The sequence below is a fragment of the Chrysemys picta genome, chromosome 8 (assembly GCF_011386835.1).
Source record: "Chrysemys picta bellii isolate R12L10 chromosome 8, ASM1138683v2, whole genome shotgun sequence".
In the NCBI taxonomy this organism is placed as follows: Eukaryota; Metazoa; Chordata; order Testudines; family Emydidae; genus Chrysemys; species Chrysemys picta.
In genome coordinates, this window is record NC_088798.1 from 63,627,431 (window position 1) to 63,731,765 (window position 104,335).

General features: G+C 47.2%; 1 protein-coding gene across 2 annotated transcripts; it reads left to right on the top strand.

Annotated features, from left to right (window-relative positions):
- Positions 1-25,214: 25,214 nt before the first annotated feature.
- On the top strand, positions 25,215-82,825 carry LOC101948084 (flavin-containing monooxygenase 5-like). Of its 2 annotated transcripts, XM_065554643.1 has the most exons (12): positions 25,215-26,410; positions 36,637-36,767; positions 49,953-50,127; positions 51,738-51,856; positions 58,456-58,593; positions 62,852-63,040; positions 65,181-65,343; positions 66,576-66,718; positions 68,216-68,415; positions 70,998-71,353; positions 73,694-73,766; positions 79,916-82,825. In XM_065554643.1, exons 5-12 carry the CDS (start codon positions 58,462-58,464, stop codon positions 80,268-80,270), a joined length of 1,611 nt encoding a protein of 536 aa, XP_065410715.1. In that variant the 5' UTR covers positions 25,215-26,410; positions 36,637-36,767; positions 49,953-50,127; positions 51,738-51,856; positions 58,456-58,461; the 3' UTR covers positions 80,271-82,825. The 2 variants fall into 2 exon arrangements, with proteins under 2 accessions (XP_065410715.1, XP_065410716.1); XM_065554644.1 differs by lacking the exon at positions 49,953-50,127.
- The last annotated feature ends 21,510 nt before the right edge of the window (positions 82,826-104,335 follow it).

The following is a 104,335-nucleotide window of genomic DNA, read 5'->3' on the forward strand; positions in this document are numbered from 1 at the left end:
CTCCAGGTTATAGTCAGGAGCAGAGGATGGAAGAGGATAAAGTAAGGACCAGATCAGATGATAAACATTCACATAAAAAAGAATTTGATACATCAGAAAAGGGCAGACAAATAAACAGTGACAAGTTTTTAAAGTGCTTGTACACAAATGCTAGAAGTCTAAATAATAAGATGGGTGAACTAGAGTGCCTTGTGATAAAGGAGGATATTGATATAATAGGCATCACAGAAACCTGGTGGACTGAGTGCAATCAATGGGACACAATCATTCTGGTGTACAAAATATATCAGAAGGACAGAACAGGTCGTGCGGGGGGCGGGGGGGAGTGGCACTCTATGTGAAAGAAAATGTACAATCAAATGAAGTAAAAATCTTAAGCAAATCCGCATGTTCCATAGAATCTCTATGGATAGAAATTTCATGCTCTAATAAGAATATAACATTAGGGATCTATTATCGACCACCTGACCAGGACGGTGATAGTGATGATGAAATGCTAAGGGAAATTAGAGAGGCTATCAAAATTAAGAACTCAATAATAGTGGGGGATTTCAATTATCCCCATATTGACTGGGAACATTTCACTTCAGGACGAAATGCAGAGATAAAATTTCCCGATACTTTAAATGACTGCTTCATGGAGCAGCTGGTACGGGAACCCACAAGGGGAGAGGCAACTCTAGATTTAGTCCTGAGTGGAGTGCAGGAGCTGGTCCAAGAGGTAACTATAGCAGGACCGCTTGGAAATAGTGACCATAATACAATAGCGTTCAACATCCCTTTGGTGGGAAGACCATGTCAACAGGCCAACACTGTGGCATTTAATTTCAAAAGGGGGAACTATGCAAAAATGAGGGGGTTAGTTAAACAGAAGTTAAAAGGTACAGTGACTAAAGTGAAATCCCTGCAAGCTGCATGGGCGCTTTTTAAAGACACCATAATAGAGGCCCAACTTCAATGTATACCCCAAATTAAGAAACACAGTAAAAGAACTAAAAAAGAGCCACCATGGCTTAACAACCATGTAAAAGAAGCAGTGAGAGATAAAAAGACTTCCTTTAAAAAGTGGAAGTCAAATCCTAGTGAGGCAAATAGAAAGGAGCATAAACGCTGCCAAATTAAGTGCAAGAATGTAATAAGAAAAGCCAAAGAGGAGTTTGAAGAACGGCTAGCCAAAAACTCCAAAGGTAATAACAAAATGTTTTTAAGTACATCAGAAGCAGGAAGCCTGCTAAACAACCAGTGGGGCCCCTTGATGATCGAGATACAAAAGGAGCGCTTAAAGACGATAAAGTCATTGTGGAGAAACTAAATGGATTCTTTGCTTCAGTCTTCCCGGCTGAGGATGTTAGGGAGATTCCCAAACCTGAGCTGGTTTTTGTAGGTGACAAATCTGAGGAACTGTCATGGATTGAAGTGTCACGAGAGGAGGTTTTGGAATTAATTGATAAACTTAACATTAACAAGTCACCGGGACCAGATGGCATTCACCCAAGAGTTCTGAAAGAACTCAAATGTGAAGTTGCGGAACTGTTAAGTAAGGTTTGTAACCTGTCCTTTAAATCGGCTTCTGAACCCAATGACTGGAAATTAGCTAATGTAACGCCAATATTTAAAAAGGGATCTAGAGGTGATCCCGGCAATTACAGACCAGTAAGTCTAACGTCTGTACTGGGCAAATTAGTCGAAACAATAGTTAAGAATAAAATTGTCCGACACACAGAAAAACATAAACTGTTGAGCAATAGTCAACATGGTTTCTGTAAAGGGAAATCGTGTCTTACTAATCTATTAGAATTCTTTGAAGGGGTCAACAAACATGTGGACAAGGGGGATCCAGTGGACATAGTGTACTTAGATTTCCAGAAAGCCTTTGGCAAGATCCCTCACCAAAGGCTCTGATGTAAATTAAGCTGCCATGGGATAAAAGGGAAGGTCCTTTCATGGATTGAAAACTGGTTAAAAGAGAGGGATCAAAGGGTAGGAATTAATGGTAAATTCTCAGAATGGAGAGGGGTAACTAGTGGTGTTCCCCAAAGGTCAGTCCTCGGACCGATTCTATTCAACTTATTCATAAATGATCTGGAGAAAGGGATAAACAGTGAGGTGGCAAAGTTTGCAGATGATACTAAACTGCTAAAGATAGTTAAGTCCAAAGCAGACTGTCAAGAACTTTAAAAAGATCTTACAAAACTAAGTGATTGGGCAACAAAATGGCAAATGAAATTTAATGTGGATAAATGTAAAGTAATGCACGTTGGAAAAAATAACCCCAACTATACATACAATATGATGGGGGCTAATTTAGCTACAACAAGTCAGGAAAAAGATCTTGGAGTCATCGTGGATAGTTCTCTGAAAATGTGCATGCAGTGTGCAGAGGCGGTCAAAAAAGCAAACAGGATGTTAGGAATCATTAAAAAGGGGATAGAGAATAAGACTGAGAATATATTATTGCCCTTATATAAATCGATGGTACGCCCTCATCTCGAATACTGCGTACAGATGTGGTCTCCTCATCTCAAAAAAGATATACTGGCACTAGAAAAGGTTCAGAAAAGGGCAATTAAAATGATTAAGGGTTTGGAACGGGTCCCATATGAGGAGAGATTAAAGAGGCTAGGACTCTTCAGCTTGGAAAAGAGGAGACTAAGGGGGGATATGATAGAGGTATATAAAATCATGAGTGATGTGGAGAAAGTGGATAAGGAAAAGTTATTTACTATTCCCATAATACAAGAACTAGGGGTCATCAAATGAAATTAATAGGCAGCAGGTTTAAAACAAATAAAAGGAAGTTCTTCTTCACGCAGCGCACAGTCACAGACCTCTCTGGCTTTAAGATCAAGCTTGATAAGTTTATGGAGGGGATGGTTTGATGGGATACAGTGATTTTAGTCAATAAGTCGATAACAATGGTCAATGATGGGATATTAAAAGTTACTACAGTGTACTATTCCAGAAGGTCTGGCTAGAGAATCTTGCCTGCAATGCTCGGGGATCAGTTGATCGCCATATTTGGGGTTGGGAAGGAATTTTCCTCCGGGGTAGATTGGCAGAGGCCCTGGAGGTTTTTCGCCTTCCTCCGCAGCATGGGGCAGGGGTCGCTTGCTGGAGGATTCTCAGTGACTAGAAGTCTTTAAATAATGATTTGGGAGTTCTACAGCTAAGTCAAGGGAGAGAATTCTTCCAGGAGTGGGTGGGTCAGGTTTTGTGGCCCGCATCATGCGGGAGGTCAGACTAGATGATCATAATGGTCCCTTCTGACCTTAGAGTCTATGAGTCAACTTGTGAAACTCCTTACCTGAGAAGGTTGTGAAGGCTAGGACTATAACAGAGTTTAAAAGAGAACTGGATAAATTCATGGTGGTTAAGTCTATTAATGGCTATTAGCCAGGACGGGTAAGGAATGGTGTCCCTAGCCTCTGTCTGTCAGAGGATGGAGATGGATGGCAGGAGAGAGATCACTTGATCATTGCCTGTTAGGTTCACTCCCTCTGGGGCACTTGGCATTGGCCACTGTTGGTAGACAGGATACTGGGCTAGATGGACCTTTGGTCTGACCTGGTACGGCCTTTCTTACGTTCTTATGTACCAACCACCCATTCTGTAGAGATGCATAAATCCTCTTCATCCTCCCCTTGGAGATCAGGAGAGGGTAGAGACATTGTGAGCCCTGGGTCAGGGGCATGCCAGGGTCTGAAGGTGGGCTGAAACCCCTTTCTGTTGTGGGGACCTTAGACTATATCTATTTTGTTGGACTCTATTACCACAGAAGAACCCAGCTGGTAATCCATCACTGGAGTGACTGTTGGCAAGACTAGAGCCAGGAGAAAGCTGGGACCCAGTGACCTAACCACCAGTAAGCCCAGTCCCTGTCACAAGGAGGAAGAGCAGAGATGGGTGAGGACGGTGTAAAAGGTTTGGGTGAGGGATGGACGGGAAGAAAAGAGAAGTTGCTAAGGGGAAGGGAAATGGGTAAGAGAGAGAGAGGGAAAGGAAAGGGACAAGTGAATGCTTCCTTGCCACCACCCCATTGTCATCTCCGACTCCAATGGCCCTTGCCTTGACCTATGGATGCGTTTCTCCAGAACTGGTGCAGCAGGCCCAGACCCTGAATCCAACGACACCTCCCATATTCCCATGTTGCTTCCCTCCTCCCCCCCGAGACTGTCAGTTCCATTCTCCCAGGCAGACCTGCATCTAACAACTCTCGCATGTGGGCTCTGTGAAGAATGGAAGCTGACCCAGGAAAGTCCTTGCCAAATCCCAACCAGCCCTGGCTTGCTGGTGTGGCAAGAAAGGCTGGAATGTGCTGCTTGCACAGAACTGAGGACATGGAGGAATATTTCCCAGCCCAAGTGCTGCCTCATTCACTCCAGTGTTTTGACAATCAGCAGCAGGTCTCCTGCTAGCTGTCAATGGGGTTTGGCAAGCAGCTCTCAGCAGAAAGCTTATTGAACAGCAGTGGGCAAAACTCTTGGGGCCTAATTCTGCAGTCTGGTATAAACTCCTTGCTGACTTCCAAAGGGAATTTTGGCAGTGGAAGGACCTCAGGATTGGACCCACAGTGATGAGGCACCAACCCTGTTCCTGGGGAAGCTGTGGAGACATGTTATCTCTGTTTCTCAGCAGATCTCCAAAGCTGGCTTCATAGAGGGAAGATGCTGCTGCTGTTTCCTAGGCCCATGAATGAAGTGCACCCCAACGCTCGCCTCTTTGTTACTCCGTGTCGCAGCCTAGCTGTTAAGGTCTGACTATTGGAGGGTCACTGAGGAATGGGCAGGCCCCAGACGTGAAGCCAGGAATGGAAACATGTCACCTATCCCCAGGCTCCCAGAAGCACCCATGCCAAACCTGAAGCTCAGAGCCACTGCACATCCCACTGCACCAGGGGTGTGCTCAGAATGCAAGAGTCTGCCCTGCTGGATGTGGATTCGCCTTTCTGCCCTTTGTCTACCTCGGGGACTGTGGAAGAGGTGCTGGCAACTCAACGAATGACAGTTTTCCTTCTCCATCAGTGGTGAACCACTGCCCCAGCATACAGGCCCATGGTGCTGAAGGGTGAGAAGTAACATGGAGATCTGGATCAGTTGCCATCACTGAAGACCCCATGGCATCTTTCACAAGACACAGGGGGTCCTCTCCGAATTCTAGCTTGTGCAATTATATTCCTTGTTAGTTTGCCAACGGCTAGTGTATTCTTCACTTCCTCTCCTAAGAACTGTTGTTTTGGGGGGGAGCCTATGCTGTAGGTGATAGCTTCTTCCTGCTCTATCAGCTGCAATTCTTCACCCATTCCACATAACCGAGTGAGCACTTGCTGATGATGACGTTTAGCATGGTGCATATAAGGGAAGGTGCTCCACTTACGGCTCTTCCACGCATTCACAGACAGGTGGTTTTCTGGAAAGCTATCTGGGTCTTCATATCATATTGGCTACACAAATGTGCCTTTCAGAGGCCTACAATCCACAGAAACTACTACAAATGTAGCTCTTTGACTTTATCTCACAAACACAAGTCTGAGCTGGTGCTGTGGCTCCCTCACTCTGAGATGTGGAGCTGCCAAAAAAAACATCTGGTCATACTTGGTCCCTGGTGTCTTGCATCTTCACCCCCCAGTGCTCCACTACTCCCAAAGGCAGACACATCCTTCTCAATGTCCATGAGAAATATCCTTTATGTGGTATTTCCAAAAGGAAAATATGTCCTTGGCTTTTGTAAACAGCACAAGGAAATCTTTTCTCATGGTCTTTTGGCTAGAACTGGTAACATCCACCACTGAAGCCTAGAGGGCTTGGAATGTGTCCCTGAGAAAAGGTAAGAGAGAGCTTTTGGGCTAAGTGCTGACTGGGAAGGGGTTTGGAACTGTGTGAAAAGATACTCTGTCTTTTTGTTTTATTCCTCCTGTGTTCAGGAAAACAGGACTTTGTGCATTGTTTGCAAATAAACAGAACTGTATCAATAGAAACACTGGCCTACAACACCAATTTCTCCTCCAACCTGGAACATGCCCAAGATCTCTTTTGCATCATAGCAGGATAACAATACAGTAAGATACAGTCTTCCTCAAAGAGTTCACAGTCCAAACAGCCAAAGGAATGATTATCATCTCAGCTTTACAGCTGGGGAATTGGGGCACAGAGAGACTAGCAATGGAATCCTTAGAAGCTTTAGGAGCACAAGTCCCCTAGAAAGTCAATTTGCTTCTAACTCACTTAGGTGCTCTGAAAAATCCCACCCCACCTGTCATGCCCAAGGTTATGTGTAAAGTCTATAGCAGCAACAGGAGGCCCTGGGTAGGTCCTTAACCTCTACCCTATCCTTCCTCCCACGATGATTGTCACTTGCTCAGGAACTCATGCCACTACAAGGGAGATGAGCGTGCACCGCTGGCACCAGGAGACTTATTTTTACACAGATATACATACTGCCCTAAGCTACGGATGGCTGTGCAGCTCCCCTGACTACAGGGGAAGGTGCACAGGGTTAAATGAAGGCAGAATGCACCCCAAACATTCTTATGCTTAATTTCTCCTGAATATGATAGCACGGGGCTGCCTTGTTCTTGTCCCCTTGCGATACTGGAAAGAAGACCCTGACTGTGATCCTGAGTGAATTTAGCCCTGGTGAAAAATGTTGCATTGACAGACGTTAGGGATCAGTCTCTTTTGTGTATCAACAGCCTGGTGCAACATTGGTACTGCAAGCTCTCTCATCACCCGCCTACCAATGTGCTCCAGCCATGGCCTGGAGAGGCCATTTGTGCTCTGTGTACCAGATCCCAAAGGTGCTCTATGCTCTTGGACTCCATTTAATTCACACTGTCCCACTTTCCTGAGGCAAGAGCACTCTGCTCCTACAGATGGCCTCGTCCCTTATTCCCCTCTCCTCCTGCACAAAACATTCTGCAAGCCGTCACCCCCTGGCTTTATCACTAAATTGTCTGGCTGAAACCTAGGGCGTGGGTGTTTTTTCCATCTCAACTGCTCAGCAGGACAAGGGCTTCGGGACAAATGGCTCATGTAATCGAGAAATGGGTGAAGGCTACAAGAGGAATAATGGGATGAGACTTTAAAAAGACAGAAACTAGAAGAGACAGAGAAGGAAAAGGATCTGAGTTGAACAGATATGCCCACATGTGAACATATCCACAGACACACAAGTATACATACTCATCAGGGTTGTTAAGCACGGGAATAAATTGCCTAGGGAGGTTGTGGAATCTCCATCATTGTAAGTTTTTAAGAGCAGGTTACACAAATACATTTCAGGGATGGTCTAGATAATACTTAGTCCTGCCTTGAGTGCAGGGGACTGGACTAGATGACCTCTCAAGGTCCCTTCCAGTCCTACGATTCTATGATTCTGTGTGCATCCATTTACATCAGAGGTCCCCAAACTGTGGGGCACACCCTTTAGGGGGTGTTAAGGCTGATTCCCCACTCTAGCACTTCAAGTGCAGAAGGTGGGGGCCCGCAAGGATTCTAAAAATTAATATTGGCCACTCCAGGCTTGTATTAAACTCCCAAGGTTATAGTTTCTCTCTGACCATGGATGGGTAGATGCTGCCACCACCCAATTGCAAAAAAAAAAAAAAAAACCCTTTAAACCCAGGCAGGTGCACTTGGGAATTCCTCCCTGTGGGATACCCTCAATCCCTTTCACCCCCCCCCCCAGGGAAGAGCTGAGAAAGAAAAACAAAGGAAAACAGCTGTTGCCACCAGCTAATTATATAACCTCTGCACAAGCCTCTTAGAACACAAAAATCCTAATCCTGTTCTTAAAAAAGGTAAATTTTGTTAAAAACAAAAAGAAAGAAAATACATCTGGAATTTAGGCTATTACTAGATTTAAAAAGAGCAAATATAATAATTAAGTGTCAAGAATGATTTTCTTGAGGTCCATCTTAATGGTTACAAGCAAAACAAAAGCATTTGGGGGTTAGCACAGAGAAGTCCCCAAGCCATAAAGAAATAAAAGGGATAAACCTAATCACGTCTTCCTAGACATTTCCTGATCTACTTACATATCTGGAGTTTCAAATGAGTAGTTTCTAGGTATGATTTAATGATTTTCCATACATGGCATAAGCTCTTACAGCATAGTCCAGCCCTGTGCCTGCTCTCCGGGAGAACAACCACACACAGACAAAAGAGGAGTCTTGTTTCAATTTTTAAAAGTTCTAGCCTTCCCATTGGCTCTTTTGGCCAGGTGCCCACACACTTCCTTTTCCCTATGCATAGCAGTGAGACTTTTAACCTTTTACAGGTAAAGCAAGAAGAGAACAGCTACCAAGAGGGATTTATAGCTAACGGTTTGGCTGGGTGTCCATAAAAGGGAGCTACCTCCCCTCCCCCCCCTTCATTTATCACAGGGGGTATGGCGGAACGTTTGGAGGGGTGTGGCTGGGGCTCGGGCCAGCCCCCATGGGAGGTGGGGAGGAAGTGCCACCCAACACCGCTCCTGGCCCTGGCCCTGGCTGCCAGCCCCGTGCCCTGCATTCGGTGCCCTAGCTGCCGGCCCCACGCCCAGGGCCCTGCTCTCGCGCCCAGAGTCGCTAGCTGCCAGCCTCGGCCCCGACCCCCAGCCTCGGCCCCCTTACCTCTGTCCATGTCCTCCCCCTCCCAGAGCCGCAGTCCTGGCCCCGGCTCGGGGGCGGGGGAGGGCGCATGGACAAGGGTATGGTGGGGCACAAGGTAAAAAGCTTGGCAACCACTGATGTACATAGGTGCATGTCCACATGTACACTGATATGACAGCACTTCTGTAGCAGATGGCAACTGAGGACAGAGATGCCCAGATTTCTATTAAAAAACAAGCTGCTTGGGGTGGGTTTCTCATGTCTGACACAAACCCATGATTCAATTCCAAGCTGACGCACAGAGAAATCTGGCCAGGGAAAAAGTAGGGTATTTCCCGCACGAAAATAAGTCCTTATATAGGAAGATCTGCTCTTAAGTACATTGCCACATTGACTCACTTCCTTCCCCACCAATCAGGACAGTGCTGTGAAAGCCAGACCTGGCGGATGGAAATTTCAGCCCTTAAGTCAAACATTGTTTCAAAGTTAATGACAAACAAAATCTATTTTTGCAGTGGTCTTGTATAAAATATTTCCCCTTAATACTCTGCAAATGGCCATAATTGAAAACAGGGCTTTGAAATGCCAGCGCATACTTTTTTCATTCTATCCTGTGCCGTCTGTTTGCAGTTACTGACCTTATGAAAAATAGGCTTGTGCCCAAGGAGATTGGGACTGAAATAAGAAAACATTTCCCTTCTGAGGCATCGTTCAAGCCAATTAGCTTTAATCATTACATAAATCTTCTTTTAAGATTTATTTCCCGTCATAGGGTCCGTTCAAGTCCAGACTGGCCCAGATGGAGAAGCTACAGTGGGTAGAGGACAACAAAGACTCAAAGTCTCCTCTTCAGGTGCCATGTGAACTATGTGAGATTAGAGCCCAGAGTAGCGCTAGCTTCCCCAAAGGGGTTGAGCTTGGAGATATGGCCATATCCCCTCCACACTTCCCAAAGGAGCTGGGTCCCCTGGGAGAGGGGCTGTAGAAGCCTTGCCCTTCTCCAGCCTTCCCACAAGTGAATGCAGCTCCAGAGGGCAGAAGCCAGCTGTATTCACTCTGTGTGAGCTGTGTGCCAAGCTCAGCAACAGACCAAACAATGGCCTGCAGAGCTGAACTGTGACACTAAGTGCCCCTGTGTTCACACCCCAGACCCTGGTGTAAGAATCTTTGTACAAAATATGCCTTTTGAGGTATCATTTGAAAACTAATGACACACTGGTCATTAATAATCTTGCATCATGTATATACATGGTGGGTATTAAGACTTATGGACATATGCTGAAATGATAACTAAAGTGTGTTCAAACCAGGTGTGTCGGGGCAGGTGTTAAACAGGTCTGTCCTAAACAAAGGAATGTGTGTGTACCTCAATTTACCTATAAGCTGTAAACCGGCCAATCAAGCTAACAAGGGGTGGAGGCAAACCTCAGACTAACGAGTGGGGGAGAAGATAGCCTGGCATCTCCACCCAGCAAGAGAAAAGAACTTGGTCTGGGTTTTACTTTTGAGAAGAATCAATTCCAGATGTTTACTGGGCTATAAAGACAGTGGGGGGTTGAACCTCCAGAAATAAGCAATTGAATCAACTGGTTGTATAGAATATTATTGTATTACAAGAGTGTGTAGAGTAAGAGGTCTTTTCTGACACACTGGTAATTAATATTCTTGTAAAGTGTATGTATTAACACTATGTAAGGAATTATGGGTACTCATTGATAGGAGGGAATGTCATGGTTATCTACCTGTCTCCTATGCAAAGCAAACATGATAGAATCAAAACAATGGAAGCCCCATTTCCATACAGGTAACGGGAAGCCCATGGGAAGAGAAGAACAGCACGAGGTCATCCTGCCTCTTGAAACAAGTTGTTTGAACTTTGGAAGATATAAGTAAAGACGGAAAGCCATCTCTGGCATCCATCACTAGACAGACACAAGAGATACAAAATGAGAAAGATGGGTCCTTCAACCAGTGCGAGAGTTGAGATCTCTGGAACTGAGTATAGGGAAGAAACCTGCTTAGGCAAAGATCTTTCACCTAAGAAGACAAGGGAAGCGGGCACCTTGTACTTTTGTGGAAGGTCCTGGTTGAAGGAAAATCAGCCATAGCTGGGAAGAAGGTAGACTGATGAGAGAAACCACCCTGAACAAAAGCCTGTGTCTTGCTAGATTAAGTTTTAGACTTTTAGAAGCAAATTTTGTTTGATTTGACTTGCAACTTTTATATTTTGATAATATACATAGGATATGAAGGGAAGGGTGTATTTACACCCAGTTAAGTTAATATGCTGTGGTTTTGTGTCTTTAGAGGAACAAACAAATGTTATTCCTCTGAGCTGCCCAGGAGAGGGCTGGACAACGTGGTTTGGGGAAAATTTGGTACTGGGAATATGTTGGGGTCACCCTGCAACTAGAGACCAAGGCTGGTGGGAGCCAGAGTGGAGCTGTGGGGCTGTAGACAGGCTGCTGGGGTCAGAGTGGCTGAACCAGGGTTGGCTAGCCCTCAGACACTCAGTGAGTGATCTGCATGCTTGTAGGCTGCTTGTGAATGGCCCAGGCTGGGAGCTACAACAGCAAAGCATTGTGAGGCACCCAAGATTACAGGGCAAGTGGTGACACCCCACACCTTTGTGAGGCAGAGCACTGTATTACCCTCATTGTACAGCTGGGGAACTGAGGCATGGAGAAGTTAAGTGTTGTCCAAGGTCACACAGGAAGTCCATGGCAGAGTCAGTCACTGAACCCAGGTCTCCCAGCCTCCCTGTCCAATGCCCCAGACCATCCTTCCTCCGCACTTTTTTACCCTAACAGTCTACATGTCAAGGCTCAGATGCTAGCTCTTTTATTATTACTGTAGTAAGAGGAGGCCCTGAGATATAAACCTTGGTATCAGAGGCCCGGTATGAGGCCTAAGGCCTGAACTAAAGTAATGGTCAAGACTTTGCTAACATAAAGCAAAGTTAAGCTGTGAGCCAGAGGCAGGCCCTGCTCACAGAAGCTGGCAAGGAAAGGGCTGATGCTGCAAAAAGAGACATACCTAAAAGGTACTGGACACCAGATATCAGAACATTTGCATACTTGTACATTCCACACACAACAAGGAACAGGCCGACCCATCCCAATGACAGGGGCAAAAGGGTAAAATGATGGCTAGAGTTGTTTTGATCGAACCAATCTGTACAAGGTGAGAGGCGGCACTTTGCTACGTAGAGGGGTTGCACCTCAATACGTCAGGAGTGATGTATAACTTGTTTGTACCTGTGTATAAAAGTGTATCCCTGGGGTGGTGTCTTTGTCCGGCTGAGGGGGCAGTGGAAAGTCCCGCCACTGACTGAGCTGGGTCCATTGCCAAGAGGCACTTTCTCGTAGTATGCCTGGTAGACTAAGTAATCTACGGGGAACTGCAATTGTGTCCAAGGTCGCAATAAACCTAGTCGACGTGACTTTGCATCTTACTAGACTCTGTGGTTATTAGGGGTTCTCTTCGGGTCTGCTGTGTCAGCTATCTGCGCAGAGCTGGGGCAGCACACAGAGGGCACACATGCACGGAGCCGAGTGATATCAACATAGGAGAAAGCAGAGCACCACACCGGTAGCATCTGACAACTATTTCCACTAACTAAAGTCATGGGACTTGCTTCTCTGTGGAAAGCATCTCTGAACCATTCAGATGATATCAGCCTCCAATCTCCCAACCTCGGGCTGCTCCCCTCAGTTAATCTGGGCAATTTTATTGGGATGGGGGTAGCAGGGCCAGGGGAGTCAGCTAACCCCTGTTCCATAGCATGGACATGATAAAGTTTGGGGAGTTTTGAGGTCTCTATGGGCCTAGGAAAATAGCAGATGCAGATAGGAGGCGAGATGGAGTAGTCCTGGGGAATAGTTTGTATTTAAGAGCCCAGGACCAGGAGTCTTGTAGCTGGTGTGGGTCAATGCTCCCCTCTTTCCTAGCCAACCAGAAGATGCTCTAGGAAAGAAGGCTGTATATATTCCACCCCTTCCCTCAGAACAGGAAGATGCTAGTAGAGGAAGGTTGTTGCTTGCTAGGCTCTCCCTATGCAGGGAGAAAAGGGCTAAGGTAAAAGGGGGCTAGCTGGGGATGAGCTAGCTTCAGGGCATAGTGGGCCTGCATTAGCTAGCTGTGATGTATTGAGGACTGGAGTGGAATTGTAAGTTATGACTTTAGGAGTGAGTGTGTGTGTGTTCCTGGTCCTGCTTGCAGACTAAGGGGCTCTGTAGGGAAATGTGTGGTCTGGGCCTAGAAGTGATTGGTCTGGAAAGAACCAGCTCAGAACAAAGTGATGTGAGTTGTGCCTCTTGGCCTTAAAGAGCAGTGGGCTTTGCTTCTTTATTTTTGGTTATTGTGTTATTCTTCTGGATCATTGTTGTATCCACCAAGCAAAGTATTAACAACTTCAACAAAACTTTATTTACAGTGGAAGTCTCTTTTCCAAGCTGTAGCTGCACACTCTGTAACTCTCCCAGCCTCCTCAACTCCTCCCCCTCCTTCCTGTTTCCTGTCCTTTCAGACTCCCAACAGCCAGTGCTCCCAGTTCCAATAATCACATGCAGCATCTAAACACCACAATCATAACAAACAAAGTAGTGTTAGATTTCTACCTTCTAGTAAGAATATTTTACTGTCTTTAACTTCTGTGTATGCTGTGAACATAACATGAATGAGCAAAGCCCTGTTTCATTTGCCAAGAGAGATGCTGAATGCAGGTTAAGTTGACCAAGTGGGACTCTGTTAAACCCTGCACACCGCTCTGGCCCTGTGGCTGAGTTGCTTCTAGCCTAACTCTCCATATTCCCTATCTTTTTTTTTTCCTGGTGTCCTATCAAAAACAACCCCTCCATGGCCCACTGAGATCATGGTACATCATTCCTATTTTACAAACACTTTAATATAAAGATCAAAAGTAAGTAATCGATGCCCAGATCCTGTGTCCTTTTGGCCAGAGTTTGCCAGCACATAACCAAGTTGAACTCTTGTCTTTACCACAGACTCAGCTGGTTGCATACGTTGTGAGATAGTTTAGTCTCTTCAACAGCAACCATACCAGGAATTATCTATTTGTCTCCTAAGCCAAAAGTCTGAATGAGCTCTCTCCTGCCATCTATTGATGAATTGGGGAAAGAGACCTCAAGAGCAGACTGCAAATACAGACACATCTATTTTGCCTAAGTGATCAGCAGACAGTCCTGCTTTGCTAAAGTGATCGGTTTGGAGTCAAAATTCACTCTAGTCTTGGGTGCAGGGATAATTCAATGTTATCTTTATTGTATGACTAAAGAGTAGCCAAACTACTTAATATAGCCTGGAGAGTGGGTGTCACCCTAAATTTAACCTCACTTGCTAAGCAGGGCATAGTGATGCCACATACAAGTGAAAATCAGAGGGGTGGTGTGATAGTTATTTTTGTACAAGGTATGCCTTTTAAGGTATCATTTGAAAATTCATAACTTGTTAGTTAGTATTGTCCTTATTAAATGTGTGGTAACATAGTATGTGCAGTTATAAGATACCCTGTATGATGATGTTAATGCATGTTCCAAATCCCACAACCTGCCCAGGCAGAAAGCAGGTGTTTGCTGGCCTTAATTTGCATTTAAGCAGCAGTCAACAAGCAGTGAGGGAAAACACAGGAAATTCAAACAGGTGGGGAAAAAAACCCATTAGGGAATATCCTTCCACATAGTTTGTCTCCTGGATCTTAGCCGGAAATGTTTTTCAAGAGGGGGGACTGAAACACCCCAAGACACTCTCTTCTCACCACCACCACCCTCCATCATATTCTCTGCACCTGAAAAAACAAAGGAAACAGCTTTTGGACTTTGGGGGAAGAATCCTGACCAGAATAATTTGGTCAGTAATCTGCTGGAGCATGGGGTGAGAGAGAGTTTCTTAAATAGGTATTAAGCATTTGTTTTTCTGATAACCATTTCTGACTCTTAGGCCTCATTACTTATACCCCCATTGTATCTCTTTGTAGTTAATAAACGTGTTATATCTAATCCAGTGGTTTTTTAAATTGGAGTGCCTGGGTACTCAAGTTAAAATAAACTGGCATATTATTCCCTTAAAGGAATAAGTGACTTAATACATATATTTGTACTGTCCAGGAGAGGACTGGGCAGTGTAGGACCTACATTTCTGGGGGAAGATCTGGAACTAGGGGTATATTGGGAGTCACCCTGCAGTACAACCAAGGCTGGTGAGAGCCAGGGTGTTGCTGGCAGTGTGCAGTTACACACAAATACTAAGTGTGGCTTGTGTGCTGTAAGAGGGGGGGAGTTACTACAGCAAGGCATTGTGAGACACCCAAGGTTGCAGGGCAGGGGTGACACAGCCCCCCACTAGTCTGGATTGTGCCCTAGGATGTCACAGGGTGGGTGGGGGTAGGTGTTCCTATTTGGTGGTGATGACTCTGTTTAAAGGGGGTGATAGGGTATGTTCCCCAGGCTCACCCTGAAGGAGTTAATGGAGGCCAGAGGGGCCAATAAAACCATTAGGCTGCAAGCTGGGGGAATTAAGGCTGAGAGCAAAGCCCCAACTAGGGGAAGTTCACCAATGCAGGGGACAAGTGGGATTTCTATAAAGCTAGGAGCTGATAGCAGAAAGGGGTTGCAGGGAAGCAGTTTTCAGTGACTCCCTGGGGGAAGGGAAGTGTGTTTGGGGCTTGAGAAATTAGTCCTCAGTTACTCCCTGGGAGGAGGGAGTTTGGACAGGCAAACTAGGGGGTAGGGAGCTAAAAGAGCAGGAAAGGATCAGAGAAAAGGCAGTAAGGTTCTGGGGGTGCAGACCTTGGCTGCTGATTAGAAGGTCCTGGAGCTGTGTAGAGAGTGGGGCTTGGTTCCCCTACCAGCCACTGGGGAAGTGAGGCAGTGAATGAAAAGACTGTCTAAGACAGCTGTTAAAGAAAGAATGGAAGGGGAAAACACACATAATGATCTGACTGGATGGCCAAGTCACAAAGAAGGAGCACCCTGAGTCTCAGACTGAGAGCGCGGGAGCAGGGCATGCAGTGAGCAGTGGAACGGGCCCCCTGACCTGGAAAGAGCTGATTTCCATGGAGCATCCAGGAGGAGGTGCCACCTACGGTGAGTGGACACTGTTAAGAAGGGTCTCAGATGCCACTTCTAACCATCAATTCCCACTTCTTTAGTACCTAACATTTATCACACTTCCAAGGACATACTTGTCTTTAAGGCACTTTTAAGATTAGAAAATCCATCCCCCTGTTTTATCCCCAAATAGGATCTACCTAAGAATAAAGACAATAGGAAAATGGTTCCCATCATGTGAATCATTTTAAGGATGCACAGATCAACCAGGGTCAGGAATTCCTCCCCCTGAGAATAGAAACTAAAATGGCTCAATGAGTATTGTTAACTAGCTAGCCAAGAATCTATGCTGCATTTTAAAAGCTGTGGCAGCACATCTCAGAGCCCAGGTCTACAGACTCGGGCTCATGCTATGGTGCTAAAAACAGCAGTGTAAACATTGCTGCTCACCGTCAGAAACCCATCTCCCTTCCTGGATTTCACAGCCTGGGATCCAGCCCAAGCCCAATGTCTGAGCAGCAGTTTTCAGTGCTGTAGCCACAATGTGGATCTAGAGACTCCAAGATTTGCTGTTGTGGGTTTTACACAGAGCTGAAAGTAAGCTAGTCCGGTCCAGTACGGCATACCTGTACGCCGTGCCAGACCGCACCAGCTTCCACAGCAGGGATTTAAAGGGCTCTGGGCTCCCCACCGGGCGTCCAGAGCCCTTTAAATCCTGCCAGCAGCTCCGGCGGCAGGGCTGGGGCCAGATTTAAAGGGCTCAGAGCTCCCTGCTGCTGCGGTGGGGTTTTAAAGGCCCCGGAGCTCCGCAGCAGCCGGAGCCCTTTAATTTGCCCTTGAGGCTCCCAGCCACCTCTGTAGCTGGCAGCCCCGGGTTGATTTAAAGGCCCTGGGGCTCCCAGCCACAGCCAGTGCCCCAGGGCCTTTAAATCTTGAGAGGCCCCGCCTCTTCCAGTTGAGGACACGCCTCTTCCGGATGAGGCTACGCCCCCTCAGGACTCTGGCAGTACCGGTAAGTTTTGTAAGTTACTTTCACCCCTGGTTTTAAACCAGTGTAGGCATATCCCAAGTTAGCAAGCAAGGGTGACAGCCTGCTTTCCTATGCAAAATAACCCACTATGTAACCTGCACAGAGGGGATGTACATTGATTTTATTTACCAGTTTGTGTGTTACAGAAGATGTTTATCTGACTAGCACAGACCATGAATTCAAATCTGCCTGAGAGGCTATAGCTGGATTTTCTCCAGGAACCCTTTAAAGATTAAAAAGTGGAAGTTATAATATGATTGTTTCTTTTCTTAGGAATCCACCACCAGCCTTTACCATACTTACACACACACACAATTTACAGTTTGAAATTTCTTTTCACTGAATAACACTCCAAAGGTGAACCATTACAACATGCCCTAGCTAGACTAACATCACTAACTAAAGAGTTGTTGTTTTCCCTTGAAACAAAGACAATAGCACAGGGCCTAAACCCTAACTAATATACATATTTAAATCTCACAAAATAAGTACAGGGATTGGGATTTCTGACTATCGGAGATCTTCAGCTTTCACCTAAGTTTACCCTTGGTATTGGCAATAAAACATTGAGTTGAACAGCATAACCAATTATTTCAGTGTCCACAACATAGAGGACATACTCAACTTCAAATACGAGAAACTGACAATGACTGTAGCTGTTAAGCTTACACAGTGCCTTTGGCCTCCAGTCTATGATTCCTCCTCTTTTCGACTCTCCCTTCCCACTGCCACCTTCTATATCAACCCTAGAGCAATGGTTTTAAACCTGTGGCCCAAGGACCGCTGGGGTTCCCCAGACTATCTAAGATTTCCACAGGGTTCTGCACCTCCATTTGAAACTTTTTAGGAGTCCGCAAATGAAAAGTTGCCCAAGAGGAAGTAGAAACAGCAGCTATAATTACAGCAATAAGGCTTTTGGCTGAGTACCGGAGAAAAAGAAAAGGGGGGTTGCAATTGCACACTGTGAGTGGATCAAGAGATGGGTGGGGAAGCTGAAATTTAGTCAAACTAGAAATGATTGGCTGTAAGATGGACAGTCAAATGGGGCAAACTATCTTTTACCCCTACAAATCCAAACCACGTTTTCACTCCAAATTATAAACTGTAATCTTTCACCCCAAATTAGAATCTGCACATTTGTTTGCCTGAGTCACATATACTGCTTTCTATACATGGATAATGTCTCTTGTCCTATTGTAAGTCCTGAATAACATGAAATGCTTATGTACAATCAAAGAATGTACACAGATTATAAGGGATTTTATTGGTTTACCTTGTAAATAATGCTTGCCCTCTAGAAGTAGTAGGAATTGTCTGACACAAGGAAGGAAAAATGTAGAAAGAGATCCCAAAGTTATACCCTGGTTTATATTAGGAGAAATCCCTTTATGGGGGGATACCAACTGATAGCAGAGATTGGTGAAATACAATCCTTGAAATGAATAAAACATAAAAGCCTCCAATAAGAAATGGATTGAATACATTTGTTATGCAGCAATGCTATCTACTCAGATTTCAGCTTCCATCAGCATCTAGTACTCATTTGGCATGTGTCCAGTTCTTCAGTGAGCACTGAAGTTAGAGTATATAAAACTGAGGTCACCAGGTGCAACTGGAGAGTTGACTGTACCCAACAAGCAGTGGCAGGTCAAGGGTGACTGACACCGGGACCAGCAACGTGGAAAGGACTCTTCCCCCATCCCAGGGATAAGAGGAAAAGAAGTGGTGAGATTTGGCTTCAATGATTGTATTTCCCTTTCTGTTCCTTAATAGAAACAACTAGATTATCTTAATAAGTCTGCAGTGTCTAGTGAGACATCAGGGACCCATATTTTAGATTTTAAATCTAAATAAATCAGCGTAAGAAATCCATTCAGATAGTAGTAACCACACTCTTAAAAGTCCCTTAAAACACGTGCATTCTTAGTGTGCTTAAATGCTGGCTACTAAAGAATTAAAAATTGATAATCATAAGTAAATGTAACTTGGCAATATTCATTATTCTTTGGCATAACTGCTGAACCTCAACTCTAGTCTGTAATAATTTCTTGCAAGACTGTAGTGTGTGTGTGTGTGTGGTATGCACTAGAACATTGGTTGTGTCTACACTCAAATGGTGAACTGTTAATTGTGCACTAATTAATCACCAGTATGGTTCTGGGTGAATTAATAAATTGTTGATAAAGAATAAGCAAATGAACAGTGTTTCTCAAATCACAACAAGTTAAGTTGACCTGAAAAACACCCAGAATGAAAATTACTAAGCTAATGGTCCTGAACTCGGGGTATCATTTTAGATTCCATTCAGTACTAGCTCTAACCATTACCCAATTGACAAACCAACTTTGCTAGATTTCAGCATTTAAATCTAACTGGCACCTCAGCAAAATCATAAAAGCTGACCACCAAACTCCCCCTTCATACTTAATCAACCATCAACAGAGCCTGTCAGAATGTCTTGAATATTGAAAACAATATTTTCATTTTGAAATAAAAAAAACCCCATCTGCTTAATGTGCTTTTACTGGGTTTTTTTTTTTTTGTCCAACTCTACTCTTAGCCCATTTCCTTGCACTTGCCCTGTATATACTGGCCTTATCTGCTTTGGAGCAATATCCCCAGGGCAGAAAAGTGGCTGGAGCAGTTGTTTTTTTAACTATCAGTTCAGTTACTTAGAGGGTCCAAGTGGCTTTCTCTTGCCTACAACAGTGTTCCAGATAGTTTCCATGATTTCAGTGGAGCCAGTCTTAAAATGGGTTAGCTTCTGGGAAGCTTTCCTAGTCTAGACAAGCTCAATGTCTCTTTTGCTTGGCTTTTCCTTCTGTTCTTTCCCTACAAAAATTATAGGGTGATGTAAGAGCACAGACACAATTTGTGTAGAGCTAGCAATTGTCAGGGGTTTATGTGCTGCACAGCTCACTGGACCTAGATTCTGCAGCAAACAAACTCTGCACTAGCAGAATCCTTAGCATAAAAAGAGAGGGTTGTAATGAACTAAATCTGAAAATGACTATTAGTACAGTAGCCTGGCTTAGAGACCTTTGTATTAAATTCAATTTGTGTTATAGTGTCCCCATATTTTTCACTGAGCCACAAACTGTTGCACTCATTGTGTTAGGGAAGATGTCAGGGGAAAAGTAGCGTCATGAGGTTGGGCTCTCCCAGCTTGCTACATACTCTTAGCCATACGCACGGTCTCTTTTAGGCAGGCAAGTTGTCCAACTTAAAAAGTTTCTCTGCTCAGATGTCATTTAGTGGCTCACTGCCTCCCCTCTCAGGGGACTCTGGCAGTCCTGCTTTCTAGCTCTCTCCCAGCCAGTTCCCTCTCAGGGGGGGTGTCTCAGGTACAGCCTCACCCCCTTAATTGGCCCAACTGGGGGCATCTGTTCTGACACATCGGAGCTGGATCTATGTCAGTTGCAGGGCCCAGTCCCTCTGTGACATACCTCCCCCACCTCTTTCACAGGCAGGCTCTTTCTGCCTCATGGGGGGCTGCTCTAACCTCACCCCTAAACCAAAACAAAACATAAGCGTCTACATATAAACTCATGCACAGCGGTGTCCCCTCCGTCCTTAAAGCCAGCTTCAAAACTCACACCCTCCCCGGGCACAGTCCACCTAATTTAGGGTTACCATATCTATTAAATAAAAAAAGAGGACCCTCCATGGGTCCTGGCCCTGCCCATTTCCCCAGCCCCGCCCCAACTCCGCCCCTTCCCCGCCCTAACTCCGCTCCCTCCTCCCTCCCAGCCACGGGGAAAGGGCTGCCTGAGCGCTACCAGCTTCACGGTTTGCCAGGCAGCCCCCAGACCCTGCACCCCCGGCCGGCGCTTCCCCAGCGCAGCTGGAGCCCGGGAGGGGAAGCGCCCAGCCGGGGGCGCAGGGTCTGGAGGCTGCCTGGCAAACCGTGAAGCCGGTAGTGCTTGGGCTTCGGGCAGCCCCCTTGCCTCTGGACCCTGCGCCCCCAGCCGGGCACTTCCCCTCCCGGGCTCCGGTGGTGCAGGGTCTGGAGGCATGGGGGGCTGCCCGAGCGCTACCGGCTTCGGGCAGCCCCCATGCCCGGCTCTTAAACAGAGCCGAAGAGTCAGGGGAGGAGCAGAGCCACCGCAGCTGGAGGCTCTGCTACTCCCCTGACTCTTTGGCTCTGTTTAAGAGCCGAGCTGCCCCAGCGCTACCGGCTTCGGGCAGCCCCCATGCCTCCGGACCCTGCGCCGCCGGAGCCCGGGAGGGGAAGTGCCCGCCCGGCAGCTGGGGTCCGGAGGCAAGGGGGCTGCCTGAAGCCCATAGCGCTCGGGCAGCTCGGCTCTTAAACAGAGCCAAAGAGTCGGGGAGGAGCAGAGCAGCCGCGGCTGGAGGCTCTGTTCCTCCCCTGACTCTTCGGCTCTGTTTAAGAGCCGGGCTGCCCGAGCGCTACCGGCTTCGGGCAGCCCCCATGCCTCCGGACCCTGCGCCCCCGGCCGGGCACTTCCTCTCCCGGGCTCCAGTGGTGCAGGGTCCGGAGGTATGGGGGCTACCCAAAGCCCGTAGCGCTCGGCTCTTAAACAGAGCCGAAGAGTCAGGGGAGGAGCAGAGCCGCCATTTTCCCGGACATGTTCGGCTTTTTGGCAATTCCCCCCAGACGGGGGTTTGAGTGCCGAAAAGCCGGACATGTCTGGGAAAAAGAGGACGTATGGTAACCCTAACCTAACTTCCTCCTCTCCAGGCCTTTGAGGTCTCTGCAAGCAGAGTCTCTAGTTCTCCCTCACATTCGCTGACCAGAGGATCAGTCACCCTCTCTTCCTGCGTGGCTTGATGTTCTGCAGCCAGATACTTTTTTCTCACTGAATCAGCTGTATCTTGCATTCTGTGGCCACTGGTCGTTCTGGCAGTTCTCCAGTCTTCATAACGGAACCCATGAAACAGGTATCCTTCATCTCCCCTCCTGCAGAGGACCACTGCTTTTGCCTCTGGCTTCTTATCTGGGCCCAGGCCTACTGGTGAAGTAGTGTCTGGGTCTCCACTGCACTTTGATCTCAGGTTCCAGCGCTTAGTGATTACACTGGGGAGTGGGGAACCTCCCTGCTGCCGCCTCTTCTGCATTGTCTATTGCTACAGCACTGTCCCCAGAACTGCTGTAAGGCTCAGCCCCCCAGACCAGCTTATCAGTGACTTCAGCTCTGCTGATGGTTGAGCAGAAACAAGGGTTCTCAGTTGCATCCAATCATCTGCCTTTAAACACTGGATGAGGAGGGTGCAACACAGACATGCCTTGGCAGGGACATCCGTGTCCAACCACTTTCTCAATATTCCACCAAAGGAGGTTGTGCAAAAGCTAGGGTCTAGCTGATTGTGACAGCTATTGTGAGATGTTTGTAGCATGCTGGAGGGCATTGGGTTCCAGAATTGTTATGAGTGAAACCCACCACATGAGAACGGGGAACTGGAGCACTGACCCAATCAACGTAAGAACAACAAACAGCTATAGAAACAGCCGTGGTATACTGGCTGGAGTAGATGCAGGCTGGAGACTTACAAGGACAAAAGGACCCCACGAGTGTTCTTGGAAGAAGGGGCCTCTGGGCCAGGAAACAATAGTGGAGTATTGTATACAAAAGGTTGGCCTCAGTGACTTATCTGTTACAGGAGGGGACTATGTCAGCAGGGGTGTCTCATGAAAAATGGATCCCAGCACAAGAAACCTCTGGAAAATACCTGATTAGATAACGCATAGGTTGTAGGTTGTCTGATGCTTTTCTTTTGTGTAACCTGATGTTTCCACATGCTTCTACTTGCTTTGATTTAAATCTTTACCTCACTATCTGTTCAATAAACTTCAATTCCATTTTACTATAAACCTGAATCAGTGCATGGTGCTAAAGAGAGTGATGCCTAGAGGTGCAGCCAGTGAACTGGGGTGCACTGTCTCCGCAGAGGCAGCAACTCAGTGCGCGTTGTGGATTCCGAGAAGACAGGGGACTGGTTGAGTTTAACAAAATGGGGTGTGCTAATTACTAGGTGGCCTTGGAGCCCCGAGCAGAGGCTGTGTTGCTAAACAGCTGGTGGCTGGGGAGAGTTTCACTAAGTGGGCACACAGGGCTCCCGCCCATGGCCAGCAGGAGGTAGCAATTCACCCCGGACCACCTGAGGTGACCCCCCCCACCCCAAAAAAAATATCACAGAGGGTCAGATCGCATCTCAGATCCTTTAAACACAGTCCACATCACAACATAGGAACAACTGTCCTCACCCATCTGACTGTCACTTGGATTTAGCCTTGCTATCCCCATTTTGGCAAGTGAGATTAAACTTGGGATGTTGGCCTGTGACACTCCCCAGGGCTGTGGGGCACCTCGCCACCATGTGCGCTGAGCATGAGGGAGTCTTGTCTATGCCTGCTGCAGGTCTGCTCCCTGAAACCACCAGCCTCTGGCAACACAAGTCTGACTGGCCTCCCCAGGCCTCGTGCTCTCCATACAGGCTAGCTATAGGCACATGTAACCCCCAAGGAGATTACATAGATTCCCGGAGCTCTGTCTGCTGGCAGCTCAGGGAGGAGGAGCCAAGGCAAACTCAGAGTCTGCCCAGCAACCAATAGGGAGTGAGATGCCCCTCCCAGGGAGTTCAGGAGAGGGGAGAAGCCATTTTGGAGAGGCTGGAGCCAGCCAGGGCAAGGGCAGGACTGGTTGTGTGGGGAGCTGGGGAGTCCCAGGCCTGCAAGCAGGGTTCCCCCTGAGAACTGGCCTCTAGGGACCTGACAGCCGATCCCTCACCTGGGTTTTCTTTCCCCTGGATGAGTCCCAGTTGGTAGCATTTTCTGAGAAATTTCCCCAGCCAGGCTGGGTTCACCTCCAGCTCTCTAGGTGAGACTAGTCTCCTAGACTCATAGACTCTAAGGTCAGAAGGGACCATTATGATCATCTAGTCTGACCTCCCGCATGATGCGGGCCACAAAAGCTGACCCACCCACTCCTGGAATAATTCTCTACCTTGACTCAGCTGCTGAAGTCCCCAAATCATGATTTAAATACTTCAAATCGCTGAGAATCCTCCAGCAAGCAACCCCTGCCCCATGCTGCGGAGGAAGGCGAAAAACCTCCAGGGCCTCTGCCAATCTACCCTGGAGGAAAATTCCTTCCCGACCCCAAATATGGCGATCAGCTGAACCCTGAGTATGCAGGCAAGATTCTCTAGCCAGACCCTCTGGAAAAAGTTCTCTGTCGTAACTTTTAATATCCCATCATTGACCATTGTTACTAATTACCAGCGATGGCACTTTATTGACCTATTGACTAAAGTCACTTTATCCCATCAAACCATCCCCTCCATAAACTTATCAAGCTTAATCTTAAAGCCAGAAAGGTCTTTCGCCTCCACTGTTTCCCTCGGAAGGCTGTTCCAAAACTTCACCCCTCTGATGGTTAGAAACCTTCGTCAGCACTGCTAGTCCAGGGAAGCTGCCTGCTGAGTGTGTGGCTGGAGGCTGGGCTAGGAGGCTACAGTTTGGATGTTAGGGTAGTTGTATAACCTACACCTTGAGCCCTGCACCCCTTTGTGATGAGGGGAAATCCTGGGACCAACGCTGCCTGATTCCTGCTTGAGGAGGATCCCTGACAGCAGACAGCAGCCCCTCTGCAGTGACTGAAGAGTCCAGCGTCATCTTCAAACCTGAATATCATTCATGGAGTTCGTGAGTGCACCGTCTTTTAGTTAGTTAGTCAGGGAATTTGTTTTGGGGACCCCCTACTCCCTGAACTGTGTCCTCAAGCCAGGGAATACGGGTTTGAGGATTTTATAACCTGCTGCTTATTATACCTGTGGAGGGATTCACCACCTCCTCCCATTTGTGGGTCCTTTGAGCTGTACTGAACCCAGTCAGCCACACTGTTAAACCACTGCAGAGAATTGTATAGGTCATCAAGGGCCCCAGCAAAGTATGCGTACTAACAGGACACTAATTTTACACTTGTTACATCAAGTCACGGGTATTTTCAGTGTGGGCACCGGTGACCCTAAAAATAGTGTTTCACCCTGTTATGTTGTATTTGTTGCCTGTTTAATATAATTATTGTGTGGAATATATTTTTATATGTTGTGTTATTTCTTGGAAGTCTCCAACTATCTGGCAAGTAAGTGGAGATTACTCTGTAGTTAGAATTTTCCACCCAAGCTGCCCTGGTGACCCTGCCAGGAAGAAGCGAGGGGGGTGGAGGCACCGCCAAATAATTTCATAGAAAAAAAGAAAAAAGATTCACCCTGCTGAGTGGGTGGCGGGATCCAAAAGAACCCAGACCCATCCATCAAAACCTGTAAGCAGATTGCCATTAAAGGAGGTAACCAGGTGGAGAGGGGCGCTACATGCATGCCAACCCAAGTCCTCCAAGCATCAGCAGAAGTGTCCAGCCCCTGACCCACTGAACACTGCCAGAGCGTTCAGATCCACTGTTCCCAAAGGAATAGCACACACACCAGCTTACATGAGTCAGGTCTGGATCACTGCTTCGCTTAGCCTGCAGTACTTCTAGGTACAGTGAAAACAATGTTTGTTCTTGTTGCCGGCACAGGGGCCCGAGGACAGCAACAGTGAGGTTCGTTGCCCGGAGTGCTTCACGCCAATAAACATACCGGGGTGGAGAAACAATCAAAGTTTATTTGAGATCTCAAAGTGGTGCAAGGAGACAGGCAAGTCTCAAATCGAGCACACCAGCAAAAACAGTTTCTCTCTTCTTTATACATTTTACAACTAAGCTCCCCCTCTCTCCCCCTTCCTACCATCTCCCCCTACTCCCCCTCCCCTCTCTACCAAAGGCATGTTTATACATTTAAGCAACTAAATCATTCTAGGGCTATAAATCTAGTTTGTTAGTAACTTCTCTCTAAACAGTTATTTGGTCCTGTTTACCCTTAGTTTATTACCCCTTCCTCAGCTAGAAACATGCAAACCTCATCATTATTGTTTGGTACCTGAAATGAGCAAGGTCGTAATTGCTAACTAGCTATTTACACATTCCAATACCTGTCCTTGGTTGTTAAGGTCGATTAGAGTTAAACATGGAAGGACAGAGTTTAAACATGGAAGAACTCTGGCTCAGGCAGGCATAGTAACCCCAACATGCTCAAAGAACAGAGATTCAAATAAGTAAGAATATTGGAAACAAACGGTTACATATGTAAGGGGATTGTTGCCCCCTTACTAACATTCAGTGGGGGTGTTTTGGTTGGCTGCTCCCAGCACTAAAAGGGGAAGGGTCGATGGCAAATCAGGAGCCTGAGACTGACAGTGCCCAGGAACAATGGGGAGAGGCCAATGCTCCAGATCAGCCTGATTGACAGGGTGGGCAGGCTAATCAGGGAGTCAGGAGGCCAGGGGGGTCCCATCCGCCGTGTGAACGGGAATGGCCTGAGTCAGACAGAGTGGGGCCGAGCTAAGTTGCTGGGAGCAGAGCTGCAGCCCCAAAGCCAGAGCACAGCCCAGAGAGAGCAGAGCTGCCCTGGGAGCAGAGCTGTAGCAACCAGAGCCAGAGGGGCCAGACAAGCAGCCAGGAAGCAGGTCAGAGCTGGGAGCAGAGTCACAGAAGCAGCCTGCAGAGCAGACCTGTACTGGGGGCAGAGCTGCAGCAACCAGAGCCAGAGAGGCCAGAGAAGCAGCCCAGGGGGCTGAAGGCAGAGCAGCAGCAGCAGCTGTGCTGAGGCCGAGTGGAGCTGGAGCCGGGGCTGGGGCAGTCCGGAGCCGTGTGCAGTCCGAGTGCGGTGAGCAGCTGGGGAGAGTGAGGGGGACCCTGGGCAGTGGGCCCAGCACAGGGAGACGCCTCAGCCAAGAGGCCTTGCAGGCCAGACTTGCAGGGGGATCATAACCCCGACCGGGCGGGGGCGACACTGGGAAGAAGGGTCCTGCCACCTAGAGCCTGAGAGCGTGTGGCCACCACCAGAGCAAGTGTCCGACCCGCAGCGTCTCTGCAGCACAGCCAGGGCCTGAGAAGGAGCCTGGGACCTACAAGGAACAGACTGAACTGCCCTGACGTTCCAGAGACACTGTTTGTGATGTTCCCTGCCGCAGAGCGGGGTGATGTGTTTTCCTTTAACCTTTCCCATTTTTCCTTATTCTTTTTTAAAATTTATTGTTAATTAAACAACTTGTATTTGCTTTAAATTGTATGAAATGATCAGTGGGTCAGGGAGGTGCCCAGTGCAGAGAGAGTACCCCGGAGTGGGGACACCCTAGCCCCTGCCGTGGGTGACCACAGCAGGGTTGGGGGTCGAGCCCCCCAGGAATCCTGGGCCCAGCCTTGTTGGGGTTTACGAGGACACTGCCAGACAGGAGAGTGGAAGGGGAGTCCTCAAGGGCAGGGAGGCCTCTGGGTAAAGGAAGTGGGAGCGAGAACTCGGATCCTTTCGCTAGCCCACTTCACCGGGGTAGTGCAGAAGCCAGGAAAGTTCCCCACAATAGCGGGACCATTCCCCCGCTTACATAATTGGCGTCACGAACAGGATCCTATCCACAGGGTCCATCCCATTGGTTTTCTGGTTAAGTTCTAGTAGCATGGTCCGGGCCTAGTTGAGCACCCTACCATGGCTGGAATTGAAGAACTACGAACCCAGTTTGCTGAACTTCAGTGCAGATTATCAGACCAAGCAGAGGCATTACAGCAAGCTAGAACTGAACAGAGAGAAGCCTTATCTCTGGCCAAGGCAGTAATAGACCAACAGACAGCAGAAGCTAAGAAACCCCCTACTATTTATGTCCCACGGGAGCGGAAGGTCACGGAGTTTGGTGGCTTCCCGACTAGACCAGGAGACATTACAGTAGAGGAGTGGGTCAAGTCTGTGAAGGCGGCTCTGCGTGTGCTAAGAATACCTGAAGAAGATCATGTGGACTTCATAGAGGAGCACCTCAAGGGCCAGGCCAAGGCCACAGTAAAGTTCATGGCAGTGGCAGACAAGAAAGATGTGGAAAAGATATTTGAACTCCTCCTAAAAGTGTTGGAGACAAGGTACCTATTGGAACCCGACTAAAGGAGTTTTTTGAGAGAAAGCAGGAGCCTGGTGAAACTGTCCGGGCATACGCATATGACCTCCAGGAGAGAATGAGCAAAGTGGAGCGGCAAGACCCTCAGCGAGTTCCAGACCCAGATACGGTTCTGAAAGAGCAGTTGGTGCTGGGGCTCCGTGATGACTCCCTCCGACGTGAAATGAAAAGGAAGTTTAAAGAAGAGCCCAGTAAGAAGTTCCATGAACTCATGCAGGCTGCCATTATGTGGTCAGAAGAAGAGGAAGTTCCTGTGGCAGAGGCGGCCAAGCCTAATCCCCATACACGAAGTGGGGGCCTAGTGAATGCAGCTGCTGGGGAAAAGGTCCTGCCCCAAACAGAGCTAACATTGGAAAGCTTAAGTGAAGCTGTCCAAAAACTGGCAGTCCAACAGGGGGAGATGCTGAAAGTGATGACCGAGTTGATGAAAGAAAAGAATCCCATTAGTATGCCAAAGTATCCAAGGGCACCGGGATCCCGAAGAGCCCCACTGAAGGACGAGCTGGGAAGATACATTTGTTACACTTGTGAAAGGCCAGGACATACTAGCCGAGAATGTCCACTGAGAAGGAGAACAGAGTCCCAGGCACTCGAAACCAATGGGGCACCAGGAGCAAGTGGTCCCTCTACAGTAGAAGGCCAAGCAGTGGCAGAAGGATTCCTAGGCCTGTCCTTCGTGGAAAATCCCTCTGCATACAGTGTTGAGAGGAACATGGGCAGTGCCAGCATATCTAGCGACTTCTGTAAGCGAGCATTTGGAGACTGTCTAACTGCTGAAGTATGTATAGCAGGGGTGAAGACCAGATGTTTGTTAGATACTGGCTCAGAAGTCACCACCATTATGAGTCGCATTTTCAAAAATATCTGAAGGACAAGGATCTGACCATGCACAGCACACGGTTTGTACGTCTAACAGCTGTTAATGGACTGGCAATCCCAGTGGTGGGGTGCCTTGAAGCAGACATAGAGTATATGGGCCAGACACTGCCAGGAAAATGCATCTTCATCCTGAAAGACAAAGCCTCAAAAGGGAGCCATATAGGAGAAGGAGTCCCAGGGATTCTACGAATGAACATCATTAGTGAGCTGAAGGAGCTACTCTTACCAGGAAAAGGGACCAGGAGGATGAACTGTCACAAGCACTCTATGAAGAATGCTGTGCTGTGTAGAGTACTGGCTCGAGAGGAGAGGCAGAGTCTTTCCCTGGGCCCCACAAGGCATATGGGAAATGTTAAAGTGGGCAGAGAACGGAAGACCATTATTCCTCCTTGGAGAGGGAAGATCCTTGACGAACACAGCTGTGTACCAGGAAATGAGCTGCAGGTGACGAGGGAGAAGGGAGGACGAGTTACCCTTCTTCAAGAAAGATGTGATGGGAGACTGCCAGTTCCAGTTCAAGCGGCATGTCAAGGGCTGGTTCCTGCACATGTGGCTAACATAAGGGCGTTGCCAGAGAAGCATCAAGAAGTCTTTTCTAAGAATGAGGTGACCAATTATGATGACCAGGTCAAAGGTCACCATGACAGGCTGAAGACAGCCTGGAAAGTTGCTCTCAGTACAACTAAAGACACAGCCCAAAGTAGGAAAAGGACTTATGATAGCAAGTCCAGTGGGGCTCTCATCAGATCTGGTGACTGTGTACCAGTTCGTAGCCATAGACGCCGGAGATGTAATAAAATACAGGACAAATGGAAGCCAAATCCCCCCACTGTGGTCACGCACAACAATCCCGAACTGCCAGTGTACGCTGACCAGCCTGAACGAGGAGGTCCTGGGATAGCCCCTGCCCTGGGTGACCACAGCAGGGTTGGGGGTCGAGCCCCCCAGGAATCCTGGGCCCAGCCTTGTCGGGGTTTACGAGGACACTGCCAGACAGGAGAGTGGAAGGGGAGTCCTCAAGGGCAGGGAGGCCTCTGGGTAAAGGAAGTGGGAGCGAGGACTCGGATCCTTTCGCTAGCCCACTTCACCGGGGTAGTGCAGAAGCCAGGAAAGTTCCCCACAATAGCGGGACCATTCCCCCGCTTACACATATAAAACATCATAATATGCTTGCTAGAGCCTTAACTCAACTGAGAAGTCATTTCCCTATCTCCTACAGACATGCTTATCCAAGTCCTTTTCCCAGTGTTTTCAACCAGACTGGCTAAGGTTACACACACACGCACCCCTGCCTCCCCCTCCCCCACCCCGTCATAAACTCTAACCCCCTTGTAGTTTGTCCTCGTAGACTGAATGATACCTGAGGGGTTCTGCTGCACCCTAGATGTACCAGACTAGCCCTTTGATCCTCAACTGAAAAACGAGTTCCCTGCTCACTGTTTATCTATTCCTGTTCATTTCCTTCTGAAGTCGCTGCAAGCTCTTTCTTAGCATTTGACTTGGTATGCTAATAGACTTCTATTGTAAGACACACAATGGTCCACCAGGACACTAAGTGTCTCCCACTTCCTGTTTGGAGAACTTAGTCCCAAGATACGCTGCCTTTGAGTGTCCTGTCTTTAACCACATGGCCTAGAAAACATAGCTCTTAGTGTGTGTGTGTGTATATACCCAACTCCTCACAAACTTTCTGTATATGCATCTCACAAGGACTATGTTGAGCAGTCTGATGTAGGCTTTCCGCAGAGATGTTACATGACATTATTTTAGTAAAACCAGGAGATCCCAGAGCCCCTGTGCCAGTTGGCATCAAGAGGTCTGTGGGTCACACCCTATGATAAATGAAAGGGGGGAGTTAGCTCCCTTTTATGGACACCCAGCCAGCCAGTTAGCTGTAAAATCCCTCTTGGTAGCTCTTCTCTGCTTGCTTTACCTGTAAAGGGTTAAAAGTCCCCCAGGTAAAGAAAAGGAAGTGGGCACTTGACCAAAAGAGCCAATGGGAAGGTAGAACTTTTTAAAATTGGAAAAGAAACTTTCCCTTTGTCTGTTGTTCTCTCTGGGCTGTAGGGACACGGAGCAGCAATGCCATAAGCAGGAATGCTGTGTAAGGTTTGAACCAGGCATGAGAAATTATCTTTCATACCTAGAAGGAATCATTGGGAGAGGGAATGTTTAGCTAGACACGGTCAGGTTTATTTCTTTATTTTGGTTTGTGGACTCCTCTGTGCTAACCCCAGATGCTTTAGTTTGCTTGTAACCTTTAAGCTGAACCGCCAAGAAAGCTATTTTGGGTGCTTAATTTTTGGAATTGCTCTTTTAAAATCTAGCAAAAGCCTAAGTTCCAGATGTATTTTCTTCCTTTTCATTTTTGATAAAATTTACCTTTTTTAAGAACAGGATTGGATTTTTGGTGTCCTAAGAGGTTTGTGCACAGGTTGTTTAATTAACTGGAGGCAACAGCTGATTTCCTTTGTTTTCTTTCTCAGCTCTTCCCCGGAGGGGGGTGAAAGGGCTTGAGGGTACACCACAGGGAGGAATTCCCAAGTGCTCCTTCCTGGGTCCAAGGGTTTTTTTGCATTTGGGTGGTGGCAGAGTTTACTAAGCCAAAGTCAGAGAAAAGCTGTAACCTTGGGAGTGTAAAACAAGCCTGGAGTCGCAAGTGCTAATCTTTAAAAATCCTTGCGAGCCCCCACCTTCTGCACTCGAAGTTCCAGAGTGGGGATTCAGCCTTGACACACCAGTTGGCATCAAGAGGTCTGTGGGTCACATCCTGTCAGCCAGGGCATATTAAACACAGGTCAGCTGCTCTGTAGTTATACAATTTCGTGATAACATTCATTACCCCTGCAACCCAAAACAGTCAAAATCTATCACTTTGGCAAAGCAGGCCTGTCTGATCACCTAGGAAAAGTAGGTGTGTCTTCAAATAGCCTGTCCCTGAGGTCTTTTCTCCCAGTTTATCAATAGACAGCAGGTGAGAACTCTTTCAGGCTGTTGGCTCACACCAGCATTAAGCACTGCTGTTTTCTACTCTCCACCTGCACCTTAATCCATGTTAATTCTTGGTCCAGTCCTATTGATTGATTGATTCTCTGCCGGGAGGTGCTTATGTCTCCAGCTCTTTAGATTTTTAGCTGATCCCATAAGCTCTGAAGATGGTCGAGGGCTTTCAGCTCCTTCCATTCCTTTTCCAATCGGCCATTGGTCCTCACTTGCCTTACAGTGTTGTTCTGCTCTTCCCTGCATCAGGGCTTGGAAACCCAGCCAGTCTCTCCCCGAGATCATTGGCCAGGGCAGATTCTTGACTACCCCAGCGTATAGCTGAGTTCTCTGGCCTTGGACTCCCAGCTCAGCCTCTGCTATGGGGCAGACGTGTGTCTCCCCCTCGGGAACAGCGCTATACGGGCCACCCCAGTACATTCCTCCCACCCTGCTGCTCTTATGATTATCTTGAAGGTATGGAGGAAGGCCACACCACGCCAAGGACAACCCAGCTCGAGCTCCCCTCTCCATCACCAAGATAATTTGTGAGCAGCCTGGGGGAGGGGGGGGGAGAGTTACTACAGCAAGGCATTGTGAGGCACCCCAGGTTGCAGGGCAGGGGTGACACAGCCCCCCACTAGTCTGGATTGTGCCCTAGGATCTCACAGAGTGGGTGGGGGTAGGTTTCCTATTTGGTGGTGTTGACTCTGTTTAAAAGGGGTGATAGGGTATGTTCCCCAGACTCACCCTGAAGGGGTTAATGAAGGTCAGAAGGACCAATTAAACTATTAGGCTGCAAGATGGGGGAATTAAGGCTGAGAGGAAAGCCCCAATTAGGGCAAGCTCACCTATGCAGGAACAAGTGGGGTTCTATAAAGCTAGGGAGCTGATAACAGAAAGGGGCTACAGGGAAGCAGTTTGCAATGACTTCCTGGGGGAAGGGAAGTGTATTTGGGGCTCGAGAAATTAGTCCTCAGTTATTCCCTGGGAGGAGGGCGTTTGGGCTGAAACCCAGTATCGAGAGTGGGGCTTGGTTCCCCTACCAACTACTGGGGAAGTGAGGCAGTGAATGAAAAGACTAAGACTGCTGTTAAAGGAAGACTTTGATTCCCTGGAAGGGGGAAACACACATAGTGACCTGACAGGAGGGGCAAGTCACAAAGAAGGAGTACTCTGACGGACTGAGAGTGCGGGAGGAGGGCATGCAGTGAGCAGCAGAAGGAGCCTTCAGACCTGAAAAGAGCTGATTTCCATGGAGCAACCTATGGTGAGTGGACCCTGGGACAAAGGGTCTCAGATGCCACTTCTGACCATCAATTTCCACTTCTTTAATACCTAACATTTATCACACTTTCACCCCCGTGGAAGTAACATTCAGCCTGTACACATGTCTTTAAGGCACTTTTAAGATTAGAAAAGCCATCCCCCTGTTTTATCCCAAAATAGGATCTACCTAGGAAGTAAAGACAATAGGAAAATAGTTCCCATCATGTGAATCACTTTAAGGACCCACAGTCATGGTCAGGAATTCCTATCCCTGAGAATAGAAACTAAAATGGCTAAATGAGTATTGTTAACTAGCTAGTCAAGAATCTATGCTGCATTTTAAAAGCTGTGGCAGCACGTCTCAGAGCCCAGGTCTACAGACTTGGGCTCATACTATGGCGCTAAAAACAGCAGTGTAAATGTTGCTGCTTAGCGTCTGAAACCCATCTCCCTTCCTGGATTTCAAAGCCTGGGATCCAGCCCAAGCCCAATGTCTGAGCAGCAGTTTTCAGTGCTGTAGCCAGAGTGTGGATCTGCAGACTCTGAGATTTGCTGTTGTGGGTTTTAAACCAGTGTAGGCATATCCCAAGTTAGCACACAAGGGTGACAGCCTGCTTTCCTATGCAAAGTAACCCATTATGTAAAGGGAAAGTAAATTGATTTTATTTACCATATGTGTGCTACAGAAGACATTTATCTGACTAGCACAGACCATGAATTCACATCCGCCTGAGAAACTACAACTAGATTTTCTACAGGACCTCTCTCAAGTTAAAAAGTGGAAGTTATAATATGATTCCCTTTCTTTTCTTAGGAATCCAGCACCAGCCTTTACCATACGACAGTTACTTACACATGCACACAACTTGCCGTTTGAAATTTCTTTTAATTGAATAACACTCCAAAGGTGACTCATTAAAACATGTCCTAGCTAGATTAACATCACTAACTATAAAGAGTTGTTGTTTTCCCTTGAAACAAACAATATAACACAGAGCCTAAACCCTAACTAATATACATATTTAAATTTCACAAAATAAGTACAGGGATTGGAACTTCTGACCGTTGGAGATTTTTGGCTTTAACCTAAGTTCACCCTCAGTATTGGCAATAAAACATTGAGTTGTACAGCATAACCAATTATTTCAATGTCCAGAACATAGAGTACATACTCATCTTCAAATATGATAAACTGACAATGACTGTGGCTGTTAAGCTTGCATAGTGCCTTTGGCTCACTGAATACAACTCACAAAAAGATGTTTGGCCTCCAGTCTACGATTCCTCTTCTATGGTGTCTTCCCACTCTCCATCCCACTGACTTCTCTAAAATGCAGATATTGAGATCCAACCCACAGATCCAGTCTGGGTTACCCCTGGCAGCTCTATCTTCTCCCTGCAGAGCTGGATCTGAGTCAGAATGGTACTCAAAACAGCCACCACACCAGTTTTGGACCCCGATAGAACCCCCTGTTGATTAGTCAGGAGCGTCCAGCTTCTAAGTAAGGGGGAATGTGCCTATGGAGGAGTGTCTGCCCTTAATGAAGCCTTTCACACCAGCTTCAAAACAGATATTGCTCATGGTTAACAATTTCCTGCACTGCCTCCAGTGTGCTAAAATAGCAGCTACTTGTTTGCAGTCACCATATGCCACCTTCCATACCAACCCTAGAGCAGTGGTTTTAAACCTGTGGTCCACGGACCCCTGGGGTTCCCCAGACTCTCTAAGATTTCCAAAGGGGTCTGCACCTCCATTTGAAACTTTTTAGGAGTCTGCAAATGAAAAGATGCTCTAGAGGAAGTTGAAACAGCAGCTGTAATTACAGCAATAAGGCTTTTGGCTGAGTACCGGAGAAAAAGAAAAGGGGGTTGCAACTGTACATGGTGAGTGGATCAAGAGATGGATGGGGAAGCTGCAAGTTAGTCCAACTAGAAATCACTGGCTGTAAGATGGAAAATCAAATGGGGCAAACTGCCTTTTACCCCTAGAAATCCAAACCACGTTTTCACTCGAAATCATAAACTACACACTGTTTTCCTTGTAAATCAAATATACCATGGTTAATCTTTCACCCCAAATTAGAATCTACACATTTGTTTACCTTGAGTCACATATACTGCTTTCTATACATGGATAATGTCTCTTGTCCTATTGTAAGTCCTGAATAACATGAAATGCTTATGTACAATCAAAGACTGTACGCAGTATGTCCTCCAGATTTAGAAGATTATAAAGGATTTTGTTGGTTTTCATTGTAAATAATTCTTGCCCTCTAGAAGTAGTAGGAATTGTCTGGCACAAGGAAGGAAAAATGTAGAAAGAGATCCCAAAGTTATACCCTGGTTTATATTAGGAGAAATCCCTTTATGGGGGGATACCAACTGATAGCAGAGATTGGTGAAATACAATCCTTGAAATGAATCAAACATAAAAAGCCTCCAATAAGAAATGGATTGAATACATTTGTTATGCAGCAATGCCATCTATTAAATGATGATGGAAGCTGAAATCTGAATACTCATTTGGCATGTGCCCAGTAGAAATGTGTCCAGTTCTCCAGTGAGCGCTGAAGTTAGAGTGTATAAAACTGGAGAGTTGACTGTACCCAACAAGCAATGGCAGTTTGTGACATTAAAATTAAAATATGCCCATGTAGATCATTGTTGCTACCACTGTTATATCATTACAACAAATCTTGGACAAAATATGTCAAGTAAGGGTCTAAGGAAAAGTTATGATTTGCTGAATATGATTATGCTATTTGTATGCATGTTTCATTTTTGTATCTGAAGTTATGACTATTAACTATGTACCTGTATTTCAAATGTGTTTGCTTCTGGGTAGCACCCACAAGGTATTTACCCAGCACATTGTGAAGGAACAATTCAAGTTGAATGGCCCATAAAAGAACACTTGACTCATAATGGACCAGGGGAGATGCCTATCTACACTTAATGGACTTTCCTGTGAATGTTCTAACTGGAGTATGAGTGATGGCTTCTACTGTGACTAAGGGAAACTTGCATGGACATGTTTCAGAGTAGCAGCCGTGTTAGTCTGTATCCGCAAAAAGAACAGGAGTACTTGTGGCACCTTAGAGTTAAATAAATGTGTTAGTCTCTAAGGTGCCATAAGTACTCCTATTCTTTTTGCGAATACAGTGATTCCCACGTGATTCCAAACACCATCATGTTGTTAGTTACCTGTATTTTTCACCAGTGAGAACAATGGGTTTCCCGTCACTTGGCAGAAGGTATACAAGGTGCTGGAAACATCTCCATTTTGCCTCTTTCCTGCTCAAACCTCTTGTCTATGGATGTATACAAATGGGAGCATTCTAACCAAGGGACTGAGGACCTTCCAATGATTTGGAAGCAACCATAGACATAAGCCAGCAGTTTATTCCATCACGGCTACAAGACTGATCCAAGAACTTTGTATTTATTATATATATTTGATTTCTTTAACCAATTTTAACTCTGATCTTTCTTTCTTTTTATAAATAAACCTTTAGATACTAAAGGATTGGCAACTGCATGATTATTGGTTAAGACCTGAGTTATATATTGACCTGGGTATGCGGCTGGTCCTTTGGGATCAGAAGAACACCTTTGTTCGATGAAATTGGTTTTAAATAACCATTCATCATTGAGTCTAGTGTCTGGGTGTTGCATCCAGGACTGAAATTCTTAAGGAGGCTGTATTTCTGACTTCTTGTTAGCCAGTGCGGCGAGACAGATGTTTACTTTTGTTGCTGATTTGATATATCTCATGGAAGAATAACCACCGGTTTTGGGGTGTGTCTGCCCTTTTTCTCAGCAGCTTGTCCTGAATTAGGTATTCTCAGTTGTGACCCACTGAGGCGGGGTGACACAGGTCAACGATGACTGACACCTGGACCAGGCACATGGAAAGGACTCCCCTTATCCTCTGAACCCTGGGATATGGAAATGGTGAGATTTGCCTTCAATGATTGTATTTCCCTTTCTGTTCCTTAATAGAAATAACTAGATTATCTTCATAAGTCTGCACTGTCTAGTGAGACATCAGGGCACCATATTTTAGATTTTAACTTTAAGTCCAAATAAATTGGCGTAAGAAATCTATTTATACAGTAGTAACCACACCCTTAAAAGTCTCTTAAAGACACGTGCATTCTTAGTGTGCTTAAATGCTAATTACTAAAGAATTAAAAATTGATTATCATAAGTAAATGTAACTTAGCAATTTGCATTTTTCTTTGGCATAACTGCTGAACCTCAACCCTAGTCTGTGATAATTTCTTGCAAGACTGTAGTGTGTGTATGGTATACATCTAGAACAATCTGCTTCATGTGTATTTACTGGGGGTGTGTTTTTTTGTTTGGGGTTTTTTTGGCCAATTCTACTCTTAGCCCATTTCCTTGCACTTGCCCTTTATATACTGGCCTTATCTGCTTTGGAGCAATATCCCCAGGACAGAAGAGTGTCTGGAGCATTTTTTTTTTTTTTTTTTAACAATCAGCTCAGTTACTTAGAGGGTCCAAGTGGCTTTCTCTTGCCTACAACAGTGTTCCAGATAGTTCAGTGACTTCAGTGGAGCCAGTCTTAAAATGGGTTAGCTTCTGGGAAGCTTTTCTAGTCTAGACAAGCTCAATGTCTCTTTTGCTTAGCTTTTCCTTCTCTTCTTTCCCTACAAAAAGTATAGGGTGATGTAAGAGCACAGACACAATTTGTGTAGAGCTAGCAATTGTCAGGGGTTCATGTGCTGCACAGCTCATTGGACCTAGATTCTGCAGCAAACAAACTCTGCACTAGCAGAATCCTTAGGTTAAAAAGAGGGTTGTAATGAACTAAATCTGAAAATGACTATTAGTACAGTAGCCTGGCTTAGAGACCTTTAGTATTAAATTCAATTTGTTTTATAGTGTCCCCATATTTTTCACTGATGCACTCATTGCATTAGGGAAGATGTCAGGGGAAAGGTAGCGTCATGAAGTTGGGCTCTCCCAGCTTGCTACATGCTCTCAGCCATACGCATGGTCTCTTTTAGGCAGGCTTTTTGTCCAAACTTAGAAAGTTTCTCTGCTCAGATGTCATTTAGTGGCTCACTGCCTCCCCTCTCAGGGGACTCTGGCAGTCCTGCTTTCTAGATCTCTCCCAGCCAGTTCCCTCTCAGTGGGGGTGTCTCTGACCCTTATAGCCCCAGGTACAGCCTCACCCCCTTAATTGGCCGAACTGGGAGCATTTGTTCTGACACATGGGAGCTGGACCTCCTTCAGTTTCAGGGCCCAGTCCCTCTGTGACATACCTCCCCCTGCCTCTTTCACAGGCAGGCTCTTTCTGCCCCATGGGAGGCTGCTCTCACCTCACCCCCAAACCAAAACACCATATAAGCGTCTACATATAAATTCATGCACAGCAGTGTTCCCTCCATCCTTAAAGCCAACTTCAAAACTCACATCATCCCCAGGGCACAGTCCACCTAACTTCCTCCTCCCCAGGGCTTCGAGGTCTCTGCAACCAGAGTCTCGAGTTCTCCCTCACGTTCACTGACCAGAGAATCAGTCACCCTCTCTTCCTGCGTGGCCTGATGTTCCGCAGCCAGATCCTTTTTTCTCACGGAATCAGCTGTATCTTGCATTCTGCAGCCACTAGTCGCTCTGATAGTTCTCTAGTGCTCATAACGGAACCCATGAAACAGGCGTCCTTCATTTCTCCTCCCACAGAGGACCACTGCTTTTGCCCCTGGCCTCCTACCTGGGCCCAGGCTTACTGGTGAAGAAGTGTCTGGGTCCACATTGCACTTTGATCTGTCTGCCATCATTCTCTGGTCCCAGGGCTCTTTCTCTACCTGGAGCCAGGATCCCTTTTCGAGCGGGTGTTCCATACCAAAACTGGACACTGGTCCTCGTAGCCAGGTGGTGTCAGCAGCAAAGGTGAGGTTCAGTGTCGAGGGGTTCCTTTTAACAATACAATATAAAAGTGGCTCGTGCACCCACCCAGAAAACTGGGGAAACTAAACCCCACCACTGTGCACGTCTAAGAGGCAATACTTCCCCATTCACAAGTGGTGAGCCTGTGTGTAACAAGAAAGCTTTTATTAAGAGGAAAGTGGACACAGTGACTTTGGTTCTGCTGATGGCTGAGCAGAAACAAGGATTCTCAGTTGCGTCCAATCATCTGCCTTTAAACACTGGATGAGGAGGGTACAACACAGACATGCCTTGGCAGAGACATCCGTGTCCAACCACTTTCTCAATATTCCACCAAAGGTGGTTGTGCAAAAGCTACGGTCTAGCTGATAGTGACCGCTATTGTGAGATGTTTGTAGCATGTAGGAGGACATTGGGTTCCAGAATTGTTATGAGTGAAACCTACCATATGAGAAGGGGGAGCCGGAGCACTGACCCAATCAACGTAAGAACAACAAACAGCTGTAGAGACAGCCTTGGTTTACTGGCTGGAATAGATGCAGGGTGGAGACTTACAAGGACAAAAGGACCCCACGAGTGTTCTTGGAAGAAGGGGCTTCTGGGCCAGGAAACAATAGTGGAGTATTGTATACAAAAGGTTGGTCCCAAGTGACTTATCTGTTACAGGAGGGGACTATGTCAGCAGGGGTGTCTCATGGAAAGTGGATCCCACCACAAGAAACTTCTGGAAAATACCTGACTAGACAAAGCATAGGTTGTAGGTTGCCTGGATGCTTTTCTTTTACGTGTAACCTGATATTTCTACATCCTTCTACTTGCTTAGATTTAAAACTTTACCTCATTCTCTGTTCAATAAACTTCAATTCCATTTTACTATAAACCTTACTCAGTGCCTGGTGCTAAGGAGAATGATGCCTTGAGGTGCAGCCAGTGAACTGGGGTACACTGTCTCTGCAGAAGCAGCAGCGTTGTGGATGCCCAGAAGAGAGGGGACTGGTTGAGTGTAACAAAATGGGGTGTGCTAATTACTAGCCAGCTTTGGAGCCCAGAGCAGAGGTTGTGTTGCCAAGCAGCTGGTGGCTGGGGAGAGTTTCACCAGGTGGGCACAGAGGGCTCCCTCCCATGGCCAGCACGGGGTGGCAATTCATCGGCAGACACCTCAGGTATCACAGAGGATCAGATTGCATCTAAGACCCTTTAAACACAGTCCACACCACCATGTAGGAACAACTGCCCTCACCCATCTGATTGTCACTTGGATTTAACTTCACTAGCCCCGTTTGGCAAGTGAGGTTAAACTTGGGGTGACGGCCTGTGATACTTCCCAGAGCTGTGACGCTTCCCAGGGCTGTACGGCACCTTGACACTATCTGCGCTGAGTGTGAGGGAGTCTTGTCTGTGCCTGCTGTGAGTCAGCTCCCTGAAACCAGCAGTCTCTGGCAACACAAGTCTGCCAGGCCTCACGCTCTCCATACAGAAAAGCTGTAGGCACACGCCAACCCGAGTCCTCCAAGCGTTATCAGGAGTGCCCAGCCCCTGATCCACTGAACACTCCCAGAGCTCTCAGATCCACTGTTCCTAAAGGAATAGCGCACACACCAGCTTACATGAGTCAGGTCTGGATCACTGCTTCGCTTAGCCTGCAGTACTTCTAGGTACAGTGAAAACAATGTTTGTTCTCAAAGAACAGAGATTCAAATAAGTAAGAATATTGGAAACAAACAGTTACATATAAAACATCATAATGTTTGCTAGAGCCTTAACTCAACTGAGAAGTCATTTCCCTATCTCCTACAGGCTTGCTTATCCAAGTCCTTTTCTCAGTGTTTTCAACCAGACTGGCTAAGATTCCTTTATAAACTCCAACCCCCTGGTAGCTTGTCCTCACAGACTGAATGATACCTAAGGGGTTCTACACCCCTGATATACCAGACTAGCCCTTTGATGCTCATCTGAAAATCATGTTCCCTGCTCACTGTTTATCTCTTCCTGTTCATTTCCTTCTGAAGTGGCTGCAAGCTCTTTTTTAGCATTTGACTCGGTATGCTAATAGTCTTCTATTCCAAGACACACAATGGTCCACCAGGACATTAAGTGTCTCCCACCTCCTGTTTGGAGAAGTTAGTCCCAAGATACGCTGCCTTTGAGTGACCTGTCTTTAACTACACGGCCTAGACAACATAGCTTTTAATGTGTATATATACACAACTCCTCACAAAGTTTCCTAGACACTATTATGCTAATAAGCGATGGTCATATAAACATCACCTATACCAGAAACCTAGTGACTGCTATACTTAACTACATGCCTCCAGCTTCCATCCAGGACACACCACACGATCCATTGTCTACAGCCAAGCTCTAAGATACAACCGCATTTGTTCCAATCCCTCAGACAGAGACAAACACCTACAAGATCTCTATCAAGCATTCTTAAAACTACAGTACCCACCTGCTGAAGTGAAAAAACAGATTGACAGAGCCAGAAGAGTACCCAGAAGTCACCTACTACAGGACAGGCCCAATAAAGAAAATAACAGAATGCCACTAGCCGTCACCTTCAGCCCCCAACTAAAACCTCTCCAGCGCATCATCAAAGATCTACAACCTATCCTGAAAGATGATCCCTCATTCTCACAGATCTTGGGAGACAGACCTGTCTTCGCTTACAGACAGCCCCCCAACCTGAAGCAAATACACACCAGCAACCACACACCATACAACAAAAACACGAACCCAGGAACCTATCCTTGCAACAAACCCCGCTGCCAACTCTTTTCACATATCTATTCAAGTGACACCATCATAGGACCTAATCACATCAGCCATGCCATCAGGGGCCCGTTCACCTGCACATCTACCAATGTGATATATGCCATCATGTGCCAGCAATGCCCCTCTACCATGTACATTGGCCAAACCGGACAGTCTCGATGCAAAAGAATAAACGGACACAAATCTGACACCAGAAATCATAACATTCAAAAACCAGTAGGAGAACACTTAGAACCTCTCTAATCACTCAGTGACAGACGTTAAGGTGGCAATTTTGTAACAGAAAAGCTTCAAAAACAGACTCCAATGAGAAGCTGGTGAACTTGAATTAATATGCAAACTAGATACCATTAACTTAGGTTTGAACAGAGACTGGGAATGGCTCGGTCATTACACTAATTGAATCTATTTCCCCGTGTTAAAGTATCCTCACACCTTTCTGTCAACTGTCCAAAATGGGCCATCTTGATTATCACTTCAAAAGTTTTTCTCCCTTGCTGATAATAGCTTCTCTTAATTAACTAGCCTCTTACAGTTGGTATGGGTACTTCCACCTTTTCATGTTCTCTGTATGTATAAATATCTTCTTACTGTATGTTCCATTCTATGCATCCGATAAAGTGGGCTGTAGCCCACGAAAGCTTATGCTCAAATAAATTTGTTAGTCTCTAAGGTTCCACAAGTACTCCTATTCTTTTTGTTGATACAGACTAACACAGCTAATACTCTGAAACCTGTCACAAAGTTTCTGTACATAGATCTTACAAAGTCTATGTTGATCAGTCTGACACATGCTTTCAGCAGAGAGGTTACGTGACATTCTTTTGGTGAAAGCAGGGGATCACCGTGCCAGTTGGGTCACACACTTTCGGTCTGGGCATATTAAAAACAGGCCAAGTGCTCTGCAGTCATACAATGAGGTATTAACATTTCATTGCCCCTGCTTCCGGGAGTTAAGTGAATTTTAACCCAAAACAGCCATAATCTATCACTTTGGCAAAGCAGGTCTGTCTGCTGATCATCTGGGTGAAGTAGGGGTGTCTCTGGAAATAGCCTGTTCCTGAGGTCTTTCCCCCCAGTTTATCAATAGATGGTCAGTGAGAGCTCTTTCATACTGTTGGCTCACACCAGCATTAAGCACTGCTGTTTTCCGCTCTCCACCTGCACCTTAATCAGTGTTAATTCTTGTTCCCGTCCTATCAATCAGTTGATTCTCTCCTTCTAGGAGGAGCTTATGTCCTCTAACTCTTGTTGATACCTTTTAGCTGATCCCATAAGCTCTGAAGATGGTTGAGGGCTTTCAGCAACCTCCATTCCTTTTCCAATTGGCCATTGGTCCTCTCCTACCTTAGGCAGCTGTTCTACTCTTCCTTGCATCAGGGCATGGAAACCCAGCCAGTCTCTCCCCAAAATCACTGTCCATGGCAGATTCTTGACTACCCCAGCATGTAGCTGAGATCTCTGGCCTCAGACTCCCAGCTCAACCTCTGCCATGGGGTAGACATGCATCTCCCCATCAAGAACAGCACTATGCGGGGCACCCAAGTAGATTCCTCCCATGCTACTGCTCATACCACTATCTTGAAGGTATGGAGGAAGGCCAGGGACTAGCCAGTTTGGGTTTCCCTCTCCATCACCAGCTATTTTCCCCGAGGCCATTGACCACCGCTTCTGCAGCCTCACCTGCTGCTGGAAGGGGGCCTCTTGCCACCACTGTTGAGTAGAGAATTGTGCCTATTGTGGCTCTCCATCAACTGCAGAAGCATAGCCTGGCTCTGTAGCTGTGTTACAGCAGTGGCAGGAATAGAAGCAGACTGCTGCTGTGTGGCCATCTGCTGCTGCTCTTGCTGCACCATCGCCAATGTGCAGATGGCCTCCTCCATCTTTCTTAATCCCCTGACCTTGGTGAGGTCAGTCATTATTTGGGCTTTAACGTTCTTTTTCCTTGGCACCAATGATCCTCCTCGGTCTCCTTTTGCATCAGCGGCCAGCCATCATGCCCATATTTGTCACCAAATGGCACAAGGCAGGGCTTCTCCCCAGCTTGCTAAGGACTCATGGCCGAGCCTACAGTCTCTTATAGGCAGGTTTATTGCCCAAACTTAAATGAGCACAAACAGTTCCTCTGCTCACCCTTTACATTCTAGATTCTCACTGTCTCCCCTCCCAGGAGATTCTTGCAATCCAGCTTCCCACAGCTTCCTAGATCTCTGCCAGTTCCCTCTCCCTGGGCTCTCTGACCCTTTAAAGCTCTGGGTGCAGCCCCACCCCCATAGGTCTCCCAACTAGGCCAATTGTTCTGGGCCTGACCCAGGGGAACTGGGCCTACATCAGTTACAAGTGCCGGCCACCCTGTGACAGGGAGGTCTTGGCAGCTAGGGTCTGTTGGGGTTTTGATGGCTGGACAAGTGTGAGAGGTGGCCTATGATTGTGGGATGATCAAGACATTAAGTCAGAGCAGCTCTCAGCCTGAGAATCAGGGAGCCACAGCTGCAATGGAGAATCAAAAATACATTTCCTGCTAACAGCCCTCACAAGAAGCTGTCTGACAGCTGGGAATATCAGGAGCATGGTAATACCCCACACCTCCTCCCACTGTCACCACGTCCCCTGGTAAGAGCTGAGGTACGCAGATGCAGAGGAAGCCATTAGCCATTCATCAGACCAAGTTTTATTGGTCCTACAAAACCAGGACAATACTATGTATTCTTGCACACCATCCTACTCATACTTCATCCATTATTTACATCTATATACAGACATCGGTTACAATCACAATCCAGAGAATTTTAATAATGGAAATATGAGGCCAAATTCTGCTGTTGGTTACAATGGGGCAACTTCAGTTATTTACTCCATTTGGCCATATCCTCAGCTAGTATAAATGATTTGGCTCCTGTGAAATCATTGGAGCTATGCAGATTAACACCAGCTAAGGATCTGACCCATTATAGTTCTATGTAGTATGTGCAGTCCCAGAAAGCAATTGCATCTAGGTCTTTGATTTAGATTGTATAACACACAGTAAGAATGTCTTAAAATGTATGTACTTTAGTGGAAATACATTGCCAAAATGGCTTAAAATAAGGGCCAAGTGGCAGAAATATTTTAAATTGAGAGGTTTGATCCACTAAAAGGATTTGCCTTTGTTGTGCGATGTAAAACTTGCTAAAGCAACACAGATGCTGTATGTGATCAAGGCTGAAAGCAAGTAGTAAAAGCCAGACAACAATTCTTTCTTATACACCTGTCTGAATCTGGCCCAGGTTGATACCAAAAGTTGAGTGCTGTATGGAGGCCGAGGTGAAATGAATTCTCTCTCCAGTTCCTAATGGTGAATTATCCCTGTCATAAGAAAGAGGATTGTATAATTAGCTATAATGGAGACCTGTAGGACATACGGGCCAATAGTAATGTATACATCACATACAAACTTTAATTTGCCATATTTTAATAAGTTTGTTAATGGATTTAACAAGTAGTTTGGAAGCAGCTTGGGGCTGAATTTTGATAGAGTGAAAGAACCTTTCATGCACTTCCCCAATTTTTCAAACAGGATGACAGTTCTGTAATTTCTAACTGTGATCATGAGGTCTCGTAGACCCTGAGAAAGCGTGAACATGAAAAGCGTGAATCGGTAGGGAACAATCTTTCTAAGTCACAGGACAATGGATCATAAGTTATGACCTGGAAAAGTACCAGGCCCTAGTAGTCAAGAAGCCATTTAGGAGCCTTGACTGTTCACCCAAATAAGGAGAGTTGAGATTGTTTTGGTGGAGTCATGACCTCCTATTATTCCCCTAATATTGCTTGCTTGGGAAAAAATCGTGGACTCGTGAACGTGACTAAGAACCAGTACCCTAGGAAGGAGGGCCCTATGAGTGGACCAAAAGTCAGACTGACCTCACTTGATCAGGATTGGATGATTCAGTTGGGGTGCAGAACCTGTAATCTCCTGATTCGGTGAGAAGATCACCAGGGAGGTCTTGTGGAATGATACCGGCCTGAGTTTCATCCATAAAAGACCAGGTAAACGAGGAAGAAAGTGTGCTCCTCCCGAGGTCGCCCGGATGACAGCCAGATGGCTGATACTCCTACTTTCCATCCCACAGAAAGTAGAGACAAAGACATTGTAGACTGGCCAGTTGACTGGAGGATGATGCCCTCTAGTGTGATGGTACCTCATCCAGAAGACATCGCCTGATTCCCGAGAATGCAGTTCCTGACCAACTCTGAGGTTCCAAAGGCCAAGCAAGCTGAAGAGCAGAACCTTTTTCTCTTTCTAATTAACTTATTTTTGTTTCCTTGACGGGATATTTGCATAGCCGTGTAGGGATGCTAATCAGGAAAGACTTGTCCTAGCCTTTTGTGGGGAGGGAATGCACATGTGTTTGTGTGTAGTACCAATAATAGCATCTGCACATAAGCCCATATATAGGTTGCCAGTTGGCATTAACCTAGGTTCTGTGACAGACCCAGACCAGTGGGGTACAGGAGTCTGGTAGAGGGCAAATATACTGGTCACTGGATGAGTAGCTTTCTGTTCCCTGAGTGACCAGAGCAGGGGCTGCACTAGAGTAATCAGGAACCTGCTAGAACCAGTTAAGGCAGGCAGGCTAATTAGGACACCTGGAGCCAATTAAGAAGAAGCTGCTAGAATCAAGTAAGGCAGGCTAATCAGGGCACTGGGTTTTAAAAGGAGCTCACTTCAGTTTGTGGTGGGAGTGTGAGGAGCTGGGAGCAAGAGGTGCAAGGAGCTGAGAGTGAGAGGGTGTGCTGCTGGAGGACTGAGGAGCACAAGCGTCATCAGACACCAGGAGGATGGTCCGGTGGTGAGAATAAGGAAGATGTTTGGAGGAGGCCATGGGGAAGTAGCCCAGGGAGTTGTAGCTGTCATGCAGCTGTTACAGGAGGCACTATAGACAGCTGCAGTCCACAGGGCCCTGGGCTGGAACCCGGAGTAGAGGGCGGGCCCGGGTTTCCCCCAAACCTCCCAATTGACCTGGACTGTGGGTTGTTCCAGAGGGGAAGGTCTCTGGGCTGTTCTCCAACCCTCATGGTGAATCTCTGAGGCAAGAAAATCCACCAATAAGTGCAGGATCCACCAAGATAGAGGAGGAACTTTGTCACAGTTCTAAGCAAACCTTGCCACAGCTCACTAAAGGTCCAATTCTTAACCCCTTGTTTCCACAAGGGAAGGTATAAGCTGCTAAGTAAGATGCATAGAGATAGAAAGACTAAGTAAGCCATTCAATCATTTGTGATTTGATTACTGATACTGCTCATACAATGGTTTGACAAATTGTTGGTCTCAAATGGTTCTCTTTGTAGCTGACCAATTCTAATTTGTATTATTGTTAACTCCTTGAATTGAGAAGCTTGATTTACATTGTAATTTCAATCGAATTTTCATCTTGTTTAGCACTTCAGGGAAATGTAAGAAATTAGTTAACCTTCTAGTTGTTTATGCTCTTGAATAAAAGTTATAAAAATAATCCAAATTGGTTTTCTCTGCTCAAATGACAACAAGGTAAAAACAACCTTAATTAAAGGGACTTTTTAATTAAATAATAATAAAATATTTGACTCAAGTCCTGAAACCCTTATTACTATTACAGACCCTTGTTGGCAATCTTGCGTAAGGCGGTATGAAGGATGGGCACGGATGATGATTGCAGAGGATGAACTACAGGAAATAAAATCCCCAACAACTTTAAAAGTGCTGAGAAGTTCTCTGGGAGTCTCTTAGTGAGTTCTCAGAAATTGTTCAGCTACATCCTAGCCCGTTGCAGAAAAATACACTGTGGAGTTGGGGGCAAGAACAGGAAGAAGCAGTGAAGGAGTTTAAAAGAAAAGCATATCCCAGGTTTGCTTGACATGTCCCAAGAGAGGAAAACCCTTTCCTACTGAAGTGGATCACACCAACTGCTGTGTCAGTGCTATACTGTACTTAAAGCATGAAACTGAAGAGAAAGTGATTGCTTATGCCAGCAAGAACATCCGTGTAGTCAAGAGGAAGTATCTGGATTATGAGATGTTTGCTGCTGCCTGGCTGTCCAACTTTTTCAGGGATATTTTCAAGGGCATCATTTCAGAAAAATTCAGGGGAGAGGGGGCAAAGATGCATTGGCATCTCCACTTCTTTCTCTCCAGTGAGGCTGTAGCTGCTCGTGGCAGGATAGCAGGCCAGGCCAAACCCAGAGGAGAGCTGGGGAAGTGGCAGGTCAGTCCTTTTCAGGGAGGTGGAGATGGAGGGCCACGGATGTGCGTCTCTCATTGATGGCTGGTTGAGGACAGAGATTGGGGCCTGGCTTACTCCACACTCAGCTCTGGCCCAGGCTGCCACCACTGATCCCTGTCTGGGTGGCAGGGATATGGGCACAGCACTGACAATGCAACAATTAGGAGCCCTGGCTTCGCAGCCCTGGGGAGACCCTTCAGAACCAGCTGGCAAGGAGCTATGAAAGTCTGGGGGAGGCAAATCAAGATCTGTGGGGAGGGCAACTAACCCCCCCCCCACATCCAATAGCAAATGATGCCTCTGGGTATGATGGAGGAGAAAGAGTTGTAGTAGAAACCTGCCACTAGCCTACTACTATTCTGGTTAGTGATAAAATAGAGTTGAAAGGTTTCCAGAAGTTGTATTGGAACCTGGATGTTAGCCCTTAGAGATCCACTTCACCAGAAGCAAGAAACTGCAAGTGGCATAGGGTGAGCTGAAGTTTGATTGTTGACGGCACAGGGGTTAACTGAAGTTCATGGCTGCAGAGCAGACCCTCAGAGGAGAGGAAGTAGCCCTCATGTCTGAACTGCCTGCAACGCTGACCAGACACTTCTATTATGATACGGAATCTGTGAGAAATTTTCTATAGCTTATATAGACAGTTGTTAATACCAGCCTGGTGGTAAACCAGTTGCAGGAGTAGGCCTGGTATGGGCGAATCAGGGCACAATCCCTGACTCTCAGTACATGCTGGGTCAGCATGCAGAGATGTCTGGAGTTCTGATTCTATTACAGTTTGTTGCAAGTCACTTCCTTAACAGCCTAGTTGTCTGTTCCAATTCCACCTACATGACACATTTTTAGCATAATTAGCTGAATGGGAAAAGTGTGACGTGAAAAGGGCTCATGGCAAGGAAATTATGCACATTGAGTTAATAGAGATTTAATGCAAGAAGCAAACCTATCAATGACCTGGGAAAGGTCATTCAAAGGAGCAGGATCCTGTTGCACTAGGAAATAATCCAGCTGACCAATTGTACAGGCAACTGGCCCTGCAGACTCCAACTGATGCTGCCATCCTGATTCTTTACTGGATGAGCTGGTGTCACTGCAAAGTTGACTACAGGGTGCACAGACCGTGCTTGGTGGCAGCTTGTTGTAAAGTGGGCATCAGAGTTGACCTCCAGGATTCCTTATCTTTCGTACGCAATGTCTTGATGATGTTGCAAAGTCAAACCCATTCAGTCTTTGCTTTTTCTCTTGACAAACCTGTCTTTTTACCATCAGATGAGAGAAAATTAACACCAAATGTCATATAATTACATTGCTGTAGTGTTGTCAGTTGTGTAGTTGTTACTAATAACTTTATAATTAAGTGTTAGACTAACTATTGGTTTAAGAATGAGAAATTAATCATGCAATTTGAAATACTAATGTGTTGTGTTTGAAGTTTATCTTGTGTAAGGATCCTATGATGTAATGAGAAATTCTCAAAGTAGCCTCCTTATTCCATCAGTGAAGACCTATGGTAATACAGACATTAAGTATAAATTTTGCCACATTTTAATAAGTTTATGTTAATAGATTTTACAAGTGGTTTTGAAGCAGCTTGGCTTTGAGCTGTGATAGAGTGAAACAACTTTTCATGTAGTTCCCACAGTTTTCCGGACAGGGTGACAGTTCCGTAATTTGTTACTGTGGTTATGAATTCTCATAGGCCTTGAGGAAATGTGAATGTGAGATGTGTGAATGGGTAGGGAACAACCTTTCTAAGTAAAAGAACAATGGGTCATAAGTTTATGACCAGGAAAGGAACAGACCCTAACAGTCAAGAAGCCATGTGGAAGCCTTGAGTGTTCGCCAACATAAGAGGGGGATGAGGTTACTTTGGTGGAGTCATGACCTCCTCTTATTCCCCTAATATTGCTTGCTTGACAAAAACACATGGATTGTGGATGTGACAAAGAACCAGTACACTAGGAAGGAGGGTCCCAAGAGTGGACCAAAAGTCAGACTAAGATCACTTGATCAGGATTGGACGATTCAGTTTGCGTGTGAAACCTGTGAGCCCCTGATTTGATGAGCAGATCACCAGAGGGGTCTCGTGGGATGATACCACCCTGAGTTTCATCAATAAAAGACCAGTCAAATGAGGAAGAAAGTGTGCTTCTCCCAAGGTCACCACGACAACGGCCAGGTGATTGATACACCTACTTCTCTCTCAGGGAAAGTAGAGGCAAAGACATCGCAGACCAGCCGGTTGACCAGAGGACAGCATCCACTTGTGTGACGGTACCTCAGGCAGAAGACATCAGTCAGTTCCTACACTGCAGTTCCTGAACAACTCTGCGGCTCCACAGACCAAGCAAGCTGAAAAGCCGATCTGTTTTCTCTTTCTAAGTAAATTTCTTCTTTTGGTTTCCTTAGCAGGTTATTTGAATTCCTGTGTAGAGATACCTGAGAGGAAAGACTTGTCTGAGCCTTTTTAAGGTGGGTGGGCAGGTGGGCAGAAATCGCACATGCACATAAGCCCATAGTATAAGTTGCCATTGGGAATTAATTAACCTAGGTTCAAAGTAAACCTTGCCACAGATCACTAAAGTTCACTCAGGGATTGTAAAGATCCAAACCGTAACCTATTGTTTCCACAAGGGAAAGTCAAATTAGATAAGTAAATTGCATAGACATAGAAAGACTGAGTGTAGGTCCATACTTACAGTGGCATGTAGAATACAGACACCGCACACCCACCCTCCCTTGCATGGGTATACATAGCAGTGTAGACAATGAGGCACTGCTTTGGTGAGTAGAGTAGAGATATGCCAAAATCCTAAGGTGCCACTCACATCTACATGGCTACATTTAGCAGTGTAGTGTCCTGCTGCCTCCCTGCTGCTGGAGCCTTTCCCCACTGCTGGAGCCTTTCACTGCAGCATGTAGCTGCATGTATCCTACATGCCACTGCAAGTTTGCACAAGGCCTAATTAGCCATTCTATCATTGGTGCATGTTAACTTTGTGATTTAATTGAGTGCGCTCATGGGCTGACTCTAGGGACCCATTATTGGGAGGGCAAGTGGGTATTCTGGGGGCCCTGGATGTCAGCATTTAAAAAATAAACAACCTTCCAGGTGTCCATGAGCTAGTTAGACCCCTGAGAAATCTTGGATTGTAAGAGTTTTTAAAAAGTCAGTATTTTGCTGTGATTTATAATTTCTGACAATAATTTGGGGCCTTATGAGATCGTTTGCGGGGGGCATATTTCCCCTCTTCCACTCCTCAGTGGAACTCCAGGTCTCTACCCATGCAATGATTTGACCAATTGCTGTTGCCAAATTGTTCTCTTTTTAGTTAACCAGTTCTAATTTGTATAATTAATGCCTTGATTGGACTAACTTGATTTATATTGTAACTTCTATCTATGGTCATTTTCATATTGTTTAGTACTTCAGGGAAGTATAAGAAATTAGCTAACCTTCTAGTTGTTTATGTTCTCAAATAAGTTATCAAACCACCCCAAATTGGATTTCTCTGTTCAAATGGTGATGACGCAAAAACCACTTTAGTTAAAGGAATTTTAATTAAATATTAATAAAACATTTGACTCAAGTTGTGAAAACCCTATTATTACAAATTGGCATTGTTGACAGGATACTGTATCACTTATTAGGAGAGACATCCTTTCAAGGTGCGTAAAGGTGTCTTTGATCAGTGTACCTGTGACCCCTCTCTCTAAGATAAACAGTTTGGTAAAGAGTTAATAAGCTCCAGGCTGAAAGTTGGTCAGTGAGTGAGAAAAGAAGAAGTTGCCTTCTGATCACTGTGTTCCTAAAGCTCACCCTGTGAGGAAGTGAAACTCCCTGGTGAGAGTGCCGAAAGCAGGATGTGGGGTAGGGGCACACACTTCAGTCAAACCAGACACAGAAGTCTGGAATAAAAGATTCCCTAAGAGTTTTGATAAAGGTGTGGAGATGAAAAACTTCCCTTTGTATTTTTTGCATTCACCTGCAGGAAAGCTATTGTTTCAGGCTGCAGAGAAGCTGAACTTTCTCCCTCCTCCCTCCCCCCGAGGAAGACTTGTCGCCTGAAGCCACACTAGAAGAAGGCCTGTGGTCACCACACCTGGAAGAGTGAGTGAAGTTTTTCAGTTGTCCTTCCACCTAGTGTCCTACATTCAGCACCACACTGTGATAAAGTGAATTAATTCCAGTCCCTAAAGGTGAGTCCACCAATTCATATGGAACATGAAGCCAAGGTAACTTCCTACCTTCTAGGCCATCTAGCTAGGGAGATGGTTGGGGAGAGAGGTTGGCAAGTCACAAGGGGAAAGACAAGATTTCAATCAGTTTGCAAGAGACCCTCAGCTGAATCCTGAAAGATGCATTGTCAGGCATTGTATCCTAGGAAGATAGGTCCTAGTATATTGCTTGTGGTTCCACCCTACTGAACAGAGAGTTGGAGAATTTGTCAACGGAAAGAGAGATGCTAAACTCTGAGAAGTAAAAAGCTCAAGGCCTAGCGAAAGATGTAGGCAGCCTATAGGTAGAAATAGATAAAGTGGCCAAGACTCTCAGAGGGACAAATGAATGTTGGATATCAAACTGTGGACTGCAGAAGGGTGGGTGATGAAAATCATGAGTTGTTTTCAGAAAGGATTACTGAGGTGGAAGTTAGGAAGATTCTTGGCATCACCTAGACTCCCCAGTGCCCCAGAGGTTCCTGAGGTAGAGAGAACTCTTCCTGGGGATGGTCCCCCTAGACCTTAAGGTCTGGATAAATAGGAATCAAAGAAGCTAAACAGACTTTGAGAATCTTGCACCCATACGAAGGGAGCTCGACTTCATGAGCATATTACTATAGTTAAAACTTCCTTAGCAAATGTTGAAGGAGTTTCAGAAAATGATACAATGAGGTTTCCAAAGAGGACTACAAACCCCAGAATCTGGTTGGAAACTTTATCCCCAGACATCAACCAGAATTTTGAAAAATTATGCCTTGAGCTCATCAATTATTATGCACAGGTGATGAACCCCACCACTTTGGTTTACAAGTCTAGGTTGCATAAGAATGACACCCCCAAGTCCTTTTATCCAGCGATGAGATAGGTTTGCTTCAAATCTAGTGGTGCTGTGGGTCTGGACCAGCAATCCCATCTGAGACAATTTTATATCTGGTATAGTTACCAGCCTGTATCAGAGAAAGAATAGAGTAGATTATAGAGCCAGATAAAACCACCATGAGGCAAATTGTCATGCTAGCCCAGAAGGTGTGGGTGACAAGAGGCATGTCCCAGCGAGGCAGAGAAAAGATCTCTGATTTGCCAAAAAGGACAGAGGCCAGGGAGTGAACAGGCTTGCTTTAATCCCTCTTGGCAATTGTTTTCACTGAGTTGAGACCCGGAGGATATCCCTTCCTGAAAATTCAGTCCAGGGCTGTTACCTCCTGGTGACCAATTTCACCCTACAGAGATACGTCTCTCTGCTCCCAGTGAAACTGGCCATCTAATTGTTGGTTTTGAGCTCAACATTCCTATAATTGGGGTGTTGCTAGAAGTGATGTTACAGGGTAGAAACCTGGGAGAGACAGTGCAGAAGTACCCCTCCATGATCCAATTCCTCTGAAACCCCTTTGGGAAGATACTACCATAAAGTAACTAGTAGTGATGTGGGGAGGGATGGCATGATGCTTTCAGGAAAATATTTCTTAGTCAACCACACACACACACACACTCTTCTGAAAATCAATGCAATGCAAAAAGACCTCAGTCACCCACCCTTGGCCTTTGAACAATAAGTAGAGGGAAAGCTACAATTGGCATATGCTCTAGAGCAGGGGTGGCCAACCTGTGGCTCCGGAGCCACATGCGGCTCTTCAGAAGTTAATATGCGGCTCCTTGTATAGGCACCGACTCCGGGGCTGGAGCTACAGGCGCCAACTTTCCAATGTGCCGGGGGGTGCTCACTGCTCAACCCCTGGCTGTGCCACAGGCCCTTCCCCCCATTCTACCCCTTCCCTCCCCCTCCCCTGAGCCTGCCATGCCCTCACTCCTTCCCCCCCCCCCCCCCCCAGCCTCCTGCACTCCATGAAACAGCTGATCGGGAGATGCAGGGAGGGAGGGGGAGGCACTGATCGGCGGGGCTGCCGATGGGTGGGAGGCGCTGGGAGTGGGGTGGGGGAGCTGATGGGGGGGCTGCTGACATATTACTGTGGTTCTTTGGCAATGTACATTGTTAAATTCTGGCTCCTTCTCAGGCTCAGGTTAGCCACCCTTGCTTTAGAGAATGATTGGCAGAGGGAAGAATTGACATAGCTATCGACAGAATTCTGTGAAATCTCTGCAAAGGACTCTTGTGACTAGAGAAACTAGCCTCAGGAAATTAAGATTTCCACAGAACCAGGAGTGCCCCCAGTTTTCACAAGGCAGTATAGAATACAGTGGCCATTTATGAGTCTATGCAAAAGACATTAGATACACCCATATATTATTTTCCTTTCTAAGAGTGTAATTCCACCTTTAATAGCCCAATCTGGCCTATTGTAAAGCCCAGTGGGACCTGGCAGCTCATGGTAGACTCTAGACAGCTTAATAAATGAGTACCATTATCCCAATGACCAATGGGGTACACAGATCAGAGGAAAGCTCTCGTGTCCGAGGCAAAAATCTTCTCTGCTCTGGATATAGCAAATGGGTTTTGGATGCTAAAAACAGATCCAGGTGATCAACATAAATTGGCCTTTTCATTCAATCACCAAGAGTTCGCCTGGAAAAGGTGCATCTTCGGATACTTTCATGCCCCTGCAGAATATACAGTAACTCCTCGCTTAACGTTGTACTTATGTTCCTGAAAAAAGCTACTTTAAGCAAAACGATGTTAAGCGAATCCAATTTCCCCATAACAATTAATGTAAATGGGGAGGTTAGGTTCCAGGGAAATTTTTTTCATCAGACAAAAGCCATTATATACTTATACAGTATAGGTTTTAAATAATTTTAAACAAACTACTTAATACTGTACTCACCAATGATGATTGTGAAGCTTGGTTGAGGTGGGGCATAGTGGGGTCAGGGCACGGGGGCTTGCCCCACTCTGCCCATCTGGCGCGCCTGCCGGGGGCAGGGTCGGGGGCTTGCCTGCTTCCCATCTGGAATGCCGGGTGGGCGGAATGGGACAAGCTCCCACTCCCCGACCCTGCTCCCCAGCTGGAACACCAGGTGGGCGGAATGGGGCAAGCCCCTGCGCCCCAACCCTGCTTCCCAGCAGGAGTGCTGGGCGGGCGGGTGGAGTGGGGCAAGCCAAACAACCTTATAATGGAACGTCGCACAACTGTAAACAAGTATGTTCTCTAATAGCTCAGCAACCTAATAATGAAACAATGTTAACTGGGACGACTTTAAGTGAGGAGTTACTGTAACTTGCTTCTGCACAAAGCTATGTGATATATATAGATGGCATGCTGATCAAGACACTTTCCTGTGAAAAACATTGCAAAGAAAGAAGATACATGTTGTTTCAGGACAGAGTGGAGCTAAGATTTTGTTGCCTAGAGGGCATTGATGCAGGAAAAGGGTGTGATGCCTAAGAATAAAGTCCAGAAGATATTAGGCCACAAGTCAACAGGGTACAGGCAATTCAGGAAACAATATCCTCAGCAACTTTCACAGAATTAAAGTTTTCTGGGCATCTGTAATTACTCAAGGCAGTTGATTAGTGAGTACTCGGAAATTGTTCAGTCTCTTCTTAGCCTGTTGCAGAAAGATACAGAGATCCTCAAACTGTGGTCTACGGACCACCAGTGGTCTGCAAGCTCCATTCAGATGGTCTGCAGATAGTTCCCTCTAAGGTGCGCACCTGGGTGGCTGCACACAAGAGAATGAAGAGCCACCCACCTAATTAGTGGAGCCGCACAGGGATGGCTCCACTAATGAGGTGCCTGGAGAAGATGCACATATAAGGTGAGGCAGTGGCCTTGGGGGGAATAGAGGGTAGGTGGGAGGGGGCAGTGAGGTGATAAGAGGGGGTGGGGGGAATTTGGGACTTGCAGGGCTGCGGTGGCCAGAGAAAAAGGAGACTTTCCCCAGCTCCAGGGCTGCAGCTGCGGGGAGAGATGGCCCTCCTTTTCAGCCTCAGCTCTGTGGTGGGGAAGAGAACCTCCTCCTTCCCAGCTGCAGCTCGGGGGCTGCTGCGGTGGGGGAGAGAGTGGGAGAGACCCCCCTCCTTCCCAGCCCCAGGGCTGCTGTGGTGGGTTAGAAAGGTAAGACTACTGATATTAAAATATGAGTTGTGTGCTTTTATTTGTAGAACAAAAAATTTTAATTATTATTAAGTTTTTTTTATATAGCACTTTTATCCAAAGCACTTTACAATAGTTAGCTAACAGTACGAACAACATTTGGAAAGATCATTAAGTGATCAGCAATTTTCAAGTGGTCCGTGAAAAAAAAGGTTTGAGAACCACTGAGATACGCTGTGGACTTGGGGATGAGAACAGGAAGAAGTACTTGAAGGAGTTCAAGGAAAAGATACCCCAGGCTCCATGCCTAGCTTATCCCAAGAGAGGGGAAACATTGAAGTGGGTCCCACTGACTAGTGTGGCAGCGCTGTACTGCATCAAAAGCATGATATTGACGACAGAGTGACAGTTAAAGCCAGGAAAAACTTCAGTGGAGTTAGAGGAAGTAATCACATCCTGAGGTGGCTTTGCTTGCTACTGTTTGCGCTGTCCAAAATTTTCAGGAACATGTTGGTGGAGAAAGAGTTGTGTTAGCAACTTTCTACCAGTCAACTAGATTTCTGGTTAGTGATAGAGTGGAATGGTTTCCAGAACTTGCATTGTAACTTGGACTTTAGCTCTGTAGGGAATTCCCTGAGAGAGCTACTGCACCAGAAGCAAGAAACTGCTAAGTGCACAGTTCACAGCTGCATGGCTGCAGAGCAGACCCTCAGAGGAGAGGAAGTAACCCTCATGTCTGAACTGCATGCAACATGGACCAGACACTTCTGTTTTGATAAGGAATGTGTGAGAAGTTCCCCCTGGTGTATATAGAAGGCTGTTCATACCAGCCTGGTGGTAAACCAGTTTCAAGAGTAGGCCTAATATGGGCGAATCAGGGCACTACATGTTGGACCCATAGACCAGTCAGCATGCAGAGATGGCTAGAGTTCTGATTCCGCTACAGTTCGTTGCAAGTCACCTTAACAACCTCGTTTTCTGTACTGATTCTACCTGCATAAGACAGATTTTTTTTAACAGTAAGAGCATATGCACATAAGCCCATAATAGAAGTTACCCTAGGTCAGTGTTTCTCAAATGTGGCCACCTGGGGCCACCAGTGGCTTTTCTTGCAGCCACAGCCTCCTGGGCTGTGATTGGGAGGTGGGGGACAAAGCAGCAGCCCCTCCCCCTCCCTGTTGCTCCTGGATGCACCACCTTGGTGTTGGCTGCTAGGGCTGCAAGTAGGGGTTGGGCCCTGCCCCCCTCTGGAGACAGCTAGGGCACAACACTGGAGGAGCAGGCAGCTGGTGAGTTTCCCACCTTCCCAGGGGTGGTGGGGCTCTGGCTTTGGGCTTCACCGCTGGAGTGGTGGGGCGGCAGGCTCAGGCTGCCCAGCTTCAGACTCTGGCTCCCCACTATCTCCCCTGCCCCCCACAATTCCATTGCCCCAGGCCCCTCCTGCCTACCCCGACCCCCCATCCAGGGCTTAATTTGTCCCAAGGCTTGCCGGGGCTGAGTAAGTCTTCGGTGAAAAGTGATACTTTTATGTGTGTTAATATCGCTTTTTACAGCAGATTTACTAGCTAGCAATAAATAAATGACAATGATTTGGATGTGTATATTTATTTGTTTTTCTTAAAACTAATTAAGTATTTTAGGAAAAAAGTGTGAGAGCTGCCACCAGCAAGGGTTGGGGGCTGCACTCTGAGGCCACCAAAAAATTTGTCCTGAGAACCCTTGCCCTAGTTTCAAAGCAAACCTTGCCACAGACTCTGGGATGACTTTTCATGATATGGAAAGCTCCAAACCTTAACTGATATTTTTCCAACAAGGGAAAGTATAGATTGCTAAGTAAACTGCACAGAGATAGAAAGACCAGGTAAGCTATTTCAATCACTGGTGTATGTTAACTTTGTCGTTTGGTTACTGATTGTACTCATGCAATGGTTTGACCAATTGCTGTTTTCCTATTATTCTCCCTTTAGTTAACCACTTGTTTGTATTATTGTTAACTCCTTAAATTGGCTACTTGATTTATATTAGAGAGACAAGGTGGGTGAGGTAATATCCGTTATTGGACCAACTTCTGTTGGCTGAGAGAGACAACCTTTCAAGCTACACTGAGCTCTACTTCAGGTCTGGAAAAAGTGCTCAGAGAGTCACAGCTAAATACCAGATTGAACATGGTAATTTCAATCTAATTTTCATGTTGTTTAGTACTTCAGGGAAGCATAAAAAATGAGTTAGCCTCCTAGCTGTTTTTGCTCTTGAATAAAAGTTATAAAACCACCCCAAATTGGTTTTCTCTGCTCAAATGGCGATGAGGTAAAAACAACCTTAATTAAAGGGACTTTAATTAAATATTAATTAAAATATTGGACTGAAGTCCTGAAAAGCCTATTGTTGCTACAGCCCCCCATTGGCAAACTCAGGTAAGGCAGTGGGCTTGGATGATGAGAATAGAGGTTGAACTACTCACGGGTGGATTGACTCTGCTTTACCCTCCCCAACACAGAAGGCTATGGCAAAAAGAGTTGCAGTTATTGGAGCAGGGGCCAGTGGCCTAACAGCCCTTAAATGCTGTTTAGATGAAGGACTCCAGCCAACGTGCTTTGAGAGAAGTGAAGACATTGGGGGACTGTGGCGGTTCCAGGTAAGTTGAGTCTGTCTCCAGGGTCTTGCATTATAGCCAGCATAGTAAGCCAAGGGGTTCCGAATACTCCAGTTCCTCCTGCACAACCAGACATGTCCCTTCTCAAATAGAAATGAGCAGAGAGATTGCTGACTGCATTGGAAAATGCCTATTCTCCATGCGGCGATACACACAGCAGTGTTGTTCCTCAAATCAGAGTGGGCTTCCCATACAAAGGAGACTGCTTGCTGCATGATTTTTCTCTGCATATACCTTTTTAATATCATAAATGGAGGAGGGAAGAGAGAATTCTAAGGATAAGTGAGATCCACCAATGTCCAAGAATCATGCCATTATGGGAAGTGAATTGAGTAAGGTAGGCCTACTAGGGCTGGTCAAATATTTTCTATTAATATGGTTTTAAATTGGGGTTTTGACTGTGGTGGTGATCAACAGCAAGGATGAAGCAGTGAGATGGAGTTCAGAGGGATTTAAAAAATATCAAGGTTGATTTTAAATTAAAAAGGGCGGGGGGGGGAGCACCAACCAGGAATACCTTCCATAACATAACTCCAGCAGGCCCAACATCCTCCAGATGACACTTCCCCTTCCTACTCTGACTCCCAGCTGGAAGACAGGGAGTTTTATAGAGGGCTTCACCACCCAGAATCCTTTGCAGGCAATGGCAAGTCCCCGCCGGTCTCTCTGGGTGATTGACACCCCGTCCAGCGAATCAGCTCTTTCCCTCACTCCTTGCTCTCTAGGCGCTTCATCCTATCACATTCACTAAATGATTTGTTGTGAAAATGTCATGGGGGGCAGGGAGGAGAAAAAGCACTTTTCAGCAAGCTCTAATGCATACCCTATTGGCATTAACCTAGGAGGGTCATGTGGCTAGAGCATAGGCATGGGAGTCAGGATGTTGGAGTTTTGATCCCTGCTGTCCCACACGTTTCCTGTGTGATCATGCTTTTCCTTTGTTTTCCCACCAGTTACAATCATAGAATCATAGAAATGTTGGGTTGGAAGGGACCTTAAGAGCTCGTCAAGTCCAGCCCCTTTTGCTGAGGCAGGATCAAGTAAACCTAGACCGTCCCCAACAGGTGTTTGTCCAACACTTTCTTTAAAACTTCCAATGATAGGGATTCCACAACCTCCATTGAAAGCCTATTCCAGTGCTTAAGTACCCTTATAGTTAGAAAGCTTTTCCTACTATCTAACCTAAATTTCTCTTGCAGCAGATCTAAGTCCATTACAACTTGTCCGACCTTCAGTGGACATGGAGAACAATTGCTCCGTGTCTTCTTTATAACAGCCCTTAACATATTTGAAGGCTGTTATTAGGTTCCCCGCTCAGTCGTCTTTTCTCAAGACTAAACATGTCCATTTTTTTAAATCTTTCCTCATAGGTCAGGTTTTCTAAACCAGTGATCATTTTTGTTTCCTCTCCTCTGGATTCTCTTCCATTTGGGCATATTTTTCCTAACGTGTGGTGCCCAGAATTGGACACACTACTCCAACTGAGGCCTCACCAATCCCAAGTACAGTAAGACAATTACCTCTCATGTCTTACTTATGGCACTCCTGTTAATACATCCCAGAATATTAATTTTTTTTTACAGCTGCATCACATTGTTGACTCATATTCAATTTGTGAACCCTAGATCCTTTTCAGCAGTATTACCACCTAGCCAGTTATTCTCCACTTTGTAGTTGGGCATTTGGTATTTCCTTCCTAAATGAAGTACCTTGTAAATGTCTTTATTGAATTTCAGCTTGTTAATTTCAGACCAATTCTCCAATTTGTCAAGATCGTGTTGAATTCTACTCATGTCCTTCAAAGTGCTTTCACTCCTCCCAGTTTGGTGACATCTGCAAATTTTATAAGCATGCTATCCACTTTGTTATTCAAGTCATTAATGAAAATATTGAATAATACCAGAGCCAGGACTGACCCCTGAAAGATCCCCCTAGATAGCCCTCCTAGTTTGACAGCACACCTTTGATAACTTCTCTTTGAGTGTGGTCTTTCAACCAGTTGAGAACCCACTTCATAGCAATTTAATTTTGATCACATTTCCCTAGGTTGCTTATGAGAATGTCATGTGGGACTGAGTCAAAAGCCTTACTAAAATCAAGATCTATCATGTCTATGCTTGCCCCCTATCTGCTAAGCCAGTAATCATGTTAAAGACAAAAATTAAGTTGGTTTGGTATGATTTGTTCTTGACAAATCCATGCTGGCTATTCCTTATAACCCTATTGTCCTCTAGATGCTTACAAATTGATTGTTTAAACATTTGTTCCACTATCTTTCTTGATATCAAAGATAGGCTGACCAGTCTGTAATTCCCAAGGTCCTCTTTGTTTCCCTTTTTAAAGATAGGTATTACGTTTGCCCTTCTCCAGTCCTCTGGGACCTGACCTGTCCTCCATGAGTTCTCAAAGATAATTGCTAATGATTCTGAGATTGCTTCAGCTAGTTCCTTAAGTACCCTTGAATGAATTCCATTAGGCCCTGCTGACTAGACAACATGCAACTTTATTGAAATATTCTTTAACCTGTTCTTTCCCTGTTTCAACTTGCATTCCTTCCCCCTTGATGATGATAATTGTTTTGAATATCTGGTCACCATTAACCTTTTTAGCAAAGACTGAAGCAAAATAGGCATTGAACGCCTCAATCATTTTGATGTCATCAGTTATTAGCAATCTTTCCCCACTAAGGCCTGGTCTACACTAACCCCCCAATTCGAACTAAGGTATGCAACTTCAGCTACGTGAATAACGTAGCAGAAGTCGACGTACCTTAGTTCGAACTTACCGTGGCAGGCTCCCCCGTCGACTCCGCGAACTCCTCTTGCCGAGCAGGATTACCGGAGTCGACAGCGAGCACTTCTGGGTTCGATTTATCACGTTCAGACAAGACGCGATAAATTGAACCCAGAAGTTCGATTGCCTGCCGCCGAACCAGCATGTAAGTATAGACAAGCCCTAAGTAGAGAATCTACATTTTCCTTCATCTTTCTCTTGCTCCTAGTGTATTTAAAGAATCTCTTCTTATTGCCTTTTACGTCACTTGCTATATGTAACTCCTTTTGTGCCTTTTTTGATTTTGTCCCTTCATGCTTGTACTATTCTTTTGTACTCCTCTTTAACAATTAGGATAATATTTCCCTACCTTCCAGGAGTGATATGAGGTTTTATTTTGTAATGGTCATGAAACACTGAGATCCTTGAATGAAAGTGAAAATTGCCAGTATCCATGTGCTGTCAGTATGCCCCAGGGGACATTCCTTCTCAGCTCCAAACATGGAGATCAGTTCACCTCTTAAAACATGAACAATAACTAGGCATGTTGTTTATATCCAGATAGTAGAAATCAATATAAGTAATGGTCCCTTTCTAGAAAACTCTAGCTAAAACAAAACATCTGTCTTGATTTTATTCTGAAGGTGATCGTTGTAAGTATAGTCTGTGAAATATAGTAGATACCACCTGATTGAATAAGATTTCTGAGACAATAATGTAGCACAACCAAATTGTTTGGAATATTTAGTATTTATCAATTGGAACCTGTAGTGAGCAATATTGCTCTTTACTTTCAGGAAGGCATAGTTTTGATGGGGAATTTCAAATCCCACAGGATACATGTGAGCTTGAAAATTCCTGACCTTCACCTGCAGTGGTTAAAGTCCTGTTGAGTACTACCTCTATAAGATTGGCTTGAGGGGAGGTTTTTTTTTTTTTGTCAAGAATGATATAAGGAGTTTTCAGAATTCATATATTAGGGGGGGGACATAAATTCCTGTTCAGCTATTGACAAATTCTGCCAATGACTCCAATTTTTCCCTCTGTTGTAAAAATATAGTGTCCACAATCTTGACTGAAATCTTCAGGTTTCACTCCATTTCCGAGGGTAGTATTCACAGCAAAAGGTGAACAGCATCCATTGAACCAAAACTCCCATTCCCTCTAAAACATTACACAAATCACATCCGAGCCAGACAGGTTTAGAAATGTTTGCTCGTTCTTTTTTGCATTGTTTCTTCCCTTCTGGGTTCCAGCTGGGTCTGGAATTGGAAGTGGTGAAATGGTGTAAGCATGTCTGTCCTCATAAAATTTCCAGCCTAGATTTTCAGACTCATGAATGAGGTTGAGTTAAGCATCTCAACTTTGGGATGTTTTTATGTCAAGCAAACTTGAATGGTGAACCTTTTTGTATTGCCTCTGGATTAATTATTTGAAAATCTTGTCCTGGTTTGGTTGTTTCCTGCAGGAGTGTGATACGGATTGGAAAGCCAGTATTTATAAATCTGTGACCATTAACACTTCCAAGGAAATGATGGGTTACAGCGATTTCCCCATCCCAGAGGACTACCCCAACTACATGCACAACAGCAAAGTCATGGACTACTTCAGAATGTACACCAAGCATTTTGATCTTCTCCAATACATACACTTTAAGGTATGAAAGAAATTACATCTCTTTGGAGGTATGGAAGTCAAGTGCAGCTCTGTGGGCTAACTGCTCCCCCTAATCCAATAAATTTGATAACATTACATGGGATGCTGCGATATTATCACACATGACATTATGTGACATGGTCACCAAACAGTGTCTTGCGTGGTGATATTTCAGCAAAGCTGAATTACATCAGCTCTCCTGGAAGGCTGGATAGTAGCAATAGATAGCAAATCTAGAGCTACTCAAAAAGATTTTCCTGTCCTGCTCCTCTGTTAAGTTGTCCTGCAGTGGTTCATGAGCATGAGTACCAACCTCAGAGCAATTGTTAAGTAGCAGGGCACAAACCCCAAACTGGCTGTGAGTTCTATACTTAGATTTCATCAACCATGTATCAAGTGTAAACTCCTCAGGCATTTCAACAGTCTTAACATAGAGCCACAGACAGTCCTCTTGGGTACTCCGATCTATCTTGCCACCTCGGCAAGCTTGCCTTTTACCTTCCATCAAAAATCACAACAATATTCAGGTAACTCCCTGGATCAGTCACTTACCCCAGATCAGTTGCACCTTCGATCTCACACCAAAGCCAACATTTGTAGCCAATCCTATAATAAACTATCTAAAGATTTATTAACGAGGAAAAGGAAATAGTTATTTACAAGGTTAAAGTAGGTAAACATAGACACACAAATGAGTTCCAATCTTAAGTTTCAAAAAGTAATAGAAGCTTTTATGATAAACAAGCTTGATATGTCCATTAGGGCTAACCCAGGCCTGGGGATCTTTTGCTCATGCGTAGTAATCCTTGCCCTTCAGAGTCCAAGAAGCATAAAAGATACAGTTCCTCCTTGTTAGGGCTTTTTATTCCTTCCCTCTTCTGTTTTGAGTTGCAAATTCAACTGTTGGGAAGAATTCAATTGCACATCTCTTCATTAGGGAGAGTAATTAACACAGTCTTTTGTCCTCTGATGTTGCACAATGGTTTGTCTGGTGTTGATGGGTCTTCATTTGATGGGCAGCTCATAACACCTCCTGTTGGAAACTTGTATTTCAGTCTCATTAATAGTTCTCTCCTGTCTGGTGATTTACAGTTACAGAACAAACACTAAATATTACCTTATGACAGGGAATACAGATGTTATTCCTCAAGAGCAAGTGGTTAGCTTTGATGTCCTGAATTACTCACATTGTCATTACCCTCAGATAGATATTTACAACCACATGCAGTAGCTTGGGGGACTGTGGTATTAACTTCCCGAATATTATCTGTATATGTTATCTAGATCTCTGTGAGCCAAGGATTGTCATCTGGCCAGGAACTAGAATCAAGGAGGGGGCGGGTAATTATGAAGTCCCAGGAGCTGTAAATAGCTCCAGCAAAGAACTAGTCGCTTGGATGGTTTTCATACACTGGTTCGAGTCAGGCTCAAGAGAGCCAGGAGTCAGAGCTTGGGATAGAGGGCCAGCTTGACTTGATAGACAAGCCTTTATTTTAATCCAGCAAACGGATGTGACCTTATGTACAAAGGGGGGACCAAACCCATAGGAAGGACTGGAATCTGCCAGGACTGATGGAGAAACTGGCAAGCTTAAATATGCATTTAGGCTCTTTTAGTTATTTTATATGTACTCTGTAATGTTTATATCCTAAAATAAATGTACTCTGCTTTGAAAGAGCTATCCGGTTACTGGTAACTGCCTGCATATGCTGGTCATAGCCCGTGGAGAGGGAGCAAAGCGCAAGAGCTGGACTTTAGTCAGACCTGCTGAGAGAAACACAGGGAAGTGCAGACGGGCTGTAGCCTAAAGTTCATGGTCAGAAGGAAGAACACGGGTTTCTGCCCAGAGGGAGGTGACATGGGGTATTCCTGGAGCAGACCGTGAAGGAGGGTGTCAAAGGTGCAGTTACCCCAAAACTGTGATGGCTGGTTCCTGGTATATTAGTATGTATACTGGTTTCCCTGTACTTTTCTCCATGCCTCCTGCTACGCCTGCATAAGCTGTCATTCAGACAGTTCTCCTTTGCCTGACTGGCTTTGGGTGTGTGGCTTCTTGGCTTTCTCATACCGCATACTTCAGCATGAATAGAGGAACAAAATAAAGCCAAGTAAAAGTAAGGGGTTGTCTGCTTTTCTTCTAGACAAGTGTGCTCAGTATAAGAAAATGCTCCGATTTTTCCACCACTGGCCAGTGGGATGTTGTCACAGAGACAGACGGGAAGCAGAATTCGGCCATCTTCGATGCCATTTTGGTTTGCACTGGCCACCACATAGATCCTTACTTACCCCTGGAATGCTTCCCAGGTCAGTGGGATACTAAGTATCAAGTCTCTTGGTGATTGGGATGTGACCCGCTCTAACTGGGAATGAACAGACTGGAGCGGTTCAGATAAGGGGGCTATTAAGGGTGGCTACGCAGCCCTAGAGCTTGTGAATCTTTTCAAAGGAATTCATAATCTTCTAGTTTGACCTCTTGCACATTTCAGGCTACAAAACCTCACCCACCCACTCCTGTAATAGACCCCTAGCCTCTGGCTGAGTTACTGAAGCCCTCAAATCATGACGTAAAGACTTCAAGTTACAGAGAATTCACCATTTACACTAGTTTAAACCTGCAAGTGACCCATGCCCCACGCTGCAGAGGAAGGTGAGTCCCCCGCAGGGTCTCTGTCAATCCCGACCTCAAATATGGTGATTAGTTAGACCCTGAGCATGTGGGCAAGACCCACCAGGAAGATACCTGGGAAAGAATTCTCTGTAGTAACTCAGAGTCCTCCCCATCTAGTGTCCCATCTCCAGCAGCTGGGGATTTTTGCTACCGGCAGTCACCAATGGGCCAGATGTCATTGTAAGCTGTCTCATCATATCATCCCCTCCATATAGTTATCAAGCTCAGTCTTGAAGCCAGTTAGGTTTTTTGCCCCCATTGCTCCCCTTGGGAGGCTGTTCCAGAACTTCACTCTTCAGATGGTTAGAAATCTTCACCTCATTTTGAGCCTAGTCAAACTATAGAGGGAGGCAGGGTCAGCAGAAGCACACCCTGCTCATGTATATTGTCCTTCCCTAGGTCTTGTCCCATTTTGTGCCAAGGGCAAAAATCTTTGAGTCCTTAACCCAAAAGCAACATCCAGTTAGAAGGCCTCTGCTCCTGGAAGCCGAGGGAGCTGGGGGCGGAGGGGTGGGATGGATTCCAAGCCTTTGAACCAGAAGCACAGTTTTGGGCGCCCAGATCTCTGGGCAACATCCAGCTATAGTTAGGTCTGAGAGGAGTTTTGGTTATGGCCTGATGCTCTCCTCCCTCAGGGCATGTAGACCTGCTGTGTGTGAATCTAAAAATCATACACACACCTTCGTAGTGACCCTACAGACACTGTTGTCCTGCATGGAGATATTCCCTTATCCAGAGCCTCTCCATGGACTTTCTCACACCGTCTCCAGGCACTGGAGATGCATCTTGGCCAGGTGTAGAAGTGCTCCTTTTTATATAATGACTTCCTGGCTGAGTTTTCACCTTCTGGTTTCTTCTCCCCTTACAGGTGTAGAGAAGTTTAAAGGAAAAATAATGCACAGCCGGGAATACAAGTATCCAGAAGAATTTCGGGACAAGAGAATGGTTGTGGTTGGCTTGGGAAATTCTGGAGTAGATATTAGTTTGGATCTCAGTCACACAACCAAACAGGTATTGTTGGCTATCACCTTCCAGCAATTTCAGCCTCAGAGGTTGGATGGTGCTGAGTTGTTTTATTTAGCTACTGGCTATGAATAAGACTTGTTCTTATCCGAGTCTCTGCTGAAGATTTTTCTTCCTATTCTGCCTCTGATATGACTGCACAGGTTCCATTCACACTGAGTCTTCATCTTGCAGCATGTAAGGACAGTACTGACAGTAATGGCCCAATAATATAATTGCAAGCTGTAGAGCTAAATTTATTCCTGATGTACATCACGTGTGCCCATCCCAGCCCCATGCTAACAGTGCATGCAACTCAGTATGGACCCACTGCCATGCAAATGGTAAGAAGGCAGAAATTGTAACTGATCTTACTTTACAAATACATCTTAGCCTTAAAGTCACTTTAGAGCGTAACACAGCTTGGACCCAATCTGAGTCCCATTGAAGTCAGTGGAAAGGCTCCCACTGATTTCAATGAGCTTCGGATCAGGGTCTACTGTAAGAGGCAGTGTTTTGGACCATCACTGTAGGATACCAAATGACCTCTTAAGGTCTTTGGAATGCAATTTGTGTCCAGGAAGCTGTAAATAAAAGAAAAGGGGCAGTGTCTTAAACTGAAGTGATTTCAGATATTCAGCATGGCTTATTGTCCACTTGTTTGATTCCCAGAACTACCACAGACATTCACTGGGGTTCCCCCAGACTGGGAAGGGGAAGCATAGATCCTAAGGAATTGCTAAGCATTTATCTGGGAAAACTCAATCAGTTACAGCCACACTTAAAAGGGGGAGTAACAAATTGGAGCAAACTACTACTGTTGGGTCAACTCAGCGGATCTCTTCTCTGCTGCTCTGCTCACCCTCATTTTGTAGGAAATCCATGGTGAGAATTACTGGGTGAATCTGAGAAGAATTTTGTCCTTAGTCTTTTAAAATGGGCCCCAATCCTGCAGTTTCCTAATCTTTATTTAGCCATCTCAACGAGAGTTTTCCCTTAGCAAGTGGCAAGCAGAAATTACCGTCTGATACGCAAAACCTGTTCATCTTACTGTTACCTTATCCCACCTCCCCCCCTTTCCACATGTCTCTTTCATTCACTGGTCATGTGTTGTCCTCGTTCTAAACTGCAAGCTCTCTGGAGTGAAAACTGTCTTCATCACCTTTGTTTGTACAGTACCTCGTGCAAGAGAGCCCAGATCCTTGAGTTGGGCCCCAAGGCAGCACTGGAATACAAATGATGATGATAAATTAATTCAGTGGGATTTTTGCCTGAGGAAGGATTGTAGGATTGGATCCATTTTGTCTTTTTTTAAGTAAAACATATTCATTTTTATTCACCTACAAAGAGAGGCCAAGCCATCCCACTGTGATATCCCCAAATGATACTACTTGCTTAGCAATTAAACTAACCCCAAGTAGCCTGCACCTCGCAAGCAGACAGGTACAGGCACAGAACAAAGAGCAAAAGCCCTGACCTGTTGCATTTCTGCATCTCTTCCGGCAGGTATTTCTCAGCACCAGGACGGGCGCCTGGGTGGTGAATCGCGTCTCTGACAACGGCTTCCCCCTCGACGTGGTACACTTCACACGCTTTAAAAATATGCTGCGCCACATCATCCCTTTGTACCTGATGAACCGCTGGGGGGAGAACAAGCTGAATGCCAGGTTTAACCATGAAAACTATGGACTGAAACCTAAATTCAGGTAACGCCTCTATTTCAGGACTCTCACAGTCATGGGCATTTTATGGGTAAAATTTTCCAAAAATCCTAAGTAACTTAGTTTCTTAAGTCCTATTTTCAAAAATGATTTAGGCATTTTAGAGCCAAAGTCTCACTGAAAGTCAATGGAATTTTAGGCTTTAGGATGCAGTTGGGTCATGTTTTCCAGCTTTTCCTCACAACCATCAGGGCTAGAGACGTACTTTTTCTTAAGGAAAACTGAGGTTCCCGCCTGATCACTTAACTCCTGCAGCTGGGGCTTGTAGAAAAACCTCTAATATCATGAGACTTGCAATAAAATCATGAGAGCTGGTGACACTGTAACATGTGACTTTGCACTTCAAGCTGGGGAGGTAATTCCCAGCTCAAGTAGATGTACCCGCGCTAGCTCTGATCAAATTACCATGCTAAAAATAGAGTGTCGCCTCAGCAGTGGGAGGGACTGGTCATGTGAGCATGTGCATAGTGTCTTGGACTTGTACTGGGCGTGGTTGAATGAGGCCTCACAAACCTCCTGTGAGGGAAGTGAGTGGTGATGTTCCCATTTCAGAGGCTGGTAAAATGATGCCCACAGGGTGGAGATCCACAGCCCAGGATGGTAATGCTCACAGACTCAAGATCCAGGACTGAACTCAAGTCTGTCCCTCACAGACTTTTAAGTTGCTTGCCCAAGGTCACTGGTCAAGCCAGGAGCAGAAATCAGGAGTCCTCTCTCTAAATTCCCTGCACTAAGCACAGGGACAGCTCTGGCTTTCTGGCCGCCCCAAGCAAAAAAAAAAAAAAAAAAAACCCTGCAGCGTGGCTGGAGCCAGGGTGCAGGGGGACTCCCTGCCCTGCAGATGTGCCCCAGGGGGGAGGGGAGGGAGCGGGGGGAGAGTGAGAAGGGGGCAGCCAGGGCTTCAGAGGGGCGCTGCCACGCGGCCCTCCCGCCGTGCCCCCTGCCGGGAGGGCTCCACACCACTCCGGTCGGCTGGGAGGGAAAGACGCAGGCTGCCCTGCCGGGCTTGCTGCAGGGCGCTCCCGTCCTCCATGCCGCTGCCCCCTACAGGGCGGCCGGAGCGGAACAACAACAACAACAAAAAGCGGCCATGCTGCCCTAGGATTGGGTAGAATGCCGCCTCCTACAAGCTGCCGCCCCAAGCACCAGCTTGCTCGGCTGGTGCCTGGAGCCGGCCCTGACTAAGCACTAGACAACTATCATGTCTACAAGAACTTGAGCAGAGAAGACCCCCAGGGTTAGGCACTCTACCCCCTTGGCACAGGGTGTGGCACGGGGTGGCCAGCCCTTGTAAGTGAAGTGGGTCCACTCCCCTGACAACTGAGGCTGGGCCCTAATGAGGGGCAGGGTGACGCCGGAGTTAAGAGCAAGAAGAAAGCTGCAGGGAGGGGAAGAATGCGGCAAATGGGCAGCTCCAGAAAGGGGCTAGGATAGGCCCTGGGGCAAGGCCGGGCTCCTGGGAGTGGCCCACGGCTTGTGTCTCCAGAAATAAAGAACCGGAAGTAGCAGGAGGAAGCTGCTTGGAACCCGTTGGAAAGAAGGTAGTGCCAAGGAGGGGCAGATAAGGACTGGGAAAGACTGCGATTACCCTGGGATGGGAGCTATCATTTTAGTTGACTTTCACTGGCAAAGGAGCAATGCGGGTCTTTGCCCAGGAAGAGGGAGTTGAGTCCCTGAAGAACTTGGTGCAGAGAAGTGGGACATTAAGGTTTGCTTGAAGATTGTGGACAGTTATTTGGAAGACTAGTAAATAAACTTACACATGGGTGCTTTCTGTGCTAAAATAGTCAACCAGCAGACGGTGCTCAGGGACAGCTGCCCCCTGCGACAGGGTGCCTAATAAATCTAGGTATCTTTGACCATTTTAGCCTTAGCAAATGCCTACATTGAAAGCGCAGATGTGGCTATAGCCCAGGTAGGCATACCTACACTGGCTTTAATCTAGCAGGCAGGTGTAACAACGGTAGTGAAGATATGGCAGAAAAGGCTTCAGGACAGGCTGGCTACCAACCTGAGTAAGCATCCAAGGTAAGTAAGGGTGCAATCCTGTGCCACCCTGCTTTCACTGCTATTGTTACTCATGCTATGTCTACACTGCCATTGGGAGGTGTGACTGCAGCTCAGGTGGGCAGATCTGAGCTAGCTTTGCTCTAGCTAGATCATCGCAAGCAATGGAAGGGAAGAATGTGGCAAAAGGACAGGCAGCAATAGCAATGTTGCCATGGCAGTAGGGGCAGTGAAGGAGTTAGTCTTCTGAGTACAATCCCCACCCCAGGACCCCAGGTACATACTTGAGCAGGTTGCCCGTACCGTTACCCCGCATTGCTGAAGCTATCCCCGGTATTATTACATTAGTGAGCTTCGAGCTTGCTGCAGCAAAACTAGCTCAGGTATCTCTACATGTGCTGCAGTCACACATCTCAACTGCAGCATAGACATACCACTAGATTAAAGCTAGGACAGGTATAGCTACTCACACTGCAATCGTACCTTCTCTTGAGTCTCCACCGTTCTAACCCAGCACAGCCTATTCACGCTCAGTTCTCTCCTCCTTCCTGACCTTACAGGTTTCTCAGCAAGTACCCGATCGTGGGGGACGACCTGCCCAATGCCATTGTTTCTGGCCGGGTGCTGATGAAGCCCAACGTGAAGGAGTTCACCGACACGGCTGTGATTTTTGTGGACGGGAGCCGGGAGGAGAACATCGATGTCGTGCTCTTTGCCACAGGATACAACTTCTCCTTCCCCTTCTTGGAGGAGAACGTCCTCAGAGTCAACAACAACCGTGTCCCTCTGTATAAGTTCGTCTTCCCTCCACACCTGGAGAAGCCCACGCTGGCTATCATCGGCCTCCTCCAGCCACTGGGGGCCATCATGCCCATTGCGGAGCTTCAAGCTCGCTGGGCCACCAGGGTCTTTAAGGGTAAGAAAAATGAGCACAAGAGGTTCTCCGCTTGCCACTCTGCTAACACTTCCCAGCAGCATTCCATACATTTCTCAGCATCTCCCATACTTACGGTGACGAGCCCAGTCTGAGAACTATATAGACTGGCATAGACCTAATACAAGAGCTAAGCAGGGGTGCGAGGCTGATTTGAAGGAGAAGGCTGAAATCCATGCTTGATAGTTCCCCATGGGCCAGGGTATCAAATCAAGAGAGGCAGTGTGGCCTAGTGGCTAGAGTGGAGGCCGGGGACTCAGGAATGCTGGGTTCTATCCCAGCCCAGTCAGTGACCTGGGGCACATCATTTCATCTCTCTGGTGCGAAGTTTCCCCCTTTGCAAAATGTAACGATGAAAAGTGCTGCGTAAGAGTGACTATTGTTGTTACAGATACCAGTGAGGGGTAAATATAGCCTTTACTTACGAACTTAATGTTCAGTTATATGCTCAGTGCCTTATTGCCATGTTCATCACTCGGTCAATCTACTTCCTGGTAGGCCACAGCTACTCCTGCTCCTTGTTTCTCTTCCTGCCTCATCCTCCATTAGCTATTTCTCTCCCTTTCATGTCTCTCTTCTGTTCTTCCCTCTGCATGTCCTTTCCTGGTGCGAATCTCAATTCCCACCCTGCTTGGCTTCTCACTGCCTTTTGCCCCTTCCATTTCCTCAGATGAGTGGCCATGCAATAGTTAATGTTGACTTTGAAGGGTCATCGTTGGGTTTTATAACTGGCATGACAAGGTGATTAACAGGGGAGTTTACCCCTCTGAGTCATTGTTTCAGGCTGGCTGCAGATATCGCTGCACTGGTTATATTCGGATTACGACAGTCACAAGGGTTAGAAACTTATTTTATTTAAAGTTGAGATTCGAGCAATCTGGATATATCACGTCAGCTTAATAAATACCAGCTACAAGCCATATACTTAGCAGGCCACTCTCTAGCCTAGGAGAACCATCTGAACTGGATAGGAAGATGGGGCTGTAGCTAAGCTACTATCCTGGCAGGCTCTGAGCACAACGGGGGCAAGAGGAGGCACGGCCAGGCTGTTTTTATACCCTGGGGATTTGTGCACTCTGCTAAAGCAACTGACGCAGGGTCGCTAGGGTCTCAGCAGCTCCCAAACAGGGCAAAGATAAGCCACTTGCCATCTGCCCCTGCATTGGCAGTTTCAAAACTTAACAAAGGAACCGCATTATAAAGCAGATGATGCACCTGAGCTGAACTATGTGGCAAAAAGAAGGGAACAAACAAAAAGTTTCCCAGTCTTGTGAAGTGAGGGAAGGTTTCTTGTTCAGTGCTGCCCTATTAGAAGGGAAGTGTGGTCAGGGCCGGCTCTAGCTTTTTTGCTGCCCCAAGCAGCAAAAAAAAGCGCCGCCCCCCGAGCCCCCAGCCGAGCGCCACGCCGCCCCCCCCACCGAGCGCCGCCAGACCCCCACCAGAGCGCCGCCCCCCCCGCGCCACCCCCCCCGCCAAGCGCCGGAGCCCGCCCCCCCCCTGCGCCGAGTGCCGCCGGACCCCCCCCCCCGAGCGCCGCGCTGCTGGAGCCCGCCCCTGCCGAGCGCCGCCGGAACCCACCTCCAGCGCCGCGCCCGCGCCGCCCCCCCGCCGAGCACCGCATGCCGGAGCCCGCCCCCCCCCCGTGCTGAGCGCCACCAGAACACCCCCCCCGAGCGCCGAGCCCTGCGCTGCCCGCCCCCCGCCGAGCGCCGCCGGAGCCCACCCCCGCCCCCCGCCGAGCGCCGCCGGAACGCCCCCCCGCGCCGCCAGAGCCCGCCCCCCGCTGACTGCCACGCCGCCGGAGCACCCCACCCTCCCCGCAGAATGCCGCGCCGCGCTCCCCCCGCTGCCCCTTACCAGGTGCCGCCCCAAGCATGTGCTTGGGTGCCTGGTGCCTGGAGCTGGCCTTGAGTGTGGTCTTGTGACCAGAGCAGTACAGTGGAAGTCGGGATCCCTGGCTTTTTTCCCCAGCTCCACCTGTCTGTCTTGCTTATATTTTTGTGCTTCCACCCATCACCCTAGTAGCTGAGCATATAAAATAGATGAGCGATAGCATGGTTCCTTGTCAACACCATGGAATCTCTGGTTCATCTCCCTGTTCAGGTTATAGGAAGCTCAGTTTAAGGACAACTGTGCCACTGCTTCAATGTGTGACCTTGAGAAAGTCACTTAACTGCTCTCCACTTCATCTTACCCATCTGTAAAGGGCAAGTAAAAATAGACACAATGGTGTTGTGAAGTGTCCCTTATCAGAGGTTGTAAAATGCTTGGAGATCCAGAAAGAATCACCCTGTCTAAATGCAAAATATTCTGCTTTCTCAGGTCTGCTTAAGTTACCTTCACTAGATGACATGATGGCCGACATTGCCAAGAAGATAAAGGAGAATGAGAAACGGTAGGAGACTATTATATAGAATGATAAAATGTTGATCATGGTGAGCAGTGGGGACCAAGGCAACCGTTGCTTCTTTGTGTAATGCATCCGTGTATCTCTGCCTCCTCCTAGTGGCTGGACTGTCTAAAGAGGTTTGAGTTTCTTCCTACCTACAAGCTAAGGCATGCGGTCCTTTGATTCAAGTAGTAGAGCCTTTTGGTTTAGGTTCCCTGGTTCAATCCCTACAGATGGACCAGCCCAGGCGTATTGTGTGTCTCTCACTAGTGCTGCTCTTTTCCAGCACCTGTGCAGAATCCCTACAACTGCCGCACAGTGTCAGAATTTGGGTTTTGTATTGCCCATGACTGACTGGTGCTATTATTAGCTATCAAGTGCCAAACAAATAAAAATTTGCTTCAGCTTGGTCATACACTAGGAAAAAAAGGAGGAGGAGGAAGATACCCAGATCTCTACTTCTGTGTGCCCCAGGAAGGAAATTTGGATATGCTGTGGTGGCGTATGTTAATCTTCTGAGGACTCAGGGCCCAGAGACTGGTTGATAGAGGTTTAGAGCCTGATTCTCATCTTGCTTACGCTGCTTTTACTCCAGTGTCAGTCCATTGACCTCAATGGCGTTACTCCTGATTCACACCAAAGAAAATGAGAAGAAAATCAGGCCCAATCTGTTAAGCATTAAGTGCTGATATACAGAGATGCACGGAGGAAGCCATTTCCAGTGCTCAGTATGTTTTATTGAGCCTATAAAACAAAAGAGCTATGCTACATATTCTTGAGCGCCACCTAGTGGCACCTCACCTATTAACTGACTATTTACTAGAGTTGGCCAGAAATATTTCGACAAAACAGATTTTCATCGGAAAATTCAGATTAATCAAAACTGAAACTTCCCCAAAATGTAGCAGTTTCAATGAAAAGTTCATCAGGAAGTTTTCTCAGCTCCAGGATGGCACTTACAGTGAAGAGAGCCCAGAATAGCCAATAGCCCTGTGATCTCCTAACCTGAGATGCAGGAGACTCAGATTCAAACACCTGCCCTGTCTGATTTGGAACAGGGAGTTGAACATGGCTTACCATAACCTCTTTATTCCATGCGGAACATAGGGCCTTCACCACTGCCTTCCATCTTTGGCAATCTCCTTCTGCAGTCTTAGTGTCTTCCTCTGTCATTTTAATGACTTTCAGTTCTGCTCCTGTTGTATGTTTCCAAGTTGCAATTGGATATCTCTTTGCTTCTTGTCTGGAGATCTCAGTCCAGTGCCTATCTTGTTATTTTATTCAGTCCTTTCCCCATATGTGTCCTAACTAGCTCCATTTTGTAACATAATTTTCTGTCCTATCAGTCTGTTTCATCCTCCTCCAAAACTCTTCATTTGTTAATTTTTTTTCTGGCCATCTGATATTAAGGATTTGTTTAAGGCAGCTGTTTATAAATATTTGGAGTTTAGCTAGTAGGGTCGTGATAAGTCTCCAAGTTTCAGCACAATAGACTAAGACAGGCTTTACAGTGGTGTTAAATATTCAGAGTTTAGTTCCGAGGGCAAGGTTTCTATTTCTTCAGATTGGCTTTAGAGTTGCGAAGGCATGACTGGCTTTTGCTGTTTTAGGTTAATGGTTTAATGTCCTTATCTGTTCCACCTGTTTTGCGTACAATGCTGCCAAGATACATGAAGTGTCAGACATCCCCTCTCAATCCCAGAAAGTGCCATTTCTGTTGTGTATTGATTCTTGTGATTTTCATTTTCTCTGTGTTGATTTTCAGTCCTACTAACTACACATAGGCCGAAGAGCATGTGTTTAAGCTTACATATCTCTGTGGACATGGGATCACAGGTTGATATTGCCTGCAAAAATTGAGGTCTTGTAGGTTCTAGGAGAAAGTCCATAGTGTATCCATTGGTGGTTCTGTTTTCTTTCTTACTACCCAATCTGTTATCAGTAGCAAGATCATGGGTGACATAAGACATCCTTGTCTAATGCTGGCAGTTACTTTGAATGGCTTGGCCAATTTGCTGTTGTATATTACCTGACATGTCGTATTTTCATAGAAGCACTGATATTCACAATTTGCTGGGGGACTCCATAGTGGCATAGCAACTTCTCAAAGATGTTCTGTCCACTGTGTCAAAGACTTTTTGGAAATCTATTAAACTCACATAGAGTGGTGACTACCATTCAATCAACAGTTGTATGATGAGCCATAGGATTACTATTCGATCTATGCGTGATTTCTCCTGTCCGAACCCTGCCTGTTGTCATAGCCCTGACTCTATTGCTTTCTTTAGTCTGTCTTGGATAATGAATGTAAGTATTTATTTGGGTTGGACAGCAGCTGAATGTCTCTCCAGTTTTTTGACTGACTGAGGTCGCCTTTCTTTGGCAACTTGACTATATGATCACTTTCCCACTCATTTTGGTAATTTTTCTTCTTCCCATATCTTTTATAAGAGCCTATCAAAATGTCTAGAGTATTCTTTAAATCTGCCTTAAAGACCCCTGCTGGGATTTTGTCTGGACCTAGTGCCTTTCCACTTTTTAACCAATTGTCTGCTGTCTATACTTCTAACCTAATTGTCAGGGTAGTTAAGCACTGGAATAAATTGCCCAGGGAGGTTGTGGAATCTCCATCATGGGAGATTTTTAAGAGGAGGTTAGATAAACATCTGTCAGGGATGGTCTAGATAATACTTAGTCCTGCCATGAGTGCAAGGGAGTGGATTATATGACCGCTCAAGGTCCCTTCCAGTCCTATGATTCTATGATTCTATTCTAGTGATAAGTCCTAATTCAGATGTTCCTCTACATCTGTGGGGTTAACCACTGGCTCGCCATTCAGTAATTCACCTAAGTACCACCTCCATATATTGAATTGTTCTACTGTTCGTGGTTAAGTTACCCTCACTGTCTTGGACTAGTTAGTTGGTATCTGTTTTTCTGACTGACAATGTCTAGTGCAGAGATTCTCAAACTGTGGTCCGTGGACCACCAGTGGTCCTCAAGCTCCTTTCAGGTGGTCTACGGATAGTTCCCTCTAAGGTGTGTGCCTGGGAGGCTGCACACGGGACAATGAAGGGCCACCCACCTAATTAGTGGAGCCGCGCAGACGTGGCTCCACTAATTAGATGCCTGGATCCTGGAGAAGACGTACATGTAAGGTAAGGTGGTGGCCTTAGGGGGAATACGGGGTAGGTGGGATGGGGCAGTGGTGTGAGAAGAGGAGGTGGGGGGAATTTGAGATGTGCAGGGCTGCAGCGGCCAGAGAAAGAGGCAACTTTCCCCAGCTCCAGGGCTGTAGCTGCCTGGGAGAGACGGCCCTCCTTCCCAGCCTCAGCTCTGTGGCTGCTGTGGTGGGGGAGAAACCCCCCTCCTTCCCAGCCCCAGCTCGGGGGCTGCTGTGGCAGGGGAGAGAGGGCACATCCATCGCATTAGAAAGGTAAGACTACTGATATTAAAATATGAGTTTGTGCTTTTATTTGTAGAACAAAAAAATATTTTTTATTAAATTTTTATTAATTATTATTAAGGTTTTTTTATATAGCACTTTTATCCAAAGCGTTTTACAATAGTTAGCTAACGGTACAAACATTTGGAAAGATCATTAAGTGGTCTGCCGAGACCCTCAACAATTTTCAAGTGGTCAGTGGAAAAAAAAGTTTGAGAACCACTGGTCTAGTGATATCGTACAGTGTCTGCATGTTATTTTGTGCCACTGTTGCCATTTTGTCTCTAAAATCTCGTTTGTCTTTCTTGGCACTCTTTTTGATTTCTTTGTTCTTCATGGCATGTTCCTCCCGAAGTTGCTGTTTCTGTATTCTTGTTCTTGCTTGATTTAGTTTAATTTGACATCTTTCTTTTATTTTCTGCCATGTCTCCTCAGACAGCGATTCGTTGTAGAGTTTCTTCCTGAATCCTGGTTTTGGCGAAGGTTTCCTTTACATGTTCCCATTTGCCTTCTACTGTTCCGTCATCTTCATTTTCAAGTGCCTAGTATCTGTTTGCTAGCACAAATCTAAACTTTGTACTGCCGTCGGTTTCAAATGAGTGATGTTACAAGTGGGCATCTCTGTTTGGTTCTCTTTTTTTGTCACTTTTTTATTCTCCAGTTAGCTATCAATGATGCACGGTCCATTCCCATTGCTGCTTCATGCCTGCTATAACATCCTCTAAAGCTCTTCCCCATTTGTATGGAACTGTAATGAGATCTGTTTAACAAGTTATCCTATGACTAGTAAGGAGAGGGAAAATAGTTCCTCCAACAAGCAGATCATTCATTCCACAAAATCAGCAAATACCTCACCATTTTCACTCATTTCACTGAGGTATTGTTTCCCCATCAGTATTATTCTCCATCCAGAGATCTGAATCGAATCTCCCACATTCCAAGCAAGTGTTCTCACCACTGAGCTACTTGCTATTCTGGGTGGGGAATGAGAGTTCTCATTTTTTTGTAAAACCTATAGAAAGGACTAGTTTTTCATTCTATTGCAGAACACAAACAAATGTTGAAAGCTCTGATTTCTTTTTCGTAAGAAGGAAATTTTGTTTTATTGCCAGCCCTACTATTCACTTGTATACGGCTATCGCACAACTCTCAAACAAGCAACACTTTCTCCTATCCATTCAGTGGGCTGGAAAGGCAAGCGTCCCGAGGTTTAACAAAGTAGCTTTTCCCTCCTCCTCATAACTACATTAGATAACCAAGCTCATTAAAAAGAAAATGCTCAGCAGTAGGAGTGGGCAGTTTGGTCTTTCTTGCTAGTTACTTAGTTAACGGCTTACTAGTTATTATGGCTTTGTGACATCCACATTTGGGCTGAGATGTAAAGCTGAGGTCCTGCCCATCTGTAGTTGTTAAAATCACATGGCACTTTTCACAACAATAGGGGTATCAACTTAGGGGTCCTGCCCAGACGTGAACTGGGGCAGTCCTATTTTGCCTCCTTACCTGTAAATTGAGAAGCAATTAAAGGTCAATGGAGTCTCACCCTTTCCAGGAGGTGTAAGTATGGACCAATGTGTTTATTTTAGAAAGGATAACAGATTAGGCCTTGCTTACGTGAAGTATGCTGGAAGATGCCTGCTCTATCGGTGACTACTTGTTTAGAAGTTGGTTGTTCTAAGTAACTCAACTGTTTAGTTCTGTTTTTGCTAAGGATTTGATTGTCTTCAATTAAAGGAACCCAATTAACTCGAAAATAACATATCTAGCCATGTATTTATAACCACTCTTACATGTAACACCTCAGAGCAGTGGCTGAAAGAAAGGAGAGAAAACTAGTTTGTTCTTCGGTTTTTGCATTTCACATCATGATATGTCTGTCAGTTTCACTGCTTCCATTGCATAGTCAGTTAGGACCTGATCCTGCAAAGGATTCATGTTTAATACCATGCCTGCTCAGAGAAGCTACACAGAGTGACGAACAGCATGGCAAGTGTACATGAGCTCACCAACTGAAACAAGTGGCTGGTTGGTGTCTTTTAGGATTGATGAGCTACATGTCTCTGTAAAGGCTCATTGACTGAGATTTCCTGTAGTATAGGTTTTGATCCAAAGCTCATTGAAGTCAGTGTGTGTGTATATTTCCATTAATTTCAGTGGGCTTTGGATCAAGCCCATAATGCATCCAGTCAGGTGCAAGATGATGCTTGCAGAATGTTTGTTTGATTATTTTGATTGGAACTAGAGAAGAGCCAAATCAGTTCTGGATCTTGTTAAGTTTCACAGCACACAGAGAAGTTAGATAAAAACATCAAATATTCTTGCTGGAAGGTAGCAATGTAACAAAGCTTTATTTTTAAAAATCTAGGACCATAACACATGAAACCAAAAGCAGAGCGAGACAAAGCAGGCTGCTCCCAAAGGCAGAGAGGCTCAACTCACCCACCTTGTTCTAGTCTGGCTCTTTACAGACTAATTCTGATCACTTACTTCCCTCAGAACTCCCTACTTGCAAGCAGGACCAGGAAATGCCCCAATGACCCCTGAAATTTAAAATAGTAGATCATAGTTTTCAATAACCCACAGATCTCAACATCTTTATCTCTGGGGAAGGTCAGAGCTGGATCTCATCCTAGTAGTCTCAGACATGTCTGAGTAAACATTCAGCCTCAAACCGATTCCGGTCCATATGGCTTTTCTCCTTTGTCCCAAGGTACATTCCGAGCCAGCACATTACCCTGCAGGTGCAGTACATCGATCATGTGGATGAACTCGCGTCCCTATTGAGCGTGAAACCCAACCTGCTGTTTCTCTTCCTGACGGATCCAAAGCTGGCCCTGGAAGTGCTCTTCGGCCCGTGCACACCAGCCCAGTTCCGTCTGACTGGACCGGGGAAGTGGGATGGTGCTAGGAAGAGCATCCTGACCCAGAGACAACGCATCTTAAAGGCCACAAAAACTCGGGCTCTGAAAACCCACTCTGAGAACGACACCTGCCTGGTCTCCTCTCTGTGCATTAAAATAATGGGCCTGTTCGTTCTTATTGCTGCCATTTGTGCTTATTTTTAAGTATCCATGTGTCGGGCTCCAAGGCCACTGTGCAGCTGCAGAGTGAGAAGAGCCGTAATGTTAAACTGGCCTTTGCTTTGCATCACTATCGTGCTTGCTCTCCATGGCTTATTGTTTGCTTCCTGCTCAAAGCCGCCCGGGCTGGAGGTGTCACGGTAATGTTAGAGGTGAGAACGCTACAAATAGGAGCTTTGCAAGAGTCACTGAATCCATCTTTGGGAACCAGAGAGTGCTGGACTAACCTCCTCACCACCGTATGCCATACTAACCTGCACTTGTTCTCTGTACACTTGGACTTTGAAAATGGTCATCTCCACCTTCTCTCCTCTACACTGTAGCTGCTGAAGAGGAGGCAAAGACCCAAATCCTGATCTCTGTGCAATGGGCTGTGCTCAGGGGAGTCCTTGGGGGTCACAGTAGCCCAGAGGCTACTGTGTCCTCCCCTCCTCCACAGGTGGACTTAGCAACTGGATCCACACTGATCCACCAGCCGTGCCCATTGCAAGTCAGGTCTGATAGGATCCTCTCAGAGCATGCAGCTAGCTTTAACATCCTGCTTTCCATCCATCCCTAACATGCCCACTGGGGAGAAGAAGATATAGGGGCTGGCTATGCAGGTTCTTCATGCACTCGAGACTTCCCAATGCCAGGAGAACCGCTCAGCAAGAGACCTGTGGGTGGTTTCCACTCACTTTCCATGCTGCGGTGGTTCAAAGGGAGCAGAGCATTGCAAAGAATCTGCCCCAAAGTATTGATTGTGGCTCCTTCACCTTCTTGAAATAAAATGTTCAGCCCTCTGGCTAGATACCACTGCTCTAGGCGCTACGCCAGTATGAGCAACAAGAATGACTGATTGCAGTGTAGTAGCCATGTTGGTCCCAGGGTCTCGCTGAAACAAAGGTAGGTGAGGCAATCCAATAAACACCGTGCCGACCTTGCCTCTCTAATAATGATGGTCTCATTGCAAAATCAAGGGAGATCATGCACTCCACTAGAAGCAACTAGCTTTTCCCCTTAAGCCAAGGGGCTGTGCTACCTTTCATAAAATAGTGGCAGGATCTGCCCTCAGCTTAACAAAAAGTCCCTTGAAAAATAAAAGTTCCTTAGAGAATACACCAGACAAATCGCTGTGACAGGACCCTGGGCTTTAAATTCTACTCCCTTGTTCCCTTAGTTTGGAGGGCTGTGGAATTCTCTAAATCCCCCACCCACCCAATATTCTGGAATTGCTTGCTCTCAGTCAATTAACTAAATCTGTCTGCAAATGGAGAATTAAGTCCCCTCTGCTTTGGGTTTTTATGAGCTAAAGGGAGCCGATGCAAGGAGCCCATTTTTCTGCCTAGTGGCCTAATTTGATCTCAACACTGCAAAATATTTGTTTGAAATGTTTTCTCTTCGGCCTATTGGTGAGGATGTTGGGGTGAGACTATCGCCTTGGTTTCAAAGACAGTTAATCTGCTGTACCCAGGAGTACTGGAACAATTTGTAGTGTGGGTGCTGAGAGACATTGAACCAAACTGTAAACCCTGTATATGATGGAAACCACTTCAAGCCAGGGGGTGGAGCGCACCCCATAGTTCCAGCACCTATGGCTCCACCTGGCAGCACCCAGACTGGCACTCTTTACTTGGACACCGCTTCCATTGGCTTCGGTGGCAGTTTGGCGTGGGTAAGAAGTGCCGGATGTGGGCTGTAATACTGGGGTCTAATTTTAGTTGTCGGGCTTAGAGTGAGGGTATTGGGTGGTATTGATGGCCTGTGAGACACAGGAGGTCAGACTGGATGATCTGGTGGTCCCTTCTGGCCTACAACTCTATAACTCTGATTGGGTCCTTGCCGTTGCTTAGGAAACTATTGTGATGTCACAAAAGATCATGATGTCAGATGGAGAATAAGCAGCAGTACCGGCTGGATTCTTTCAAAAATTCTGCTTCCATTTACCAACATGTAACCCTATTGATGTCAATGTAGTGATCATCTGGGGGCAGGACTTTGCCACCTGTTTTTATGCAAGTATCTGTTGCCTTGTAGATTGAGATTGAAAAGCCTGAACCACCGTGATCATCTAGTATGACCTCCTATGTAACACAGACCAGAGAACTTCCCTGATACAATTCCCAGAGCATAACTTGAATTAGAGCATAATTTACACATTCAGTTTTGATTTAACTCTTGTAAAATAGGACGCCATAGCTTACAAGCGCAGAATTGTTTCCAAACTGATTATTTTTTCCAAGTTTTCCATATGGCCTCAGTAGCTGTTTAATTGTCTCTATGCACTTTTGTTATCATAAGTAAAAAGCTCAGTTCTTTATAACTCAGCTGTATGTATTCCTGGCTGAAATCTGATGTACAATGTCCTGATAACGAAAGCAATAACTGAGTAGTTTCATCTTGAGCTGGCTATTGTGAACAGCATACAAAACCATGTGTAACCAACCATTATCGACTTCCTGTGCCATCTGTACCAACCTACAAAGAATATCTGTATTAAGCCGGCAGCATGCCAGGAGGCTCACATTGTATTTCTGAAAATAAATATTTCCCAAAACAAATACTTACTTTTTAGCAATTATTTTAAAACCCTACGTAAGTGCAACATGAATAATAAGCAGAGAGGTCACTAAATCGGGTGCCTTTTTTAAGTCCTCAAAATGACAAACAAGTCTTTGCTGAAAATGATTTATGAATATAATTCTATTTTGCTTGGCGGGCCCCACTCTTCTGTATGTCAGCTAGCCTCAACTTAGGGAAAAGGAAGCTCTATGAATTTCAGCTTCTTTTTGTATATCACAGCAGTACATAGGGGCCCCAAGATTGGGTCCCCTGCTGTGCGAAGCAACAACAGCCAGGTCCCACTGTATCAGTTCATCTTTCCTCCACATCTAGCTAGCCCACGCTGGCTATGACTGGCCTCCTCCAGCCACTGGGAGCCATCATGCCCATCTCAGAGCTTGAAGCTTTCTGGGCCAACCGGGATCTTTAAGGGTCTGTCTACAGTGCAGCAGGGAATGAGTCTCCCAGCCCAGGTAGAGCGACTTGCGCTAGCAGCGCTGACGCAGTGCATTAAAAATATCACTATGGCCACTCTGGATCTTGAGCCCACCTGAGCCCCTACTGCTCAGGTCAGGAGCATCCTTACTAGCATTTTTAGCCTGCTAGGTCAGGCCCCCCTAGCACGAGTCTGTCTGCCCAGGTTGGGAGGCTTGCTCTCAGCCACAGTGTAGACACACACTAAGAGGAAGGGAAATGGGCACCAGAAACTTCTGTTCTGCTAACGTTTCCCAGCAGCAATCCGGACATTTCTGAGCACCTCGGATACAACAATGACCAGCACAGCCTGAGAACCTGCATAGAACAGACCAAATGCAGGTGCTAGAGAAGGGGTGTCTGGCTGATTGAGAGAAGAGGGCCAGGTTCCATCCGTGATAGTGAAACATGGTTTCAGTTGGTGGGGAGGGGCTACAAGAAAGGTGGTATGACCTAGGGGCTAGGGCACTGGTCTGACAATGAAGTGAACTGTGTTTTGTTCCTACTCCACCACTGGCTGACCATGGGCAAGTCACTTCACCACCCTCTGCCGCACTTGCCCCATCTGTCAAAGGGGATAATGAGAGTGACCAATATAAAGTGCTTTGAGATTGACGGATATGTGCTATATTCAAACTATCATATTAATGCACACTGCCCACCATCTGCAGCAGAATGTCCCAGCATGTCACTGAGGGGCTAGCTGATCTAGGGCTGAATATGACTGCTACAAAGTAACGAACGTTCAGTTAACTTCCAGCCTCTTATTGGCACGTTCATCTCTCAGTGAACAATCTGAGTCCTGCTAGGCCACTGCTACTCCTGCCTGTTGTTCCTCTTCCTTCCTCATCCTCCTTTAGCTGGTTCTTTCCTTTCCCCATTTCTCCTCTGTTCTTCCCTCTGCACAGCCTTCCCTGAAGCAAATCCCAAGCCCCCCCCCGCCACTTGGCTTCTCACCCAGCCCCTTTTGCCCAGGCTAGTTCCTAAAATGAGCAGCAGTGCAGGGTCGCCATTGGGTTTTAGAGCTGTCATGACAATGAGATAATTAGGGGAGGGGGCGTTCACTCCTCTAAGCAATTGGTCCACCTGCCTGCAGACTCAGGCAGCTATTCAGGTTATGGTTGGAAAGTATCTCTGCAGCCAAAAGGGTTAGAAACTTACCTTTTATTTTGTAGTTAAAGTTGAGATTCAAGCAACCTGGATACATCATTGTCAGCCTCAAAAATACCCCCTGCAGGCCAGATACAGAACACCTCTCTGCTATATGAATTGGGTAGGAAGATAGGGCTGTAGCTGAGCTACTATCTTGGCAGGCTCTGAGCACATCAGGGGCAGGAGGAGGCACGGCCAGGTCGTTTTTATACCCTGGGAATTTCTCCACCCCTGCTAAAGTCATTGACGCAGGGGACGCTAGGGTCTCAGCAGCTCCCAAAAGAGGCAGATATAAGCCACTTACCATATACCCCTGCATTGGCCCGGAGCAGTTTCAAAATGTAAAGAAGGAACCGCATTATAAAGCAGATGATGCACCTGAGCTGAGCTATATGGCGAAAAGAAGGGAACAAACCAAGTCTTGTGACACGGGGGAAGATTTCTTGTTCAACGGTGCCCTATATGGTCTTGTGAGCAGAGCAGCAAAATGGAAGTCAGGATCCCTGGCTTTTTTTCCCCAACTTTGCCTGTCTAGCTTATATTTTTGTGCAGCCACCCATCACCCTGAGGCTGAGCACCTCCTATATAAAATAGATGGGTGGTTGCATGGTTCCTAGTCGACTCCATGGAATCTGTGGTTCCTCTTCTTTTTCAGGTTATAGAAAGCTCAGTCTAGGGACAGCTGTGCCACTGCTTTGCTGTGTGACCATGAGAAGGTCACTTAACTACGCTCTGCTTGTTTTTCCCAGCTGTAAAGCACATGTAAAAATTTCCACAAGAGCATTCTAAAGTGTCACTCATTACCAGCTGCAAAATGCTTTGAGAGCTCCAAAGAATCATTCCATGTAACTACAAAATATTCTCATCGCTTGGGTCTGGTTAAGTTACCTCCAGCAGATGTCATGATCACTGACATTGCAAGAAGATGGAGACTATTATACAGACTTATAAAATGTTGACCAGTGTGGACAATGGTCGTAGACCAAACCTTTGCTGCTTTGTGTAATACACTGGACAAATATCTGTCTCCCCTTAGGGGCTGGACTACCTAAAGAGGTTTGAGTTTGCTGCCGCCTCTAAGCTAAGGCAGGTAGTCCTTTAGCTCAAGGAGTAGAGGCTTTTGTTTTCAGATCCACATGTTCCCAGGTTCAGTCCCTGCAGCTGGACCTGCCCAGCCATATCGGGTGTGTCTCAATATTACTATTCTTTGTCATCACCCAGGTAGAACCCTATAACTTTGCAGTGTCAGAGTTAGGCCTTTATTATCCATAACTGACATTAGATTTCAAAGTGCTAACAGGATAAGGATTTCCCTCAGCCCATCGATATGCTAGGAAAGGAGGAGGCTATGCAAACACCTATTTCTATGATCACCTAGGAAGAAATCTGAATATGCTGTGGTCTATGGTAACTTTCCAAGGCCCTGGGGCCTGGCTATTCATTGATAGACGTACACAGCCTGCTTCTGATCTGACTTACTCCAGTGTCATTCCATTGATTTCATGGGAGTACTCCTGTTTCACAGCCTAGAAACAAGGGGATGCAGCCCCATACTGCATACAGTACAGGGAGCTATTGTACAGAGCTGCACAGAGGAAGCCATTTACAAGAGCTCCAGATTTTATCGCTCCTATAAAACCCAGGAACTAAACTACCTTTTCTTGAGCACCAGCTACTGCCACTTTTATCTATTAACTATTTACTCCTAGGTGGCTATCGCACATTCTCATAACACACAACACTGCCTCTTATACATCGGTGTATAGTGCTGCCGGAGCAGTCACCTGAAATCCAGGATAGCGCTACGCTCCGGCACTTCGGAAAGCTGCAGTCCAGCAGCTCTGCCTTGTCATTTCTGAGCCTCAGGCTACGCTGCAGCTGGGGGGTGTTTCCCAGTGGAGGGAGATGAATGCGTGCTAGGGCCAGTCGAGTGTACCAAAAAAAAGTAATTACTTTTAGCAACATCTTAAAAATGTGTGTGTGAGCAAGGTGACTAATAAGCAGAGATCACTAAATGTGGGTGGCTTTTTGAAGTCCCCAAAATGAAAAAGAAATCGTTGTTGAAAATGGTTTATTACTAGGAGTCGATTATGCTCAGAGGGTCCCATTCTGTCTTATGTCATCTAACCCCTACTTAGAGGAAGCTCTATTATTTGACTCTTTATTTGTATCATGGGAGTGTCTGGGCCTTCTGAGACTGACACATACTAAAGAGCAAGCCCCTAATCTGAAGAGTTTAAAAGCTACATAAACAAGACAGATGAAGACTAATTGTTTACAGCCATGTCTAGTGATCAATGGCTCCATGTTAGTGATCAATGGCTCCATATCTAGTTGGCAGCTGGTTTCAAGCGGAGTGCCCCAAGGGTCGGTCCTGGGGCCGGTTTTGTTCAATATCTTCATTAATAATCTGGAGGATGGCGTGGACTGCACTGTCAGCAAGTTTGCAGATGACACTAAACTGAGAGGAGTGGTAGATACGCTGGAGGGTAGGGATAGCATACAGAGGATCCTAGACAAATTAGAGGATTGGGCCAAAAGAAATCTGATGAGGTTCAACAAGGACAAGTGCAGAGTCCTGCACTTAGGACGGAAGAATCCCATGCACTGCTACAGACTAGGGACCGAATGGCTAGGCAGCAGTTCTGCAGAAAAGGACCTAGGGGTTACAGTGGACGAGAAGCTGGATATAAGTCAACAGTGTGCCCTCATTGCCAAGAAGGCTAAGGCATTTGGGGCTGTATAAGTAGGGGCATTGCCAGCAGATCGAGAGACGTGATCATTCCCCTCTATTCGACATTGGTGAGGCCTCATCTGGAGTACTGTGTCCAGTTTTGGGCCCCACACTACAAGAAGGATGTGGAAAAATTGGAAAGAATCTAGCAGAGGACAACAAAAATGATTAGGGGGCTGGAGCACATGACTTATGAGGAGAGGCTGAGGGAACTGGGATTGTTTAGTCTGCAGAAGAGAAGAATGAGGGGGGATTTGATAGCTGCTTTCAACTACCTGAAAGGAGGTTCCAAAGAGGATGGATCTAGACTGTTCCCAGTGGTACCAGATGACAGAACAAGGAGTAATGGTCTCAAGTTGCAGTGGGGGAGGTTTAGGTTGGATATTAGGAAAACTTTTTTATTAGGAGGGTGGTGAAGCACTGGAATGGGTTACCTAGGGAGGTGGTGGTGGAATCTCCTTCCTGAGAAGTTTTTAAGGTCAGGCTTGACAAAGCCCTGGCTGTGATGATTTAGTTGGGGATTGGTCCTGCTTTGAGCAGGGGGTTGGACTAGATGACCTCCTGAGCTCCCTTCCAACCCTGGTATTCTATGATTTTATCTGAAGGTGGAGATGATGAAACAGAGGTGAAGTGACTTGCCCAAGGTGACATATCAGGTCAGTGGCAGAGCCAGGAATAGAATTTAGGTCTCCTGAGTCCTAGTCCAATGCTCTAGTTTCCTACAAATTCAACTGGAAGGCCAGGATTTATTCCCTCCCCCTTCCCAGAGAAGAGGCTAGAGATTCCACCCTTCGGAACTGCAGAAAGGAGGGCCTTCCAGTGCCTTCTGTTAAACATCTGCGCTATGGTCTGGCTCAGGGCAGCACATCTGCCTAGCTCTCTACATTGAGATGGCTACTAAAGGAAAACCTGCAAGGCTCACCTGTCAGCCCGTAAAAGCATCAGCCCTGGCTGCATCACCTTTCCACAATAGGAAGAGGCCACTAAACAACTTCATCCACTAGATGGCGATGATGACCCACAGGAGAAAATGCCCTGTTCTCTTCCAGACTCCAGTAACTGCAAGTCACTCCCAGTGGATCTGTACTCGGGATGCTTCATTTAATACTAATTGTTTCCAGGACATGTCTAAAGATGGCTCCGTTTCTTGGTAAGAGAGCCAGCAATTTCTTTATTATGAGCGAATGAATTTCAGGGTCATAGAATGCCTTAGTGAGTCAGAATGGGAGCACAGTGCAAAAATAGGCCACCAAATATTGCAGTGGCTTGCCCAGGTGATCTAGAAATGCTGAGTGCCCATGTGGTGCAGTGAGCTGGAACAGCTGCTGCTGAAGGTGTTGGAACTTAAAGCGACACATTTGACACTGAATTTGCTCAGGCTGAGGAACTGCCCTGTTGTTTTTACAATGTTAGTCCCATGTGACATTTTATTTGTTCCTTTGGACCCATCTACACTGCAGCCCTCAGCCAATCATAATACTGTTTCAAATGAGTAATGCAATCCCTTTGCCTCACCCCTGCAGTGTTCAGTGTTCAGTGGGGAGCAGGCTGGTATACTTCACTTGTTCCAGTTAGAATCATAGAATCATATGAGTGGCTGGCTCATTACAGAAGCAGCTTTTCCTCTCCTGGAATTGACACCTCCTCATCTATTATTGGGAGTGGACTACATCCACCCTGATTGAATTGGCCCTGTCAACACTGGTTCTCCACTTGCGAAGTAACTCCCTGCTCTCCATGTGTTAGTATATAATGCCTGCATCTGTAACTTTCACTCTATGCATCTGAAAAAGTGAGGTTTTTGGGTAAAAACCTCACTTTTTCAGATGCATAGAGTGAAAGTTACAGATGCAGGCATTATATACACGAAAGCTTATGCCCAAATAAATCTGTTAGTCTTTAAGGTGCCACCAGACTCCTTGTTGTTTTTATAGAATCATAGAAGATTACAGTTGCAAGAGACCTCAGGAGGTCATCTAGTCCAACCCCCTGCTCAAAGCAGGACCAATCCCCAACTAAATCATCCCAGCCAGGGCTTTGTCAAGCTGGGCCTTAAAAACCATTAAGGATGGAGATTCCACCACCTCCCGAGGTAACCCATTGCAGTGATTCACCACCCTCCTAGTGAAATAATTTTTCCTAATATCCGAACCTAGACCTCCCCCACTGCAACTTGAGACCATTGCTCCTTGTTCTGTCAACTGCCACCACTGAGAACAGCCTAGCCTAGCTCCAACAGGTAGTTGAAGGCTGCTATCAAGTCCTCCCTCACTCTTATCTTCTGCAGACTAAACAAGACCATTTCCCTCAGCCTCGCCTCATAAGTCATGTCCTCCACCTGCCTAATTGTTTTTGTTGCCCTCCATTGGACTGTCTCCAATTTGTCCACATCCCTTCTGTAGTGGGGGGCCCAAAACTGGACACAACACTCCAGATGTGGCCTCGCCAGTGCTGAATAGAGGGGAATAATCACTTCCCTCAATCCGCTGGCAGTGCGCCTACTAATGCAGCCCAATATGCCGTTAGCCTTCTTGGCAACAAGGGCACACTATTGACTCATATCCAGCTTCTCGTCCACTGTAATTCCCAGGTCCTTTTCTGCAGAACTGCCACTTAGCCAGTCGGTCCCCAGCTTGTAGCAGTGCATGGGATTCTTCTGTCCTAAGTGCAGGACTCTGCACTTGTCCTTGTTGAACCTCATCAAATTTCTTTTGGCCCAATCTTCCAATTCATCTAGGTCACTCTGGACCCTATCCGTACCTTTGAGTATATCTACATTTCCCCCCAGCTTAGTGTCATTGTGGCAGGGCAGGGGTGAAACCCTTTGAATGCCCTGCTAAAATGCTGGCTAAGCCCTGCTTTCAGATGGAAAGGCCAGGGGCAGAGGCTCAAAGCAGCCAGCAGGGAGCCCAGCTGCAGGCCCTAAAGAGGGCTGGCTCACTGTAATAGACTGAGCTAAGCAGCGACAGCTGGGCTGAAGGCTAGGAGGGCTATAAAAGCCCTGAACAAAACTCAGTTGGGAGACTAGCCTGGGAGGGGACAGGAGGCTACAGCTCTGTCTCCTCACCACAGGAAGGGAGTCTCACGGGCCAAGAGACCCTGGAATGGGTTAAAAAGGGGATAACTGTTGGGGGATAAATGGGACTGCACAGTGGCACTGTAAAATAAAGCACAAGGGTGAAACACCAGGAGAAGGCGTGAGAACTCTTATTTTACCAGCCTGGGCACAGGGCGAGATGGCAGAAACCCATGTGCAGACCCTGTGACAGTCATCCATGAACTTGCTGAGGGTGCAATCCATCCCATCATCCAGATCATTAATAAAGATGTTGAACAAAACCGGCCCCAGGAAAGATCCCTGGGGCACTCCGCTTGATACTGCCTGCCAACTAGACATCGAGCCATTGATCACTACCCGTTGAGCCCAACGATCTATACCACTTATCCATCTTATAATCCATTAATTAAATCCATACTTCTTGAACTTGCTCGCAAGAATACTGTGGGAGATCATAACAAAAGGTTTGCTAAAGTCAAGGTATATCACATCCACCACTTTCCCCATATCCACAGAGCCAGTTATCTCATCACAGAAGGCAATCGGGTTGGTCAGGCATGACTTACCCTTGGTGAATCCATGTTGACTGTTCCTGATCACCTTCCTCTCCTTCAAGTTCTTCAAAATGGATTCCTTGAGGACCTGCTCCATGATTTTTCCAGGGACTGAGGTGAGGCTGACCGGTCTGTAGTTCCCCTGGTTCTCCTTCTTCCCTTTTTTAAAGATGGGTGCTATATTTGTCTTTTTCCAATCATCCAGGACCTCCCCCAATCACCACGAGTTTTCAGAAATAATGGCCAATGGCTCTGCAATCACATCAGCCAACTCTCTCAGCACCCTCAGATGCATAGCATCCAGCCCCATGGATTTGTGCTTGTCCAGCTTTTCTAAATAGTCCTTAATCTGTTCTTTCACCCCTGAGGGCTGCTCACCTCCTCCCCGTACTGTGCTGGCCAGTGCAGCAGTCTGGGAGCTGACCTTGCCTGTGAAGACTGAGACAAAAAAAAAATTGAATACTTCCACTTTTTCCACATCTTGTGTCACTAGGTTGCCTCCCCCATTTAGTAAGGGTTCCACACTTTCCCTGACCTCCTTCTTGTTGCTAACATGCCTATAGAAACCCTTCTTGTTACCCTTCACATCCCTTGCTAGCTGAAACTCCAATTGTGCTTTGGCCTTCCTGGTTACATCCCGGCATGCTTAAGCAATATTTTTATACTCCTCCCTAGTCATCTGTCCAAGTTTCCACTTCATGTAAGCTTCCTTTTTGTGTTTAAGCTCACCAAAGATTTCTCTGCTTAGCCAAGCTGGTCACCTGCCATATTTGCTATTCTTTCTGCACATCAGGATAGTTTGTTCTTGCACCCTTTAAAAATACAGCCAGCTCTTCCTAGACTCCTTTCCCCCTCATATTAGTCTCCCAGGGGATCCTACCCATCAGTTCCCGAGGGAGTCAAAGTCTGCTTTTCTGAAGTCCGGGGTCCTTATTCTGCTGCTCTCCTTTCTTCCTTTTGTCAGGATCCTGAACTCGACCAGCTCATGATCACTGCTGCCCAGGTTGTCACCCACTTCTACTTCCCCTACCAATTCTACCCTGTTTGTGAGCAGCAGGTCAAGAAGAGCATGGCCCCTAGTTGGTTCCTCCAGGACTTGCACCAGGAAGTTGTCCCCAACATTCTCCAAAAAGTTCCTGGATTGTCTGTGCACTGCTGTATTGCTCTGCTGTATTGCTTTCCCAGCAGATGTCAGGGTGAATGAAGTCCCCCATGAGAAGCAGGGCCTGTGATCTGGATACTTCTGTTAGTTGTCTGAAGAAAGCCTTGTCTTGGTCTGGTGGTCTACAGCAGATGCCCACCACAACATCACCCTTGTTGCTCTCGCCTCTAAACTTAACCCAGAGACTCTCAACTGGCTTTTCTCCAGTTTCATACTGGAGCTCTGAGCAATCATACTGCTTTCTTACATACAGTGCAACTCCTCCACCTTTTGTCTCCCACCTGTCCTTCCCGAACAGTTTATACCCATCCATGACAGTGCTCCAGTCATGTGAGTTACCCCACCACATCTCTGTTATTCCAATCACATCATAGTTCTTTGACTGTACCAGGACTTCCAATTCTTCCTGCTTGTTTCCCAGGCTTCTTGCATTTGTGTACAGGCACCTAAGACTGATTGCCCTACTTTCTCAGTATGAATCAGGAGGCCTCCCCTGTTGCACGCTCCTCCTTGTGTTTCCACCCATATCCCACTTCCCGACTTACCTCAGGGCTTAGGGCTCCATCCCCCAGCGAACCTAGTTTAAAGCCCTCCTCACTAGGTTAGCAAGCCTGCCTGCGAAGATGCTCTTCCCTCTCTTCATTAGGTGGATCCCATCTCTTCCTAGCAATCCTTCTTCCTGGAACAACATCCCATGGTCGAAGAATCCAAAGCTCTCTCTCCTATACCACGTGCGTAACCACGCATTTACTTCCACAATTCGATGGTCCCTACGTGGGCCTTTGCCTTCAACAGGAAAGATGGACGAGAACATGACTTGAGCCTCAGACTCCTTTATCCTTCTTCCCAGAGCCACATAGTCGGCAATGACCTGCTCAAGGTCACTCTTGGCAGTGTCATTGGTGCCCACGTGGAGAAGTAGGAAGGGGTAGCGGTCTGAGGCAGTGTTCCCTCTAATTTTTTACATCCATGTGTGGAATGAATTTTGTTATGTGCACCAATTGGAGATTATGTGTGATGCATCACCTTCATATTGGTGCACATAACAAAATTCATGTGGTGGAGGTGGGGCCGAGGGATTTGGAGTGTGGGAGGGGGCTCAGGGCTAGGGAAGAGGGTTGGGGTGGTGTGAGGACTCTGGCTGGGAGTGCGGGCCCAGGGGTGGGGCCGGGGATGAGGGGTTCAGGATGCGGGAGGGGACTCAGGGCTTGGACAGGGGATTCGGTGCAGGGGGTGAGGGCTCCAGCTAGAGGTGAAGGCTCTGGGGTGGGGCCGGGGATGAGGGATTCAGAGTGTGGGAGGGGGCTCAGGGCTGGGGCAGAGGGTTGGGCAGTGGGGGGGGGGGCTCAGGTGAAGGCTCTGGGGTGGGGCCGGGGATGAGGGATTCAGAGTGTGGGAGGGGGCTCAGGGCTGGGGCAGAGGGTTGGGCAGTGGGGGGGGGGCTCAGGAGTGGAGCTGAGGATGATGGGTTTGGGGTGCAGGCTGCCCCAGGGCTGTGGTGAGCAGAGAGGACTCCACCCAGACCTCTTTCACCACAGCAGCTCGAGGCCAGGGGAGAGGTGCCTCTCCCCAACTGCAGCAGCTCCGGCGGGGCTGGGCTGGGTTTAGGGAGGGCTCCTCTCCCCCGGCTGTGCCAAGTCTGGGGCAGGTCCGTGCTGGGGCCGGCGGGTAGTGGTGCCTCTCCCGACCACGGCAGGTGGGGGAGAGGCATCTCTCCCCATTGCAGCCCTGAGCCTCTGTGTGGGACTTAATAGGCAGCTGTGCGGCCACACAGCCGCACAGCTTAGAGGGAACTTAGGCCGAGGGCTTGATCAGTCTCAGCAGATACTCTGTCATATCCTGAATTCTAGCTCCAGGCAAGCAGCACACTTCCCAAGTCTCCCAGTCTGGATAGCAGATGGATGACTCCATCCCCCTTAGGAGGGAGTCCCTGACCACCACCACCACCCATCTCCTCCTCTTGGGAGTGGTGGTTGTGGAACCCCCATCCCTAGGACAATGCATCCCATGCCTTCCTGTGGATGGGGGCTCCTTCTGATCCCTTCCTCAGATGACTCTTCCAAACCATTCTCAGCTGTAGTACCTGTGCAGAGAGCCTGAAAATGGTTTCTTACCTCTATCTGCATTGGGAGTATATAGGTTCTCCTCTTTCTTCTTCTGGAGGTCACATGCTGCCAATTTTCTTCCTCTTTCTCATAGACTCATAGACTTTAAGGTCAGAAGGGACCATTATGATCATCTAATCTGACCTCCTGCACAACGCAGGCCACAGAATCTCACCCACCCACTCCTGTAACAAATCCCTAACCTATGCCTGAGTTATTGAAGTCCTCAAATCGTGGTTTAAAGACCTCAAGGTGCAGAGAAGCCTCCAGCATGCTGTGACTGCAGTACAAAACGCTGAATTCTATCCAGAAAGTCTTCATTTTCTCTGAAAGCAGGTTTGATACTTGGGTTTCTAGTCCTTTAACCTTCTCTTCCAACATGGAGACCAGCTTGCACTTCGTACAGATGAAGTCACTTCTATCTTCTGGGAGAAAGACAAACATGGCACATCCTGTGCAGGTCACAACAGCTGATTGCTCACTATCAATATTGTCTTACTTCTAAGAGCCTCTTCAGATGTTGTATTTACTGCTCACAAAAGCCTGAAAGGCAAAAAACTCTGTGGGAACTCCCCCCAGGCAAACTCCCTCTGTTTGCTTCCACTCAGTTCGCAACTGGCTACTTTTTTATAAGTCTGCTGGCTTGAAGCAGTTGCCTTGGCTCAAAGCCTTCTCTCCAATCAACCACTCCAGGACCACCTGGAACAAAGCACTCCAATGAAGTTTGTGGAAATCCTGTCAATGGAGGTTTTTAAGAACAGGTTGGACAAACACCTGTCAGGGAAGGTCTAGGTTTACTTGGTCCTGCCTCAGCACAGAGGACTGGACGTAGTGGCCTCTCAGGGTCCCTTCCTGCCTTACATTTTTATGATTCTAAACTCACCTGCTGGGTCTTGATTGATTGCTGCCTACTCCCGGCCCTTCTAGCCATTGGGGGACCAGGTCTTATTGGCTTTCCCTGTACCAGAGCCTGAGTGACTTCTCGAGGCAATACTCAAAGGTCTGACTCATGGCCCTCTTTCCCAGGTGACAATGTTCCTTTGTGCAGTTATTGTAAGGCAGTAATTCTTCCAGCAGGGGCAGAGAAGGCCTGATAGACTTGGTCACAGCTGTATATCTTTGTCTTTACAAACCCCATTTTGTTTGTAAATCCCATTTTGATTATCAACTTCACTGTATGTTCACTGTTGCCTTTTAACCTCCATCTTGGACTGGGATTAGCAGAGACTCAGTGTTCTTCTAGCAGAGGGTTAACAGTAAAGAACAATCAAGGGTCATTAACCTAGATGATCCGCCATTCAAATGAAAGCACACTGGAACACTGAGCTGACTGAAGTCCAGTTCTCCTAGGTAGGCTGTAACTAAGCAATGAATCGCCTGACAAGGAACTTGAAGCAACTCAGGAGTCAACTGATAGAGGAGTTTGAAACTTTCTAAAAAGGACTCTCTCCAGCAAGTGGGGAGGGAGGGGAGACCAGAACAAGAGGACAAGGCTGTGGAGAAGGAAAGGAAGAATCCAGGACCCCCTGGAAGGAGAGTAAGACCCCAAGGGCTCTTAGGAGAGATGAAGAAACTGAGGCAGGGATTTGCATGCAGGCTTTGTTATTTTTCTATTCTAATCCTTCTGCCAGCAGTGACAAGGGCCAGGTTCACTCTTCCTCTTAACAATACGGAACAGAAATGCTGAGCGTCCTCAATTCCACGACTTCTGACTTCCGTGAGAACCGAGGTTGCAGAGCACTCATGAAAATCAGGCCTGGTTAATTGATGAGCCTATGCCAAGTCATGCCCTGTGGGTCTGGAGACAAAATAGGCCCACTGCTCCTCCTGCATGTCATAAGAGGCGACTAAAAGGGGGCTGCCTGGAGAGAGATGGGCTCCGCGAGGTTAGAAATTTGCCCAAGATACACCATTTGATGAGCAACTTAACCATGTCCATACCGGATTGGTCACAGCCCGGATTAATAATGACCACGCTATCCGTCCCCCACCAGGGCGGACGCAACAAGTATACTACTGGTATAACCCCAACAAAGAGGATCCGTGGAAGAGACAACTTCACCATAGCCACATGGAATGTAAGAACATTGAGAAAAATAGGCAGGCTGAAAGAATGTATGCAAAGGCCTAGGAAACAGTAGAGACAGATACTGATAGAGGGGAAGCGATCCTGAGTTACAGCCCAGCTCCATGAGGACTAATGAGGACTCCTGAATGTGGGAGAGGAAACTGACTTGAACTCTTATAGAGATCCCCAAAGGGCTCCTTGAGGGGCTGAAGCAAAGATGTTTGTATGCTGTACCACAGCCTGGTAAGAACTATAAAACTTCCTGAGCTGTGTCTGTTGCATGTTGTGGAGACACTATCAAGACTTGGCCTGCTCATGGGGCTTGGTAGCAGCCCAGAGAGACCTTATCAAGCTGGCAGGTCTTTTGATCCTCTTCTCAGTACTTGGCTCTCCCAGCCCCGCTTGTATTGAGCGTCTTGAAGCCGCTGCTCCAAGTACCCGTTGGAATGTGGCATTCAACAAGGGCTATGCCAGGCAGAGAAGGAAAGACTCCTCCTAGCATTTACTTTCCCATTAGCACACATGCACAGCAGCCTTGGGGAATGCACACCCGGGGCTGAAGTGCTTATGCCAGCAGGAGAGTGTAGGGCTGCGGCCAGCACTGAGGAGGTGTGTAAATATGTTTGGAATGGCTCTGGGAATTGATAACAACCGCAGAGTGGAGTGGAGTGTGAAAACCGGGAGGGGTGGGCAGAAAACTTCAATTTTTTGGCAAAACATTTTGGCCCAAACCAAAATATTTCTATCTGGAAATGCTGCCATGGGGCCTCATGGAAGTTGCAGTTTGGGGGCCTCCTGATCCCTTGAGAGCTGCTGTCCATCCAAGGAGACCACCTCATGGAGGAAAATGGGGATGTGAGAGCACTGAAATACAACTCCTATGAGGCACTGCAGCAACATTTGAAAATTGAAAGTCTTTCATTTATATGCATTCACTTTTTCATGAAAAAATTAATTCAGTCTCTCAAAGCACAGTTTTAGTGGAAAATGTTTGACCAGCCCTAGTGCAGACCCTTTCCCCACTAGGGACTTCAATCCAGCACAGATCAGCTGTATGGAAAGTTGTTAAAATTGGCAGAGTGTAACAATGGTGTAGCCTTCTCCCCTGAGGCATGCTTACAACTTGGAAGGGCTTCTTCCCCCTCCTTACATGGGTTGGTTATTGGGTTCTTTTTTTGTGATGCCAGGTGCCTCCACCCAAGGTGACTCCGTTCTGTGTGCAAGGCCCAAGGGCGCTGTCCCCTGGGAAAATGCATGAGGCTACCACTACTGGTAAGGTATGTAACACACAGTACACCAGAAACAGTAAAGCACATCAATGCAAACCTCAGCAGAGAAATGATGCATCCAAAAATAACAATATAGCAAAGGGGACTTGATTGGGAGCAGGAAAATAGGATCTGGGAAAGACAGTTTTAGGGTTTGTGATGGAGTGTACCAACCCCGCATTGGCCAAATGGGGCCTGACCAATCACTGTGGGCCCAGTAAACCACATCCATGCTCCAGGTGGAAGGGACGGATAAAAGGAGGCAGCCAGTTCAGTTGGGGATGGCTCAGGAGGAGGAAGAACGGGTGCTGCAAGCTCCTGCAGAGAAACCTACAACTCTCCAGGCTGCGGGGACTGTGGACCCAGGCTACAGTGTGGAGGACCAGCTGACCGCAGAGACTGACTGGGGTGCTGAGCCGCTGCCAGCCAAGGAGATGCCTGAGATGGGCCTTATGGTAGGAAGTGACCCAGGGAAGGTATTAGAAGCCGATGCTTGAACCATTAATAGGGGATTTACCAGCTTCATAGGGCCCTGGGTGAGAGCCTGGTGGAGTAGGGTAGGCCTGGGTTCCCTTCCTTCTACCTCCCCACACCCTGAACCCCTCATTTCTGGCTCCATCCTGGAGCCTGCATCCCCAGTTAGAGCCCTCACCCCCTCCCGCACCCCAGCCCCCTGCCCCAGCCCAGTGAAATTGAGTGAGAGTGGGGAGTGCGAGCCACTGAGGGAGGGGGAATGTAGCGAGCAGGGGGCAGGGCCTCTGGTAAGGGGCAGGGAAGAGGGCATGGCCTTGGGGAAAGGGCGGAGCTAGGGTGTTTTGGTTTTGTGCAATTAGAAAGTTGGCAACCAGCTATAGACAGAGCATTTGCTCTACCCCACCCCAGGGGCTACAAACGGTAGGTTTGCTCTGCCCTGCCCAGAGGGTCAGAGCCCCAATTGCTATTGTTTGCCCCAGCCAGGAGGCTTAGGGGCCATAGACTGAGCGTTTGCTCTGCCCCACCCCAGGGACTATGGACTGCTTGGTTGCTCAGCCATACCAGGGGTCCTGAGTCCCCCGACCACAATTGTTTAACTTACCAGGGAATCCTGATGACCATGTGACCGGCAAAGGCACTGGAACAGGTGGGGGCCGGGGGCCATGGCCCCATCACTTTTTACCATCTGTAAGGGTGAGTGACGGGGAGAATGAGCGGGGGGTGAGGTCTTGGGGGGGGGGGAAGAGCCATTGGGCCTCATGGGAAGGGGTGAGGCAGGGCCAGGACCTCAGGGGAAGGGGCAGCATGAGGGCGGGGGATCGGGGGGAAGGGCAGCATGGGGGGGTGCGGCCACAATTTGGGCACCAGTGGCTCCCCACCTTTAGGAAGCTTCTGCCGCTCCTGGTGACAGGGTGTACCAACCCCGCTCTGGGCCAACGGGGAGGCCTCACTCGACACACCAAGCCCCCATGACCGGGTTAGCTAATAAGTACTAACTCATCAACATATTCTCTACCTCCCAACACTCACAGCTCTTTCCAACCCCCAGTTCCCGCCCGGGCACCGTCCCAGGCAGATGGGACACTGAGGATGAGTCCGGAGATGAGTGCTTCACTGTTGTAAAGGTTGGCTGGCTTACACAAAAACAAAAGTCCTCTTACTACGTCTTCATCCTTGGGTGAGGCAGGGTCCTTTTCTGGCTCCCTGACCTGGAGTCCTGTGGGAGTCTTGGCTGGCTCTCAGTAATTGGCACCGGGTCGGATCTCTGCCCTCTGGGCACTGGTCTCTGCAGGAATGGAACTGCCTGAGCCATGCTCTGGATCCCACAGCCGTGTAAAGATGCCCTTCGTAGGGAGTGGGAGTTAACCAGAGACGCCCTGGGATATTCGGCTTCTCTCCAAAGCTTAAAACTGAAACTAAATCTAGTCTCTTTATCGGCATCAAGCTACCCCCTTCCACTAAGGGGCAAATTGCTTGGCCAGATCATCCTGTCCAGCAGCCAGCTTATTGGCCTCCGCAGATCCGCCCCTGACTCCAAACATGCGAAATGGTGTTGGAGGGCTCATACTGGCGGCCTCTTTCCCAGAAGATTTTCCTTAGTAAGTCGTCGTTCTCTGCTACTTCTGCACAATGCAAGGCTGAACTTTTTTCCCAGTATGTCTTTCTGGAGCTTGCCCTTTAAATCTGACAGTGCCAACCAGTAAAGCCCTGCCTGCCCCTCTAAGTGGTCCGTATTCTAACCATGACGTTTTGGCCCAGTTTTCCCTTTCTGATCTTGAGGAGCTGGCACATTCTCAGGGTGGACACCTCTCATGATTTTATCATGTGTCTCTTAATATTTGGTGTTTTTCTGAAAGCCCAGCTTCTGGAGTCATGTGATTTTTTTTTAAGTACATTTCCAGTCATTCTGGCTGTGGAGAAAACGTGGAAAATGTGACCCAAATGAACCATAAAAAAAAAAATACAAAGAACCCAAAATTATAATTTTTTTAAAAATCTCATGATTTCTAAGCTTGTCTCAAGATTTGTGGGGGACTGATTGGTGATTATGGAACAGATGGGGTTGACAATTCTGCACTGTCAAACTGGCATCTTAGGTGTGAAAGTGCCTTATTCTCTCACCAGTCCCCTGAGCCCACCCATCCCTGCAGAAAGGGGAAAATCAATAGTCCAATTGCACAAATCTCAATCCTATCATCTCTTTGTGCTCATGTGCATATGCCAACCAGAGCTCTCTACTTCCACAAGTTCTCTCCCTGCCCCACCTCCCCTCTGCTGGAGTTTTCTTCTTTCCAATCCAATTATCTCCTGCCAGGAATCTTGTCCTCTGGGATGCAGATTAGACCTGCTTGGTTGATTTACATAGCGAGATCTCTGGCATTAGACAGCAGCTCTTTCCAGGGCTGTGGGTACAACAAACTCAACACCTTTTAGCTACCAGAGGGCAGGGTGGATAGATCTGTAGCTAAAAGTTCCAGAGCTGTGTTTGTCGTTTTGTGGAACAACCACTGTTTGCAAATTCTTTTCTTTGCAGCCTCCATTCAGAGAGCACCTGGAGACAATTCCCTGGGTGCGTTCTCAGCACTGGTTAATCCCCCCTGGAGTAAAGACAGTATCTAATTCAACCGGATCTGTAATAATGGGTGATTAACTCCCATAATGGGGTAACTTTACTCTCTGCTGCACAGAAAAAGCATTCACGTCTAACGAGAGGAAACTTGAGATCATGTTTATAGGGGCTTGATAATTCATGGGTAGCTGAACTGTAAAGCAGATAAATATTTTGCTGCCTGGGTTGCTCTGGGGTGGAGCAGGGTGTGGGCGTGATGTAAAACTGTACTCCCCCCGGGGAGCCCCAGGAAGGATTGTCCCCCGCAGGCAACACATCCTTCCTCCAGCTCCCTAGTGGGAGTCTGCTTCCCCTAGCAATGTGAGCCACTGCACGATGTGGGGCACGGCCATGGCCCCAGCTTCTCCTTGGGGATGCCTGGCGGGAACCACCCCTCAACACCTCTCAGTTAAGAAAGAGCCTATGATTGGCCTTGCCTCTTTGTGGAGTGCATTGGAATTGGGGGAGGCTCCTCTGTCCCCCCACCCCCCTACAGTACCAGGTTTACAATGGCGCCAGTGGCACCACAGAGCCAGGCCCATGCTCAGAAGGGGCCCCAGCCTGCTCTGCTAGCACTGCGTCCTAAGACCCTGCCAGCTCGCTGGCTTCCCACCACTTGCTCTTCTCGGCCTGCCCACTGGATGGCTGAGGGCTCCTCTCCACTAGGGTTACCATATTTTAAGGGTCCAAAAAGAGGACACTCCACGGGCCCCGGCCCCGCCCCAACTCCGCCCCTTCCAGGCCCCGCCCAACTCCGCCCCCTCCCCTGGACGCTTCGCTCCCCCGGCCCTCCCCCTCCCCTGCTTCCCGCGAACATTTGATTCGCGAGAAGCCTGAAGCAGCAGGCAAGCTGGGGCGGGGGGGCGCAGCCCAGTCCGGCCCCCCCCGGCCGAGTGGCTCCCTCTGGCGGCCGGCCGGCCCAGGCCAAGAGGCTCTGACCCTGGCGTCTCGCGCCCGGCTTGGCTCGGGCCCTGGGGCACCAGCCCCCGGCCGAGCACCACCGGCCCGATCCAGCCCCCGGCCCTGGGCCGAGCACTGCCCGGCCCCGCACCGCTGGCCCCGGCCCCGCACCGCCAGCCCCGGGCGAGCACCACCCAGCCCCGCACTGCCGGCCCCCAGCCGAGCACCACTCGGCCCCGGCTCCGCACCATCCGGCCCTGGCCGGGCCCTCAGCCGGGCACCACCGGCCCCAAACCCCGGCTGAGCACCCCCGGCCCGGCCCACAGCTCTGCACCGCCGGCCGAGCACCGCCAGCCCCCAGCTCCGCACCGCCGGCCCGGCCCCGACCCGGCCCCCGGCCGAGCACTGCCAGCCCCAGCTGCTCCAGCCCCCGGCCGAGCACCGCCGGTGCCTCCCTCCCTATTTTCCCGGACATGTCCGGCTTTTGGGGATTTCCCCCCGGACGGAGATTTGAGGCCCAAAAAGCCGGACATGTCTGGGAAAATCCGGATGTATGGTAACCCTACTCTCCACCCCCTGACCTACCCACCGGCTTCTCTCTGCCTCCTGGTCTGACCCCAGTGCACTTCTGGCTCTGGACAGTCTCTGCTTCCCACCACCTGTGGGCCCTCCTGTCTCCCTGGAGCTGAACCGCCTGGGACTGGTGCTGAAGCCTGGCCAATCTCAGCCAGTTGTGGGGGGAGAAATGGGGGGGGGGGGACTTGGCTGGGCCCCTCCAGGGAAATGGGTCCTGGGGGAGCCTGGCTGGGGCAGGCCCTGGCCTGGCTGATCGCGCCACTCCCGAGGGGCTGGAGCAATTCCCCGCCCCGGGACCAGCCCTGGCTGTGCTGCCAGCTCAGCCCGTCAGACACAGTCGCCTCCCAGAGGGTTGGTGAGTGCGGCCGGGAGGCAGGGCGTGGGGGAGTGGGTCTCTAGTGGGCCTGGGGAGAGCTGGGCTGTGAGGGGGCAGGGAAGATCTGTGTGTTGGGGCACTGGAGAGTGGGGGTTCTGTGCGGGGTGCTGGGCAGTTGTAGTGGGGCTGTGGGCGGAGGGTGCTAGGTAGGGGTGGTGGTGTGCAGGGTGGTGGTGTGCAGGGCGCTGTGCATTTGTGGCAGGGTCTGCTGGGGGCATTGGGTATAGTGGGTCCAGGGGGCTCTGGCCATAGAGAATCGGGGGGGGGGGTGTTCCAGTGTTGGGCGGGGGGGATATGTGGAGTGGCATGGGCCCACCTCTGAGGGAAAGGGGCATGCTGGCAGCACAGGGCTGGGCGGGCCATTGTGCGTCTGGCAACTGCCAGTTTGTAAATACTACCCTAGCACTGGGCTGGGGGGAGCGGGGTCACCCCTCCCATGCTATGCCCTTTGCCGGCCCCTCGCTCTGGGGACCGACCCCCCCACCCTCGCCATGATCCATTACCCTCATGGGGGCTCACAAATATGCTTGGCGCTGCACCCACGAAAGGTTAATCTGGCCCTGCCCCCACACAAAGGCAATCTGGCCTCATGCATGAGTGTCTCCAAAGGAGATAGGCCCGTCTGTACCCTGACTCTGCAAACCACCCTGGGCTGGTTACAGGGGATGTTTCTGGATTCAGGCATAGAGCTGCACCTGATCCCCATGAGGGATCAAGGCCCCATTGCACTGGACACTCCCCAAACACAGAACGAAGAGACAGGCCCTCCCCCAAAGAACTTGCTTTCCAAGTCATTTGAGCTGCCAAGGCCATATCTCACTTTCCCAGGTGTAAACCTGAGCATTTCCCTGCCTCCGGGGGTGTTGTGGGGATAAATACATTAATACCTGAGAGGTGCTCACCTACTATGGGATCTGAAAGTGCCTAAAAGAGGTGGAAGTGAGCAAAAAGCAGCTCTGGAAGGTAAGTCCAAACAGGTCATCTGAGGGGTAGGAGGCAAACAGCTGAGAAAGCAGCCATATTATCAGCCTCTGATTTGGGTGCCCAACTTGAGACCCCTTATGGTTCCCTGGAGAGTTTTCAAAATAGACAGGGCCCCATTTGCTGTTTGGATCAGTTACGGTAAGTTTGCATTTTCCGAGGAAGCAAGCGGCTCTTGGACTCCAGCCACAGACTTTTATTCGGAGTCATGACATAACCAGTAAATAAAAATTTTGGAAGATGTGACCTTTTCTTTAGCCGAAAACGCCATGACTTGTGATGCCCGGCAGCCTGACCCCATGCTTATGTCAAGGAGAGAGAGAACTCAACTCACATTCCGAGTAACTTCAACAAGGCTGCCCAAAACTGACTAATAAACCCACATAGAATCTGGTACATCTTCATCATTGAGAAAAACATAAAATGTTAATGGGCCGTATAGGTATAAGCACGCAGCAGCGGCTCCAGGCACCAGCACTCTAAGCGCATGCCTGGGGCTGCAAGCCGCGGGGGGCGCCCTGCCAGTCCCTGCGAGAGCGGCAGTCAGGCAGCCTTCGGCGGCACGCCTGCGGGAGGTCCGCCAGTCCTGCGGATTTGGTGGCAATTCGGCAGCGGGTACGCCGAAGCCGCGGGACCGGCGGACCTCCCGCAGGCATGCCACCGAATCCGCGGGACCGGGGACCTCCCTCAGGCATACCGCCGAAGGCTGCCTGACTGCCATGCTTGGGGCTGCAAAAAAGCTAGAGCCGCCCCTGTAAGCACATACATGTGGCTCTGTTTCCCTGTAGTGGCTAGACTACATACAGGTTTATGAGTCTGCTACAGCCCTTGGGATAACAGGGCTAGTTCTTGTAGCTCAGACAGAAGAGGTTCATGCCAGTGCTAACGTGTCCATTAAGAAAGGAAGCATACCTCATTTCTAAATAATGCATGTGAAGCACAGAGCAGAGTGCTAGGCCATTAAGAAATGGGTTTATTTTCTTAATAAATAGAGGTGATTTTCAAACAGCTTAAGAGTT

What these genes read in the sequence shown, in the direction of transcription:
- LOC101948084 (XM_065554643.1), top strand. Translation starts at nt 58,462, where the DNA reads ATGGCAAAAAGAGTTGCAGTTATTGGAGCAGGGGCCAGTGGCCTAACA. An exon ending in TCAGTCACACAACCAAACAG is followed by an intron (nt 66,719 to 68,215) that starts GTATTGTTGGCT and finishes CTCTTCCGGCAG; the next exon opens with GTATTTCTCAGCACCAGGAC. An exon ending in ATAAAGGAGAATGAGAAACG is followed by an intron (nt 73,767 to 79,915) that starts GTAGGAGACTAT and finishes CTTTGTCCCAAG; the next exon opens with GTACATTCCGAGCCAGCACA.